The following is a 137,687-nucleotide window of genomic DNA, read 5'->3' on the forward strand; positions in this document are numbered from 1 at the left end:
GACAGATTTCAACCAAATTGAAAACTTATGTTGGTGAAGCTAACCAAGTGAAGTGTATTACCACTGCACCTGTTTATTATAAGCACAACTCCCAGTGATGGTAGTAGAAGACAAAGGATCAAGCCTTCTAGGTCATGACTGGTTGAAAGAAATTAAGCTAAATTGGTCTGAAATTTTCCAACTACAAGTAACTCTTTGGGCTTGGCCTAAATAGCCAAGTGGTTATGGTACTGGGTTTGTAACCCCAAGATCAAGAGTTCAAATCTCACACTGGTAAACTATAAAACAATGTAACTTCATCTGAAACAGATGGAAATGGGTTTGTACTCAAAAGAGTTACTTGTAACTCTTTCAAGTACAAACATGTTTCTATCTGCTTCAGATGAAGTTACACTGTTTCATAGTTTGCCATTGTCAGATTTGAACTCTTGATCTTGGGGTTATAAACCCAATACCATAACCACTTGGCCATTTAGGCCAAGCTTCCAACTACAAGTAGGAGGACTGCCAGAGCTGCTAAAGAAATATGACTAGGATTTTTGAGATGAACTGGGGGAATCAAAGGCCTACAGGCTAAGGTCTACATTGACTCGGAAGCTCCTCATTTCTTTAAAGCAAGACTGGTGCCATGTGCTCTGAGGGAAAAGATTGACACTGAATCGAACCATTTAGAGAGGCTGGGGGTCATACAGCTAGTTCAATTCTCAGAGTGGGTAGCATCTATAGTCCCTGCCTTGAAAGCGGATCAGACCATCCAGATCTGTGATGACTATAAGCTAATGTTAAAGAAAGTTGCCAAGTTGGACAAGTACCCTATCCCCAAGATTGAGGATCACTATGCTAAATTAGCAGGAGGAACAACTTGTACTAAATTAGATATGAGCCACGCGGATCAGCAGCTGGAACAGGATGATACTACCAGAGAGTTTGTGACCGGAAACACCCACAAAGGGTTATACAAGTACACATGTCTGCCCTTCCGTCTTTCTTCAGCCTGCACGATTTTCCAGAGGACAATGGTAAGTTTGCTATAAGGGCTACCTCAAGTTGTGATCTACCTGGAAGACGTCCTAATAACAGAAGCTGAACACTTGGCTAATTTGGAGTAAGTTTTGAAATGATTTTCGGAAGCAGGGGTGCACTTAAAAAAGAAGTGTACCTTTCAAACAAGCAAAGTTGTTTAATTGGGCCACCAGGTGAATGCTCAAGGGTTACACCTGGTAGAAGAAAAAGTTAAAGCTATTAAGGAGGGACCTTCACCTAAAAATGTCTCTGAACTCAAGTTATTCTTAGGTATGGTTAATTATTATGCTCGATTCCTACCAGCTTATCAACAGTTCTAGCCCCTCTACACTCATTATTGAAGAAAAGCTAGTGTTGGGTTTGGAAGTCACCCCACGAAGAAGCCTTCATGAAAGTTAAACAGCTCTTGCACTCTTCAAACTTGTTACTACACCACGACCCCACAAAGGAATTGGTACTAACCTGCGACGCACCCCCTATGACGTGGGAGCGGTACTATCGCACAAGATGGACAATGATTCAGAAAGGCCGATAGGCTATGTGTCCAGGAGCTTTTCCGTGGCTGATAAAGGGTATTCGCAAATCAAGAAAGAAGGATTATTTTCAGAGTTAAAAAATTCCATCAAAACGTACATGACCGACACTTTATGATAGTGTCTAACCACAAACAGCCCTTGGGTCTGTTCAATGAAGTGAAAACTATCCCTCCCATAGCTTCTGCACAAATTCAAAGTTGGGCTCTAATTTTATCCGCATATGAATACACTTTTGTGCACAGACCAGGGATGCATAAAGCCATTGCTGATGGCCTAAATCACCTTCCTTGCAGGAGAGCAATGAACATGCCCCAATTCCCCAAGAGATCGTATTAGCAATGAATTTGCTGGATCCCTCACCAGTCTGCGCAAGGCAGATGAGAAACTGGATGAATCATGATCCAGTCCTGTCTAGAGCGAGGGACCAAATGTTGAAAGGATGGTCCCAGGAACCAGTCCCTGACAAATTGTCGCTATTCTTGATTCAAAGGAATGAATTGAGCAGTCAAATGAGTATCCTGTTATGGGATGCACAAGCAGTTGTTCCTTAACAAGGAAGAGAACCACTCTTAGCAGAGTTCCACAGTGCACATCCAGGAATCTCAGGAATGAAGGTGATCACATGAAGTTACATTTGGTGGCCGGGCATGAACGGTGATATCGAGAAGGTGGTTAAACACTGTATACAATGCCAACGACTACATAAGTTACCTGCTGCGGCCTTAGAGTGTGACTACTTCTTCTGTTTTTGGAGCTTGATGGAAGCATGTAACTGTTGCTGCAGCCTGTAAATAAAGTTCAATGTTTCTAAGGAGAAACATGTATGCAAAATCAAGCCTATAGCAGTTTCTTCTTGAGATTTTCAAACAATCTCTTTCATTTGAACAGGACAGCTCATTTTTATATCCAAATGATAAATTGCTATTCAATTTTGATAAGGAATTGTTATATACAAACTAAACCAATCACATAGCATCGTTTATGTTTGAATTGCTCCTCTCACAAACTTATCACAGACAAAACTTGCAGCACTGTGTTGGGCTGAGTTTGGAACACTGACTAAGTTGGCTATTACATTCCTTTGCCCAGAATCTTCTGTCATAATATCAACAGAAAGTCAGTGACAACTCTGAGAAGTGACACCAGTGGCTATATATCTTGTTTCTCAGGGGTTTCCCATGATCTAGCAACGGGGGGAGGGGGTGCCCCATAAAATTACAATCCAATTTTTCTGCAATGGGGGAGGCATCAGGCAACCCACCTGCCTGTAGGATAATTAAGACTCTTAAATAGCCAATTAATGGTCAAAAACCAGCCTCATCCCACTGCTGCTGGGATTTAACCAGCGGTGAAAGAGGCCCATGCCAAGCTTTCACTATGTGGGCTGATGGTGGGTAAGGGGAGATGTTTCCTTAAAGGAACCTCTGGGCCCATCTGACGGCTTGTTTCCCCACCCTAGCACCCTTAAAGTACTGTAACTGAATCTGAAGTGACAACCAACAAACCAAAGTAGACAGAAATACTTCAGTTTTTGACAGGCTGTGCATAACAACTGAATTTTAACTGGATCATTACTTGAGTATAAATAGAATCATTAGCACAATTCCAAAGGCAACTTTGAGATTTACCTCAGCTGTTCAACATTATATACCATGTATCATGGAGTTCATGGGAATGATATTAATTTATGTTTTGTCAATATTTTTGGATTGAGTAAGTGCAGTATTTTACCACAACAGCAAGTGCACTTAGTGTTGTCAATGTGTGAATATACTCATGTTAAATGATTAATAACAATTTGTGTATTTGGCAAACAGCAGTTGATTAGTAGGAAATAAATTGACCTTTATTAATAATGATCAGCACTTTTAAAGTTTGTTTTTAACCTTTTATCCCTTGTTACAAATCATATTAATATTACATTTTTTTGAACACATTGGACCTGATTTTAGCCAAGTCGGGAAGACTCTACAATGGACTTATAAAAATGGCAGGCTGGAGCTGAATGCAAAAGTCCTGCCCCCATTTCCAACAGACCCATTTTTTGCCAGTAGGGAAAGGAGGGCAAAGCATGACTTACACAGGAGGGAAAGAAAAATTCAGTGTTGCATTTGAATTCAGTGCTGAGTTCCAACAGACCCCTTTTTGACTGTTGCAAGGAACTTAAGCCACAGTATAGGAGTTACAAATTGTTGGAATAGACATAAATGCTCTTGAGGGGCAGATAAGGTTTGTGAAACTGTCATGGTCTGCAGTTTTTTAAATCATCATTTCTTAAAACTTTAAAAAAAATGGGCTGCAGCTCTCATTGAGAATCAAAAATATCTCCTGCTGGACTGCTTTGATTGATCGACAATCTGCTGCAGGATAGAATAAATAGTAGCATCTGTCATGCAGTGTCAATTGATTTCCTAGTTGACATTTCTCCAATAATTATTATGTCATTTTGAGCACTTGACTGAGTTTCAAAAGCTAAAATTATCTCAGCAGACGGTTCTGCGTTCACAGTTTGATTGACAGTTTAAAGAGGCTATTAAAGGCATATCTGTCTCTGATGTGGATCTGATTAGAAATGTGTTGTTTTTATAGCAGATTAGCCACTCAAGAAGAATTAAAAGCATTGAATTAGTTCTTTGAATAGGAGGCTTTATTTCCATCAAGTATCTGTGAGTAAGAGTGAAATTATTAGAAACGTTTTCATCTCCACATGGCTCCTGAGGTCGCCCCCATGGTGGATAGTGGGTGAGTGGCTCTGGAGTTAGCATGGAGGCTATGAAGGGCAACAAGGGACAGTGGGGGCCATGAGTGGCATTGAGTTGGCATGAAAGGTATGAAAGGTGTTGGGGGTTAGTGGGGCATGAGTTGTCATTAAGCTAGCATGGAGGGAATGAGGGGTCATGGGATTTGGTGGGGGAGGTGGGCGGTGGTGTGAGGGATGAGGGCTAGAGGTCCAAATAGCTTCTGAAACATCTGGGACGAAGTCCCTCAGAACTGAGGCAGGCCTTCTAAGTAGCCTGCCATGGCAGGCATCCGCCCCTGTGGCTGTCTACACTCTGCTTCCGTGGTCGGTGGGCCCAGTTCCATCCCACACCTGCTCCACTCCCCCCACCCAGAGTGAAAACCACACAATTCAAGTTACTTTTTACCAAGTTGAGTCTGGCAAGTTGAGAAATTTCCCAACTCGTACTATCCATCTTGGTAGCAAAAATACAGCCCACTAAGATCTCTGTATGGAGAACTGGTACATTGAACCTTGTATTAATGCTACATACATGCCAGCATTTGGCAGTGGTGACATTAACTTTGTGGTGTAAAATAACAAAAAACATTGCGTAATCCCGATAAAGGTAAACTATCTTTCATTGTTCTTCTCAACCTGTGCACAGCATCAGAGGGTGTTGACCAGGCTTGACCAACCATTTTGCATGGGGGGCCACATTTCAAGCTTTTTCTCACTAAGGGGCTGATGAAAATATACGGTTTTGCACAATATTGAACATGAATTTCAATCAAAAAACTGAGGTATGAAAAGAAATAACATGCTGAACAAAAACATAACATCAAAATAAAAAATTGATCATTTTTTAAAAATTAGTAGCAAAGATGATCATTGATAGGATGAGCGTGTGTGTGTCCAGCTTAGGGTGCTCACTCACTCACTCTCACCCGCTGTGAGAGTATGTGTTGGTGTGTTGGGGTGAGGATGAATGAGAACCCAGAGACTGGGAGTGAGCCAGACTTATGCACATCTCTCCTCTCTCACTCTCCCACATCCTCCCCTCTTTTGCTCCTATGCACTCTTCCCTCTCTCATTCACATACTCCCTCTCCTCTCTCACTCTTACACGCCCATCCAATTTAAATAATACTCTGCCATTCTGTTTTTCCTACCGAAATGGACAACTAGACACTTATCCACGTTATGCTGCATCTGCCATGTATTTGCCCACTCACCCAACCTGTCTAAATCGCCTTGAAATCTCTGAACATCCCCCTCATCACTCACATTCCCACCAAGTTTTGTGTCATCAGCAAACTTGGAAATATTACATTTGGTTCCCTCATCCAAATCATATATATATATATGGGACCCAAGCGCTGAGCCCTGCCATACCCCAATAGTCACTGCCTGCCACTCCGAAAATGATCCATTTATTCCTACTCTCTGTTTCCTGCCTAGTAACCAATTCTCAATCCATGACAATATATTATCCCCAATCCCATGTGCTTTAATTTTACACAATAACCTCTTATGTGGGGCCTTATCAAAAGCTTTCTGAAAATCCAAATACACCACATCCACTCATTCTCCCTTATTTATTCTACAAGTCACATCCTCAAAAAACTCCAGTAGATTTGTCAAGCATGATTTCCCTTTCATAAATCCATGGAGACTTTGTCTAATCCTGTTGATATTTTCTAAGTGTCCTGTTATCGCATTCTTTATAACAGACTCTAGCATTTTCCCTACCACTGATGTTAGCCTAACTGGTCTATAATTCCCTGTTTTCTCCCTCCCTCCTTTTTTAATAGTGGGGTTACATTTGCCACCCTCCAATCTGCTGGGACAGTTCAAGAATTGTCAGAATTTTATAAGATGACAACCAACGCATCCACTATTTCCATGGCCACCTCTTTATGTACTCTGGTGATTTATCGGCCTTCAGTGCCACTAATTTCTCCAGCACTTTTTTTTTAGCAATATTAACTTCCTTCAATTCCTTCTTCTCACTAGACCCTTGGTTCCCTAGCATTTCTGGGAACCATGAAGACAGAACTAAAATAATTATTTAATCGCTTTGCCATTTCCTTGTTCTCTATTATAAATTCTCCCGTTTCAGACTCTAAGCGACCTACATTTGTCTTCACTAATCTTTTTCTTTTTACATAATTATAGAAGCTTTTACAGTCCACTTTTGTGTTCCTAGCAAGTTTACTCTTATACTCTATTTTTCCTCTCTTAATCAATCTCTTGGTCCTCCTTTGCTGAATTCTAAACTTACTTGCTTCAGGCTTGCTACTTTTTCTAGCAACTTTATATGACTCCTCTTTGGATCTAATACTATCCTTAATTTATTTTGTTAACCATGGTGTGGCTGTTTTTCCTGTTGTATTGTTGCAATGTATACATTTGTTCCTTAAATATTAGCCATTACCTATCCACTGCCATGCCTTTTAATGAAGTTTCCCAACCTATCTTAGCCAATTCGCACCTCATACCTTTGTAGCTTCCCTTCTTTAGAGTTAGTATCCCAGTTTCAGATTGGACTACTTCACTTTCCACCCTAATGAAGAATTCTATCATTTTATGGTCACTGTTCCCTAAAGGACCCTGCACAACAAGATTATTAATTAACCCCTTCTCATTGCACAATACCAAACCTAGGATAGCCTGTACCCTAGTTGGTTGCTCGACATACTGGTCTAAAAAAACATCTCGTACCCACTGCAGGAATTTATCCCACCACAGTGTTATTGCCAATTTAGTTTGTCAAGTCTATATGTAGCTTAAAGTCACCCAGAATTACTGAAGCACCCTTGTCACAGGCATCTCTAATTTCCTGTTTAATACTGTCCCCTCCCTTACTACTACTGTTTGGGAGCCTATAGACAACTCCCTTGTTGCTTCTTAGCTCCACCCAGACTGATTTTACATCTAGATTTTCTGAGCCAATATCCTCTCTCACTATCACACTGATTCCATCCTTAACTAACCACGCCCTTTTCCTTTTTGCCTGTCCTCCCTAAATATTGAGAACCCTTGGATATTCAGTTCCCAGCCTTGGTCACTCTGTAGTCATTTCTCCATAATCACAATCGTATCATATCCGTTTACATCTATTTGCACTGTTAATTTGTCTACCTTATTGCAAATACTCCATGCATTCAGATACATTGCCTGTAGACTTGTCTTTCTGACATTTTTACGCATCTTTGTTTGTACTATGGCCCTATTTGCTTCTAGCCCTTGTTTCCTCTGCCTTCCACTTTTGCTTTCTACTTTTCTGTCTTTCATTCCCATCTTTGTTTCCCTCTCTTGTGTCTCACCGCTCAGGTTCGCATTCCCCTGCCTCTAGTTTAAACTCTCCCCCATAGTACTAGCAAATACACCTGTGAGGATATTGATCCCAGTCCTGCTGGGGAGCAACCAACCCAGCTGGTACAGGCCTCATCTTCCCCAAAATTAGTCCGAATGCCTCAGGAACCTAAATCCCTCCCTCCTACATCATCTCTCCAGCCATGCATTCATCTAGTCCAAACTCCTATTCCTGATCTCACTAGCACATGGCACTGGGAGTAATCCTAAGATTGCTACCTACCTGCTTTTTAATTTATTTCCTAGCTCCCGATATTCTGCTTTCAGGACCTCATCCCTCTTTTTACCTATGTCGTTGGTACCAATATTGACCACAACCTCTAGCTGTTCACCCTCACCCTTCAGAATGTCCTGCAACCGCTCAGTGACATCCTTGACCCTGTCACCAGGGAGGCAACATACCATCCTGGTGTCACGCTGCAGCTGCAGAAACCTCTATCTGTTCCCCTTATGATAAAATCCCCTAACACTATTGCTCTCCCATTCTTTTTTCTCCCCCTCTGTGCAGCTGAACCACTTGTGGTGCCACAGACTTGTCTCTTGCTGCATTCCCCTGAGAAACCATCTCCCCCAGCAGCATGAAAATGGAAAATCTGCTAGAGAGAGATGGACTCAGGGGATTCTTGCCCTACCTGCCTAGTGCTTTTACTCTGTCTGGTGGTCACCCATTCCTTTTCTGCCGGTGCACTCTTTACCTACGGTGTGACCACCTCACTGTACATGCTATCCATGAAGATCTCATCCTTGCGGATACTGTACAGTGACTCCAGCCACAGCTCCAGCTTCAAAACACAGATTTCGAGTAGCTGCAGCTGGAGACTGTTCCTGCACACATGGTCACCCTGGACACTGGAAGTGTCCCTGAATTCCCACATAGCACTGCTCGTTCAATCACAAGCTGGTTTCTCTCTGCATTTGATGCTGATAGGCTCACTAGTCCACTGGCTGAGTCCAGAGGGCTCAGGGCCACAATCTGGCCCACGGGCCACGAGTTAGACAAGCCTAGTTGTTGACCACACCATCCTCTTCCAATGCTTCTGTACCACCTGGGCGGAACTGCACCTGCCTATTCATTCTTGCCTATTCAGAAATAGGGCGGGGTTTTACGTGACTCCACCAAGCGTGTTTTTGGCAGGGACATGTAAAATAGGGCAGGTACCTATCTCAGCATTGTACTTCTTTCCCCCGAGCTTATCTCATAACACATTATATGGGTGGGCACTGAAATCGACAGCTCGCTTGCCAAATTTAATTAAATAAATATCAATTGAACTTGTTAACAAGCCAATTGACCCAGATAATACGTTGCCCACACCATAATACAGTTGACATGGGCAGTCAGGCAAGAGTGGGCAGGCCGTTTTTTAAATAAAACCTTTTAAAAGGGTCTTTGGGAGGTGCCCTTTGAACATGGGGGAGTGGACCCCAATATAGCTCCCCCCTTTTATTCCTTACCCCACCCCGCTCTTTAAACTCAGCCTCCCACACGCTCCCTGCCCCCCACCCCAAGCTGTCCAAACTCTTCCCACCCAATAATCCAGAGTTACTTTGCTCCGGGATCCATAGGCCTTCTTCTTGGAATTGCTTGCAATCCCGGAGCACTAACGCTCTCTTGGTGCTGCTGGGGCTGCTGAAGCTGCTGGCCAATCTGATTAGGTGGCAGATCTCAAGGGTAGGACTTACTCCAGTGATTGGCAGAATTCTATTGACAGACTATGTAGCCTGCCCATAGCACATTAAGGCAGGCTGGCATGGAGCAGTTCGCCTGCACGCTAATTTTACTTCTGGAGCAGGGGGTTGTAGGTATGCAATCTTTATCCAGATAATTGACTGCAATGGCTCCTCTTCCTGCTCCCACATCGTTTTCTCTGTATGCCTCCCAAGGTTCTATCCTTGGGCGTCTCCTATTTCTCATCTACATATTGCCCCTCTGCAACATCGTTCAAAAGCAGTGTTGGTTTTTACACGTAAATGACACCCAACCCCGCTTCACTGCTTCCCCTCTCAACCCACGCAATGTTAAATTATTAGTCTGCTTATCTGACATCCAGCACTAGATAAGCAAAACTTTCCTCAAACTCAACATTGGGAAGACTGAAGCCATTGTCTTCTGTCTCTACCACAAGCTCCATTCCCTAACCAGCAACTCCATCTCCCTACCCAGTAACTGTTTGAAGCTGAACTAGACTGCTGGTGTCATACTTGAGCCCAAAATAATCTTCCAACCACTTGTCCACACCATCATTAAGACCACCTATTTCCACCTCCACAACATTGCCTGACTCCATCCCTGCCTTAGCTCATCGGCTGCTGAAACCCTAACACATGGGGAGAATCTGCCCCTGCCCCCCGTAGGGAGGGTTGTGCAGGGGCACCAATCGGGTCCACGCTGCCATCTTACGTGGGCAGGCCACTTAAAGCCCATCCAGCATGATGCACACCCGGAAGCACTGTGCGTTTCCTGTGCGGGCAAGATCAGGGGTTCCCTGAGTCAGAAGTGTGCTCTTTCGTGCATACGAGCAAAAGAGCACAGAAATCTCCCTGAAGCACCTCTGTGCCTCAGGGAGATAAGTTTTAAGTTTGAAAAATTTTAATAAAGAAAAAAAAATTGAAGATATGCCCCCTCATGTCACAGTGTCACATGAGGTGGGATATGTCAATGAACTTCAATGAAAAACTTTATTTAATTTATAAACCTTTCATAAAACCTCATCCCGCCCATGGATGAGGTTCCATGAAAAATGCAAAGGCCACCAGGGCTCTTTACCTGCCCGCCAACCTTAAGGTTGGATGGGTAGCTTTCTCAATAGGGTTAATTAGTTGATTAATGGCCTTAACAGGACTTTGCGCAGCCGACTCGACTCCACGCCCGCCGAACTGAAAATCTAAATGACGTGCTGTGACACCCAACGTCACCCTGAGTCATTTTACGCCTCAGCAAGCAGGGTCTGCCCCACTCGCCAAGCCGAAAATTCTCCCCCATGTCTTTGTTGTCTCTAGACTTGATTAGTCCAGCTGCTCCTGGGTGCCCCCCATGTTCTATCCTCAATAAATTAAACCAAAACTCTTGCTGCCCGTTTCCTAACTCATACTAAGTTCCATGCACCCATTACCCCTGTGCTTGCTAATTTATATTGGCTTCTAGTTAAGCAATGCCATGATTTAAAATTTCTCATCCTTGTTTTCAAGCTCCTCCATAGCCTCACTCCTCCATATCCCTCACCTTGTGCGAATACCGCCAACTCCTTGAAGGCAGCCTCCCAGCAGCAGTCCAGAGGTTCAGATGCTCCATGTCTTTTAGACAAAACCATGGGCAGGGAATACAGTGCTTGTGGCCCCAATGAACCACCTTGAGGAGTTTTCTCTCCTATTCTTATTTTTAAATTACTTAACTGGGGGAGCCCTGGGGTCTTGTACCTGACTCTGTAGTGCCCACCTCTCCCAGTAGCATTGCTGAGGCTTCAGAGCTGCCAGCACTCAGATTGGGCTAGGCCAGCTACATCAGGAGCCAGCCTGCCATTCTTAAGTGAATGGTGGGCCGAGAGGCAGCCATCTGGGAGACCACCTCCCGTAAAATTGCCGAGTCTGTCTCACTGCTGGCAAATGCAGGTTCGAGACCCTCATTTTGTCCCAATGCCAAGGTTTCAAATCCCGCGGCTCTCAGACCACAGTGACAGCAGAGTATATTACCCATTAAACGCACCACAATAAGTCATCAAGCTTATTGTATCAGCCCAATGACCTCTACCACCAAGAAGAACCAAAAAAGCAATATCATGGGATCATTATGCATAGATACAAAAAACTGGTCCATTCAACCCAGCCCATCCCACCCAGGCACGACGCAGCCTATGAACGACATAATTCCAACCTTCCCTTCCTTCCTCAGGTCTTCAAATGCAAAATTGTCATCCAACTTTGCAGTTTCCTCATCATTCTGTATTCAAGTTCTTCTCGCTAGCTTTCTGGCCTACCAGGCCACAGTGGTCAATGTCATCAGCATAACCCTATACATATAAATGCAACAGTCTATCTTTCCTGTCCACCACATTTCTCCTCAATTACCTTTTTTCTATGTTCCCTCAGAATTACCTCTCTGCCATTATGCTTGATTCCAGTGCTGTCACCATGCTGTCCAGTCAGTTCCTCTTTCAGCTTTCCCATGTCACATGTTACTACAATGCTGGCTGAAAACCTTCATATTAAACATAATTTTTGGATTTGGGAGATGGTTTTACAAATAGATGCACTTCCTGCTGCTAACTGCCCCATTCAGCCATGCTAGGGACCGACATGGATACACACTGGCTTGCCTTCAACAGTGGCTGTGTTTATTCGTGGCCGACAGATCTTGGAGATCTTGGAACCTGGGCCTTCTAACTCAGAGGCAGGAGAGCTGCTGACTGAGCTATTCCAGCTTCTACTATACTTGTACTGTCCAATTGCTTGTGAGATATCCAATTCTGCAGGAGTGATAACCTGTACCTTGGGGCCTATGGGTCATCCTGACAAGTAAAGACAGGTGGGGGAAAGAAATGGTGTATGGACAGCAATGGCAAGTCTCCACCCTGAGGGGCAGGAATTTGCTCTGGGGATGAATGCCCCTGGAGGTCTGACTTTTGAAAAGGAGGCAGGGCTGGCAGGGTGCCATCATTGACTGGAATTCCCATTGCTCCTACCTCCGCTTCCCCAAACAAAGTAGATACCAGCAGGATACTGGGTACAACACAGTGGAACAGCATGATCAACCGGAATTCTCCAGGCCGAGAGCTCCCTAGAGAAGAAATTGCTGTTCTCGTGAAATCTGCTCTCTTAGGATTGGTGCTGATAATGCAACTAGGCCTCTGAACTTCCTTGAATAATGGATGGTCTGCACCCACTCCCCATGAGAATCCGCTTAACATGCACTGATACATGCACAGGTATCCATTAGGAGTAATTAAATTGTCTGGCCAATAGGATCAGGATTGGAGGGTGCTAGTAAGACTCAATTTCCATAGCTGTGGCAGTGGAGTGAGGTCACTCTATTCAACACCAACATTTCCAAAGAAGTAGGTAACAAATAAAACTTGAGATATACCACACCAGTATTACTAATGATTGAACATTGATGAAACAGTTGAGCTGCAGCAATTGATGGCCAGCAACTTCCTGTTCATAAAGGATAGAAGAGGATTTATTTCCCAAGGACAAACAAAGACTATACTTATTTGAGTGGAAATAAAATTTGAACATGTTATAAAGCTGCTGCTGAATAGAAATAGAAACTAGCACACAATTAAATGAGTATTTTATTTGAGGTATGCAATTTGTACTGCGTTATTTTAGAATGTTTGTTTCAGTGTAATTATAGAAGTTCTCTTGAGATTAAGTGCCTTCTGGCATAAAAGCAAGTTTCTATATTAACAACTACGTGCTTATCTGGGCCAGGTGAATATAATTTCCTAACAAGTGAACTTTGTCCTCCACTTAAAGCAAACTGGCATCTTTCAACATACACCAAGAAAAACCTTCCATGGATTAAAGTATAAAATAACTAAAAATGGATTCTGAATAAATGGCCATGTTTCCCCAATGGACTCTTTCTTCGTCAATGAAGATTATAAATAAAAGCATTACATATTCTCTCACAGATTTTAGCACATGATCAACATTTTCCCATCTTTCGGATAACATTGCAAAACCTTCAGCTATCTGAAACTAATGAGGGTATGAATGATAAAATAAAGTGTCAGTTGTGGTTCAGTTGGTAGCACTCTAGCCTCTGGGTCATAAGGTTCAGGGTTCAAGTGCCCACTCCAGAGCGTGCACACAAAACTCAAGGCTGACACTCTGTAGTACTGAGGGAGTGCTGTGCTGTCTTTCAGATGCAACATCAAACTGAGGCTCCATCTAGCTGTACAAGGTGCCATGGCACTATTTTGAAGAAGAGCAGGGGTGTTATCCCTGGAGTCTTGGCTAATATTTATCACTCAGTCAATATCACAAAAACAGATAATCTGATCATTATCACTTTGCTGTTTGGAAAATCTTTCTGTGCACAAATTGGCTGTTGGTTTTCTTACATTACAACGGTGGCTACGCTTCAAATGTACGTCATTGGCTGTAAACTGCTTTGAGATGTCTGGTTATCATGAAAGGTGCTATATAAATACAAATCTTTATTTTAGTTAACTTTGATGACAAGCACTAAGATGAATAATGTTAGAGTTGGGGATTTCTACTTACAGGTACCAGTACCAGGCATAATTTCACAATGGATACACAGTAATGTTCCCTCAACTCTGCTCCCTTCCCAAGCTCCAAACTTCTCCAATAAAGCCAATGTGACTCTATTTTCCAAAAGTATGTTTCTGTGTAGCATTTTGGAAAGAAATAGCTGTCTATATCCATATAAAACACGTAATATGGTGCCAGTTAATCCTGAATAGTGTGGTCCTATTGGAATTGCACACAAATAGCATTGTGTGAATCAGTTTGCAAATTACGCTGCACTTTCAGTTCTTTCATCAAGTAAAAAAATACTTTTAGACCAACCACTTTCTCTATTGGCAGCATTGTTAGGGAGATTAATATAGAATTCTGAAACAACAAGTACACTGTAATCAAATCTTTGTGTAACTGAAAAGATCATCCACCATCACAACCAGTTTTTGTTTGTCATCTGTTGGTCAGTAAAGGTGGTGCTGAAAAATGTTTTGTTCAGAGGAGCTGCAGAGCTATTGAGTCATTTTGTTCCTTTCTGTGCAGATAAGGATAGACAGTGGTTTTCCATGTTTGTAATGCATGGCTTTGTTGAACATTTGAGCCAATAAACCTCATTAGAAAGATGGGAATAATTTGAAAGAACTAATTATCTACATTTATACATAGTCTAAAATCTCACAATTTAATATTCTAATTATTATCAGTGTGCAGCATGGAAATATAACACTTCCACATTTTGGGCAGTCAATGTCAATCACACACTTACATGCACTTACACTGCATAAAGTGAACTGAGAGCAAATCATTCCTGAGGTCACTTTGAATTTTGAAAATCAGTTAACAACAGCTCCACCAAAACGTACGTTCCTGGCTTTTAAAACTACATTTATGTTCTGAGATCTTGATTCCATCTTACATTTTGTAACTAACTGCTACAATACAAGGTATTATGTAGGACAGATAGAGTAGATTGGGAGAAATTATTTCCACTAGTTTCGTGGTCTAGGATGATGAGCCAGCCCTATCAGGATAAAATTAGGAATCACTTCTCACAAGGAGTGGCCAAGTTTACAACTCTCTTCTGCAACTGACAATTGGTGGATATATAAGTCCTGGTCTCAGTGAATGGCTGGACAGGCTCAAAGGGCTAAATGGTCTACTCCTGATCCTATAAACAACAAAATGCTCTATTATATAAAAATATGGTGCTAATTTGCGATTATTCAAAACTAAGGACTTTAGGGGGCAGGAAGGGTCTTGGTTTAATATCTCATCTGAAAGATTACATTTACCATGGTACGGTACTGAAACTTTAGCCTAGATTACGTGTTAAAGTCTCTAGAGTGTAGCTTGAACCCATACCTTCTGACCCAGAGGTGAACCTTCTCACTTAGCCAAGCTAACAATGTTTTACTTAAACAATTCCACCAATTTTGACTTAGTTATCATTTTGAGGAAATAGTTCAAGGAATAGTTTGGGAAGAGGAAAATCATCAAAATATGTAAAGCTTACTTGTGCTATTAAGTGTATTCTGGGAATTGTGTACATTTTTATCTGTCTAATCGGATCTGAAAATCATCTGCAATTATTTTTCTTCCCCCATTGGCACCATTACCTCTGGTATCCCCCAAGGATCTATCCATAGTCCCCTCCTGTTTCTTATCTATATGGATCCCTTGGCAACAACATCCAAAAATAGAGGCCCAGATTTTCACTCCTAAGGCACATAGTGTGAATCAGGAAATTTGTCGGCTTGCTGCACCTACCTCAGAAGAAACTCTCCCAAATGGAAGAATTGACTTTATTGGGGGAGAGGGTGCAGGATGGAGTCAGCTTGCTGCCCCCAGATGCAGGTTGGAGGCAACCACAGGGTGCCTTGTGTTCCCTGGGTCTTCATCCCAGTTGTTTGCTTATGTTTTAGACCCTTGAGCCCTCACCCCCTCACACCCTCCCATCTCCTCATTCCCCATGCCCCATCCATGCCAACCCATGCATTCCATAAACCCCATGACTGCTCATACCCTTCATGCTGACTTAATGCCAGCTCAATCCAACCCACACACTAGCCTTGGCCCTTGCACACGTCATGCTAACTCACCCAATATTCACCATGGGCAGACCTCAGGAGCCATGTTGAGATGAAATAAGTGTCTAAATATCTATTGCAGCCTTCACTATATAAAAACACTCCCATTCATGAATGCAAATTCAAAACTTTTACATTTTCCCAAGTGGTTAATCACTTGTAAAATCAAATTTCTATTCATAACCCCATGATAATCCTTTAATAACCTCCTTGAGCTGTAAATCGAACTGTAAACTTAGACCCTCTGTTGAAATAACTATAGGCTGTGGGAAACAGCCACACATTTATAAAGAGCTGTTAGGTTAATGTCAACAAACAGCTATTGTAACTGCCAAAACAGGGTATTTTTTTTTACCTCTCATTGAAATAGGCGGTCTGTTTTTTTTAATTTTTAAAGGGCTGGGGATTTAAATAACTTCACAACATGACAGCTCTTCAGACCTAATTTGCAGTTCAAGAGCATTTGTGTCTACTCTCAAAATTCATAACTCCCATACTGTGGATTAAGACCCTTGCTACTGCAAAAATAGGGTCTGTTTGCACTCAGCACTCTGTTCAAATGGCCCAGCTCTGTTAGGGTTTTCCCCATGTGTGAGTCTTGCCCCACCCCACTTCCCTTACCAGCAAAAATGGGATCTATCAGAAATGGGAATGGGACTTCCTCATCTGGGTCCCACATGTTATTCTAGAAGGTCTGTGGAGACTCCACGGCTCCACGAAAATCCAGGCCACAGTGTCAGTTTCCACATGTATGTTGATGAAACACAGCACTGCTTTAGCTCTGGGTTAAGCAAAGCTTTGAATTTAAAATTCTTATCCTTGTTTTCGGATCCCTCAATAACTTCACCCCTCCCTAACTCTGTAATCTCCTCCAGCCCCACAACCCTTCAAGATATCTGCAGTATTCCAATTCTGGCCTCTTTCGCATTCCCGATTTTAATTGCTCCACTATTGGCAGCACATCTTCAGCTCTCCATAAAGGGCAGATAGAGAAAAACTACTTGCACTGGTTGAGGAGTCTAGCACTAAGGATCATTGTCTAAAATTAGAGGTAGACCTTTCAGGAGAAAAAATAGGAAACACTTCTCCCAACAAAGGATAGTGAAAGTTTGGAACTGTCTTCCACAAACAGCAATTAATCCTAAATTTTAAACCTGAGATTGGTGGGTTGTTATTGTCCAAAGGTATAAAGGGATATGGGGCAAGGTTAGGTTATTTTGAGTGAGGCAGCAGGTCAGTCATGATCTCATTGAATGGTGGAACAGAATTGAGGTGTTGAATGACCTATTCCTTTTCCTATGTTCCTAAACTTGTCATCCTCTCTATATCTCTTTCCTCCTTTAAGATGTTCCTTAAAAGCTACCTCTTTGACCATCTACCCTAATATCTCCTCATGTGATTCAGTGTCAAATTTTGTTTAATGTTGTTCCTGTGAAGCACCTTTGGACATTTTATTATGTTAAAGATGCTATATAAATACAAGTTTTGTTGCTACTTTAGGTAATTTGGTGTTATCTTTCAGCTTCAACTTATCTAAGGGGCATTGCAGAGGGACTGTCAGGACTGGGTCATTACCCCATATGAGATTTTGGGGGTTTAGTATCCAATCAAATGGAAAGAAATCCTTGCTAGCTTGTGACTGTGTTCAGTGTTGATTCACTCTTATCTTCCTGGGATCAACTGGGTTGTATAGACAGGTACGTCTAGATTGAGTGCATTTCCAGGCAAGGGTGCTTCAAGAGATCTGGCAGCTTCTGTACATATCCATTCTGACATATATATGTCATATACAAGTGTTTCATCCATTCTTTTGTTTTCAGGAGGGCTGCTTTTCAGCAGTCACTGTTGCATTAGCTTGCATATTTCCAATGACTCATTGCCAGTGATTAGGTCAAACATGTATGTCATTGAGTTCTCTGTACATTCTCAAACAGCTCACAGATTGTCTGAATACAGAGACCCACCCATAGCTTGTGTAGCAATGCACTTTTAAAAAAGTACAGCCCTGCCATCAGCTAGGTGGAGTAGAATTTGTAAAGAAATTGGAGGGCATTGGCTTCATCTGGCCCTCTCACATACTGCTGTATTTGGTAGTTTTGAAGGGTTGCATTGATACCCATATCCATTCTTCTATTGTTATCTAGTGGCTTAACTCTCAATCCTCAGTTCTCTTGTGGTATAACTTGATCTGGTGGCACATGTGGAGCACACATAGACTTGTGTAATCACAGAATTTTACAGCACATCTTTCTCCCACTGGTTCTCTGAATAAGCAATCAATTTGGTTCCATTTCCCTGCCCTTTCCCCACTCTGTGTTCCCCTAATACTCCTTACATTTGAGTACTTTTGAAGCAGTTACTTCCACTCCTTGATGCAGACCTCCTATCAAAACCAATGCTCTTTATCTCTGTTCTGTGGCTTTCCAGGCCACAGTACTAGCCTAGACACCCCAGGGGGTCCCAACTGCATTCACCTTACATGGGCATGGATGCTGGGATCTTACTAGAATTCAAATCGTTGGGCACTCAAGAGGTACTTCAGGACATGAACGAGCTAGCCTGCCAGCCCACCTCCTGAAGACATTGTTTGACATAGCCAACTTTCACCCGTACCACAACCCCTCAGAAATTCCCCATGGTAGCTCTCCTGGACAGTGACTCAGAGTGCCCATGTCCTGCCAGGAATTCGGCCTCTCCACTGCACTCCTGGTCATTTCACATTGGAAGTGAACACCAGAGTCCAAAAAAAAATTGGAGGCAATGAGGGGTTGTGGGCACCTGCTTATTTGGAAAGCTTTAAAGATGAGCTTGGTCCCACCCTCACTCAATACCCCTATACATGCCCTTTTCAGCAAAGGTTACTGGAAATTTATCAATAGAGGGATTAACAAGTGAAAAAAACGCTCACTTGTTTTCAACATCCTGTGTAATGAATTTAATATATTCTATCCATTAGATAACTGAGATCATTTACCTTTATTTGTAAAATCTGTATTTCACATGTGAGCAATTGAAAAGTCGGCAATACAGAGAAAATATAAAAAGATTGCTCAATTCTCGTGGAACCGTGCAGAATTTTATATACATACTGTGTTTAGTTACTAATAAACCGGCTGGAAGAAATACTGTAGTTACTGTTAAAAAAAAAGCCCCTGTCTATCGGGTCAAACCACTCATAGAAATAGAGTGATAGAAACTGAACTCAGAGCCATCTCTCTATCCTTTGATCCCTGGTTAACAGTTGCAGAGACCCAGTGATGTCCGATAAGACAGAAGGTGTTTCATTTTCTATTGGCTTTAAGGATTCACCTAAGAATATAAATTCAAACACTGAAAAAGACTTCCCCGGGCCGCGCGACAGTACACTGGTGGTGGCGGGGTGGGGGTGGCAGGGCTGGGGGAGGGGGTACAAACTGCAACTTCTGCAATTTTAAAGCAGGAGCCCCATCGTTCCGACTTTAGTAAATTGCAGCAAAACCTTTGCTCGTCATTTGAACGATTCTAGTTCAATGCCTGTGCTCCATTCAATCGGGATCCAGTGTTGTATGCGAGGCTCTATAAATAGACATTCGGCGTCCTCCCCCATTCAGTACCACACACTTGGTTCCAGTAGGTCGATAAATTAGAGTACGCCTATAGAGCACTTCCAGCAGTCCTATACTGCTCCCTAATGCACACATGTATGGAGGGCGATGCGGTGAAAATAATACAACTATTACCGCTCAATGGCGAAACGAGGGCTGGCCTTTAACAAGAAAAAAAAAGCCCTGAGTGATCAATAGTTGGCCGTCTGCTGCGAATTGCTGCAGTGTTTCCAGAGTAAAGACCCGAAAGGGATTGGTGTGGAATAACATGTAAAAGGGACAAAGCCAGATGTCAGATGAGCTTTACAGGAAGATCCAGGGCTGGGGGATCTGCAAGAGCTGGAGGAGGATGCTGCGACAAGTCGTGCACTCAGGGCTGAAGGGATGTTTCTACTGGTTGGGATTATTCGTGAGCAGGCATCCCGTCTTTTTCCTGGCAGTCCCTTCCATCCTGTCCATTCTGTTCGGGGCGACCTTCCTTAATAAATTTCAGCGCGAAACTGACCTGGAGTTGCTGGTGGCGCCCAAGCACAGCCTGGCCAAGATCGAGAGGACCCTAGTGAACAGCCTTTTCTCCATCAACCAGTCCAAGAACAACCTGTACTCGGACCTGCATACCCCGGGCAGATACGGCAGGGTGGTACTTACCTCCCTTTCGGGGGCTGATATCCTGGAGAGAGCTGATCAGATTTTGCAGATGCACAAAGCCGTGCTGGAGATGCGAGTCAACGGCTCGGGCTTCAGTTATTCTTTCTCTCATATTTGTATGTTGCGGAACAGCGACAAGAGGTGCGTGCTTGACGATATCATCGAAGTGTTGGAGGATCTTAGTCAAGCCGCACTGTCTAATAATACCGCACCGAGGAAGTCACTGCGCTACCCTAGTACTAAATTAAAGGTGAAACCTAACGTTCATTCTTTTTTTGAGATTGTCGTTCCAAACAGCTATTTATTTCATACATTAATTTTACACATTTCGGTACTGCTGCTTTATGTCGAGCCCAACTGGATTGACGAGCTTGCTCCGAACCCTGCACACAGCGCGGGGCTTTTCCATTGTTTCATTTGTAAACAGGGTTGTGAAAAATCAGGGGGATCTCTTGGCTTACTTTTCAGTCTCTGAATTATTTCCCTCATTAACAAAAGAAAAACTGCCTCTCCATAATCGATTCCAAAACAGTCCTCAAGTAAAATCAGACTAAAATGTGTTAGTTGTAAAGCTGAACAGGAAGTTTGCGATACTTTTAAAAATGTAAGTCTCTCAAGAATCACATTGAGCACTAGGCTAACCTACAGTACTTAAGAAGAAATGAGAGCGCTGAAGGAGCTCATAGTTAGTGGTGCATCTTAGAACGCATCCTTGCAGCTGAATGATGTGTTGCAGAAACTCAGTGGTTTTATCAATCAGAATAAAACAATAGCAATATGGATTTTTATTGACTTCAATTGCATTCCCTTTTTTATACAGTTTCATTCCCAATTTGATGTTCAATAATCTAGGTATTCTTTCCTAAAATTCAGAGGCTAGTGTTTATGGTTTGGAAAACAAGTCAATTATTTTCTTTAATTCACTAGAACTCACATAGCCCCTGAACTTTGTAAGCCAGACTTAAATTCCCCTTCCCTGTTCCTGGTAAACTGTTACAGAGCACAGTACAGTACTAGCATGTTGGAAGATCATCAGTGCAGCTATAAGGTTCTGGTGCAGCTGAAATGCATGAAGTTTGCCTTTTAAACTAAAGTGCTTGTGATAACCCTCTTAATATGTTCATATTTTATTTATCAGAATATGATCAAAAAAGTGCTTTTACAGTGACTTATCTGCACTGTCATGTAAGGATAATGATAAACTGCCAATCAAAATCTATTTACCTACACACTGACAAGTTGGAGGAGTAGAGTTTTAGGATCTAATAGTGGAATGAAATAGGCACCCTTCCAACTGCTGTCATGTACCCATGTAAAATATGAAAGACTGAAAGCTAGTTAGTTAGGAAAAGCACATGAAAAGTTTACTAGCTTAATGACAGGACATTATTTAATGAAATAGGGAAACTTACACTTTGAGAGTTGCATTGTTAACTTGCTATTTGTTATTCAATTATAACTCATATTCAATTATAATTCATATTCAATATTGCCATGCATGTCTTAAATCATTCTCAAATAGAGCACTGTGGTAAATTACAGGTTGTATACTTAATGGAGAAATTTGTTGATAGGATGTTGATTGTTTGTTACATTAAGAAATTATGTTTGGACCTTCTCTTTTTTTGTTTAATTTTATGCCGTACACAACAGTGAAATGGCTTCAGATCAATGATAATAACACTGCTTACATTGAGACAGCACCTCATTAATTCTTGTAAGGGAACTCTTCAGTGTGAGTTTTTCCCTTTAGGATGTTAAAATTGCTCTTATACTATTTAAGAGTCCAGTGAAATTAGCCTGCAATCAATAGAAAGCAAGGAATGTCTGCCATAGTCAATATGAGCAATCTGATACCAGGAGCTAACTCAGTAGAAAGCTTGGTCAGTTATATTACATACATTAGTTCTCACAGTTGTGGTACAAGCAGGAGTTGTGAAAAAAAGAACACATTAAATTAAAGGACTATTAAGTGTCATCCTGCAATGCTTGAAGGGATTATCAAGAGTTTCTTTGTGCTGTGTGCATGGATTTATTATTGCGCATCTTGGTAGTGGGTGAATGTGTCATTGGGTAAATTTTTGTGTTATGTGAAAGTGCTATCAGGAACAATTTTTCAGTGCACGAGTTACCAATAGGCATGCTTGTAAATTCAAATATAAATTTACCTGAAGCATAATAGATTTTTAAAGAAGTGTTATCTTAATTCAGCTTGAAAGACTAATTACTACTGCAAGCGGGGGAGGAGGAATTTACATATCTATGAAAAGATACATGTGTTGGAGTGAAATGAATTAAAGCAATTCAGTAAGGTAAAGGCAACAACAAGTTATATTTATATAGCGTAATTAAACACCCCAAGTGTTTCAGATTGGTCTTATAAAACAGAATTTGACACCAGGCTATGTAGAGAGATATAAGGGTAGTTGGTCAACTGGGTAGGTTTTGAGGAGAACCTTAAAGGAAAAGGGAGGAAGAGAGGCAAAGACATTTGGGGAGGGAATTTCAGACCTTAGGGCCTTAGCAATCGAAGGCACAGCCACCAGTAATGGAACAATTGAAATTGGGATGCTCAAGAGGTTAGAATTGGAAGGAGGATTGTGGGACTGAAGGAGATTACAGAGTTAGAGAAGAACAAGGCCACAGGGGGATTTGAAGACAAGGATGAAAATTTTAAAATTGATTTACTAGAAGCTAAGTGTAGGTCAGCAAGCACAGTGGTGATAAGCAAACAGGACTTGGTACATGTTTGACCAGGGATGACAGTTTTGGATAACTCCATCTTTACTGAGGGTAGACATGGCAGGCCAGGCTAGGGGTGCGCTGGAATGGTCAAGGCCACAGATAACAAAGGCAGTAAAATATCATTTTAAAATATCAGGAAAATAAAGGCATGATAGTGTATAGGAAACATCACCTGAGTTGTCTTAAATATTCTTCCAGAGTGTAGATGAAGAATTACACCAAGTAAAAGAATAGCATAGAGTGTTACCAGAATTTGTGGCCTTATCGAAAAAGCAGCAGATGAGCTGTCCCCAGGATCTTTTTCAATAACAACAGTTTTAAAGAGTGGAAATGCCAAATAAATTTCAGAATTAGCTACATATGACTACAATTAACTTATTACATTTTTCTGTTGAAAAACTGAATTTAAACAGTGATTGTGATGATAGCACTGGTGTACTGACTAATATGGGATACTGAGCACTTTGACATGAGAGACGCAAATTTATTTATATGTATATCAAGACCACTTCAACAACATTATCTTTCAATCTGAGCACTTTTAATCATCTTTTTTCTCAGTGCCTGGTCAATACCTCCTCCAGACCAGCTACTGAAGAAGAGTCATAAGGACTCAAAATGTTAACTCTGTCTTTCTTTCCACAGATGCTGTTAGACCTGCTGAGTTTTTCCAGCAACTTTTGTTTTTTACACATATTAAGCAATGTTCAAGGGGGAATAAAATAGGAATAAACTGAAAAATATTAGGGATTTGACTGTATTGTCCTTAACTACTTTCAGCATGGTCAACCATGCCAGCCTCCTTCAACAACCTTCCTGCGTTTTTCACTGATCGTATGATCTGGTTATACCAAAGCATCTTCTGCCATGGTTTTTCATCCCACCCTTGTGCTGTCAGCCCCAGAAGCTCCCAAGGATCCATTTTTAGCCTCCTCCTCTCCTTTATCTAATTCTGTCCCTTGGCAAAATAGTCTGTAGATATGGGGTCACATTCTACATGCATGCTGATAACATCCATCTTTACCTCTCCACCACCCCTGTCAACTCCTTCACTGCCTTTGTACTCTAAGACTGCTTCTCTGACATTCTGCCGTGGATAAGCTGCAATTTTCTTCAGCTAAACATTAAGAAGACAGAAACAATTGCCTTTAGTCCCTACTATTAAGCTTTGTGTAATCGTAATTCAGTTAGCTGCTTAAATCATATTGATGATAGGTTTGCAACTCAGAACTTACATTCATGAAAATGCACACTAGGTACAGCATTATGATTCTAATACTAGTCAGTCATTCTCACATGACATTGCATCTAGTAAGGCAGAGAATAATTGTCACTTCCTTACCCCATCTCTGAGGTCTTCATGTATCTGAATCTGCCTCTGCTGGTCCTTCTATTCCTTACTACTTTCTTTCCTTTGCTGCTTTTTAACTTTTTTTCCTTCTCGGTCCTCTTCTTATTCTTTAACTTTCCTTTCCTTTCAGATAGGAGGTATGGTTTCAGTCTTCAACTGGTTTCAACTTATTTTTCCTTCTGGGGTCATGGAAGGTCTGGTAGGGAAAGGAGACAGAAAAGGCTAAGATTATAATTGGGGTGGAATGGGGGTGAGTTACAATGACCTTAAATTAAGAGAAATCTTAAAGAATGCTTTAAATGTGTTGTCAACACGTTGTGTATGTCAAACGTTTTCTGCTTTAAATACATTGGACATTACAAGACTAGATATTGCTCTCGATCATCATAGTGAACATTATTGTCTAATTCAAGACACCTGGGTCTGGACCAGATTTGCTTTAGGTTCAGCTACCAGTCCCTCCCCTAAGTGAACCCAATAGCAATAGTTTACCTTTATTGCCATTATCCAGTCATATGTTAGGGTGATCATAACAAGAGTTTTTCATTGTTATGTGAAACAGATACTGTCCTCTCAAAATGTGACTTCACATGCAACAGAGAAATAAATACAGTACATATCAACTTATCCTGTAACAGTCCTCGTAGCATAGAAACTAACAAATCAGATCACATTAACCCTATTCATGTGTTAAATAGACTTGCAGATTAATATTATTCCTGAATCTATTTAGCAGTATGCAAGAAATTTCTTTCTCTAAGTCTGAATTGTTTACCAGCTCTCACAGACTGCTTTTGAAAAGCACATGTTCATTTTTTTCCATACCTGAATAGGAAGACCAGCACTTTGATCTCTTACCTTCCCTGCCTTCCCTCAACCCAATATATAGTAGGATTGGTTAGTTGAACTGCTGGTCAAAGCAGCAGCCACCATACCAGAAGCGGGTTCTGCAGGTCAACACCTACTATGCTCATATGACTGCAATTATTCAAACATACCATGTGTGAATTATTATTGTAATGATTGGAAAGTGTTAATGGCATAACCATCATCTTAAAGTAATGACCGTAACAATTTTGGTGGCAGACTCATTGCGATTTGGAAGATATTATGACAGCTGGCCCCCTTTTGTTCCAGCAGGTCCAGCATTTGAGTAAGCTGCTAAAATCCGGTTTTATGAAGCTTTTAATTTTCCTCAGTGGATTTTCCTCAGACATGCCCAGTTGTTGTCTAATAAAGGAATTGCATTGATATAGCATTTTCACGACTTCAGAATATTCCAAAGTATGTCAAAACTACTTTTGAAGTGTGCAATGCGGAAATACACAGCCAATTTGCAGACAGCAAGGTCCATAAACAGCATGAGATAAATAGCCACATTTAGGGAAAGAAATTGAGGTTTGTTGCATCTGTTTTACGGGTATAAAACAAGTGCAATGTTCTACTCCCACACAGATGCCTGACAAACATCAAACTAGAAATTGGGTGAGGTGAGATAAATTGTCAGGCATCTGGATCAACTGTTTAAAACAGGCGTTAGGCTCCTTTCGTGTATAATGAGGGGCTGAATGCCTGTTGAAGAACTTGTACCAGAAATTGGGCTGACACAAGGCCTGATTCATTCAGGTTCATAGGACATGGAAATGGACATGGACATGGCCTAACCAGCAGCTGCCACTGAAAAGTATGTAAATTATGTTTTTTTTATTACTGTGGCTCCAGGAGAAGCAAGAATGTTTCCTCTGGTTCCAGAGTATTTCCAACAGCTGCTATTATCCTCTCTCCCTCTGGGTTTTACTCTAGAAACATCGGCTGCAAACCCTGAGTTGCATGCTTCAGTTGGACCAACTGCCTGAAGAAGTAACAGACACCAGCAGCTCACCTGGATTATTTAGATAAAGCCTGAACAAAAAATTAAGTTATCCTTGGGCTTTCGTCATTCGGCTGTCCTGTTTTTAGTAATTTTAGTGAAGTGACAGAGAAGTTTGATGGAAGTAGTATGGTTAATGTTATATATATGGACTTTCAAAAGGCATTTGACAAACTACTATGAAATAGTCTTAGCAAAAATAAAGTCCATGTTATTAATGGGACAAAAAAGTAGTAGTGAATGGTTGTTTGTTATATTGGAGGGAAGCATATGTCTGGAATTCCCAGATGTTGATATTAGGACCACTGTTCTTTGTGACACTTATTTACGACTTGGATTTCATTAAAGGGCATAATTCCAAGCTTTGCAGAGGATATGAAACTCAGAAATGTAGTAAACAATGACCATTAACAGACTTCAAGGAGGACATCGATTGGTAATATGGGCAGACACATGGCAGATGCAATTTAATACAGAGAAGTGACATATTTGGTAGGAAGAATGAGAAGAAATGATATGAATGAAATGATACAATTTGAAAAGAGGATGCAGGAACAGAGAGATCTGGAGGTGTAAGCACACAAATCTTTGAAGATGACAGAACTATTTGAGAAGTTTGCTAAAAATGCATATGAGATCTTTGGTTTTAGCAAAAGATGAACATGGTAGAAGAGCAAAGAGGTTGTGTTGAAATTTTATAAAACATTGGTTAGGACACAGCTGGAGTATTGTGTTCAGTTATGGGTACCACACTTCAGGAAGGGTGTCAAGGCTTCGAAGAGGGTACAGGGGAGATTTACTGATATGGTACTAGGGATGAGAGTCTTCTGTTATTTGGAGAGTCTGGAGGAACTTGAGTTTTTCTCCTTAGAGCAGAGAAGGTTAGGAGGAGATTTGACAGTGTGATCAAAATCATGAATGGTTTTGGTAGAATAAATGAAGGTTTTCAAGTGTCTGTAGGTTTGACAAACAGAGGAAATAGATTTAAAGTGATTGGCAGAAAAACAAAGGAACCAAAGCCGACATGATGAAACATCTCTTGTGCAGCAAGTTGTTATGATGTGGAATGCATTTCCCGAAAGAATAGTGGAAACAGATTCAATAGTAACATTCAATAGGGAATTGGACAAATAGCCACAGGGAAACATATTACAAGGCTATGGGGGAAAAAGCAGCGAAGTGGTATAGCTCTACCAAAGAACTAGCATAGCCATGATGAGCCAAATGGCCATTTCTATGCTGTATCATTCTATGATTCAATGATGCTATGGATAGATATTGTCCAGGACACTGTGAGAACTCTCTCCCTCTTTAAATAGTGCCATAGGATCTTTTACATCCATGCAGAGGGATATCTGAAAATGGCACCTCCAACAATGCAGCACTCACTCTGTATAACATACAATCATTAGCCTCAATTGTGTGCTTAAGTCCCTGAAATGAGGCTTAAACCTTCTGACTGAGAGGAAAGAGTGCTGCACTGAGCAAGGCTGACAGATATGACATCTTTGGCAGAATGTTCTGTGTCTGCTTGCATTGGGCGTGCTCGGCGGCATGAGCGGACAATGTGCCAAGAAGACCAGAAATCGCTTTCACGACATTGTGAAACCAATTTGCGATCGTCCACTCAGCCCGTTGACGGCGGGCCATATTTCCCTCATCGGACGTCAGGAACTTCATTGCAATACATCTGCATATCATTATAAAACCAGCTCGCCAGAATCATCCTGTCTTCCCCCCTCACTGGATCGTTCGTCCACATGTTTCACAAAAGCATATATAAGACGTGTACATGGCGGGCTGCACTTTGAGGAGAACTCAGAGGTGAGTGCTCAGTAACGTTGCACAGTGTTTCAAGATTGAAGCGACTTGGGCAGAGGGGCGGTGGGCAATGGCTGCCCTGTGGTTGAGGTGATGGGGGGGTGGGGGCGGGATACGTTGCAAGGGTTGCACTGTGGTTGAAGGTAGTGCACAAGCACATGTCGGGTATCGGGGAAGGGAAGCGGCCACGCATTAGGGAAACCTTGAGTAAAATGACCATTCCTCTACAGCTGAGACATTCAGGTCCACGCATATAAACATGCGTGGAGTCGGGCCTCTAGCTTATCTGCCCACTCAAGCAACGCAGGGGCATCAAAGTGCCAAGTGCTCCAGAGATTTTCACCCCTCGAGCACAGACTGCAAACTAATGAGCATTTTAGTGGACTGCAGAACAGCTGGAAGACTGGGCACGCTGTACAATCTCCTTGCTAAAGCTGGCCATGGAGCAGTCACTACTGGAGGCACTCATAGGCCCTTGTAATGTCAGCATCCTGGTTTGGACCAGTCTCCCCTGTGGATCAAGCTAACTGTGCAGTCTTGCAGTGTGGGTTAGGAGAGTGCCTGCGCCTGAGCTGAGAGCACAACATGCAGTCCTGTGGGGAAAGCTGCCGCCAATCGGTCACGTGCAGTGGGGGGTGGTGGGTGGGGTTTCGGACAGCCATGCAGCACACTAATCTCTGGCCATCCAAATAGCGGCCGGCGCCCTCCGGATTCATTAAGGGGCCTTCAGACATAACCAGGAGAGAACCTGAGGAGCACCCAAGCTAACCCATGCATCTTTCTCTTTCATCCTGCAGGAGGAGCACATTAGAATCATAGAGCCTGCTGAACTAGCTGTATGCCTCGTGCCTTACAGAGAGCAAAGACGCTGGAGAAGAGAGTGACTGAGGCTCCTGGCTGCACAGAGGGAGGAGCAGCACTCTCAACAAGAACGGGTGGCTGGGGCTCCTGCACATGCCGTTGAAAAGCCACAGCAAGCCATCACTGGTCGATGTCTAGTGACACTCAGGGTCTATAGCCACCTTTCATTCCGAGAACCAGTGTCGTCAAAGACTGCGTATGTCTAGGGAACCGGGCAGTCACAACTGCCAGCTCCTGTACAATTTGGTGCCAAAAATACATGGAGGACACCCACTGCCAGTGGCCGTGAAAGTGACCAAGGCACTCAAGTTTTACGTCAGTGGCTCCTTTCAGGGCTCCAGATGTGACCTCTGTGGGATATCACAAGTCTCCACCCACAAATGCATCCATGAAGTCACAGATGTCATCTTCGGGAGGGCACACAACTTTGTGCATTTCACCTGGAACCAGGAAAGCAAGGTTGCAAGGGCAATTAAATTTGCTCAGATCTCAGGTTTCCCCTAGGTGCAGGATGCCATCAACTGCACTCACATGGCGCTCAGATCTCTGGTGCAACACTTGACAACTATGCCAACAGCAAGGGTTTCCATTTGCTGAATGTGCAGCTGGTGAGCGGCCACCACAAACACATCCTGCAGGTCTGCACATGGTTTCCAGGGAGTGTGCATGACTCCTATATTCTCAGTCAGTCAGAGATCCCTGATGTCTTCCAGAGTCCACAGAGGCTGCAGGGTTGGCTCCTCGGGGTCAAGCAGAGGCCGTGGCTGATGACACCCATGCGGTGGCCTCAGACTGCAGCAGAGCAAAGTTATAATGAGGCTCATGCAGCAGCTCAAAACTTGGTGGAGCAAACCATCAGGATGCTGAAAATGAGGTTTCAGTGCCTGGACCGGTCTGGTGGACCCCTGCAATATAGTCCACAGAGGGTGTCACGCATCATTGTTTCATTGTTGTGCCCTTTACAACCTGGCGCTGCAACGGGGAGAGGAGCTGGCTGAGGAGGAGCCGGAAGTCTCCTTCAATGAGGAGGACGTCGATGGGGATGAGGGTGAGGAGTCCTCGAAGGCGACGATGATGGCAATGAGGCCCTCGCACTGGCCAAATGAGTCAGGCATGCTCCGAATGCCCTCAGAATTGCTAGATCTGTGGAGGATGCTGACGACATGCAGTGAGGAGGCACCATGGATTCTCACATTGCATCTGTGAATGTTTGACTCCAATTTGGCTTATGGCAGTGCACATAACCTCTGTGATAAAGCTACTGTCGTGGAGACGAGGTGCAGGCCTTAATGGTCCTCGACTGCAGGAGGATGATGACTACCTGCAGTGAGGGGACTCCATAGATCCTCACATAGTCTTCAAGAATGTCTGACTCCTGCATGGCAGACCGCAGCTCGCTTGAGGTCTGTAATCAGGGTCATATCATGCAGGCACAGCCATGAAACTTTAAATGCACCTGATCCTTTGTCAGCCTTGAGCACCTGACCCCCCTCAGGAGCACAGCGTCACTGGTCACAGGTGCTGGTGTGATGGGGGCCAGCCCCACCTTAAATGTGCTGAGAGCACACAGAGAGAGTGATGAAACCCTGTGGCAGGGGAAGCCTGCCCACTACATTCTGGCAACAATGACCAGCACCATCAAGGTGCAGGTATCAGTAATGTGTCCAGGGGGTGTGAAGCCAGGCCATCACTTTGGTCTGAAGGCTGCACAAAGCACAGGGAAGAGGCCCTGGACTGAGACACCTGCCTTTATCTTGTGCAGAAAGGATTCACTCTGAATGACACGAACACTGCTCATCAGGACAAGGAGCCATAGGCAGGGAGAAATTCTTGGGAGTTTATTTATAATAGTGAACATGATGTACAAGTGATTAAAACCCATGCCAAGGCTGCACAACTACATCTCCTTAACTCTGCCGTTAGTTCTTGGTTCTTCTCGGACATCCACAGTGGAGATGGAAGCAGCCTGCTGACTGCTACACCCTGTCTGTGATGGGCATCTTCTGGAAGGCCAAGACCTGGAGGGGACCTGCAGTATGGCAATTGCACCCTCCTCAGCCTGTGGAGCTGGAGCTACTGGGGTCACAGGAAGAGGGGATTCGGATAGGCTGGACACTCCTGGAGTCACCTGGGTGGATGATCCTGGGATATACACCTGCTGATCCTCCTCCCTATGGGTGCCCGAGGGCTCCTGGCTGACTCCCCGAGGAGAAGGGGAAGCTGGAGCAGGATCGAGCTGCCCCGCAGCCCTCTCATGTTTACACTGTTGGAGGCCAATATGGCATCAGTGATGGAGTTCAGCCTGAGCAGCAATGCAGGACCAATGTCCTGGACCAAGGTCTCCATGGTAGCTGCCATCCTACCAATGTTGATCTCGGGGCATTGGCATGCCGGCGCTATCACCTCAGCCTGAAGGTGGATGTACTCCCCCATTGTTCCTTGCAATCTGAGGAGCACAGTGGACATCCCGTCCTGATGTTCCCGAGCTTGCCTTTGCAGCTGCAGCAACTGAGACATGACTGAGTCCAGAGGCTCGTCACCTGACTTGGACTCAGCTGATGTTTGGCCTCCAGCAGACCTGTGAGTGCCGGGGACCCAGGAGATCCCTACCGCAGCCTGTTGCGGATCAGAAATTGCAATGTGCTCATCAGATTGTGATCCCGAGGCTACTCTAAAGCTAGGTTCCACCGGGATATGTCTCTGCGCTGGTGGAGGGTGTGGGTGAGCGCTGTGACAGGTCTTCAAGGAGGCATGCCTTTAGATCCCTCTTCAGAGATTTCTTCGGGGCTTGGATTTATGAAAAGATAATCATGTTGACAGACCCACTGGAAGCCTTTGAGGATGTGACTAGCAGAATAGATAAGGGAGAACCAGAGGATGTGGTGTATTTGGATTTGCAGAAAACTTTTGATAAAGCCTCACATAAGAGGTTAGTGTATAAAATTAAAGCACATGGGATTGGGAGTAATATATTGGCATGAATTGAGAATTGGTTAACAAACAGGAAACAGAGAGACGAATAAATGGGTCTTTTCGGAGTGGCAGGCAGTGACTAGAGGGGTACTGCAGGGATCAGTGCTTGCACCCCAGCTATTCACAATATATACCAATAATTTGGAAGAAGGAACCAAATATAATATTTCCAAATTTGCTGATGACATGAAACTTGGTGGGAATGTGAGTGGTGAGGAGGCTTCAAAGCGATTTAAACAGGTTGTGTGAGTGGGCAAACACATGGCAGATGCAGTATAATGTGGATAACTGTATTATCCACTTCAGTAGGAAAAACAGAATGGCACAGTATTATTTAAATGGTGATAGGTTGGGAAATGTTGATGTATAAAGGGACCCTGGTGTCCTTGTACACCAGTCACTGAAAGCAAGCATGCAGGTGCAGCAAGCAGCTAAGAAGTCAAATGGTATCTTGGCCTTCATTGCGAGAGGAGCAAGGATGTCTTACTGCAGCTGTACAGGGCCTTGGTGAGACCACACCTGGGGCAGAGTTTTCTGCCTGTCAGGCAGGCGGTGCGGGAGCAAGTGTGGGCAGACATGAACCCAATCAGCCCCCCTCCTCCCCCCCCCGCCATCGCTGCCATTTTACATGGGCAGGTCAATTAAGGCCTGCCCAGCATGACACGCACCTAGAAGCGCTGAGCGCTCCCTGTGCGGGTGGCGGGGTTGGAGGGTGTGTTGCCTGAGTCGGGGCTGCGTTCTTTCACATGCATGCGCGCAAAAGAGCACAGGAATCTCCCTGAGGCACAGGGCTGCCTCAGGGAGATTAATTTGAGTGTGAAAAACTGAAAAAAATGATTTAAAAAAAAACATTCGGACATGTTCCCTCATGTGAAGCTGTCACCTGAGCTGGGACATGTGCATTAATTTCAATTAAAAAAAAATTCAAAATTTAAAATCATTCATGAAACCTCATCCTGCCCATGGATGAGGTTCCATGAAAAACGCAAAAGCCGCCTGGGCTCTTCACGTGCCCGCCAACCTTAAGGTTGGATGGGCAGCTCCATTAATTATTTTAATTGACAGTTAAGTGGCCTTAATAGGCCTTTGACAGTTAACTGGGCGCACAGCCAACTTGGGTGCGTGCCCGCCGAACTGAGAGTCTGAATGATGTGTCGTGACGTCGGGACGCACGCCCGACGCCATCACGTGTCATTTTAGGCCTTGCCGTGCGGGCCCAGCCCCCATGTGCCGAGCCGAAGATTCAGCCCCTGGACTATTATGTGCAGTTTTGGTCTCCCTAGCTAAGAAAAAATATAGTTTCCATAGAGGGAATGCAGCGAAAATTTACCAGACTGATCCCTGGGATGGCAGGATTGTCGTTTGAGGAGAGATTGGGCCGACTAGGCCTGTATTCACTGGAGTTTAGAAGGATGAGAGGAGATCTTATTGAAACATATAAAATTCTGACAGGGATGGACAGACTGGATGCAGGGATGATACTTTCTCTAGCTGGGGGAGTCTAGAAAAAGAGGTCACAGTCTCAGGATACAGGGTAGGTCATTTAGGACTGAGATGAGGAGAGAAGTCTCTACCACAGAAGGCTGTGGAGGCCAAGTAACTGAATATATTTAAGTAGGAAATAGATAGATTTCTGGACTCTAAAGGCATCAAAGGGTATGCAGAGAGTGCGAGAGTATGGTGTTGAGGTAGAGGATCAGCCGTGATCATATTGAATGGCGGAGCAGGCTTGAAGGGCCGAATGACCTGCGCCTCCTCATATTTTCTATGTTTGTATGTTTATATGATTGGCCCTGGGTTGTGGACTCTGTCAGCTGTTTGGCAGATGTGCCTGCAAAAGCAAGGAGAGATCATTAGTGCATGGCAGTTTCCTGTGAAACAGGGCACATCACTCACAGCTTGGTTGTTCGATGGATGTTAACCTACCGGATCCTCGCTTGGCAGAGCAGCACCGACCTCACGTCAGCACAGGAATGGTCCAGATCCTCGCCAGCCAGCTGGATGACTCTGTTTTAAAGTCCTTGAGGACCTTGATTTCAGGCATTCCTCCACGGGTCTGCGACCTCTCCTTCTTGTTGTGTGCCAGTTTATACTGCATGAATAGAGATGAAGAGAGTGTAAACAGGATGTCTGCCAGGCCAGATGATAAGTATGCCTGGCACGTCTAAGTGATGGTGGTCCTATTGATGGGATGAGGACAATGAAAATGTGTAGGAGAGAGTGAATGGTGATGTCCCTTGAACTGGCAGTGAGTGAGGGCCCTGTGGATGTGTGATGGGTTTGTGAGTGTGTGAGTTGGGAGTGATGAGAAGAGTAACTTACCCTGGCACAACGGATGAGACCATTCATTCTCTTGCGGCACTAGGTGGCTGTCCTCTTTTGCAGGGCATTGGTGCTGACCGCCGCTGCCATCACCTTCCAAGCTGGATTGGTGATGTTGTGCCCATCCTGCTTCCAGAGCGGGGGTAGAGGACATCACCACCGGCTTCCGCTACATCCAAAAGGCACTTGAGGGATGCGCCATTAAAACTGGGGGCTGCAATCCTTTTGCCTTTCGGGGCCATGTCTTCAGTGCAGCAGTCCTGGGCTGGAAGCACTGAATCCCCCACTATCAACATTCTGGGGGTTACCATTGACCAGAAACTGAACTGGACTAGCCATATAAATACAGTGGCTACAAGAGCAGGTCAGAGGCTGGGAATAGTGCGACAAGTAACTCACCTCCTGACCCCCCCACCCCCCGCAAAGCCTGTCTACCATCTATAAGGCACAGGTCAGGATTGTGATGGAATACGCCCCACTCACCTGGATGAGTGCAGCTCCCACAACATTCAAGAAGCTTGACACCATCCAGGACAAAGCAGTCCGCTTGATTGGCACCACATCCACAAACATTCACTCCCTCCACCACAAACGCACAGTAGCAGCAGTGTGTACCATTTAGATAATGCCCTGCAGGAATTCACCAAGGCTCTTTAGGCAGCAACTTCCAAAGCCATGACCGTTACCGTCTAGAAGGACAAGGGCAGCAGATAGATGGGAACACCACCACCTGGAAATTCCCCTCCAAGTGATTCACCATCCTGACTTGGAAATATATCGCCGTTCCTTCACTGTCACTGGGTCAAAACCCTGGAACGCCCTCCCTAACAACTCTGTGGATGTACCTATACCACATGGATTACAGCGGCTCAAGAAGGAAGCTCACCAGCCCCTTCTCAAGGGCAACTAGGGATGGGCAATAAATGCTGGGCCAGCCAGCAAAGCCCACATCCAGTGAATGAATGAAAAAAAAAGTCCTTTTGCCTTTCGGGGCCATGTCTTCAGTGCAGCAGTCCTGGGCTGGAAGCACTGAGAGGTGTGCGAGTGGCTGGCGCATGGCGTCATGATGTGGCAAGGTGATGGCATGGTGGGAAAATGAGAGCAAGCCCGCCATCAAAGCGGCGTGTTTCCTGGGAATGCATAATTAATGAGACGGGAAAGGGGCGAAACGCTGTGAGAAGCTGCCACTGTGGCCTGTGAGTAAAACATTTTTCCCGCCTGCTGCTGCACTTAGTGCAAATCTGGGATGATTCCACCTCTTTTTTTGAGATGGAAAAGTGTTTCCTGATGTTGGGCATTTTGGAATGAATCCTTGGACTATTAAATTTAACTTAATAGCAGAAAAATACTGTATTTTAAACTAAAAATCTCTTCTAGCCACATAGTTAAAAGTCCTGAAACACAAAAATGCCTCTATTAAAATAATGGGCACAGAAACACCATATCATGTTTAAAAAGTTTGACCACTAACCACTATGTTGTATTTTAAGTTCGCAAATTTGTTGTTAATGTAAGCACAATTCATTCTCGTTATCAATCAATCAGGATCGATTGCAACCAATACGCTGTATATGCTGACTGTAATCAGGCAGAATAAAACACTAGTTATACAGCAAAAAGGTACGACCATGACAAGTAGCAAGTACCAGTCCAAATTGGACAGGTCAGCTGGCATGTGTCTCTTTGTTTCTTTTCTCTCTTTTCTTCTTAATGCCATACTTCTTCTTGAAGTCTTCCAATCTACCCAAAGGTTTTAGACTGAAGTTGGAATGGTTCCAGGAGTGGCAGCCCTCCTTTTCATAGCCTATGCAATGGCTTGCATCAAAAACTTATGCTTGATAGCCTTTTTCAGGGGTAGGCCTTGATGTTATCTTGACAGGACTTAATTGTCCTATGAAAGTGCCCCTTTTATTCAGTGTAGTACAGAGTGAGTGCTGCACTGTTGGAGGTGCCATCTTCCAGATAAAATGCTAATGCTCTGTCTTCCCTCTGCATGAATGAAAAAGAGCATGTGGCACTATTTAAAGAGAATGAGAGTCCTCCCAGTGTCCTGGACAATATTTATCCATTGCATCATTAAGTCATATAATGATACAGCACTGAAATTAGTCATTTGGTTCATCATGGCTGTGCTAGTTCTTTGGTAGAGCTGTCCACTTCGCTGTTTTTTTTTCCCCCCGAAGCCCTGTAATTTGTTTCCCTATAACTCTTTGTCCAATTTCCTTTTGAACATTACTGTTCAATCAGTTTTCACTATTCTTTCAGGAAGTGCATTCTAGGTCATGACAAGTTGCTGCACAAAAATATACAAGGTGCACAATCGTATGTTGTGTTCTTTGTCTAAACCATGAAATACGAGCTTATGTTATCTGCCACCCTTGATGGGTCTCTATAGCCATGTCCTTACATCATCTTCAAAACTGCTTTCCTTATCCCTTCCAGTGCTGTTTTCCATGATCAATTTCATAACTCCCTCGACCTGCAAGCTTACCTTCAGTGGCCTCATTGTTCATATTTGCCTGTTATCAGTTAGTTATGCTCAGAGCTGTTCATTGGAGCTGTTAATTTTGTGTATTACCAGTCTAACCATTCTAATTTCTTAACTGACTATTGAACTATAGGGTGATTCATTAAAGTAACTTCTATTCTACCTCCACACACTAATTAACATTTGCATTTTAGCCACATCTTAATTAAGCAGGGGAAATGAAAAATGTAACACACCTTTGAAAAATAGTCATGAGTTTAAGTAGCTATCCAGATGCCCTCCCCCTATTGCAGAGACCTCACCTGACTATGGCCCCTTTTCAGGGCTAGCTGCAGCTATCATCGCCTAAGGATAATCATTCCATTAGCTTATTTCTAGAGAAACGAAACTTACAGCACTAACTAATTCCTCCGTACCTATTCGAAGCTGATATACAGATATATTGTAGGCAGATTGCTAATTTCTAACAATTATAATTATTAACAATAAATTCTAATCCATAATGCTTTCACAATTCTGTCAAAATGGTTACATTTTTGTACTGCAAGTAAATATGCTGTAATCATTAAAAACAAACTAAAGTTGACAAGTGCATGATTGCATGAACTTGTGCAGGGAGCTGAATTCAATTTGCTCAGGTGCATCTGAATGGCAGTCTCCAGCCTGAGGTTTGCAAGTTGCCGTGTTGTTATTGAACATTAAATACATTTCCCAATGGATGTTGACCACTGTAACATGGGCTTTCCAGTATAACCCTGTAACAAATTAAGCTCCACCATAAGCATGTAAACAAAGTGAGAACAATTTTTAAAGTTAGTGATTATAACCAGATGCCAAAATCGGTCAAGGGTCTAAATTACATATCATGCCAATAGGTTGTAGCGCAATCTAAAATATTGGTGTAGTTTTAAAAATTGCATTAAGTTTATTACCCCAAAACCTACACCCTACTGTATTTCCAACCTTGGCAATTCCAGGGTTGCAGTGACAGGAAGGTTCAAATAAACCCAGCTAATGCATTCACAGCAGGGAGCACCCTCCTTATCTCTAAAATAAATTGCAATTCCACCTTAGACAAGTAGCAGACCAAGGAAATGAAAAGTATTTCTTTTTAAATATGATTTTTGTAGTTTATTTATTGTAAGTTTACTTTGTTCAACCTTAATCTTCAGTTTGTACACAGCCAAATGGGTGAAAATAATTGTTCCCTTTTTTTGGTTTCTTTATTCCTTATTGTGGAGTTTATTTGTTTTTAGCTTCTGTATCTCAGGTTACTTGTGCAGGTGACTGTCACCTCTCTCTGTTTCAGGGAGTGCATTCACTTGTCCAAATATTATGTGACAACTTCATGGCATGCCTAGAGATCAAATGGAGAACCTGCACCCATTTGTTTCAGCCTATGATTTTATCATGTGATGATTCTTGACTTTGGAAAGCAGCAGAATGTTCTATATTGGATAGACTTCTTCTTAGATGTTAATTGCCAAGAAATGTACTGAACTATAAAAGAATGAATTAATAGTAGCAGTAGTACAACAAATATTTTTTACAACAGTAAGGGCTGCATTTTACATGCATTGTGCAGAGCTTGTAGGTGGATGTGGAAGTGGGAATAACATGCACAGTGATTTAACGTGCATTGGAGCATTAATTACCTTGAGACGAGACATATGTGAATGCACCAAATGTGGTAAATAAGATTGTTAAGTTACAGGTGTAGATTGTCATGGGGAAATATGATGTTATGACTGTAACAGAGACCTGACCCAAATAAGGGCAGGACTGGGTATGAAATATTCCTGGATGTAAGGTGCTCAGGAAAGATAGAAAAGAGGGAGGGTGGCAATATCGATTAAGGGGAGCATTGCAGTCCTGGAGAAAGAGGATGTCCCAGAGGGGTCAAGGACAGAATTTATTTGGCTGGAGCTAAGGAACAAAAAAGGGTACAGTTACATTTCTCAGTGTAGTCTATAGCCCACCAATTAGTGGGAAAGGTGTAGAGGAACAAATTTGCAAGAAAGAGAGTTGCAAGAATGACAGAGTAGTTATAATGGGGGCTTTAATTATCTGAATACAAACTGGGATATTAGTATTGTAAGGGTGGAGATGAGTAAGAATTCCTGGAGTGTGTTCAGGAAATTTTTCTACTGCAGTATCTATCCAGTCCTACAAGAAAGGAGGCACTGCTTGACTTGATTCTTGGGAATGAGGTGGATTGAGTGGATCAAGTGTAAATAGGAGAACATTAGGGGACGGTGATCGTTGTGTAATAAAGTTTAGGTTGGCTATGGTAAAGGACAAGGAATGATCCACAGTACGAATAGTTAACTGGGGAAAAACCAACTTCAATGGGGTAAGAATGGATCTGGGTCAGATAAATTGGAATCAAAGGCTGGTAGGGAAAACAGTAATTGAATAATGGGCTGCCTTTAAAGAAGAGATAGTTCAGGCATGATCAAGGTATATTCCCATGAAAGGGAAAGGTAGGACAACTAAATCCAGAGTTCCCTGGATGACAAAAGAGATAAAGATTAAGATGAAGAAGAAAAAGTGTGCCTATGATAGATGTCAGATGGATAATACAACCAAGATCAAGGCTGAATATAGGAAGTTTCAGTGGGAAAGCGAAAAAGCAAATAAAAGAAGCAAAAAGAGAGGATGGAAAGAGATTGCATCTAACATAAAAGGGAATTCCAAAGTCTTCTGTAGGCATATAATTAGTAAAAGGTTGGTAAAAGGAGGAGTGGGGGAGATTAGGGGCCAGAAAGGGGAATCATGCATGGAGGCAGTGGTATTAAATGAATACTTTGCATCTGTTTTTACAAAGGAAGAAATGCTACCCAGTTCATGGAGAAGGAGGGGGTAATTTTTACACTTTAAGGATTTAAAATTGATTAGGAGGAAGCATTAGGTAAGCTGTCTGTACTTAGAGTTGATAAGGCACCAGGAACCTATGGGATGCATCCAAGGATACTGAGCGAAGTAAGAGTGGAAATTGCAAAGGCACTGGCCATAATTTTCCAATCTTCCTTAGACTTGGGGGGTGATGGCAGAGGACTGGAGAATTGCAAATGTTACACCTTTCTTCAAAAAAAGTTGTCAAGATAAGCCCAACAACTATAACTGGAACAAGCTTCCAAAAGAAATAGTCACAGCCTCATCACTTGAAAGTTTCAGGACCCATCTTTTGACTATTACCATTTATAAGCTTTTCATTATCAGGACTACCATAACAGCAGGTCATGTTTGGTTTAGCTAGTGCTAGCCAAGTAAATATTGGTGAAATACGAATGTTAGTCTGTGATGAAGAAACAACCAAAGCAGAAGCAGGCCAGTCAGTTTAACTTCGGTGGTGGGGCAGTTTCTAGAAACAATAATCCAGGGCAAAATTAATAGTTACTTGGGCAAGTGCAGGAAGGAAAGCCTGTATGGATTTGCTAAGGGTAAATCATGCTTAAGTAACTTGCTGGAGTTTTTTGAAGAGGTAACAGAGAGAGCTGATGAGGGCAATGTTGTTGATGTGGTATACATGGACTTCTGAAACAGCATTTGATAAAGTGCCGCACAGCAGACTTGTAAGCAAAGTGTCATGCCCAGTAAATGTGTGTCATGTTTATAACTTTACACATGGACTGAACTTGTATGGAAGCTTCTGGAACTGTCATTTATTTATTTAAAATGGACACTGATGAACTATTAAGATGGCTGCCAAGGGGTCAGGTGACCTTTGCTTATTCAACACAGGCGACTGAGCTTCTGGAAAATTATGAATTGAATAGCCAAGGGTGGGGGCCTAACTCTGGACTGGACATACCAAGATAAATGTTATCTATGAAATTCATATCTACTATTGCTTGAAGCTTACTCATATTACAGAGTCAATGGGCTCCTAGACTCCTTTTATCCAGGTTTGTAATTCATTAAAGGAAAACTGACGAGACCAATTATCCACAGGTTTAAGTATGAAATATCATCAACTATTTCTTATTATATATCTGTGGCCTTTGAGCTGTCAGCCATTCTGGGTGGATAATGGCTATTGACCATATGACTGAAATGGGCTTCTGGATACTGAGATCCCCTATTATCTCAAGACCCAGAAGAGACCTGGGTAGAGTGCACAAGAACACTAACAAGACAACTGCTGCAGATAAAGTGCCATCTTTGTCTTTTAAGAACTATCAGTTGTCAGCCAGTCTGAGAACTAGACACTGAAACTAGCTACAAGTCACCAAGCATCCAAAGTACTTAAGCTGTTCCAGTTTCAAAGTTCACCTGAACACCAACCTCCTAAATATTCGACTACAAGAAACCTCACAATCCGCTGTGAACCCCGTACAAAATCTTCACTTCAACTTTTAATCATCAAATCCATTCAAGACACCACAGGCTTGCCATGTGGGAGACTGGAAATCGTAAATCAGAAACTGAGTTAACAGTATTCTCTATAAGTGCACCATCTTTATCTGTATTCAATCTATGTGTGTGCAAGAGAGAGACTGAGTGTGTGACATTGTGTTAATTCGGGTAAGTGTGTGAGAATAAATATCCTGCGTTATTTTAAACTCATGAAAGCTTTGCTGCTGAATTATTTAATTGGAATACACACTCCAAGGGTAAGAAAGGACATATCTCTTTCCATACAAAACATACTGGTTACAGGCAGTAAGAGAGCAAATTCACTCTGTGCATGACAGATTTGGGGGCTGCATTCGGGATTTAAATCCACTGGAGCAAACAAGCCAAATCTGACTTTAAAGGAAAATTAGAAGTAGAAAGGAAAAGTTACATAATCAAAATTGTTTAAACAAAAACAAAAATGTTTACATTAGTAAGCTTTGTGAATACTAACAATAGGAAGAAAGATGGCTGACTTCCATGTAAAAGAATTCATGCAACAGCAGGACTCAACTTGGACAAAATTAGCATCCCTAACCAAAGAACAGTTAAAAATGATAAAGATCGGAAGCCCAAGGTATTAAAGATTAGAACAAGCAGAAGATATAGAACATAAAACAGACCAGGTTACCTTAGCCAAAATTTGCCTAGGAGAGCAGGGGCTACACTTAGAGTTTAAGAAGGAAAGGGAAGACAGAGAATTCCAGGAACAAGAGCAGGAGGAATCTTTCCAGCTGAAGAAAGAATTACAAGCACAAAATGATAGGGAACTAAGTGAGATTGAAACAGCTAGTGAGAATTTGTCTTTATCTATTGGGGACACTGCTGGTAATTCAACTACCCCTAGCTCAGAAACAAGCCTTGATTTCTTAAAGCATTCCCAAGTAGCGCCCCAATTTGAAAAAGAGGATGTGGAGATCAGTTAAAGCAGCCGGCAGAGTCTTGGACTTTCCGAATGCAAGATCAGCTGATAGGGAAAGCCTGCAAGGTTTATTCCATGCTGCCTGCAGGCATCTCTGCAAATTAAGAACAAAGACCAAGGTTGCCATCCTAAATGCCTATGAACTCGTACTGGGAGCATACCACCAGCAATTCCGGAATTCTTGAAAAAGTCCCCTCAAACCTTCCTTGGATTCAAAAGTTTTAAACAGCTTGATCGGTGGGTGTGAGTGCTCAAAATTGACCGTACATAAGAGAAATGAAGGGAAATAATCCTGCTAGAGGAGTTCAAAAACTGCCTGTCCTACAACCTCAAAACCCACCTGGAGGAACAAAGAATTTCAAAAGTCAAAGAAACAGCTATCATAGGAGATGTTTATGAGTTGACCCACAAACCTAACTCAGGATAAATCTGGGTTTAGTAATTCCTACAAGCAAGGGAGAGATAGAGAGGAGATGGATGAAACAGAAACAGGCTCCAGAGAAAAGGATAGTGGGATAGAAAAACAGAGCAGTCTTCCAATTTTAAAAGAAAGAACCTCGATGGTAAACTGGTAGGAGCCCATGCTGTGTGTTTTCATTGTGGAAAACCTGAGCATAATAAAGAAAATTGTTGAGATGCCAATAAACCAACAATAGACACTGAAGTCAGACAATATCTCTAGCTTTGAGAGTATTGAAATTGAGCTCAACTGTAAGCAGAGAGGACCAGGATACATACCAGACTTTTTTGCACAAAGGGAAAATGATCCCTTTTCTACCCCAGGCCCCGAGAAACAAGCTAACTATCCCCAGGAACACTGGCTGCCTTGAAACCCTACTTGTAGAAAAGGTTTCAGAGAACTGCCACCTGAAAGCAAAACAAATACCAGTGTTGGAAACAGGGCTTACTGGCAAATGCTTGAAAATTCCCTTAGTTAAAGTCTACCTGCAGAGGAAGTTGGTCACCTGAGAACTTGGAACATAGGAAATAGAAGCAGGAGTAGACCATTCTGCCCCTCTAGCCTGCTCCACCATTCACTAGATCATGGCTGGTCTTCTACCTCAATGCCATTTTCCTGCACTATCTCCATATCCCTTGATATCTCTAATATATAGAAATCTATCAATCTCTGTCTTGGAATACACTCAATGACTGAGCTTCCACAGTCCTCTGGGGTAGAGAATTCCAAAGATTCACCACCCTCTGAGTGAAGAAATTCCTCTATATTTCAGTTCTAAATGGCCTACCTCTTATTCTGAGGTTGTGTCCCCTAGTTCTAGAGCCCCCAGCCAGGAGTAACATCCTCCCTGCATCTACCCTGTCAAGTCCTGCAAGAATTTTATATGCTTCAATGAGATCACTCCTCATTCTTCTAAACTCTAGAGAATATCAGCCCGGTATCTTCAATCTCTCTTTATCAGACAATCCCACCATTGTAGGAATCAGTCTGGTGAAGCTTTGTTGCACTCCCTCCATGGCAAGTGCATTCTTCCTTAGGTAAAGAGACCAAAACTGTACACAATACTCCAGGTACAATTTCACCAAGGCTCTATAAAATTGTAGCAAGGCTTCTTTACTCCTGTATTCAAAGCTTCTTGCAATAAATGCCAAACAGGTCAGAGGCTAGGAATCCTGCGACGAGTAACTCACCTCCTGACTCCCCAAAGACTGTCCACCATCTACAAGGCACAAGTCAGGGGTGTGATGGAATACTCCCCACTTGCCTGAATGAATGCAACTTATACAACATTCAAAAAGCTTGATACCGTCCAGGACAAAGAAGCCTGTTTGATTGGCACCACATCCACAAACATTCACTCCCTCCACCACAAACGCATAGTGTGTACCATCTATACGATGCACTGCAGGAATTCACCAAGGCTCTTTAGGCAGCACCTTCCAAACCCATGACCGTTACAATCTAGAAGGACAAGGGCAGCAGATAGATGGGAACACCACCACCTGGAAGTTGCCCCTCCAAGTAACTCACCATCCTGACTTGGAAATATATCACTGTTCCTTATAGTATGTCACCCCCTACTCCTCAACCCCCTCCTATGGCACCACCCCATGCCCACGCAAAAGATGCAACACCTGCCCCTTCACTTCCTCTCTCCTCACCGTCCAAGGACCCAAACACTCCTTTCAAGTGAAGCAGCATTTCACTTGCATTTCCCCCAACTTAGTCTACTGCATTTGTTGCTCCCAATGTGGTCTCCTCTACATTGGAGAGACCAAACGTAAACTGGGCGACCGCTTTGCAGAACACCTGCGGTCTGTCCGCAAGAATGACCCAAATCTCCCTGTCGCTTGCCATTTTAACACTCCACCCTGCTCTCTTGCCCACATGTCTGTCCTTGGCTTGCTGCATTGTTCCAGTGAAGCCCAACGCAAACTGGAGGAACAGCACCTCATCTTCCGACTAGGGACTTTACAGCCTTCCGGACTGAATATTGAATTCAACAACTTTAGGTCGTGAGCTCCCTCCCCCATCCCCACCCCCTTTCTGTTTCCCCCTTCCTTTTTTTTTCCAATAACTTATAAAGATTTTCCTTTTCCCACCTATTTCCATTATTTAAAAAAAAAACCCCACTAGAGCTATACCTTGAGTGCCCTACCATCCATTCTTAATTAGCACATTCGTTTAGATAATATCACCAACTTTAACTTTAACACCTATGTGTTCTATTGTACTATTGTCGTTGACATCTTTTGATGATCTGCTTCTATCACTGCTTGTTTGTCCCTACAACCACAGCACCCCCCCCACCTCTCTCTCTCTCTCTATCTCTCCGCCCCCCACACACACACCTTAAACCAGTTTATATTTCAACTCTTTCTTGGACTCGAACTCAAGTTCTGTCAAAGGGTCATGAGGACTCGAAACGTCAACTCTTTTCTTCTCCGCCGATGCTGCCAGACCTGCTGAGTTTTTCCAGGTAATTCTGTTTTTGTTTTGGATTTCCAGCATCCGCAGTTTTTTTGTTTTTATCACTGTTCCTTCATTGTTGCTGGGTCAAAACCCTGGAACTCCCTTCCTAACAACTCTGTGGGTGTACCTACACCACATGGACTGCAGCGGTTCAAATAGGCAGCTCACCACCACCTTCTCAAGGGCAACTAGGGATGGGCAATAAATGCTGGCCAAGCCCACAAGCGAAGCCCACATCCTGTGAATGAATTAAAAAAATACTATTTGCCTTCCTAATTGCTCGCTGCATCTATACATTAGCTTTCAGTGACTTATGAACAAGGACACTCAGGTCCTTTTGGACATCAACACTTCCCAATCACTCACCATTACAGAAATACTCAGCATTTCTGTATTTCATAACAAAGTGGATAACTTCATATTTTTCCACTTTATATTCCATCTGCCATGTTCTTACCCACTCAGCTAGTCCAAATTCCCTTGAAGTCTGTTTGCATCCTCCGAACAATTCACATTCCCAACTAGTTTTTTGTCATCTTTAAACTTAGAACTATTAAATTTAGAGCGGAATCTTCCGGGCCTGCTGGCGGTGGGTGTGATAGGTGGCATGCGCAAAAATATGGCACGACCTGCTTCACGATGGCATGAGGGCAGGTCGTGGTTGTCTGCTCACCCCATCTATGGCATGCCGCGTTTCCCACCATCGGTTGGCAGGGAGCATATAATTAAAAGGCCATCCTGCCTGGCTCTTGGAACCCATTGTATCGTCTGCCCACATTGGCGGGAAAACACGCTGACATGTTTTACAACAGCACGCAGACGACGTGTACTTGGCGGCCTTTACTTCGGGGAAACTGAGGTGAGTGAACAGCAGCGTTCTATACAGCTCACCTGTTGCTAAAAGGCCTCAGGGGCACCAGGCCATTCGGGGGGGGGGGAGGCGGGGGGGTGCATGGGGGCAACTGATGCCTGGCCCCAGAGGAGACTACTGTTGGGGGGAGGGAGGGGTTTCAGGGCAAGTGCTGGCCAGCCTCGGAGGCGACCGTAGTCGGTGTTGGGGGGCAGGGTTCAAGTCCTGTCCTGGCACTGCATCCCGCACACAGGAAATTTAGGTCGGGGGCAGGGTAGGCGAGGGAAGTGGCCATGCATTAGGGACACCTGTATAACCTGACCATGCCTCTGCAACTGAGACAGATCAGGCACAGCCACAATGATATGATTGGGGTCGGGCTCCTAGCCAGCCCGCCCATGCAAGTACCACGGAGGTACCAAAGGGCCACCGAGCGCTCCATACCTTACCCCCTCTGCCCCCACATCCCTGGCACAGACTTCAAGTCCGTCACTACTTTATTGGACCATGGAGCAGTTGGGTTGCAAACATTGTACAATCTCCTCACCAACTCTGACCACGTAGCAGTCACTGCTGTAGGCGCATACAGCCCCTTGAAATCTCAGCATCCTGGTTTGGACCAGTGTCCCCATGTAGCAGATTGACAGGGCAGCCATGCAGCGCACTCATCTCTGGCCATCCGCAAGGTGACTGGCACTCTCCAGGAAGCATTAAGGGGTGGTCACACAGGGCCAGGAAAAATGCTAAATACAGTCACGATAACCACGTCTCTCTCTCTCTTCCATGCTACAAGGGGACCACGTCAGGATCATGGATCCTGGTGACCTAGCTGTATGCCTGATGGCCTACAGAGACCGTAGAAGACAAAGGAGAGAGCGACTGAGGCTCCTGGCTGCACAAAGACAGGAGCAGCAACCTCATGAAGAAGGGGCAGCAGGGGCTCCCGCACACAATGCCCTTCCCAGGAGCGACAGCGAGCCGTGGCTGGTCGGCACCTAGCGACACCCAGGGTCTATAGACACCGCCTGCCATTTCTGAAGATGACTGAGAACCAGTGTCGCCGACGACTGCGCATGTCTAGGGACCTCATGGCTCACATCTGCCAATTACTGCAGGACTTGGTGCCAAGGGGACATGGAGGGCATCCACTGCTAGTGACTGTGAAAGTGACCACAGTGCTCAATTTCTATTCCAGTGGCTCCTTTCAGGACTCCACAGGTGACCCCTGTGGGATTTCACAATCCGCCACCCATAAATATAGCCATGAGGTCACGGATGCCATCTTCTCCATGACACACAACTTTGTGCATTTCACCTGGGACCGGGACAGCCAGGATGCAAGAGCCAATGGATTCACCCTGATCTCAGGATTCCCACAAGCGCAGGGTGCGATTGGCTGCACTCATGTGGCACTCAGGTTTCCGTCGCAACACTCAGGGGACTTCATCAACCACAAGAACGTGCTGCTGGTATGCAACCACCAGAAACACATCCTGCAGGCATGTGCATAGTTTTAAGGGAGTGTGCACGATGCCTACATCCTGAGTCGCTCGCAGATCCCTGCAGTCTTCCAGGGTCCACAGAGGCTGCAGGATTGGATCCTTGGGGACAAGGACTACCCGCAGAGGCCATGGCTGTTGACACCCGTGCGGTGGCCTCAGACTGCAGCAGAGTGATGCAATAATGAGGCTCATGCTGCAACTCGCAACTTGGTGGAGCAGACCATCGGGATGCTGAAGATGAGGTTCCGGTGCCTGGACCGGCCTGGTGGAGCCCTGCAATACAGTCCGCAGAGGGTGTCACGCATCATCGCCGTCGTCTGCTGTGCCTTTACAACCTGGCGCTGCAACGGAGAGAGGAACTGGCTGAGGAGGAGATGGAGGAGCTACATGTCTCCTCCGATGAGGAGGACTTCGACGGGGATGAGGGTGAGGGGTTCCGTGGTGGTGACGATGACGGGGATGAGGCTCTCACGTTGACTAGATGAGGCAAGCGCACTCAGGAGGCCCTCATAGCTGCTAGATTTGTGGAGGATGATGACGACATGCAGTGAGGTGTCCCCATAGATCCTCACATCACAGTTGCCTGGAGCTTGACTCCAGTCTGGCTTATTGCAGCGCCAATATCCTCTGATGCTCCTGTCATGGTGATGCAGTGGAGGCCCTAATAGTCGCTCGATCACAGGAGGATGATGACAACATGCAGTGAGGACACTCCATAGATCTTCACATAGCCTCTGAGAATGACTGACTCCTGTCTGGGCGAGGGTAGCTCGCTTGCGCTCCGTGATCAGGGCCATCTCAGAGAAGCAGCCATGAAACTTTAGACACATCTGATGCTGTGTCTGCCTTCAGCATCTCAGTCCTTCAGGAGCTGGTGCACAGCATCGCTGGTCGAAGATGCTGGTGTGATGGGGGCCAGACCCACCTTGAAGGTGCTGAGAGCACACAGAGAGCATGAGAGAACTCTGTGACTCCTGCCCACTACATTCTGGCAGCAATGACCAGCACTTCTGAGGTGCAGGCATCTGTAATGTCTCCAGCAAGTGTCAGGCTGGACTATCACTGTGGTCTGAAGGCCGCACAGAGCACAGAGAAGAGGCCCTGGACTGAGGCACCTGCCTTTTATCCTGTGCAGAAAGGTTTCACATCTAAGTGACAAGAGCACTGCTCATCATAACAAGGAGTCACAGGCAGGGAGACAATCTTAAGAGTTTATTGACAATAATAAACAGGATGTACGAGTGATCAACACCTGTGCCCAGGCTATGCAACTACTTTCACCTAACTTTCTAACCCTACCACTGCGTCTTGGTGCTCCTCGGACATCCACAGCAGAGATGGAGGCAGCCTGCTGACTGCGACGCCCTGACTTTGGCGGGCGTTCTCTGAAGTGCCGAGACTTGGAGGGCCCCAGCCTGCTTTCAGGGTCCTGCTGTGTGGCGGTGGCACCCTCCTCAGCCTGTGAAGCTGGAGCTGCTGAGGTCACAGGAAGATGGGAGTCAGATGGGCCAGTCACCCCCAGAGTCACCTGGGTGGATGGCCCCAGAGTGTACACCTGCTGATCCTCCTCCTTATGGGTGCCCGAGGGCCCCTGGCTGACTCGGTGAGCAGAAGAGATAGTTGGAATGAGATCGAGCTGCCCGGCACCCCTCTTGCATATACACTGTGGAGACCAACTATGGCATCAGCAATGGAGTTAAGCCCGCACAGCAGTGCAGGAATGACATCCTGGACCAACGTCTTCATGGCAGCCGCCATCCTACCAGTGTTGACCTCGGTGCATTGCAATGCCGGTGCTATTACCTCAGTCTGAAGATGGACGGACTTCTCAATCGCACCTTGTAATCTGAGGAGTGCAGCGGACATCCCTTCCTGATGTTTCCGAGCTTGTCTTTGCAGCTCTAGAAACTGTGACATGACCAAGTCCAGAGGCTCGTCATCTGACTCGGACTCAGCAACATTTTGGCCTCTAACAGTCCTCCAAGTGCCGGGGATCTGGGAAGTCCCTGCCTCCGCCTGATGTGAATCAGCAAGTGCGATGTGCTCACTAGATTGTGATTCCGAGGCTACTCTAAAGCTAGGTCCCACCGAGGTGTGTGTCTCTGCGCTGGTGGAGGGTATAGTTGAGCGCTGTGATGGGACTTCAGAGAGGGTGCCTTCAGATTCCTCTTCAGAAGTTTCTTCGGAGCTTGATTTAAGGCCCTGGGTCATGGACTCTGTTGGCTGTTTGGCAGATGTGCCTGCGAACGTAAGGGGAGATAATTAGTGCATGGCAGTGGCCTGTGAAAGAGGACACATCACTCACAGCATGGCTGCCTGTTGGATGTTGCACTGCTAGGTCCTCACTTGGTAGAGCAGTGCCGACCTCACGGTCAGCACAGGACCGGTCCAGATCATCACCGGCCAGTTGGATGGCTCTGTTTTTGAATTCTGTCAGAACTTTGATCTCCAGCATCCCTCCACCTGTCTGCGACCTTTCCCTCCTGTTGTGAGCCAGTTTGTCCTGCATGGATAGAGATGGGGAGAGTATATCAGGAAGCCTGCCGGGTTAGACGATAAGTGTGCCTGGCCTTTATGGGTGGTGAGTGGTCCCACAGACGGGTTGAGGACAATGATGGTGTGTCTGAGAAAGTGAATGGTGATGTCCCTTTCACTGGCAGTGAGTGAGGGCCCTGTGGGTGTGTGATGGGTTTGCGAGTGTGTGAGTTGAGTGTAATGAAAAGAGCGACTTATCCTGGTGGAATGGAGATCGTTCATCCTTTTGTGGCACTGGGTGGCTGTCCTCTTCTGCAGGGCTTTTGTGCTGACCACTGCAGCCACCGACTCCCAAACTGGGTTGGTGACATTGCTACCCATCCTGCGGCCAGAGCAGGGATAGAGCACATCCCATTGGGCCTCCACAGCATTCAGCAGTTGCTGCACGGACCCATCATTGAAGCGGGAGGGCTGCAGTCTTTTTGCCTTGGCTGACCATGTCTCCCAGGCAGTGGTGACGAGCTGGTGGCAATGAGCGCTTTGCTGGCAGCTGACTTTTCAAGATGGCGGCCGGCGTGATGCCACAGCTGGGTGATGGCGGGAGAGTGAATGAGAGCCCTCTTTCCATCAAAATGGCATCTTTCACGGGAATGAATAAATAATGACGTGGGCTCGGGACAAAATGGCATGAAAACCGCCATTTTCGTCGGCGGGTAGGACTCCATTTTACCCACCTGCTACTGCACTTAGTGCAATTCTGGGAAAATTCCACCCTTAGTCTCCACATCCAGATCATTGATATACATTGTGAATAGTTGGGGCTCAAACACTGATCCTTGCTGTACCCCACTAGCCACAGCCTGACAACCTAGGAATGACTCATTTATTCCTACTCCCTGTTTTCTGAACATTAGCCAATTCTCAATCCATGTCAGTATATTACTCCCAATCCATGTGCTTTAATTTTGCTAACTAACCTCCTGTGTGGGACCTTGTCAAAAACCTTCTGAATATCCAAATACACCACATCCGCTGGTTCTCCCATTTCTATTCTGCTAGTTATATCCTCAGCAAACTTTAACATGTTTATCAAACATGATTTGCCTTGCATAAATCCTTGTTGCCTCTGCCCAATCCTACTACTAATTTTAAATGTCCAGGTTTCACATCCTTTAGAATTGCTCCTAGCATTTTCCTGCTACTGATGGCAGGCTAACAGGCCTGCAGTTTCCCTTTGTCTCTCTCCCTCCTTTCTTAAAAAGTGGGATTGCTTTTGCTACCTTCCCACCTGCAGGAATTATTCCAGGGTCTATAGCATTTCTACAGCCACCTTTCAACATTCTGGGATGTGGATCATCAGGTCCAGGTGATTTATTAACTTGCAGTGCCATTAATTTCTCCAGTACTGCTTTTTACTAATACAAATTTCTTTCAGCTCTTCAGTAGTGATGGTCAGGGTCATTCTGAGCTTGCCAATGTTGGGGGTAACCTATTGTTGGGCAATTACTTAGCTTGAAGTGCAGTCTTATGGCCAGAGGGTCCAAGAAGACTGGGAAGGATGATGAGAACAAGCAAAATGCTCCTCAGCTGCAAAGGGTTGAGGAAGTCCCTAAAATCTTATTGTGAGGGAGAGTGGGTGGGTGGTAGTTGGCACAGAACCAGTAAGGGCTAAAGAGGCGAAAGAAAAAACAATATAATTTACAGGGGCTAGGTTAGGGCCCATAGAATTAAAGGCAGCTAGATTTACAGAGGCCAGAGTAGGGCCAATAGAATTTAAAAGGGCCAACATAGAGTCAGAGGAAAGCAGAAGTGCAAGAACAGGAGCAGCAAGGGTTGAAGGAAATGCACCCAATGTGTGGTTAGCAGAAACTTTCTTCTAGGATTTAAATAGGGACTAAGAGAGTTCCCAAGCAGACAGATAGAATGTGAGGGAGATGACTCACCTAGTTGAAGTGCCACAGGGGAGTGCAGCAGAAACTGAACAGTAGTGTCCCAGAGGACATGGGATAGATTGGGGAAAAATCCATCCCCAAGGTAAATGGCAAAGGGAAGACAATACACCTGAAGACAAGCAGCACTTGTGAAGCCCACAAGGAAATACAAGTGCAGTGTGTGCAGACTTACGCACTAAAAGACCAGGTGGATAAGTTCAAAATTCAAATATCACCCAGCCCAACAATTCAACATTAGATATCACTGAAGACAAGGTGCAGGAGGTAGGGATCTAAAACCAGTTCACTACCCACAATCACCTTAGAAATAATATTTATCAACATACAGGAGACAGAATTATCTAACCCATGAGTTGTTGAAGCAACCATTGAAGAGATAAGGCATGGTACAGTAAGGACAGCTATGCAGCAACAGATATTTGCATAAACATGCATTGCCCTTCAACACCCTATGAAATCTGATTCTTTCCAACACTGCAGAATTAAACTGGACACTCCATTTATTTCACAGCTCACCAAAAGCCACATGCCTGTTGGCGGTAAAGTTTCCTAAGCGCTACAACCAAATGTTAATATAAGTCTTAGCCCACTAGACAAAACATAACTAGAAATTTTAAAAGGAAAAGGGGATTGAAGTCACCGGAACCCTGAATACAAGCCTTCTTCAAACCAGACCCTAACACCCAATGAAAATTCACTTGCATTTGAGGCTCATCCCTAGGAAGATGATGAGGAACCCAAGCTTGAAAAGAAAACTGTTACAAACAATTGCAGTATAAGATTAATATGTGGATGGTAAAATGAGTGCAGAATATGTGATCCTATTTTTCTTGCTTTACCAGGAAAGCAATGTAACAAAATGTAATCAAGATTTCATTTTTTTTCCCACACAGCAGAGTGTATCCTGCCCATTAAAAGCATGTCATATTCATAACTTTACACATGGACTGAGCTCATGTGGAAGCTTTTGGAACTGCCTGCTATTTATTTAAAATTGACACTGTTGAGCTATTAAGATGGGTGCCAAGAGATCAAGTGGTCTTTTCTTATCCAAGCTCCCAGAGAGTTGCAAATTGAATAACCATGGGTAGGGACCTCCCCCTGGAATGGACATACCAAGATGGAAGCAAAAAGCAAAAAACTGCGGATGCTGGAAATCCAAAACAAAAACAAAAATACCTGGAAAAACTCAGCAGGTCTGGCAGCATCTACGGAGAGGAACACAGTTAACATTTCAAGTCCGAATGACCCTTCAACAGAACTAAGTAAAAATAGAAGAGAGATGAAATATAAGCTGGTTTAAGAGGGGTGGGACAAGAAGAGCTGGATAGAGGGCCAGTGATAGGTGGAGATAACCAAAAGACATCACAGACAAAAGGACAAAGAGGTGTTGAAGGTGGTTATATTATCTAAAGGAATGTGCTAATTAAGGGTAGAAAGCAGGACGAGCAAGGTACAGATAGCCCTAGTTGGGGTGGGGGGAAGGGATCGAAATACCAAGATGAATGTTATCTGTGGAATTCACACCTGCCATTGTTCAAACCTTAATCAAAACATAGGACTCCTAGACTCTACGCCTCCAGGTTTGCGGTTCAACGAAAAAAAGCTGAAGAGTTCTCCACAAGTGTGAAAGACCTCCATCTATCTCCTGTTGCATATCAATAACCTTTTGGCTTTAAGCCATTATAGGTGGACTATGGCTGTTGACCATGTGACCAAACCTGGCTTATGATACTGAAATCCTTTATTGCCCCAAGACCCAGAAGAGACCTGGGCAGACTACATAAAAACACCAACAAGACAATAGCTTCAGAGAAGGGCTGTCCCATATTTGCCTTTTAAGAGCCACCAGTCATCAGGCAGTCTGACAATCAGACACTGAAACCAGTTGCAATTCATCAAGCAGCCAAAGTCCTTTACCTGTTTTAAAGTTCACCCAAGCACCAATCTCCTAAATATTTGACTACATGAAAACTCGCACTCTGCTGTGAGCCCTTTGCTTTACAAGACCCTAGGTTCAACTTTAATCATCCAGTTGATTCAAGAAGCCAGAGGCCTGCCACATGGGAGACCGGAGATCATAAATCGGAGACTGAGTTAACTGTAATCTGTAAAAATGCACTATTTCTATTTGTATCTAATATTTGTGAGTTTGTGTGCATGAGACTGGGTGTGTGATTTTGCATTAATTCTGAGTAAGTATGTGAGAATAAATAACCAGTTTTATTTTAAGCTCACAAAATCTTGCTGTTGAATTATTTATTTGGAATACACACTCCACGGGTAAGAAGAGGCATACCTCTTTCCATATAAAACATACTAATTACAGGCAGTAGGAGAGCAAATACATCCTCTCCATGATATAAGTTATAGCTCATGGAATAAAAGGGACAGTAGCAATTTAGTTATGAAATTGGCTGAGTGACAGGATACAGAGAGTAGTGGTTAATGGATGTTTTTCAGACTGGAGAAAGGTGTTTAGTGGAATTCCCCAGGAGTCAGTGTTGGTACGCTTGCTCTTCCTGATATATACTAATGACCTAGACCTTGGTGCACAGGGCACATTTTCAAAATTTATGGATGAAACGAAACTTGGAAGCATAGTGAACTGTGGGGAGGTTAGCATAGACCTTCAAAAAGACACAGGCAGATTTTTGGAATGGGTGAATAAGTGGCAGATTAAATTCAATGCAAAGAAATGTGAAATTAATAATTTTAGTAGGAAGAACATGGAGAGACAATATAAAATAAAGGGAGCAATTCTGAAGTGGGTGAAAGAGGAGAGAGACCTTGCTGTATTTGTGCATAAGTCATTGAAGGTGGCAGGACAGTTTGAGAAAGTGATTAATAAAGCATGCAGTATCCTAGACCTTATTAATAGGGGCATAGAGTACAAAAGCAAGAAGGATATGTTAAACTTACATGAAACATTGGTTTGGACTCAACTGGACTATTCTGTCCAATTCTGGGTGCCACACTTTAGGTAAGATGTGAAGGCAACTGAGAGTGCAGGAAATATTCATGAGAATAGTTCCAAGCCTGAGGAACTTCAGTTACATAGATAGATTGAGGAAGTTGATACCGTTTTCCTTGGAGAAGAGGAGAAGTTGAGAACAGATTTGATAGGGTATTTAAAATCATGAGGAGCCTGGGCAGTGTAGATAGGGAAAGCCTTTCCCATTGGTGGACAGATTGAGAACTAGAGAGCACAGATTCAAGCAGCAAATGGTTACGATCTGGAATGCACTGCCTGAGAGTGTGGTGGATGCAGGTGCAATCGAGGCATATAAAAAGGAATGGAATTATTATCAGAAAAGGAAGATTGTACATTTGTTGTATGGAGAAGGTAGGGGAGTGGCACTAGGTGAATTGTTCATTCAGGGAGCCTGAATCAATGTGGAATATGGTCTGTTTCTGTATTGTAACAGTTCTGTGAAGTCCCACTTCCAAGAGCTGCCAGCCAATTGGATGACTGGCAGGTCTTTGGTCACAGCAGTGCCACCAGGAGCAATGGTCAATGTTGGGACTACATCTAGCCCTCAGCAATATTCGTCACTGGAGTTGGATGCAAGGTTAGTGTTGGGGGGGCAATATTGCGATCAGCCTCTGATAGGGTATGGGGGATCGGGGGTGGGCTAGAGAAAGTAGGGGGAGGGAAAAAATGGCATTTGCAGCTTGCGGGTAGTCCTCCTATCAAAACGGGGCCTGTAAAGGAGGCACCCCAGTTCTGCCACCACCCCCCCACCATGCCTGAAGTCTGAACTATGTTAACTGCTGGGTTTCTGATCTGACTCCTGGCTCAGCCCACTGCCCATGAAATAGTGGCAGAAGCAGCAAGTGGCCCTTAAGCAGCCATTAATTGGCACATGGTTGAATTGGCCATCCAACATTTCTCCCACCACTTGTAAGATTGCAGCGGGGCCCTAGCAGGCAGGTAAATGCCTGAAAAGGCGTCCTTGGCATTTTGTGAGCCCCACCCCACTGCCCGAAAACCTGCCTGCAGGGGAGCGTAAAATTCTGCCCTAAGTTTCTTCCATAACAGAAAATAATAAATAGTTGAAAACTGCTATGCTAAACCATGATATAAGTAGTGTCCTTACTTAACAGTATTTTTCTCACGATCTAGCTTTATTGAGTCTCTTCGAAGGTTTTTGACAACCTATTTAATTTATATGCACTGCCAATGAAACAGATATCAGACACATGTTTGAACAACCCTTCAATAAATTTGTATTTGAATTGAATGGCTTGAGCCCTCCCACAGACTTTAATCACAATCATATTGACTAAAGTCTATAATAATTGCATCAGTATAAACTGGGATGTTACTTCTTTGAGTAAAACTGCTTCTTAGCCCCTTACATACCATGACAAAAACACCACGTGCTAACTTAGATAAAAATATTTTGTCAATACAACATCTGCTTGATTGGGTTCTAATACCTTCCACGCATATTTTCAACCATTCTGATCCATTGATAATAACAACTAATTCTATTGAGAAAGTTGCATTTTCTTCTATAGCACAAACAAACTGATATAGGACTTGAAACATTGACTGTCAAAATGCTGTTTGTTGTCATAAATAGTTGTGTCTCAACTCCATCCTTAGAAAAACATCCCCTTATTCACCAAGGTTTCATTTCTCACAATAGCAACTTTGTGCTGTTTTTGAGTGAGATTGCTAATTTAGTGCTGTTTAGTGTCAGAGTTAAGCTCTGAGCCCATGCCCCTTAGAAATCAACAGACAGCAAAGAAAACACTTGTGTCTCTGGAAATGTTCATTTTTCTGAGTGATATAATAAATGGCTGACAATTTTGAGCTTGTCAATTGGTAAATCTGGCATCACCATCAATAAAACAGTTTGAGCAAGATTGTGAAAATGCTTCATCAAGAAGGTCACTACAATATTTAAAGTTAATTTTGTGCTTGTATGCCGCAGCACTTTTGTTAAACCAATTATAAAAAATCTATAACTGAGGACACGCTTGTTAACCTTCAAAATGTGCTGTGTCAACACAACTGCATATTAACTGCAATTCCATGGCATCTACAATTTTATTAGTAATATTTGTTACATTAATGGTTTATATTTATGACATTCAAAATGATGGTACTGTATTTCAGGTCATATTATATATATTTCTAACATAACCACCTATTGCTTTTACTAAAACACTACAAGAATTACAGACAATGAAACATACAGAAAAATGATTAATTTCTTTTGTATGCTATTTATTTACTTGTTATTTTAATGATGGCATTACCACACCTAAACTGAATTGTTCAAGACCTACATTAAAATATTAGAGAGAGGAATGTCCACTAATAGCAACACTACTTTCTGTGCTTGCAAGAAGGGATTCAGAAAACAACTATGCGTTAGTATATATATTATATAATGTAGAACAACAACAAATTTTATTTTTATGGTGCCTTTAATGTAATAATGTGTCCCAAGACACTGCACAGAAGAATTATCAAACAAAATATGACACCAAGCCACATAAGGTGACATTAGGTCAGATGACCGAAAGCTTGGTCAAAGGGATTGGTTTTGAGGAGCATCTTACAGGAAGCAAGACAAGTAAAGAGGCGTAGGGAGGGGATCCCAGAGCTTAGGACCCAGGCAACTGAAGGCACGGCTGCCAATGGTAGGGTGATTAAAAACAAGGATGTTCAAGAGGCCAGAATTAAAGGGTGCAGCTTTCACAAAGGGTTGTGAGGCTGGAGGAGATTATAGAGATAAGAAAAAGTGAGACTCTAGAGGGAGTTGAAAACAAGGATGAGAATTTTAAAATCAACGGGTTGCTAATGGGAGCCAATCGTGGTCAGCAAGCTCAGAGGTGATAGGTGAATGCAACTTGGTGTGTGTAAGGACATGGACAGAAAAAGTTTGGATGTTCTCAAGTCCACAGAGGGTGGAACATAGGATGCCATCCAGGAGTGCATTGGAATAGTCAAGTCTGGGGGGAACAAAGGCATGGATAAAGGTTTCAATAGTAGATAGGCAAAGGCAAGACAGAGTCAAGTGGCATTGTTGAGGCCATAGGCAGCTGGAAGATTATCTTGAGGTCAAGTAAGACACCATGTATAAATGTAGAATGATTACAACACAGAAGAAGGCCATTCAGCCTGTCATGTCCATGCCAACTCTCAGCAAGAACAACTCAGCTAACCCATCCATTCTCATGGCCTTGCATTTTTTTTCCTCTTCAGGTCCATGTCCAATTGCCTTTTGAAATTGATTGAATCTACCTCCACCACACTCCCAGGAAAGACATTCCAGATCCTAACCTCTTGCTGCAAACAAAGTTTTTTCTCTGAACATAAAGTGGAGGTCCAGCTCAGACACCACAAGTGTGGTAGGATAGGAATTCTATATGCCCATTTGCTTTTCTCTTGAATCAAATTCCAAGGACAAAACTATTATACATAATGGAAACAGGTACCCATGCCATTCACATACTACCAGTGAGTCTACCCAATGAATCATATGAAACTTTGTCACTCAATGGTGGGATGGTGGGTGTAGGAGCAGTCTGAGTTCGACAGTCTGACTTACATTGCCAAGTGCCCCTTTAGCCGTTTATCAATTCCCTAATGGCATTTAATCTGCCTAAAATGTCTTCCAATTAGGATGTGCATCTACAGAGCTCACTGACAGTCCTGATATGCCTACCTGATGCCAGCACACTTACTGTTGACCATACAGTGGGCAGAACTGGCGAGATTGATGGGGCAGCTTGGATTATGATGGCGGTTGGGAGGAAGATATCTTCCATCCTTGTCTCATCAAAATTTATCAACGAGACCTGAAAGGGGAAGAATACCACAGGAAGTGGATTCCTCCCTAAATTCCTCACTCGCCCAGATTATACTAATTCTTACTAAAAACAGTGCATAAATTCTAGGTTCACTGATCTGCTATTATACCCTGTAGTCAGAACTGATCATCATTCTAAGCAACTGGAATTGTTGCTCTGTAACTCTGATTATTTTTATTTTCAGCATGACATTAAATGCTTATCAGGTTTTATTAGTGATATAATACTGCATGGTTTAGCTCTAATATATTTAATGAAAAATTGTACAAACTTTTTTGTGAACTGCAAGTTAATATGAACATAATCATTTTATCATTAAAGGACGGTAGGGTGACTTTTATCGGCCATCAGCTTGGAGGAGTGATCTTCATCCCCAACAGTAGAGAACACCAGGTTAAATCAGCCAGTGCAGTACAGATCACCTACTACCTGCAAAGCTACGGGTCTGCCTTACAAGATGTTGCAGAGAAATGGGAAGCTGAATTCTGCCAGCTCATGCTTAAATTTCAACAGGAGCACAGTGATCTGCAGCTATACCCCTTGACATCTTCTGGTCTGTGGAAGGACTTCTATAAGACCAATACTGTGGCCAGGACTGAGGTGGTGGTGAGCTTAGTGTTGGTTCTGATTGCTGCCACTCTCACCAGCGCAATGAGGGACTGCCTCCGCAGCAAACCCTTCCTAGGACTGCTAGGAGTTATCACAATCTGCCTTTCCACTGTCACTGCAGCAGGGATATTCATCAGCACTGATGGCAAATACAACTCCACTCTACTGGGAATCCCTTTCTTTGCCATGGGTAATTATTGCTCCAAAACCTATCTCTTTAATAAACCATAGTTTTAGTGTGTGCATTTTCAAAGGTACATTTGTGAAGCATATATCTCCTTTATAATTGATACGATGCAAACTTAACAAAGCTGCATTAAATGTACTGCAACTTTTTTGGCTATTTCTACGAATGTTTGAGCATGTGTATATTACAGAAAAATGTAACTTTTCTGTTACTAGAATAGATTCAGTCTGATATTTAGATAGATGATACACTGACAAAGAAAGCTTAGATAATGCAAAAGTTTTATAACTTCTTTACAGATCATAACTGAACTTTTTCCTATGCATTATTAATTCTAAAATGGATGATGATGTAAAACCAACTCAATTAAAAATCTTATCTGAAAGGTTGACCACATAATAGTCAAAGTAATTGTTTATCAAACCAGTTAAACTAATGAGACTAATTGTCTCACTGCTGCGTTTTAATTTTTTTCTTCCTGATAGAGAAGTAATAGGATGTTGGAAAAATATGTAAAGTTTGGAGAAAAATTTACAACTGTTTCTGATTATGTAGACTTTTGCATTCAGAAAAGTTAGGTTAAGGAGACAACGCACAAGATATTCAGATACTAATTTAAAAGGATCCCATTTTAAGGATCACAGGGAACCTGGGGTGGAATTTGTCTTGGGCAATAGCTAATCAACAATATGTGGTACCCACGTATGGTTTCTCATGAGCCGCTGATTTACTATCGGCTGTTATGTACTACCATCCAGGACACACTTCACCCTTCCCATCTGCAGGAAGAGTGCAATAAAATTAAGCATGAAGGAAGATCCCACTTCCATTATAATATCTTCACAGGTAATCCATAACTGGATTCCATAGAGACCTAAAATTCATGGAACGGATTTTCTCCCTTGTGACAACAAGGAGTTCTGCTCTTAAACTATTTCAACCATCACTGGACAAAAAACATTCAGCACATTTTGCTGTCAGTGGTAATTTGATTTCCTGTCTTATCAACAGCAGCAAGACATTTACCAAAGTCATAACCATTTGCCAAGATTTTTCTTAATTCATTCATGGGCATTGCTGACTCAGCCAGCATTTATTGCCCATCTCTAATAGCCCTTGTTCAGGGGGTAGTTAAGAGTCAACTACAATTCTGTGGGTCTGGAGTCACACGTAGGCCAGACCAGGTAAGGACTGCAGATTTCCTTCCCGAAAGGACATTAGGTTTTTATTGACAATGGTTTCATCATCATCATCAGACTTTTAGGGCAGAATTTTTCTGTCGGCGAGCTGGGGGCGGGGCCCGCTCGCCAACGCGAAAATGACGCGGGATGATGTTGGGGGGCGGGGGGGGAACCCCCACCCCATTTAAATATTCAGGAAGGCGTGGGCACAGCGAAATCAGCTGTCTGCCCACCGACCTGTCAATGGCTTATTGACAGGATAATTAAGCCAATTAAAGGCCCTGCCCGTCCAACTTTAAGGTTGGCGGGCAGGCCAGGAGCCCCAGTGGGCTTCTGAATAAACATGAAACCTCATCCACTGGCAGGATGAGGTTTCATGTCTGTTTTAAAAAACTTTAATAAAGTTTATGTGATATTTATGAACATGTCCCATCTCATGTGACATTGTCACATGAGGGGGACATGTTAATAATTTTTTTATTTTTCTATTTTTGAAGTTTGTAAAACTTTCAGCGCTCTCCCAGAGACAGCACTTAGTCTCAGGGAGATGTGTGCTCTTCCGTGCGCATGCGCGAAAGAGTGCACTCTGACAGTTGGGGAATCCCTCCCCCACCCCCTGCACAGGAAACACAAAGCCCATCAAGGGCAAAATTCTGCCCTTAATTCCAGATTTTTATTTAATGCAAATTTCACCATCTGCCGTGGTGGGATTCAAACCCGGGTCCCTAGAGCATTACCCTGAGTCTCTGGATTACCAGTCTAGTGACAATACCACTATCCTACACCTCCTCTTGTGATAGTATATTTTTAGGACCAGTTGAGGTGGGTTTTACCAGACCTTTGAAGGCAGACTGGGAGGTGGGAGGCCTTGTATAATGGTGGCAGAAAGCATCGGGAGGGATGCTGTCATCTTCTCGTTGCCACAGAATGATCTGAGCGGTGGTAAGGGAAGAGGCACAGCCTCCCACTGACTGGAGGAGGGTGGCCAATTAAAACAATTGTTTGGATAATTAAGGGACACTTTCCACCTCCTCTGGCATTTTACCAGTGTCAGGATGGAACAACGGTACATGGGAATACGCCACGTTAAATCTGGCTTCCTCCCTGTGAATTTCTTGAGGTGGTCTTCCTTCATGTCTGCTCCTTGGCCCAAGGAGGGGCTTCCCCCTGCGGCTCCCCTCTGATGATGCACTGAATCATCTGCAGTGTTTTGTCTGCTGATCACTGAGGCCTGTGTTCCCAGGCCCAGCACAATCAACAAAAAGACTTACCTGGCCTTCGAGGGTGCTTCAACATGGATGTGCCCTTTCCTTCTCACTGCAGTCTCTGCAGCAACCACTTCTATCAGTGGCACTGTGTAGCTGCCAACCTGCCAGCCCTCTGATTGTGCCATCAGCTGTGAGAGGCAGGTTGCCATCCTCAATTGGATAGTAATCCGGCGGCACCTTCTTAGCTGGTGCCACCTGTAAAATGCCATCCAGGGTCCTGCGGTGCATCCGCACAAGCATGTGGCCCACTTTCAGTGCCAGCCATGGGTCAACCTAGGAATTGAGAAAATTCTGGCGGTTATCACTAAATCACTCTCACTTGTCGGGCCTCTGCAGTAGGGAACACCCTGTTGTGTGGTGTGTTTCACAGAGATTTAGGCAAGAGGTTATCATTCAGCCTCAAGGGTTTTTGCATCAGTGAAACAACTGCACACATTAGAGAATCAATTTATTTCAGGTATTGTCTGCCCTTACCTTGTAACTTTACAAATTCCCCATGGGTACTCATAAAGCAATGCATACAAAATCAGGTTTAGCATGTTTTATTGCCGAGCATTTTATTCTATAGGATTCATTACAGTCTTGCTAGCTCAGCTGAGCTATTTAATTGAGTAAATAAAAACAAAAATCACCAATAATCTATGAAAAGTTGGAAGATTACCCTTACAGTTTCACTCAATTTATTGAATTCTACCTCACACATGGTCCATTGTCTCAGCCAGTGCCTTGGAACAAAGAATAGTACACAGAATTTGCTTGGCCTAGTATTGTTTCCCAGATCACAAAGTCCTGATGGATCATGACATCTCACTCTTGATCTCCTTGGCAGAGTGCACATTTTTTCAAATCAATTTAGAGCACATGGAAATTATTAATTTAGAATTATTCATGCCAGCTATCAATAATGATCCCTCAACATGTGAGATTATTCTGAGAAGCGTTTGTAATGTTGAGCTGGAATCATCCAAGAGTTTCGAGTGCCTTCTTGCCTCACGCATCCTAGAACCTTTATCCATCAGCAGTTGTCATAATTTACTAACTTTGTGGCTTTATACTATGCTTCCAGCAATTATAGTATTTTTCCTCTTGTAGTGAAATGGTTCTATTATTAATATTGAAATGTGTGGAAAAATTCCCTGAATTACTTTTATTTACAAAAAAAGCATCCAAAGGTTTACTAGTTGGATTTGAGTTTTTTAAAAAATCATGACATGATTACATGATAATTAGAAAAAATGCAACAGTAATTTCTAGAAAGCTATTGTAGAGTCTTACATGGATTGTATTCAATCTGTAGCAATTTGTTACTCATACTATCAGCCTTTTGGCACCATGGTAAAGGTTTATTATAGGATTGGGAATTAAATTATAATTGGGATTATAGGGGTTAGGAATTGTGTATTTTATGGTTTTTCATTGCAATGCACCTAAATTATGGTAAGTACTTTTTTAATAAATTTAGGCCATAGCTGTAGTTCATGGGACAACATTCATGCTGACAATTCTGTACAACAATTGTAGAAATTGAAATGCACAATTGATCCTATGGGTGCGTTATCAAATCGTGATAATTCACTAATCTTTGAAAGTCAGTGCTATGTTAATAACTGCACTGTAACAAGATTAGTCTTTTTGAGAGTGTATTTCAAGAATACTGGGCCGGATTTTGACATGCCAGCAACAGTGACACAATCAGCATTCAGTACCATTGGATGTTAGAGAGGCCTCACAGCGTCTGGATGCACACACCTGTAGCGTGCAAATCTGAAAGTTAGAGTGGGCCAAATAATACATTTTCCTGAACATTTGTTCCTTTAAACAGTACGTATGGGACCTGCATGAATTTGTGCTAATTTCCACTAATTATAAATTAATTACAATTCAAATTGTTACAGCTGTGTAAAGGTGTAAGGAGCCTCCTCACAGTTAACAAATACTTAAAGCAGAAGACCACAACATTTTAGGAATTAAAATGGATCGAATTTTTTCACATTTTAAAAGTCTGATGAATCTTGCTGAAAAGCAAAACCTTAAACACTTTAGCATGGTTTATCAGACTTTCTAAATATCACTTTTTAAAATGATTTATCTGATCAAAATTATTGCACTTTTTATAAATGTTTACATTTTTAATTTTGAAAAAATGTTTATATTTTTAATTTTTAAAAATTGTTCACATTTTTAATATTGTAAACTGAAATCATGTCTTCTACACCAGTTTTTTCGATGCGTTTTACTGCAGCAGTCTGCTTTGTACAGTTTTTATAGTGCAGTGAATGTAGACCATGTCCAAAAAAACTGTCTGCCTTTTGCACCCATGCTACACAGTAATGCCTTGCTGCAGCCCACACCAGGTGGAATTCTCCCTCACGGAAATCAAAATTCTTGCCATGGTGTTCGTGGTAGGTTCACGTGTGGATTTATTCGCTGTCAGCAACAAGTGATGTCGCTGCACCGCTAACCGCAAAATTCGAGCCGTTAACTCTTGTCACCTGTACTAATCCTCCCATCAGTCTGAATAGGGCACTCCAGATATTATGGACATACCCATTGCACTGCTGATAGGATGAACATTGACATTTTACTTAGCAGGACTGGCTTCAAACCCTGCTAAATTTATGTACCCTCAAAACTGAAAGTTCAGTCACTTAGACAGAGTAGGTGAGTTTCAAAAGCTATCCTCCTGCAGCAAACTTTATGGCTTGCAATGTCTTTACTGTCATAATCTGGATCTGTAAAAAGATGGCACTCCTGCTTCAAGTTGATCTGAATTGACCCATTTAATGCAGTGATCACCATGATCTGCGAGTTTATTTTTTGATTTAACAAGTAACATTTTATAGTGGCACAGTTTAATCCAAGTGTTGCAATTCAAGTTATTTATTAAACTTCTAGAGCAATTGTTAGTTTTTAAAGAAACAATTCTCAGGGATAATTGGATCGCTACTCAAACTCAGAATTTGCTTGTGCATAGTGCTGGGTATTTTCTTGGGGCTTTTCCTGCTCAGCCGCAATAACTTTAATAGAATCACAGCAGCTAATTTGCAGAGAGCAAAGCTCCACAAGCAGTGATGTGATAAATGACCAGGCACAGTGTATTTTTTTTTAAGTGGTGCTGGTGGATTTTGCAGCTTCTTCCAGCAATTCTGGGTGACAGGATAATTATGTTGGATCCTCCCTGACACCATCCAGTGGTTGAGACATGATCCACCTGACAGTTAATGTTCTGCCTAAGAGCAGGGTGAGTGCGAGCCAAACTGAGTTCTGTCTGAGAACAATTCAGATAAGGTTATTACAGGCCTGGCAGAACGGTCAGGGTTTGCAATGTATTTTTGAACTACTGCTGGGTAAGATGTGAGACTTGACTCTGTTTGTTCTTCCAGCAAATAGCACCCACCGTAATGATTCATGTTCAACTTTCATCACCCAAAAGCAACATAACTTTTTCATTTAAATGCAGGTGTAAAAAGCCACTGTACTTAGACATTGGTCATTTTTAAGCCAACTAAGCATTACTCAATGAGAATTTGCAGCAGTTTCGAGAACTGTGCTTCTTGCTGTAAGTGCAAAATTAGTGCAATAGGTTTAATCCATCACCATCCCATTTCCTTGCATATAAGTGGAAATACGTAATTTTGATAAATATTTGCTGCAGAAAATTGGCTTTTTTAATATCTGTTTTAGTACCCACATTGAATTATTAAACCAGATCATTGCGTTCACTTGATGTTAGTATTTTGGCAATTCTACACAGTCATCTACACTTCATGTTGGATCCTCATAGCCATTTTATTGGATCCTGTTCGCATGCTTGTTGTAAGAGGTGTCCGATTTGGTACTAAAGATAGAGTTGAGTAGCAGACACTTCATAGGCGAAAACTGTTTATTTACAAAGGTACTCAGCAACAACGAAACATGTGCTTATACTTCAAACTCTATCTCTACATTCTGCTTAACCACTAACTACTGACTACTAACTACAGAGGTAGCCCTCGCTACTCTGCTTTTGTAGACTAAGATCATGTGATCTAATATTATAACATTCTTCTTAAGGTTATATTACACCTCAGATTACCACACTTCTCAGACAACATTCCAAACATGGTAGTAGAAACATTTAATTGGTATATTGCGCGTAATCCAAAATCATTTAGAGCAGTTAAAATTTTATGATGGCTTCAGAAAGTTAAAAAATAAATCCCTTTGCATTTTCAGCAATCTCTTCTTTTAAGTTTTATCAGCACCTGTATTTGTTACCAGTTGGTTTTCATAAAAGGCAATATTAATCCATGTAGGATACATAGTAAGGAATGAAGCACTAAATATTATTAGGGTTTTACTGTCGGTTGGGCTAAAGTAAATGTGCCACTTTCCTGCTTGTCAATTGTTCATGCAACATCACACATTTCATTGTGGGTGTTATGATGGCATTTCTTCTTGGAATTTATCGCATCATCAGAACTTGCAAAGATGATTATTTTGATTTTGGTCCTATGCATCTCAGACTTAGGCTTATTCATTTTTTTTTGATTTCCTGATGCTCCAAAGAACTGATGCATGATAAAATTTGCACTGAAGGATTTATACCTTATGTGTACAAATAGTTGTTTGGTAGTACAGAACTTAATTATTGCTGAAAAAAAGCATTTTGTTGAAGATTTTTGTCTTGCACTCATCAGGACAATCATAAGAATACCAATGTCAGGGGAAGCAACAACTTTATACTGCATAAGAAATAGGAACAGGAGTAGACCATCTTAAATTGGTTGTCAGCATAATTAGTAGCACACTGAGGATTATTTAGCAAATGTTGTCCATTCATGGAATCACATCTAATGTTGGACACAGTGTTTTGAGTTTTGCAAGCACAGGCTGGTTGGGTGCCTTCTGCACCCTGCCCTTTGCGAACAGCAGCTGGAACATGGTGGTTGATATAATCTGCCAGTCTTTGGGATGTACAGCCTAGCATCACACTGGCAGTGAAATTCATACACCACATTGCTCACTTGTGGGTAGGCAGAACATCATTTTGGCTTGACAGCAGCACCCAGTTAGTGGCAAATACCACTTGTGTTGCTGCTGCATAGTAACAGCATGAAACAGCTTCACCAGTTGTTCAAATGTTTGAGTTACCTTGTCCTTCCAGGGTGATCTGTGGTAGAATGGATACTTTTCAGTGCCGAAAATGACACCCTTAGGCCCATTCATGAGTTTACACAATATACAGCATGAAGTGATCTGATCAGTGTAGCCATTATCCCACATGATGTCTTTGATGTCTATTTCTATTTGATGTCTATTTGATGTCTATTTCAGCATCAAGCTTGCATGGTGAAATGGCTTGGGCCCTATTTACGAGGTTGCAGATAAGGCCAATCTCATAGCATGTGGATCTGTAAGAATCCCAACATGTGTATTGACTAGTGAAGGTAGACTTGCAATAGGCTGTGTTAAGAACCCCCTGGCAGATTGCTCAACTAGTACATCAAGGAAAGAGAGTACATTTGACTGCTCCATTTCAAAGGTGAATTTGAACACAGGACATGCAAGGAAATTATTGCATGCTGCTACGGATTTAAATCTAGCTAATGTTTCATCCACATATCGGGAACATGCTAGGGGTAGGAGGTTAGGTGTCATTCCATCGAAGACATGTTTTGCATTACCCAGCAAAGATGTTTGTGAGAGCTGGCCAGTGTCAGTATAATGCTAGATATGTAGGCCGTATGTCACAGACACTGACAGATCATATCAAACAGCATGTCCCAGTCACTATTCGCAACAGGCATTGTACAGACTGTAACCAACCAGGCCACACTTGCAAAACTCAAAGCACAGTGTCCAACATTAGGGATGTGATTCTACGATTAGGCAACATTTACTAAATTACATTGACAACCAATTAGTTTTGTCAGTCGGGCTTGCAATGTGGTGCATCTGCCTGTACTGGAAGCTACATATTTTAATACACAGGGCCCTGTTCTTTGCAGACAGAGAGGACATGTACACACATTGTGCCTGTTTCAGCTAAACAAAATAAGTGACAGCCATTTGCTGGTTCATTTCTCAGGGCTATGCCTTGACCAATCAGAGTCAAGCTGTCTGGTTTAAATTTAAACAATGCTTGACAGTTAACTGTCAGTCACCTGCCCCATTAGGGGAGGTGGTGGTGTAGAGGTATTGTCACTGGACTGGTAACCCAGAGACCCAGGGTAATGCACTGGGGACCTGGGTTTGAATCCCACCATGCAGATGGTGGAAGTTGAATTCAATAAATATCTGGAATTAAAAAATGATGACCATGAAACCATTGTCAATTGTTGTAAAAACCCAACTGGTTCACTAATGTCCTTTAGGGAAGGAATTCTGCTGTCTTCCCTGGGCCTGGCCTACACGTGACTCCAGACCCACAGTAATGCGGTTGACTCTTAAAAATACCCTCCGAACAAGGGCAATTAGGGAAGGTGACAGCGTAGTGGTATTGTCACTGGACTAGTAATTCAGCGACCCAGGGTAATGCTTTGGGAACCTGGGTTCAAATCCCACCAAGCAGATGGTGGAATTTGAATTCGATAAAAATCTGGAATTAAAAGTCGAATGATGACCATGAAAAACCCATCTGGTTCACTAATGTCCTTTAGGGAAGGAAATTTGCCAGCCTACATGTGACTCCAGACGCAAAGCAATGTGGCTTGCTCTTAAATGCCCTCTGAACAAGAATGGGCAATATATGTTGGCCTAACCAGTGATGCCCACATTCCACGAGTAAATTAAAAAAACTGGTGCATTCTCCATAGCAACACCTCTACCAATCAGAGTCCACTTGCCAACTAATCAACACTCTCTTCTCATACAGTATAAAGTTGTTGCTTCCTCTGACATTGGTATTTTTGTGATTGTCCTGATGAGTGCGAGACGAAAGGCTTTGACAAATGTCTTTTTTCAACAACACTCAACTTCAGTGTAATTAATGTGCATTCTCTAAATAAAACTATTGGCATCTCGGGCCAGGGCAAGAGATTCCTTACATTAAGGTTTACCTTATTCCCAGCTCAGCATTCAATCAACACATCTACAATACCAACCAACAGCATAAGTGGAGACCACCTGGGGTTCCACAGTGGTACAATGGGCCCAAACCCCAAACCAAAGGACTACCATGTGGGGAATTTGAACTTGTAAAATTACTCCTATATGGCTGAATCTTCCCCAGGGTGGTTTCATCACTGGAAGAGTAAAGGCCAGGCTGATTGGGACAAGACTTTCACCCATTTCCCTGAACCCACCGTGTTTTTGACCCATGAGAACACCCACTCCAAGACTGGCAAATGTGAGGAGAAGTAAGAGGATACAGCAGTATTAGCAGTAGTTCTGTAGCTTTCCATAGTCCCACACAAGTGATTGTGGATGCTGTCCCTGAAAAGTTGTCTCCATGCATTCAAACTAAGGAGACTCCCTTCACTGAGGAAGGTATCTCAGAATTTGTCATGGGTCCAGGTGCTGGGCATAGTTTCAACATTGTTCCATATGGTTTATGGGCATAAAACAGGTACAACATTAACCAACTTAGAGGCCAGGGAGCTTCATTTCAAATTCTGATCCTCTATCTGGTTAGACTAGTTGAAGCTTTGGCTGCATAAACTACAAATACTATTTTGGGGTCTTGGTGGTTGGGCCAGCAGTCCTGGAGAAGCTGCTCACAAAAAAGGCTGTAAAACCTTAAGGTATTTTGTGTATTTGGAGGGAACATTTGGAGTTTTCTGCCTGGCACCATGATAAAGCTGAGAGCTACTGCCAAACCACGCTCATCTCATTTTCTTCACCAGCACCTCATTACCTCACTAAATTTACCTGTGGGCCTTAATATCAACAAAAATCATTTAGTCCCTGCTTGACAAATTATGTCAGAATACTCGATGGCCAGGATTTTATGGCCCCGCCAAAGCACATCACCCGCCCCGGTTGCAGCAAGCCATTTAAACCTCCATTCAGTTCGGCAGGATCGTAATATCATGCCGTGCAGGAGGGGCCATAAAATCCTAGCCAATTGCTTGCTGGAATTACAATGATGAGGCCTGAATTCCAATTCCTAGGGTCTCATTTTCAGAATCCAACTTACCAGCTTGGTTTTTAAGCCTTTCCTTTCCAATGCACAGAATTGTGCCCAATTTCAGGTGTTGCCCAACTTCTACCTCTAGCTGTTCTGTAACCCAAGCACTTTACAAGGTATTTGAGGGATACAGGGATTAATGCCCTCATGGTCATGCAGTCCCTTGTTACAATACAGTGGCCAATTTAACCAGAGAGGTTCTGTGCCATGAACGTGTAGCTGGTCAGTGACCACCAGCACCATATCATGCAGATTAGTGCTCACTTCCCATAGCAGCTAAGCTTTTTTTTGCCTTTCTCATCTGTATGAAAACTGTTGCTGCTATTTCCTTCTTCCTTTTCCTTTTACACAAAGTGGTCTACACATAGAAGAGGAGAGCAATCCAGAATCAAGACCCAGAACAGGAGAGAAGCACTGACCATGAGGTTATAGGTTCTGAAACCTCAGTGCAGCCAGGAAGACTGGTGTGATAGCTGCCCCTTTAATAAACCCTTCTGTCCATATGTAACTAAACACCTTCTGCTGCAAAGTCTTCTGCATTCCCTGAACAAACTCACCTTGGTTGTGGAGCTATGTTTTTCCACACTATCTGAAATGATATTCCTGAACAAAATTTAAATAGAGTGCAACCAATTTATTATTGTACTTTGAGTCAGGAGTCATTAATGTTAGTATTCCTTTTCAGAGCATGCTTTCTCTTAATATTGGTGACTTGTGTGCACCACCTAACGCCAAGCCATGACTTTTCCCTTACCTCTCCCAATTATTTCCCTTTCGTTAGGTCTCTCCATAATGTCCACTTGCTCATGAAGAAGGCACATGATCTCATTGTGGATAACTGAATCAGCATTGACAGAAACATGTCTCATGGATGGCAACCACTTCCTACTTAGAGACATTTCCTTGTACTTTTCACCACTGATTATGCCCAAACTGTCAAGGTGTTGAAGTAGCTCTTATCTCTAAGTGACAATTTGGCTGCATTCTGTACTCCTCTGGCACCTTCTTCACCTTTGAGCACCTCACCCTGATCCATCTCCCGTACCTTTTATTTAAAATTATCATCATGTAATGCACATAAGTTAGATTTAGAATACTGAGCCAATATTTAAATCTGATTGTCTTCTGAATGTGACATTGTTGATTCATCTATATTGCTAAATATCAAAGTTTATTTGTCTTTTGTGCCTTATTTTTTGTGTATTCATGTTTCAGAGACTGGAAGCCCTGAGGGATTCACATAATTTGTGAATCTGAAAGCAGTAATATAACATGAGAAGGATAATTTTTTTCTAATGACAAAGTTATATTATTCATTAATATTACACAGATCCGATGTGGGGAAAATTAGTTTAATATATCCAGACAGCAGAAGAATGATGTATTGTTTTAAAAGTGCAAGTTCAATATGCATTTGCGAGGATGGAGCTAGGACTAATGTGTATTTGTGCTTTGATGTCACTCTAATAGCTGTAGTCCTATGTAATGATAAAGTAGTAATTATCTGGTGAGTTTGACTGAGGGGACCGGTTTAGTAGACTATATGTCACCCGGGATCAGAAGGCAAATCTCATCTCTAAGTAATCCAATTACTACTGTTCTCATTGTCTAGAATTACCCTAAAAGGGTCCTTATAGTGATGTTCAAGCACATTCAATAAGCTATAATTCACTGGTCTCTGGTTTCCATTTATTTAATTAATAGGAAGCAAAGCTTTATTATTTTTTAAGTAACTGTTTCAGGTCATCAATAATTTGGGTTTTTCTATATATTACTGTCAGCGCTATTTCGGGTCAAATGTTTAATGTATTTGCATGGCATTCTTCTGATAGAATTATTTGAATCAAAACAATAACTTGGTTATTTTGAATAAGCTTCCACTGAAATAGCAGGCAGAGGAAAGTAATCGGAAATTACAGAGCAAATGCTTGCTAATGTTACCAGCAACAACTTCTAAACTGTAAGCCTTGAACTTCCTTGCAGCCACTCTTGTTCATCCACCATAACTTTCCTGGAAGTGTGTGGAAACCCTGTTTGTGTGTGGCAACTCATTAGCATTACCTTTATCTTTAACATTACCAATACCATTAACATTACCATCACCATTCTTCTACCATCACAGCATTGCCATTGACTCTGTCCCCATTCCTCAGAGCACAGTGTTGAATTTTTATGCTATTAGCTCATTTCAAGTTATTACTGATGAAATTTGCTAGATTATAAAGCTGAATATATTTTGTGTATTGGACAGATCACTGCAGCTTTCTTTGCCAAACAAAGCACTTTTGTCACTTGCCATTAGAAAACAACAATAACATAAATTACATCTTTAACATAACAAAATATCCCAAGACGTTTAGCAGGAGTATTATAAAGCAAAGTATGACACCGAGCTTTATGAGGAGATATTAAGTCAGATGACCAAAAGTTTGATCAAAGAAGTAGGTTTCAAGGAATTCCTTAAAGGAGGAGAGCAAGTTAGAGAAGCAGAAGTGTGTTGAGAGGGTACTCCAGAGCTTGGGGGTCTAGGCAACTGAAGGTACGGCCACCAATGGTGGAGTGATTCAAATCGGGGATGCTCAAGAAGTCAGAATTAGAGAAGCACAGATATCTCAGAAGATTATGGGGTTGGAGGAGGTTACAGAGATAAGGAGTGGTGAGGCCATGGAGGAATTTGAAAACAAGGATGAGAATTTTAAAATTAAAGCACTGCTTAGCTGAGAGCTATGGGAGTGATGGGGGAATGGGAATGAGACACAGGCAGCAGAGCTTTGGATGGCCTCGGTTTATGGTAGCAGAAAATGGGAGAGGAACCAGGAGTGCGTTGGAATAGTCAAGTCTAGAGAAGCAAAGGATAGAGGAGCTGAGACAGGTGCAAAGCTGGGCAGTCTTGAAGAGGTGGGAATTGAAAATCTTAGTGAATTCATGAATATGAGGTTGGACGCTCATCTTGAGGTCTGGTTCAGCCTCAGGCTGTTGCCAGGGAGATGGATGCAGTCAGTAGCTATGGAATGGAGTTTGAAGGGAGATTCTAAACAAAGACTTAACTCGTCCCAATATTTAATTGGAGGAAATTTCTGCTCACCCAGTGCTGACGTTGGATAAGGAGTCTGATAATTCAGCAATAGTGGCAGAGTCAAGAGAGCTTCTGGTGAGGTTGAACTGAGTGATATCATCATGCATGTGAAAACTATTACTGTGCCTTCTGATGATGTCACCATTTGGCAACATGTAGATGAGAAATAGGAGATAGCCAAGGATAGATCCTTGGTTGATACCAGAGAGGCAGGAGCAGGAAGAGAAGCCATTGCAAGTGGTTCTCTGCCTACGATTAGATAGATAGGAATGGAACCAGGTGAGATTAGTCCCACCTGGGCTGGATGCCAGTGGAGAGATGTTGGAGGAGGATGGTGTGATCAACATGTCAAATGCTGTAGACAGATCGAGAAGGACAAGGAAACGGCTTTTATCTTCGTCGCAGTCACTTTGATATGTGACTTTGATAAGAGCTATTTCGGCTCCTTTTTATTCATGCACGGGATGTGGGCTTCGCTGGCTGGGCCAGCATTTATTGCCTTTCCCTAGTTGCCCTTGAGAAGGGGGTGGCGAGCTGCCTTCTTGAACGCTGCAGTCCATGTGGTGTAGCTAAACACACAATGCTGTTAGGGAGGGAATTCCAGGATTTTGGCCCAGCAACAGTGAAGGAACGGTGATATAAGTCAGGATGGTGAGAGGCTTGGTGGGGAACTTACAGGTGGTGTTTCCATCTATCTGCTGTCCTTGATCTTCTAGATGGTAGTGGTTGTGGGTTTGGAAGGTGCTGTCTAAGGAGCTTTGGTGAGTTCCTGCAGTGCATCTTGTAAATGGTACACATTGCTATTATTGTGCATCAGTGGTGGAGGGAGTGAATGTTTGTGGATGTGGTGCCAATCAAGCGGGCTACTTTGTCCTGGATGGTGTCATGCTTGAGTGTTGTTGGAGCTGCACCCATCCAGGCAAGTGGGGAATGTTCCCTTACACTCCTGACTTGTGCCTTGTAGATGGTGCACAGGCTTTGGAGAGTCAGGAGGTGAGTTTCTCATCACAGGATTCCTAGCCTCTGACATGTTCTTGTAACCACAGTATTCCCCACTTCTGACCTTATGATGGAAGGAAGATCATGGATGAAGCAGCTGAAGATAGTTGGCCCAAGACACTACTCTGAGGAACTCCTGCAGTGATGGCCTGGAGCTGAGAAGACTGACCCTCAACAACCACAACCATCTTCCTTTGTGCTAGGTATGACTCCAACCAGTGGAGAGTTTCCCTCCTGATTCCCATTGACTCCAATTTTGCTAGGGTTCCTTGATGCCACATTCAATCAAATGTGACTTTGATGTCAAGGGCAGTCACTCTCACCTCACCTCAGCAGGTCAGCTCATTCGTCCATATTTGAACCAAGGTTGTAATGAGGTCAGGAGAAGAGTGGCCCTGGCGGAAGCCAAACTACGTGTCAGTGAGCAGGTTATTGCTAAGCAAGAGCAGCTTGCTAGCATTGTTGATGATCCTTTCCATTATTTTACTGATGATCGAGGTAGACTGATGGGTTGCTAATTGTTCGGGCTGGATTTGTCCTGTTTTTTGTGTACAGGTATGGGCAAACTTCCACATTGCCGGGTAGATGCCAGTGTTGTAGCTGTACTGGAACAGCTTGGTTAAGTGTGCGGCAAGTTCTGGAGCAAAGTCTTCAGTACTATTCTGGAGTATTGTCAGGGCCCATAACCTTTGCACTATCCAGTGCCTTCAGCCATTTCTTGATATCACGTGGAGAGAATCAAATTAGCTGACGACTGGCATCTGTGATGCTGGGGACCTCCAGAACAGGCAGAGATGGATCGTCCACTCGGCACTTCTGGCTGAAGAATGTTGCGAATGCTTCAAACTTATCCTTTGCACTGATGTGCTTAGCTCCCACATCATGGAGGATGGGGATATTTGTGGAGCCTCCTCCTCCAGTGAGTTGTTTAATTGTCCACCACCATTCACAACTGGGTGTGGCAGGGACTGCACAACTTAAATCTGATCTGTTGATGTGTGATCGCTTAGCTCTGTCTATCGCTTGCTGTTTATGCTGTTTGGCAAGCTTTAACAGGTTGATACGTCATTTTCAGTATGCCTGGTGCTGCTCTTGGCATGCCCTCCTGCACTTTTCATTGAACCAGGGTTGATCCCCTGGTTTGCTGTTAATGGTAGGGTGGGGGATATGCTGGGCTATGAGGTTACAGATTGCGGTTGAGTACAATTCTGCTGCAGCTGATGACCCACAGCGCCTCATGGATGCCCAGTCTTGAGTTGCTAGATCTGTTCGAAATCTATCCCATTTAACATGGTGGTAGTGCCACACAACACAATGGAGGGTATCCTCAATGTGACTGTGCAGTGGTCACTCCTACTGATATTGTTCTGGACAGATGCATCAGAGGTAGGTGAGGATGAGGTCAAGTATGTTTTTCCCCCTTGTTGGTTCCCTCACCATCTGCCACAGGCACAGTCTAGCAGCTATGTCCTTTAAGACTTGGCCAGTAGTGGTGCTACCGAGCCCCTCTTGGTGATGGATATTGAAGTCCCCCACCTAGATTACATTCTGTGCCCTTGCCACCCTCAGTGCTTCCTCCAAGTGGTGTTCAACATGGAGGAGCAATGATTCATCAGTTGAGAGAGGGCAGTATGTGGTAATCAGAGGAGGTTTCCTTACGCATGTTTGACCTGATGCCATGAGACTTCATGGGGTCTGGAGTCAACATTGAGGACTCCAAGGGAAACTCCTTCCTGACTGTATGCCACTGTGCCGCCACCTAAGCTGCCAGTGGTACAAGGCAGACACAGGGATAGTGGTGGTGGTTTCTGGGACATTATCTGTAAGATATGATTCAGTGAAGATGACTGTGTCAGGCTGTTGCTTGACCAGTCTGTGAGACAGCTCTCCCTATCACTAGCCCCCAGATATTAGTAAGGAGGACTTTGCAGCATCGACAGGGCTGAGTTTGTTGCTTCAAGTGCCTCATCGATGCGGTTGGGGGGGGGGGGTCCATCCGGTTTAATTCCTTTTTTGAGGCTTTGTCACGGTTTGATACAACTGAGTAGGCCATTTGAGTGTCATGGAGGCCAGATAGCAGATTTCCTTTCTTAAATCAGCATATTTCCTTTCTTAAAGGGCAATAATGAACCAAATTGTCTTTTTCACAACAATCGACAATGATTTCATCATCATTAGACTTTTAATTCCAGATATTTTTAAATTCAAATTCCACCATCTGCCATTTGGGATTTGAACCTGCGTCCCCAGAGCATTACCCTGGGTCTCTAGATTACTGGTCTAGTAACAATACCACTATACCATCGCATACCCTGTGGCAGGGTAGAATCCTGGTTGGAAGTATTCAAACATGGAGTACAGTGAAAGATGGAAATAGATTTAAAAGCACAAGAACAGAAGAAAGAGAAGTAGTAGTAGGCTATTTGGCCACTCCAGCCTGTTCCACCAGTCAATAGCAACAAGGCTGATCTAAAAAAAAATTTATTATTTCATAGGATGTGGACATTGCTATGCTAGGCTGGCTTTTATTGCCCATCCCTAATTGCCCTTGAGAAGGCGATGGTTAGCTGCCTTCTTGAACCGCTGCAGCTCCTATGGTGTAGATGCACCCACAGTGCTATTAGGGAGGGAGTTCCAGTGACAGTGAAAGAACAATGATATATTTCCAAGTCAGAATGGTGAGAGGCTTGGAGGGGAACTTCCAGGTGGTGGTGTTTCCATCTGTCTGCTGTCCTTGTCCTTCTGGATGGTAGTGGTCTTGTATTTGGAAGGTGCTGTCCAAGGAGCCTTGGTGTGTCCCTGCAGTGCATCTTGTAGATGATGTGATCTGAAGTGACCTTAACTTCACTTTCCTGCCTGTCCCTTATCGCTCTTGACTCCCTGGTCAATCAAAAATCTGTCTAACTCAACCTTGGATATATTCAATGACGTAGCCTTCACTGCTCACTAGGGAAGAGAATTCTAAACTCTAACGACTCTCCGAGGGAAGAAATTCAATTTTATCTCCATTTTAAATGAGACAGCATAGAAACATAGAAACAGAGCAAATAGGAGTAGGCCATTCGGCCCTTTGAGCGTGCTCTAACATTCATCATGATCATGACTGATCATCCAACTCAATAGCCTGCTCCCGTTTTCTCCCCATACCCTTTGATCCCTTTCACCCCAAGAATGATATCTAACCCCTTCTTGAAAAAACATACTATGTTTCTGTGGTAGCAAATTCCACATGCTCACCACTCTCTGGGTGAAGAAATTTCTCCTCATCTCAGTCCTAAATGGTTTACCCGGTATCCTCAGACTGTGACCCTTGGTTCTGGACTCCCCCACCATCGGGAACAGCCTTTCTGTATCTATCCTGTCTAGTCCTGTTAGCATTTTATAGGTTTCTATGAGATCCCCCCTCATTCTTCAGAACTCCAGCGAATATAATCCTAATCGACTCAATCTCTCCTCATATGTCAGTCCCGCCATTCCAGGAATCAGTCGGGTAATCCTTTGCTGCACCCCCTCTATAGCAAGAACATCCTTCCTCAGATAAGGAGACCAAAACTGCACACAATATTCCAGGTGTGGTCTCATCAAGGCCCTGTATAATTGCAGCAAGACATCCCTGCTCCTGTACTCGAATCTGGCTATGAAGGCCAACATACCATTTGCCTTCTTTACCGCCTGCTGCACCTGCATGCTTACCTTCAGCGACTGGTGTACGAGGACACTCATTTCTCATTGCACACTCCCCTCTCTCAGTTTATAGCCATTCAAATAATAATCTGCCTCCCTGTTTTTGCTACCAAACTGGATAACTTCACATTTATCCACATTATACTGTATTTGCTATGCATTTGCCCACTCAGCTTGTCCAAATCACACTGAAGCATCTCTGCATCCGCCTCACAGCTCACCCTCCCACCCAGCTTTGTGTCATCTGCAAATGTGGAGATATTACATTTAGTTCTCTCATCTAAATCATTAATATATATTGTGAATAGCTGAGGTCCCAGCACTGATCCCTGCAGTACCCCACTAGTCAATGCCTGCCATTTGGAAAAAGACCCGTTTATTCCTATTCTTTGTTTCCAGTTTGCCAACCAGTTTTCTATCCATCTCAATACACTACCCCCAATCCCAAGTGCTTTAATTTTATACGCCAACCTCTTATGTGGGACTTTGTCGAAAGCCTTCTGAAAGTCCTCATAAACCACATCCACCGGCTTCCCCTCATCAACTCTATTAGTTACATTCTCGAAAAATTCTAGTAGATTTGTCAAGCTTGATTTTCCTTTCGTAAATCCATGCTGACTCTGTCTGATTCTGCCACTGTTTTCCAAGCGCTCAGCTATTAAATCTTTTATAGTGGACTCTAGAATTTCCCCCACTACCGACGTCAGGTTGTCTGGTCTATAATTCTTTGTTTTCTCTCTGCCTCCCTTTTTAAATCATGGGGTTACATTAGTTACCCTCCAATCTGTAGGAACGGTTCCAGAGTCTATAGAATCTCAAAAGATGACCACCAATGCATCCACTATTTCTAGGGCCATTTCCTTATGTATTCTGTGATGTAGATTGTCAGGCCCTGGGGATTTATCAGCCTTCAATCCCATCAATTTCCCCTACTAACACTGATTTCTTTCAGTTCCTCCCTTTCACTAAACCCTGTGTTCCCCAACATTTCTGGTATGTTATTAGTGTCCTCCTTTGTGAAGACAGAACCAAAGTACATACTTAGTTGGTCAGACATTTCTTTCTTCCCCATTATAAATTACCCTGTTTCTGACTGTAAGGGATCTACATTTGTCTTCACCAATCTTCTTCTCTTCAAATACCTATAGGAACTTCTACAGTCAGTTGTTATGTTCCCCGCAAGCTTACTCTCATACACTATTTTCCTCTTCTTAATCTCTTGGTCCTCCTTTGCTGAATTGTAAACGGCTCCCAATCCTTATGTCTGTTGTTTTTCTTAGTCAATTTGTATGCCTCTTCCTTGGATCTAATACTATCGCTAATTTCTCTTGTAAGCCATGGTTTGGCCATCTTTCCTGTTTTACTTTTGCTCCAGACAGGAATAATCAATCGCTGCAGTTCACCCATGCGCTCTTTGAACGTTTGCCATTGCCTATCCACAGTCATCCCTTTAATTAACGTTTCCCAGTCCATCATAGCCAACTCGCGCCTCAAACCATCGTAGTTTCCTTTTTTAAGATTCAGGACCCTAGTCTCAGAATCAATTACGTCACTCACGATCTTGATGAAGAATTCTATCATATTATGGTCGCTCAACCCCAAGGGGCCTCACACAACTATATTGCCAATTATTCTTTACTCATTACACAATATCCAGTCGAGGATGGCCTGTTCTCTCGTTGGTTTCTCAAAGTATTGGTCCAGAAAACCATCCTGTATACACTCCAGGAATTCCTCCTCTATGATATTGTTACTAATTTGATTTGCCCAATCTATACGCAGATTGAACAGCTGCACACAAATAATGAGGTTATCTGCAAGATACCCTGGCAACAGCCATAATGTTTTCATGTTACACTTTTCAAATATTTGAGGGAGTGGGCCAGGTGAACTGCTAGAGGACCAAAGATATTTTAATGAAAACACATTGTAGAAACTGGAAATGTGGGGCCTCCACTCACCCTGTATGCCTGGGAGTTGGTGCCTCTAGAGAATTGAAAATATGTTCACCCATCACCTTCTGCTCACTGACCCACATTGCTTCCTGGTACAGCAACAGCTTAATTTAACAATTCTAACCCTTGTGTTCAAATCCCATTCCATTCCTCATCTCTATAAATTCCTCTAATCCTATACTCCTCTGATATCTCTCTGCCCCTCCACTTCTGGTCTCTTTTGCACCTCAATTCCTTTACTCCTTTATTAGCAGCCTTTGCTTCAACTGCCTGAGCCCTAATTCCTGCACATCCCTCCCTAATGTTTTCTACCTCTTCATCTTTCTCTCCTCCTTCAAATTGCTCATTAAGACCAACCACTTTGGCCAAGCTTTTCATCAGCCATCCTAATATGCCTTGTAGCTTGGTGCCAAATTTTGTTTGGTAATCATTCCTAAAAAAGGCCTTGGGACATTTTACTATTTGCAAAGACACTATATCATTGCAAATTGTTGTTGTTACTTATGTTTCAATACTATGCTCCATCATTATGCATTGTTGGTTTTATATATGGGAGGCAGCAGAGTCATTAAGTCAACTCTTATCAGTTTATTTCACTAACAGACCTAGTGCTCAATTAACATTTAGAATTAAGGAAAACCTATACAACCCATCAAGCTCATCTTCCTACTGCAAAATTCTTCCATTGTAGCATCTAATCATATTTTGCATATCCCAATGTTTTGTCTCTGTTCCCTTTCTTGGTGGACTATTCCCAGCATTTATCAGTCTTTGAAAATTCAGTAACCTTGGGGTGTGGATTTGATTGATCGAATGATCTCTTCTTGTTGCTGAAAATTCTTGAGGTTGATTTCTTTTCTCCATTGTATCCCATGATTTCTTGTTCCTCAATACAACAGGAAGGAAAAAGGGCAAGAGACCAGACATGACAGGCTTTCACCTCTTTGTATTGCATGTGCGTTTCCAGTTTCTTTTTCTTATTTGTTCATGGAATGTGGATATGGCTGACAAGACCAGCATTTAGTGCCCAAACCTATTTGTCCTTGAAAAGGTGGGGATGAGCCATCTTTTTGAACTGCTGCAGACCATGTAACGTAGAAACACCCACAATGCTATGAGCAAGCCTTAGGATTTTGACCCAGTGATGATGAAAAATCGATAATATATTTCCAAATCAAAATGATTTGTTACTTGGGGTCGGGGGGTGGGGGTACTTGCATGTGATCAGATTCCCATGTGCATGTGTGGTCTGAATGTCTCTTTTATTCATTCATGGGAATGAGCGTTGTTAGCAAGGCTAGCCTTGCCCATTCCTAATTGCCCATGAAAAGATGGTGGTGAGCCACCCGCTTGAACCACTCGGTTCATGTGGTGCGGGTACACCCACAATGCTGTTAAGAAGGAGTTCCAGGATTTTGACCCCAGCAGCAGTGAAGAGTGGCAATCTAGATCCAAGTCAGGATAGTGTGTACCTTGGAGGGGGACTTGCAAATGGTGCTGTTGTCCTTCTCGGTGGCAGAGGTCACAGGTTTAGAAGATGCTGTTGAAGGAGGCTTGACAAGTTGCTGCAGTGCATCTTGCATATGGTACACACTGCTGCCACTAAGCACCAATGGTGGAGGGAGTGAATGCTTAATATGTTGGATGGGTTGCCAATCAATCAGGGTGCTTTGTCCAGGGTGATGTTAAGCTTCTTGAGTGTTGCTGGAGCTGCACTCATCCAGGAAAGTGGAGACTATTCCATGACACTCCAAACTTGTGTCTTGTAGATGGTGGACAGACTTTGAGGAGTTAGAAAGTGACTAGTTGCCACTTGTCAGTCTGAGCTTCAATGTCTTGCTGCATGTGAGTATGGGCTAATTCAATATCTGCAGTTACAAATGGAACTGAGCACTGTGTAATCATCAGTGAACATCCCTACTTCTGATCTTATGATGAAGGTAAAGTCATTAATAAAGCAGCTGAAGGTGCTTGCTCTGAGGATATTACCCTGCAGAACTCTTGTAATGATTTCCTGAGCTGAGGTAATTGGCCTCCAACAACTACAGCCATAATCTTTTGTGCTAGGTATGACTCCATCCCTTTGACGTTGGTTTTGTGAAGGCACCTTGATACCAGATTCCTTCAAATGCTGCTTCGGTCAAAGGGCAATTGCTCTCACCTCACCTCTGGAATTCAACTGTCTAATCTATGTTTGGACCGAGGCTCTAATGAGGTTAGGAATTGAGTGGTCCTGACAGAACCCAAACTGTGCTTGGGTGAACAGGTTATTGGTGAGTAAGTGCTGCTTGATAGCACTGTCGACAACACTTTCCCTCACTTTGCTGATGATTGAGAATAGATTTTTAGGGCAGTAATTGTCATGATTGGATTTGTCCTGCTTTTTCGTGGACAGGACATACCTGGGCAATTTTCCACTTTGTCAAGCGGATTTCAGTTTTGTAGCTGTGCTAAAAAAGATTGACTTGAAGCAAAACTAGTTCTAGAGCACAGGTTTACAGTACTATAGCCCAGATGTTGTTAGTGACCATAGCCTTTGCTGTAGGTGCCTTCAGCCATTTCTTGCTTTCACTTTAAATGAATTGAGTTGTCTGAAGACTTGCATCTATGACAGTGAGAACCTCAGGAGGAGGTTGAGATGGACTATCCACATGGCAATTCTAGCTGAATTTGGTTGCAAATGCTTCAGCCTTGTTTTTTTCACTCACATGCTGGGTTCCATCATCATTTTGGATTAGTAGTCTGTTGGTTGTAGAATCACTTAGAACTGCCTATGCTGCTTCTGCTGCTTAGCATATATATGACCCTGTGTTGCAGCTTCAACAGTTTGGCACCTTATTTTTAGGTAGGCATAATTCTGCTCGTGGCTTGTTCTTCTACACCCCTCATTGAATCAGGGTTGATCCCGACTTGTTGCCATGGTAGAGTGAGGGATATGCTGGCTGTTTAAGTTACAGACTGTGGGATCTAGGATCACAGTGCCTCATGAATACCCAGTTTTGAGTTGCTAGGTTTGTTTTGGGCAGAATTTTGCCCTCGGGTGGCGTGCGGGCCCCACCGGCTCGGCGGCAGGTGGACAGCCGACCCCCGCCACCAAAACGGGGCACGCCACCATTTTGAGTGGGGAGGCCAATTAAGGCCTGCCTAGCGGCCTGCCCATCTGTCAAAGTGCGCTCTTCTGCACATGCACAAAGTCCTGTCTCAGGGAGATTCGTGACAGGTAAGTAAAGTCTAAAAATAGAAAAATATTAAAATTATTAACATGTCCCCCTCATGTGACAATGACACACGAGATGGGTCATTTTAATAATAAACACTTAATATTTATTACATTTTTTAAAAATGGACTTCATCCCACCTGGGGCTCCTGGCCTGCCCACCAGCCTTAAGCTTGGATGGGCAGGTGTTTGATTATCTTAACTAGCCTGTCAATGGTCTCAATTGGCCATTGACAGGTTGGCGGGCGGACAGCTGATTTCGCTGTCCACCCACCTTCCTAAAAATTTAAAGGGACCGGGATGACGTCGGGGATTCCTCCCGATATCATCCCACGTCATTTTCCCCTTGGCAAGCTGGCCCCGCCCCCAAATCGCTGAGGGGGAAAGCCTGGCCTTTGAATCTAACCCATTTAGCACAGTGACAGTCCCTCAGAATACAATAAAGAATGCTGTTGTGAGATGTTGGGCATAATTCAGCAGGGTTTATTAAGGTATTCGTAGTCTTAGCTAGTTCAACAGTAAATATTTATTAACTACAAGAAACTAAACATAAATTCAGGAAAGGTCCAAGATAGGAGCTGTTTCCATGCTTGCTTCTACATATGGCTCTGCCCAGCACTATACTGATGCCAAAGTGCAGATCATGTAGTTTTTTGCATCACTGTGGGGGTTGTATTGTGCTCAGTTCCACATTAACCCTTTATGTGCCAGACCCTTATATACACTTCCCTCAAGCCTTTATCCAACGTAGTTACAAGTTATCCCAGTTTATCTCATGTATTTACATAATTAATATAACCCCATTTCCGCCCCCCCCCCCTCAAGTCTCTGAGTTCATAGATTAAGATGGGTCTGGACCATCCTTTCATATCTTGTTCTCACTGCTGTCGGAGGGGTGGCGGGCTTTGTTCCTGCAGGAAAACTTTGTTGAATTAGAGGTTTTCTAGCCTCTGGGTGTCTTTTCATCTTCTTTTTCTGTTCTTTGGCATTGAATCACACTTTGTCGATTCCCCAATTGTAGTGATAGATGGCAGTTGGTTTACCCCACTCTTCACAGGGCGGATGAACTCTGGGCTCATCTCTGTAGTGTTTCTTTTTCCTTTTTACATCTCACCATGATGCACACTCGGTTATGACATAAGGGAATGTCACGCCGTTGACATAATCCTGGCCCTAGAATCTAATCAGTGTGACTCGATTCTGTTGTATAAGGCACATTCAACCATCAAAAGAAATTCACTCGGTTTCTGTTTTCAAACAAAGATGAATTGTACTGGGAGTTGTCAATATTTAATGGTTTTTTTGAATTATAAGTTTGACTAACTGTACCCTTAATTCAAAAGCCATTGGTGATTGCAGGAGTAGCTGTAAGTACAGATTGCATGTGAAGCCCAAAACTGTTAGTGAGAAATAGTTGCATGTGTATGGGATAATATTTATAAGCTATAAGGAATAGAAAGTCATTGGCTTGGCACAAAATAACCTTCTAATAGCAAGGAATGCAGTTGGATGACTAGGGAGAGAGTTTTTCTTTGCAATCTAGGGAACTGTGAGTACACTACATGAGCAGTGACTTAATTAATCATCTTGTACTATACCTAAAGGGATCTGGCACCACAGCTATTGAGAAGTAGTTCCATCTGACAGATTATTCCACCAAACTGTGTCTCACAGAAAAGATGCATGATTGAAGTGATTGCTTCTTCAGTCTTTAATCATGAACAATAAAATCATGAACAACATACAGCTCTTAGAATATAAAATTACACTGTGAATGATTCCCCTGTAAGAAATTCTATAACTAAGGTTGGCTATGATCTGATCAAAGTGAAAATAAATCTTGGTACAATTGAATCAAATCCCTTAACATTTCTTTAACATCCATCCTCAACACTATCCCCCACCCCCCACCTCTCCTCACCAGCACAACATGTCTTTCTAATCTTTAATTCTCCAAGAGCAATAAAAAGTCAGCAATACTGAAGCAAAAAGAACATTGGCTTTAGCTCAGGTTAGCTTACTGTGTTACAAAGAATCGGTCCCAATGCCTTAGTAATCTAAATCCCTCCATCTAATACCATCTCTCCAGCCACGTATTCATCTGGTCTATTCTCCTATTCCTGATCCCGCTAGCACATGGCACTGAGGGTAATCCTTAGCTTGTTACCTTCGAGGTCCTGCTTTTTAATTTATTTCCAATCTCTCTATATTCTGCTTTTAGAACCTCATCCCTCTTTTTACTTATGTCATTGGACCATGGACCATGACCTTTGGCTGTTCACTCTCCCCTTCCGAATGTCCTGCAGCCGCTCAGTGACATCCTTGACCCTGGCACCAGGGAGGCAACATACCATCCTGGTGTCACGCGGCAGCCGCAGAAACCTCTATCTGTTCCGCTTATGATAGAATCCCCTAACACTATTCCTCTCCCACTCTTTTTTCTCCCCCTCTGTGCAGCTGAACCACTCGCGGTGCCATGGACTTGTCTCTTGTTGCATTCTCCTGAGAAACCATCTCCCCCAGCAGTATCCAAAACAGAAAGTCTGTTAGAGAGGGAGCTGTACCCAGGGTCTCCTGCACTACCTGCCTAGTGCTTTTTCTCTGTCTGGGGGTCATCCATTCCCTTTCTGCCTGCACACTATTGTCGCTGAATTAGTAATCCAGAGACCCAGGGTAATGCTCTGGGGATCCAGGTTTGAATCCTGCCACGGCAGATGGTGGAATTTGAATTCAATAAAAATCTGGAATTAAAAGTCTAATGATGGCCATGAAACCATTGCTGATTGTTGTAAAAACCCAGCTGGTTCACTAATGTCCTTTAGGAAAGGAAATCTGTCGTCCTTACCTGGTCTGACCTACATGTGATACCAGACCCACAGCAATGTGGTTGACTCTTAAATGGCCTCTGAACAAGGGAAATTAGGGATGGGAAATAAATGCTGGCCTAGCCATCAATGCCCACATCCCATGAATGAATAAAAAAATCTCTTTACCTATGGTGTGACCACCTCACTCTAAGTGCTATCCATGAAGATATCATCCTTGCGGATACTCCACTGTGACTCCAGCCACAGGTCCAGCTCCGAAACATGGATTTTGGGTAGGTACAGCTGGAGACCGTTTCTGCATAAGTGGTCACCCCGGACACTGGAAGTATCCCTGACTTCCCACATCACACAGGAGGAACATTCCACTTGGCCGAGCTACCCTGCCATGATTTACCCTTAAATTACTCTCTTTGCTTTTACTTTCTCTAGTTTAGAGAATATTATGGACAGAAGAAATACTCACCATGTCTTATTCACCAAGACTGCCACTCTTCTTTCTGAGGAAAAGCAGAAAATGAAAGAAATCCTACCTTCCCTCTTCACTGAACTCCCTCTCTCACCAAACTCCAACTTGAGCACTCTAATGCAGCCCAAAGCAGCACTCTGGTGAAGTAGTTACAGAGTAACATCAGTAGAAAATGAAAAACCAATCATCTACCCTCCTTCTCAGGATATAGCGCCTGATGAAGAGATGGCTAAGGTGGAGAGAAAACCATCCTGGATTAATTTGAAAAAATATAAACAATAATTGATCTCCTATTGCATTGCTAATGGTGAACCAGAGATTACATTGTTACAAGGAATTGCTTGGTTGTAGAATAGGAACAGGGCCTAAACTTTGATTTCCAGTGAGAACATTTGAAAAGAACTGTGTTTGAGATGAATCACTGAAGCATGTGTGATTTAGGTTGATTCCTAAAAAATAAAGGAACAGTATCTTCCTTACTTACTTACTGTAGGTAGAAACTCAGCACCACAGATATTTAAATAAAACCCTGACCCTTCGTAAACTTGAGGTCATCCAAAACTCTGCTGTCAGTATTTTAGCTTGCACTAAGCCCTTTTCCCCTATCATCCCTGTGCTCATTGAACTACAGTGACTCCCAATCAAGCAACATCTTGATTTTAAAATTCTCATGCATGTTTTCAAATCCCTCCATGGCTTTACCGCTTCCTATCTTTGTAATCTCCTCGAGCACCACAACCCTCCAAGCATCTGTGCACCTCTAATTCTGGCCTCTTAAGCATTCTCAATTTTAATGATTCCACCTTTGGTGGCTACATCATCAGTTGCCTAGTCTCTAAGCTCTGGAATGTCCTCCCTAGGGAAAGCTAAGGAATACACAAAGTTTTAATGTATCCTTATGTATATCATTCATTATTTACCAAAGGATGAATTTTCATAGAATTGGGATGACTCAGGAGCTTTTTAAAAATGGCAGACGCATCCGGATTCTGGGATTCCTAGACCAATTCCCAGGCTCTCTGATTTTTGGCAAAGTTTCATGGCTACATCTCTATGATATGACCCTGATCACAGAGCGCAAGCGAGCTGCCCTCAGCCAGCCAGGAATCAGACATTCTCAGAGGCTATGTGAAGATCAATGGAGTGTCCTCATTGCATGTTGTCATCATCCTCCTGGAATCGAGTGACTATTAGAGTTTCCACTGTGTCTCCACAATAGGAGCATTGTCACAAAGGGTATATGCGCTGCCATAAGCCAGGCTCGAGTCAAACGTTCATAGATGTAATGTGAGAATCTATGGGGTCTCCTCATTGTATGTCATCACCATCCCCCACAAATCTAGCAGCTATGAGGTCCTCACAATGCCTGCCTCATCTGGCCAGTGTGAGGGCCTCAACCCAGTCATCACCGCCTTCAAGGACCTCCTCACCCTCATCCCCGTTGGTGTACACCTCATTAGCGGAGACCTCCAGCTCCTCCTCAGCTATTTCCTCTCCCTGTTGCAGTACCAGGTTGTAAAGTGCACAGCAGAAGACAAGAATGCATGGCAGCCCCTGTGGATTATATTGCTAGGCATCGACTAGCGACAGCTCAATGTGGCTCTACGGCAGCTTGTGCAGGAGCCCCAGCCGCCCCTTCTTTCAGAGAGTGTTGCTCCTCCCTCTGTGCAGCCAGGAGCCTTTGTTGCACTCTCCTCCATCATCTTCACTCTCTGTAGGCCATCAGGCATACAGCTAATTCACCAGGCTCCATACTCCTGATGTACTCTTCCTGCAGGATGAAAGAGACATGTGGGTTAGCATGGGTTTACTAAGAACCTGTCCTGGTTAAGTGTGAAGGCCCCTTAATGCTTTCTGGAGAGTGCTGGCCACCACTTGAATGGTCAGAGATTAGTGTGCTGCATGCCTGCCCAAGATCCCATCCACCTCTGCCCCACTCCACCCGACCGATTGGCGGCAGCTTTCCCCACTGGACTGCATGCTGTGCTCTCAGCTCAGGTGCAGGCATTCTCTTAACCCATGCTGCAAGGCTGCACTGTTAGCCTCAACCATGGAGGAGACTGGTCCAAACCGGGATGCTGACATTGCAAGGGGCTGTGACCACCTCCACCAGTGACTGCTCCATGGCCAGTTTAACAAGGAGATTGTACAACATGTGCAGTCGTACAACTGTTCTGCTGTCTACTAAAATGATCATGATTTTGCACTCTATGCCGGGGGTGGTGGGGGGGGGTGAAAAGCTCTGGAATACTTGGTAGCACTTTGGTGCCTCTGCGTTGCTTGAGTGGGCAGATAAGCTTGAAGCCCAGCTCTAATCATATCAATGGCTGCACTTGAATTTTCTGAGTTGTAGAGGAATGGTCATTTTATATAAGGTGTCCCTAATGTATGGCTGCTTCCCTTGCCCACCCTACCCGCCACTCTGAATGCTTGGGCTACCGGAAGATATAGACGGGATGGTCAAATGAGCAGATAAGTGGCAGATGGAATTTAACCCCGAGAAGTGTGAGGTGATATAGTTTTGAAGGAGTAATTTGACAAGGAAGTATTCAATGAACAGCATGACACTAGGAAGTTCTGAGAAACAAAGGGACCTTGGCGTGTGTGTCCATAGATCTCTGAAGGCAGAGGGGCATGTTAGTGAGGTGGTGAAAAAGGCATATGGGACACTTGCCTTTATCAATCGAGGCATAGATTACTAAAGTAGGGAGGTTATGTTGGAGTTGTATAGAACCTTGGTGAGGCCACGGCTAGAATACTGTGTGCAGTTCTGGTCACCACATTATAGGAAGGATGTGATTGCACTGGAGGGGGTGCAGAGGAGATTCACCAGGATGTTGCCTGGGATGAAACATTTAAATTATGAAGAGAGGTTGGATAGATTTGGATTGTTTTCGTTGGAGCAGAGAAGACTGAGGGGCAACCTGATCGAGGTGTACAAGATTATGAGGGGCATGGACAGGGTGGATAGGGAGCAGCTGTTCCCCTTAATTGAAGGGTCAGTCACAAGGGGACATAAGTTCAAGGTGAGGAGCAGGAGGTTTAGGGGGGATGTGAGGAAAAGCCTTTTAACCCAGAGGGTGGTGACAGTCTGGGATACACTGCCTGGGAGGGTGGTGGAGGTGGGTTGCCTCACATCCTTTAAAAAGTACCTGGATGAGCACTTAGCACGTCATAACATTCAAGGCTTTGGGCCAAGTGCTGGTAAATGGGATTAAGTAGGTAGGTCAGGTTTTTCTCATGTGTCGGTGCAGGCTCGATGGGCTGAAGGGCCTCTTCTGCACTCTGTGATTCTGTGATTTTGTGATATTCAACTGCAAAGCAGCCCTTGCCCCTCCCCCACCACAAGTCGCCTCAAAGGCAGTGCTGCCCTGCCTCCCGCACCTCACAAATTGCCTCAACCACAAGGCAGCCCTTGACACTTCCCTCCCCGCAACATGCCTCAAGCTTGAAGTCCAATTGGTGACAATGCGAGGACTGCACATCGTTACTGTGTACTCACCTCTGAGTTCCCCTTATAATGCAGCCCACCAAGTGCACGCCTTTTATATGCTGTTGTGAAACATGTTGGTGTGCTTTCCAGCTGATGGGGCCAGATGATCCAGTGGGGGTTTGGGGGTTGGGAGTGGGGTGAGGTGGGGGGGGGACCAATTCCGGCCGACTGGCTGAATAATGATATGCAGATGTACTACAAAGTGGTTCCCACCGTCTGATGGCAGGAATCGTGGCCCACCATTGGTGGACTGAGCGGACGATCACAAACTGGTTTCACACCATCGTGAAACCAATCACGCCACCAAACATGCCTGACGCCGGCAGCACGGAAAATCCTGGCCCTATTGCAGAAATAGGCATATCCTACTCTTTCTTGGGATTTGGGCATTAATGGTAAGGCCAGCCTTTGTTGCCCATCCCTAACTGCTCTTGTACTAAGTGGCTTGCTCAGCCATTCCAGAAGGCAGTTAAGAGTCAGCCACATTGTTGTTGGTCTGGAGTCACATGAAGGCCAGATTGGGTAAGGGTGGCAGATTTCCCCCCCTAAAAGACTTTAGTGAACCAGGTAGGTTTTCACAACAATTGATGATAGCTTCATGGTCACAATTATTGAGACTAGCTTTCAATTCCTGATTTTATTAATTGAATTTAAGCCAGCTGTCAGGGTGGGATTTAAGCCCATGTTCTCAGAGTAGCAATCTGGGCTTCGGGATACGAGTCCAGTGACATTACCACTATACCACCATCTCCCCATGATTCTCTTCTATATTTTCATGAAGCTGGGCCAGGCTTTTAAAGAGATGTGGTTAACGACCCCTCAGAGGAATCGTTCACCCTAGTCTGCACAAGGGGACCTTTAAAAAGGTGAGTTGCAAAGGCCCTCCTCATGGCCCCTATGACAAGCTATGGCATTTCACTTACCACCTCTGGCCCCTCATGCCAAGCTATGGAACTCCTGCCACTGCCCACCCCCCTCCCCCATGGTGCCTCATATCCCTAATGCCAAGCTATGGCACTTACATGCCCATTGATCCACTATACACTGTATAGATCCAATGAACCCTATAGTGATAATAGAATGTGTAAACAAAAAGGTTTTTCAAAAGTCATTTGTTCATTTCTATGATGTTAAAAAGTCATTTTGCTGCAAGACAATAAAAGTGTCAATCATCCAAACACTTAAATTATCAATAACAGAAACAATAAACACTTGAAACCACTTAACCTTGTGTAAATAAACAGTGAAATTGTTATTGCAGAGATCAGCGAGCCACAGCTGTCAATTAAGCAATGTATTCACTGGCGTGCAGCTGTTTCAACAAGAGTAGTGGATTTATGGGTTCTCAGCCAAGCCTCATTATGTATGAATCAGTAACCTGTTAGCTTATGGCTCCCATCTAAAGGTGTTTACCTAGGGACCTACCTGAACTCAAGACATGTAGGCACAGATTTCTGATTGAGAACATTGTTACAAGCATTTCAAATATAGACAATTGCAAAATATATTAATTTTTGTATAAATTTTATGAACATTTTATATACCAAAGCTCCACGGGATGACCAAGACAAAAATGTGCCTATACCCTCAACTTGGAGTAGAAACTGGATATGCTGGACTAAAAATTAGTTTGCCCAATTCTCTTGTGCAAAGTCACAGTTTACAACCTGTCCACACCAATCCCATTGAAAAAGGAATGAAACCAGATGGACCACCCAGCATCGACCTGGGAACCGGAAACGACAACGGCAATCTCAGTCCTGTCAAACCCGCAAAGTCCTCCTTACTAACATATGGGGGCTAGTGCCGAAATTGGGAGAGCTGTCTCACAGACTAGTCAAGCAACAACCTGATGTAGTCATCCTCATGGAATCATACCTTACAGACCATGTTCCAGACACCACCATCACCATCCCTGAGTATGTCCTGTCCCACCGGCAGGACAAGCCGAGGAGAGGTGGCGGCACAGTGGTATACAGTCAGGACAGAGTTTCCCTGGGAGTCCTCAACATTGACTCCGGACCTCATGAAGTCTCATGGCATCAAGTCAAACATCGGGCAAGGAAACCTCCTGTGATTACAACATACCATCCTCGCTCAGCTGTTGAATCAGTGCTCCTCCATGTTGAACACCACTTGGAGGAAGCACTGAGGGTGGCAATGGTGCAGAATGTACTCTGGGTGGGGGACTTCAATGTCAAAGAGTGGCTCAATAGCGCCACTACTGACCGAGCTGGCCAAGTCCTAAAGGACTGAGGAAGGAGTCATCAACAATGCTATCAAGTGACACTTGCTTAGCAATAACCTGCCCACTGACGCCCAATTTGGGTTCCACCACAGCCACTCAGCCCATGATCTTATTACAGCCTTGGTTCAAATATGGAAAAAAAGAGCTGAACTCCGGAGATGAGATGAGAGTCACTGCTCTTGACATCAAGGCAGCATTTGACCGTGTGGAGTCAAGGATCCCTAGCAAAACTAGAGTCAATGGGAATCAGGGGGAAAACTCTCTGCTGGTTAGAATCATTCCTAGCACAAAGGAAGATAGTTGTGGTTGTTGAAGGTCAGTCATCTCAGCTCCAGGACATCACTGCAGGAGTTCCTCAGGGTAGTGTCCTCAGCTCAATCATCTTCAGCTGCTTCATCGATGACCTTTCTTCCATTATAAGGTCAGAAGTGGGGATGTTCGCTGATGATTGCACAATGTTCAGCACTATTCACAACTCCTCAGTCACTGGAGCGGTCCATGTCCAAATGCAGCAAGACCTGGACAATATCCAGGCTTGGACTGACAAGTGGCAAGCAACATTCGCACGACACAAGTGCCAGGCAATGGCCATCTCCAATAAGAGAGAATCCAACCATTGACCCTTGATGTTCAATGGCATTACCGTCACTGAACCCCCCGCCATCAACATCCATCCTGGGGGTTACCATTGATCAGAAACTGAACTGGACTAGCCATATTAATACTGTGGTTACAGGAGCAGGGCAAAGGCTAGGAATCGTGCGATGACCCAAAGCCTGTTCACCATCTACAAGTCACAAGTCAGGAGTGTGATGGAATACTCTCCACTTTCTTGGATAAGTGTAGCTCCCACAACACTCAAGGAGCTTGACACTGTCCAAGACAAAGCAACCCGTTTGATTGGTACCACATCCACTAACATTCATTCCGTCCACCACTGACGCACAGAAGCAACAGTGTGTACCATCTACAAGATGTACTCAGGAACTCACCAAGGTTCCTTAGACAGCATCTCCCAAACCCACGACCACTACCATCTAGAAGGATAAGGGCAGCAGATAGATGGGAACACCACCAACTGGAAGTTCCCCTCCAAGTCATTCACCATCCTGACTTGGAAATATATCGCCATTCCTTAGCTGTCGCTGGGTCAAAATCCTGGAACTCCCTTCCTAACAGTGCTGTGGGTGTACCTACACCAGTTGGACTGCAGTGGTTCAAGAAGGTAGCTCACCACCACCTTCTCAAGGGCAACTAGGGATGGGCAATAAATGCTGGCCACATTCCGTGAATGAATAAAAAAAACAATCAGACAAGAGGACCTGGAAACAGATGAGTTCTACTACTGAGGACACATTCATGCACAGCATACAGGAAAACACTGATGCAAATACCAAACTGTTGGTTCATTGGCTGGTCTGCCTGACAGCCTCCTGTTTCTGTCAAGGAGTATGAAGCAGTTTGGCTCCAAGTTGGCAGAGGGCATCATGCAGAGTTGCCTCTGTCCACAGACACAGATCTTTCTCCCTTTCCTGCTGCAGACACAGAGGCACTGCAGCTCCCATACTTATTATAGCATTTGTGTGGACAGGTCACTGGTGTCCTTCTTGAAGCCAGCTTCACAGCATTCAGGCAAATCTTCAAAATTAACCGCGATGGACTGGACTGGGTCTGCATGGGCAAAAAACATGTCCCCAAACAGGTCCTGTTTTCTCAACTCCCAAATGGCCAGCGTTACAGGGAGGACAAAGAAAATGCTTCAAAGACACTCTGACGCTCTCCTGGAAGAGCAGCAGCATTGACATTAATGCCTAGGAGGAGCTTGCTACCAATCGTTCAATATGGTGACAACTTGTCTATCAGACTGCATTATACTTTGAGTCCCAATGCCTTATTGGTGAAGCCGAACGGCAGCAGAGAAGGAAAGAAAAAGAAGCGAATCTCGCACTCCAGACCCCACTACTTCATGGTACATCCTGCCCGATACCCCCAAAGTTCTGAGGGTCGAGAATCAGCCTATTCAGTCACATGAAGGCCTATGGCAGAAACTTGCAACCCTGAGTGGACATCCTCGAATCGAGGGACGGCCGATGATGATGACAGGCAGGTTATCCTCTGCTGTCCCTGTGAGGTTGTAGTAATACTATCTGTCAAATCCAAGATCTCATCACAACACCTCCAGGAACACTCCACAGTACTTCCAGAAACATTGCCATAGCAGGAGTTCTGCAAAATCACTCCATCTGCAAGTTGGGCACGTGTCCCTCAAACTAGCCCTGGTGCTGAGCCCATCTTGTAGTTTAATGCTTGAACTTTGTAGAGAGATATGCAAACGCAAAGGAAGATGGTTGTGGTTGTTGGAGGTCAATCATCTCAGTTCCAGGGCAGCATTGCAGGAGTTCCTCAGGGTAGTGTCATGGGCTCAACCATCCAGCTGCTTCATCAATGATCTTCCTTCCATCATAAGGTCAGAAGTGGGGATGTTCCCTGATGATTCCATAATGTTCAGCACCATTCATGACTCCTCAGATACTGAAGCAATCCATGTCCAATCACAGCAAGACCTGGACAATATCCAGGCTTGGACTGACAAGTGGCAAGTAATGCTCATGCCATACAAGTGCCACTCAATGACCATCTCCAACATAGAAACTAACCATCACCCCTTGAAATTCAATGGCATTATCATCATTGAATCCCCCACTATCAACAACATGGGAGTTACTATTGACCAGAAACTGAACTGGGCCAGCCATATAAATACTATGGCTACAAGAGCAGGGCAGAGGCTAGGAATCGTGCGGTGAGTAACTCACCTCCTGACTGCCCAAAGCTTGTCCACCATCTACAAGGCACAAGTCAGGAGTGTGAGGAATACACCCACTTGCCTGGATGAGTGAAGCTCCCACAACACTGTAGAAGCTTGACACTATCCAGGGCAAAGCAGCCCACTTGATTGGCACCACATCCATAAACATTCACTCCCTCCACCACCAACACAGTATGTACCATCTACAAGATGAACTGAAGTAACTCACCAAGGCTCCTTTGACAGCACCTTACAAACCCATGACCACTATCACCTAGAAGGACAAGGGCAGCAGATAGATGGGAACACCGCCACCTGGAAATCCCCTCCAAACCACTCACCATCCTGACTTGGGAATATATTGATATACCTTCACTCTCACCGAGTCAAAATCCTGGAACACACTTCCTAACAGCACCGAGCTTGCACCTATAACATAGGGACTGCAGCGGATCAAGAAGGCAGCTCACCATTGCCTTCTCAAGGACAGTTAGAGATGGACAGTAGCTGCTGGCCTAGCCAGTGATGCCCACATCCCAATATGATTAAAAAAACAACTTCAATTTGTGTAGTCCAAATTCAGACATCAGGTGCCTCATCAGCCAGGAGGGTTGTGTGATGTCAGGATAGCACACAATCAGTTACTTCCAGTGTATGCAGTGGTGTCGATGTGGACATCATTCTCAAGAAGCCAAACCAGAAGCATCTGGCAGCTCAAAACGTGCCACCAGGAGGGAGCAAGGTTTATGAAGCACTAGCTGTAGTGAGACTACACTTATGAATATTATGCCCATTGTCTTTTCACGCCACATAACTTGTGCAACAAACTGTCCCTCCAGGAGCAGGCAGGGATTGATATTGCAGTTTGGCCTAATTAAACCTAAATTAAACCTAATTGACTGTCACCTAAATTGAACTTCTCAGTAGGAATTTGCGGACAGCAGGCATTTTGAAATTGTGAGCTTTTAAAGAGCTGTAACCATTGGTTAGAAACATAGAAACATAGAAAATAGGAGCAGGAGTAGGCCGTTTGGCCCTTCAAGCCTGCTCCGACATTCATTATGATCATGGATCATCATCCAACTCAATAGCCTGCTCCCGCTTTCTCCCCATACCCTTTGATCCCTTTCACCCCAAGAGCTATATCTAACTCCTTCTTGAAAGCATACAATGTTTTGGTCTCATTTACTTTCTTTGGTAACAAATTGCACAGGCTCACCACTCTCTGGGTGAAGAAATTTCTCCTCATCTCAGTCCTAAATGGTCTACCCCATATCCTCAGACAGTGACCCCTGGTTCTGGACTCCCCCACCATCGGGAACATCCTTCCTGCATTTACCCTGCCTAGTCCTGTTAGAATTTTATAGGTTTCTTTGAGATCCCCCCTCATTCTTCTGAACTCCAGCGAATATAATCCTATTCGACTCAATCTCTCCTCATGTGTCAGTCCTGCCATCCCAGGAATCAGTTGGGTAAACCTTCGCTGCACTCCCTCTATAGCAAGTACATCCTCCTCAGATAAGGAGACCAAAACTGCACACAATATTCCTGGTGTGGTCTCACCAAGGCCCTGTACAATTGCAGCAAGACATCCCTGCTCCTGTACTCGAATCCTCTGGCAATGAAGGCCAACAAAACAATTACCTTCTTTACCGCCTGCTGCACCTGCATGCTTACATTCAGCGACTGGTGTACGAGCACACCCAGGTCTCGTTGCACATTCCCCTCTCTCAATTTATAGCCATTCAGATAATAATCTGCCTCCCTGTTTTTCCTACCAAAATGGATAACCTCACATTTATCCACATTATACTGCATCTGTCATGCTTTTGCCCACTCACTCAGCTTGTCCAAATCACACTGAAGCATCTCTGCATCCTCCTTACAGCTCACCCTCCCACCCAGCTTTGTGTCATCTGCAAATTTGGAGATATTACATTTAATTCCCTCATCTAAATCATTAATATATCTTGTGAATAACTGGGGTCCCAGCACCGATCCCTGCAGTACCCCACTAGTCAATGCCTGCCATTTGGAAAAAGACCCATTTATTCCTACTCTTTGTTTCCTGTTTGCCAACCAGTTTTCTATCCATCTCAATACACTACCCCCAATCCCATGCACTTTAATTTTACACGCCAATCTCTTATGTGGGACTTTGTCGAAAGCCTTTGAAAGTCCAAATAAACCACATCCGCTGGCTCCCCCTCATCAACTCTACTAGTTACATCCTCGAAAAATTCCAGTCGATTTGTCAAGCATAATTTCCCTTTCATAAATCCATGCTGACTCTGTCTGATTCTACCACCGTTTTCCAAGTGCTCAGCTATTAAATCTTGTACAGTGGACTCTAGAATTTCCCCCACTACCAATGTCAGGCTGACTGATCTATAATTCCTTATTTTCTCCCTACGGTTACATTAGCTACCCTCCAATCTGTAGGAACTGTTCCAGCGTCTATAGAATCTTAGAAGATGACCACCAATGCCTCGACTATATCTAGGGCCACTTCGTCATGTACACTGGGATGTAGATTGTCAGGCCCCGGGGATTTATCAGCCTTCAATTCCATCAATTTCCCCAACATCATTTCCCTACTAACACTGATTTCTTTCAGCTCCTCCCTCTCACTAAACCCTGTGCTCCCTAACATTTTTGACATGTTATTTGTGTCCTCCTTTGTGAAGACAGAACCAATGTATGTATTTAGTTGGTCAGCCATTTCTTTGTTCCCCATTATAAATTCCCCTGTTTCTGACTGTAAGGGACTTACATTTGTCTTCACCAATCTTTTTCCCTTCACATGCCTATAGAAACTTTTACAGTCAGTTTTTATGTTCCCTGCAAGTTTACTCTTGTACACTATTTTCCACTTCTTAATCAATATCTTGGTCCTCCTTTGCTGAATTCTATACTGCTCCCAATCCTGAGGTCTGTTGTTTTTTCTGGCCAATTAGTATGCCTCTTCCTTGCATCTAATACTATCGCTAATTTCCCTTGTAAGCCATGGTTTGGCCATCTTTCTTGTTTTACTTTTGCGCCAGACAGGAATAAACAATTGTTGCAGTTCATCCATGCGCTCTTTGAATGTTTGCCATTGCCTATCCACCGTCATCGCTTTAAGTGACGTTTCCCAATCCATCATAGCCAACTCGCGCCTCATACCATCATAGTTTCCTTTATTAAGATTCAGGACTCAAGTCTCAGAATCAACTACATCACTCTCCATCTTGATGTAGAATTCTATCATATTATGGTCGCGTATCCCCAAGGGGCCTCGCACAACTATATTGCCAATTATTCCTTTCTCATTACACAATACCCAGTCTAAGATGGCCTGTTCTCTTGTTGGTTCCTCAATGTATTGGCCCAGAAAAACATCCCATATACACTCCAGGAATTCCTCCTCTATGGTATTGTTTCTAATTTGATTTGCCCAATCTATGCGCATATTAAAGTCACCCATAATTACAGATTTCCTTTATTACATGCGTCTCTAATTTCCTGTTTAATGCCATTCCCAACATCACCACTACCGTTTGGGGGTCTATATACAACCCCCACTAATATTTTTTAACGTTTAGTGTTTCTCAGTTCTACCCATACAGATTCCACATCGTCGGGGCTAATAACTTTCTTCACTATTGCGTTAATTTCCTCTTTAACCAGCAATGTAACTCCACCACCTTTTCCTTTTTGTCTGTCCTTCATAAATACTGAATACCCCTGGATATTCAGTTCCCATCTCTGGTCACCCTGCAGCCATGTCTCCGTAATGCCCACTATATCATACCTGTTTACGTCTATTTGCGCGGTTAATTCATCCACTTTATTGCAAATGCTCCTTGCGTTAAGGCACAAACCCTTAAGGCATGACTTTTTAACATTACTTGTCCCGTTCCTACTATTTTTCACTGAGGCCCTGAGGTTAAAGGGGTTGTACTTCTTTATGGGCAATGAGCGGATAACTACCCAGAATATTTTGGTAAGCAGATAGCTGAAGAACATCCCAGAACACTTCCCTTTTGATGTGCTGCTTTGCAGGTGCTTTTACAGGTAATGCAGCTCTGCCTTAGATATTTCCTTAGGTACAGTAGGGTTAATCAGCTCATTATAAGCAGTCAAGAATATTGCATTCAGGAATGTTCACAGGGACTGCAATGGTTTAAGAAGGTGGCTCACCATCACCTTCTTAAGGACAATTAGGAATGGGCAACAAATGCTGGCCTTGCCAGCAACACCCACATCCCACGAAAGATAAAAAACAACTTCCTAGAATGCCCTGCTTTCCCTTGTATTGTTTGTACTGAACAAGTGAATTTACAGTTGAGGAGGTTAATACTGTGACCAAAATCTAATTATCTGCACCTTGATGAATTAGAGCTACTTGTGGTTCATGAAGGGCCAAGCGACTGACTGAATAGCAGATATAACCACATGGTTTTTATTAATAACACTCTGTGCGTTATGGAATGCTGTGATGCAGAAAAAATGCTAGTCCCTCTTATTCTGTTGCTAGCTTTCTGGGTCAAAAGTGATGATGCTCTTTGTCCTGAAGGACCATGGATCAGTAATCTGGAATATGGCACTGAGGAAAATCTTTAAGATATGCTGTGAGATCCCAAATGATCTGTCTAGATCTCAAAGGAATTGGATGCCACAGATGTGTGCCCTCTCTTTAATCTTACTGGATAGATGAACCATAAAGATTAATACTCCCGGGGATAGGCAATAAATGCTGCCTAGCCGGCGATATCCACATCCTGAGAGAATAAAGACGTGACTACCGTGAAAGAGATGATGTGAAGTAAAGAGATGTTTATAGTGAATTTCCCACCCAATAGAAATGGTTCCACCAGCAAAGTTCAAGCCTACAGCAACCAGAAAGTTAGGTGCCAATCACTGCCAATTCCCCAACTGAAACTCTCCAATTTATCTTTTCCATTTAGTGCTAGCTGTATGTACTCATTGTTTCCTCACACTGAACATTCAGATGTTGGGAGCAAATTCTAAATAATGTTAGTTCCACAAAAACATTTTTAGGTCAATTATTTTGGATGGATTTATCCTGCAGAATTTTTATGATTGTTTGGGATGAATTTTTCCCAAATATTCTTGACATTACTTTCGATATATTTTTCTAGTCATTCCATTCAGACAATGAAGGAGATTTTTCTGTGTATAGGCCAGCACCTTAAACATTGGCATAAATTTTTGATTTCAGCCCCTGGGCAGTAATCTAGTGTAAGAGATTACCAGAGCCTTGTAAAACCTGCTCCATTAATATTCCACTTCATTCTGTTTTGTGAAGAACTGGGCCGAAATCCTGGAAGATGAGGGACTTCAGCTCCAGTATGTTTTGGGGTGGAATTTCTATGTTCAGGGAGGAGGTCTGGGCACACCGAAGACCAGGTTTTGATTCCACAACCTGGATGTTTTTATGAAGCAGAATCCCCATCCACGGGCCAGCCTGATTAATAGGTTTGGCTCCTTTTTGGGCAGGGATTTCTGCAGCAGAGGGCATAGTTCAGGAGCAGTCAAGGTTTTGCTGCTGGAGCAGAGACCACAAATGGCAGGGGGGGGGGCGCAAGTGGGTTGGATACAGCGTGGCCTGTAGTGCCGGGAGTTGATTGTCGGAGGTTAGAAACAGACTGAGGGCAAAGATTGGGTACCAGCCGGGGTAGGGAGTGGGTTGGTGGTGGTGGGGAATCGGTGATGATGATAGAAGTGGTTTGCAGAGTTTGAGCAAATTTTATGAAATAAAATATGGGATGCTTCGAGTGTGGGACAAGCAGCGGGGTGGGGGTGGGTTTGCTGGTGACCATAAGAGTGGGTGGGGTGTTGCTGGTGAGCATGAGATCTTGGTGTGGTGTAGGGTGGGGTGGGGGGGCAGGGGAGACGATGTGGGGTTTTAGCAGCCATAGGAACGGGGTGGTGGTTTAAAGCAACCAAAACTTACAATTTATCTTGTGAATTCACAACATTATCATCTCTTGACTGATTGGCTCACAGGCCTGCAATCCTGCTCAAATCACTCAACTGATACCCCCAGGCTCAGTCTCCCACAAGCTGTCCTAGAAATATGGGACAAAAGGTGCCGCTTAAGGAATGCAGGACAAACAATCAAAATAAGGGACAATCCCTTAAAATATGAGGCAGTAGACCACTCTGGGGGTCCGTCCAGTGGAGGCGTATTTGGTGACCTTGATGGGGGAAGTGGCATGAGTTGGTGATTTCGAGGGGGGTGGTGTGGTGGATTCTGATCACAGGGAGAGAAGCAGGTTTGTTTGGGTGCTGGGTCCCAAGCCCTTTGGCCCACAAATAGCAATGGGAAAGGCAATTACCTCTGCCATACAGAGGTCCTCATCTCCCTTTAGTGCTGAGTTTCCTGAGACCTAGGATATTCAGACAGCCAGGGTGAAATTTAAAATGAAGTCAAAATCCAAGGCTTGCAACCTCATTAACATATTGGTTGCCCACCCCACGTTCCATCGTCATTTAAGTGGGAAATGGACTGGTTTGAGTCCGGATTTGAAATTTAAAATATTTTTATATTCCATCTGACCCAAGCCCATCCATTTTGGGGGGTCCAGAATTCTACCCTTTGTTAAACACTGTAGAGGAAGAGCATAAAATTGGGAAGTGGCTTGATTTGATAAATCAATCCTTATTTATTGAAAGTTCATTTGAGTTCTTCTTGTTCTGACAGCTGACTGCAGGCTCTCTGACTCCACTTCCTGTGCACCTTCCTCATGCTGCCTCCCTTGGTCTGCAAACCCTGAATGAGGTGTTTACATGTAGGAAACAGTTCCACACGTGAAGCCCATTTTTAAGATCCTCTAACCTAGCCTCTGCCATGTGTTCACTCACCTCCTTTTCATGACACCAAATGTAGAGCAATTGAGAGAGCTATTAGCAGAGTCCTGACTCAATCCCAAAAATACTGAAAAGATCATTATGAAGACCAAAGAAACACCTTCAGTAACAGCAAATAAAATTGGCTTATCATTTCAGCATTCACCTGGAAGCTATTACCACCACCAATAATTATTTGGGGTTAATTTCAAATGGAAATAGAGGCCCACTTCACCCTACTTAAAAGTGACAAGGCTTAAAGGAAACGAGTGTTCCTTTGGGAGAGGAACTCAGGTGCTGCACTTTTGTGGCAGTTTTAGGGCTGTAATCTTTAAGAACACATTCTCCCTTGTTTACTGTCATAAATTGACCCTAAAACAGCCAGTATCTCAGGGAGGAATCCAGCCCAGGATATGTGAATTGGTTCAGCATGTAACACCAACATTCAGTTCACTTGAAGTGTGTCAATGAAGGCACTTAACTGTAGATTGCAGAATCCTGCATCAGAGGGAGACACCGGAACCATATTGCTGCATGCAGGTCTAGATTTTCCTCCAAAGTATCATCCTTCTGAGGATGTTTTTGAGGTTGTAAATGAAGTAACATTTGTTAACATAGAGGCTTTTGTCTCAAATCCATTGCCAACAAAAAACTGTACCTGAATTATTCTCCTGAAAATAAGATCCAGTACCCTTTCAGAAAAAAAGAAAATAAAGGCTTGCATTTCAGATGATTATCTGAATGGCTATAAACTGAGAGAGGGGAATGTGCAACGAGACCTGGGTGTCCTCATAAACCAGTCGCTGAAGGTAAGCATGCAGGTGCAGCAGGCGGTAAAGAAGGCAAATGGTATGTTGGCCTTCATAGCCAGAGGATTCGAGTACAGGAGCAGGGATGTCTTGCTGCAATTGTACAGGGCCTTGGTGAGACCACACCTGGAATATTATACGCAGTTTTGGTCTCCTTATAGCGGGAGTCAGTGAAGGTTTACCCAATTGATTCCTGGAATGGCAGGACTGACATATGAGAAGAAATTGAGTCGGCTAGGATTATATTTGCTGGAGTTCAGAAGAATGAGGGGATCTCATAGAAACCTATAAAATTCTAACAGGACTAGACAGGGTAGATGCAGGAAGGATGTTCCCGATGGTGGGAGAGTCCAGAACCAGGGGTCACAGTCTGAGGATATGGGGTAGATCATTTAGGACTGAGATGAGGAGAAGTTTCTTCACCCAGAGAGTGGTGAACCCATGCAATTCATTACCACAGAAAGTAGTTGAGGCCAAAACATTGTATGTTTTCAAGAAGGAGTTGGATATAGCTCTTGGGGTGAAAGGGATCAAAGGATATGGGGAGAAATCGGGAGCAGGCTATTGAGTTGGATGATCAGGCATGATCATAGTGAATGGCAGAGCAGGCTTGAAGGGCCAAATGCCCTACTCCTGCTCCTAGCTACTATGTTTCTATTTATATAGTGCCGTTCAGAATTTCAAGATCTTCCCAAAGTGCTTTACAGCCAGTGAAGTATTTTTTGAAGTGTAGTCAACGTTGTTATGTAGGAAATGCCAATTTGTGTGCAACAAACTCCCATATCAGCAACGTGATGATGACCAGATGATCTGTTTTTGTGATGCTTTTGACTGAGGGCTACATACTGGTCAGGACATCAAGGATAACTTCCCTGCACTTTTTCAAAACAGTGTCATGGGATCTTATATGAGAGGGAAGACAGGGCTTCACTTTAACATCTCATGCAAAAATTGGCACTCTTAGTACTGAACCAGAGTATCTACCTAGATCTTTTGCACAGTTCCTGGAATGGGCCACTTGAAGCCTAATCCACTTCATACAAATGAGGCCAAGGAGTATGACTAACTCCACTAACCTATTTCCCTAAATCTCTGCCCAAACTTATCTTCATTCCAGGACCCCTTCTATTGTTGCAAGCCCTAGGCAACTGCAGTTCCAGCAGCGGCTACCATTCTGGTGGCACTGCTGGCACTCAAAAGCTGCTGGCCACCCAGTTGGCTGGCAGCTCTTGGAGGAAGGGTCTCTGCTTGTTAATATAAGGATAACATGAGGATGACCATTGTAGAATTAATGCTGTTTGATTGCTTCCACAACATATCATTATTACATGAGAGTCCTGTAAATTCACAGTTTGAATGATAGCTCACGGTGGTTATAAAGAGATTAGCAGTCTTTGATGTGAGGCTATGAATACAAATGTTTGTTTTTATAAGGGATTAAGAACTTGAAGGGGTTTAAATGTATCGAACAGGCTTTTATCAATGAGAGCTTTTTAATATTTAAGACTGTAATAGATAATTAAATTTTGTTTTATTTCATTTCAGCATGGGTCCTGCGGTCTGCCCATGTGGACACTGTATGGATTGGCATGTATGGTGTAAGGGAAAATGGTGGTGGGTATGAGGCCATGGGTTGCCAGAATGGTGGCCACTGCTGGAACTGCAGTTGCCTAGGGCTTGCAACAATAGAAGGGATCCTGGAATGAAGATATGTTTGGGCAGACCCCAGAGTGGCAGTAAGGTGGCCATTTGTTGAAGGAAGAGAGAGATTTTCAAGGCGGGGGTGGCCTTCCATGTGTCACAGCATGCCCAATCAGGAGGGTCCTTCTGAAACCACAGGAGGCCATCGTCTTTTACTGGGTGGCCATCCCACATGGCATTAAGGCCCCCCTGCTGCTGATAGAATACCAAAGGCAGCAGAGTGAGGCCCTTGGTGGCTATTAATTGGCTACATAAGGGCATCAATTGGTCTCTGGGTGGTGAGGCCATCCTCGAACTTTCCCACCCCTGACTGAATCAGTGGGAGTTAGAAAGTTGACAGGCACTCCATCTCATGGCTTCCCTCCCGACTCTAGACATGACCCCACCCCCACACCTCCCAAATCACTTCTGGGGGTAGAATTAAACTCTGCCCATTTTGTCAGCAAAGTCTGTGTTGGGTAGATCATATAGGAGAAAGCCTCTTTAACATGGAAACGAGTATGTGCAGTCAAACACAAAATTGCTTACTTGACACAGCTTTGATCTTGATATTGCAATTATTTTGCATTATCAAGATCAGGGTTGTGACAATTAAGGGAAAATTCGGGACCCATCTGTCATCTAATCTTGGCACAAGGGATTCATTTAAATGAAATACAAGCACATAGCCACAAATGTGAAAGCTCTTGTGTGAGAGCTGATAGGGTTAAAACATTCTAGCTCCAAATGCTGGTAATCTATAGGCAGCTATTTTAAAATATTTGAGACCATCGGCACTGAACCTCATTTGTTGATCAACAAAATCTTGATAAGAAAATAGTGGCAGTGGAGACTCAGGGCTGAATTATCCCCCCTCTGTGCCTCAGGGAGACTTGTTTAAGTTTTAAACATCTAAATAAAGTAATTAAAAACTTTTAAAACATGTCCCCTCATGTGATAGTGTCACGTGAGCTGAGACATGTCATTGAATTTTTAAAAAATTTTTATTGAATTTTTAAACACTCCCGCCAGTGGATGAGATTCTATGATAAATGCAAAGGCTGCCTGGGCTCTTCACCTGCCCGCCAACCTTAAGGTTGGATGGACAGCTCATTTAATTATATCAATTAGTTTTTAACAGGCCTTTGACAGGCCTTAATAGGCCTTTGACAGTTCAGCAGTTGCGCAGCCAAGCCAGCTGTGTGCCCACCGAACTGAAAATCTAAATGACGCGCGGTGAGGTCGGGATGCCCGCCCAACATCAAGTGTCATTTTATGAGTCGGCGAGCGGGCCCTACCCCCTCTCGCCGACCAGGAAATTCTCCCCATAGTATTCTCTTTTATGAGCCAACCTTAATTGGGAATTTACCTAGTATTTGACATAATGAACAGCCACACAAGGAATGTTCAGGTATCTTCCTGCAGTGCAGTACTTGAGTTGGTGCCAAAACTAAGTGTGACTAAAATGCTGATGTAGTTCACATTTTTCAGTAGATTCATAAACATGGTTAATATATGGGATACTTTGTCATGTAAAAATCATTAATTTCATGACAGCTAGTGTATGACAATAAAAAGATTCACCATTCAGTTATTAGCATTTATCTAAATTTTAAAAAAGCCTGGTTAAAATATGGCAGTAATTTTGTACAGGCAAAACATTTAACTTTTATTGCAATTTATTGATCAAGCCTCATATTGAATGAGTTATACCAGGCAATTGTGGTATTTGTAACCTATCAAACTAATGTACCAAGTGGCAGATCTGGTGCAGAATTAATCCGCAGGTATTTCCATTATTTTCTTTTGCTAACTACCATGGGCTGGAAGTTCCCCTCCAAGTCATTCACCATCCTGACTTGGAAATATATTGCCGTTCTATTACTGACACTGGATCAAAATCCTGGAATTGCATTCCTAATAGCACTATGGGGGTACCTACATCACGTGGACAGCAGCAATTGGAGGAGGCAGCTCACCACCACATTCTCATGAGCAATTAGGGATGGGCATTAAATGTTGGCCCAGCCAGTGAAGCTCACATCCCGTGAATGAATAATTTTTTTAAATGACATTTGTTCTTCAGTGATTGAATGACCCATCTGCTGCTACTATGGTCAATAATTCTGGGTTATAATCTGCCAACATTTCAGAGGGGATTAAAAGTTGTTTAATCTTTTCAAAAGCATTTTTCTGGTCCAGATTCCAGCACCGCTGTTGACCCTGTCTCAACAGCTGTCTCAAAGGCTCATTGACCTCTGCCAAATTTTGTAGGAAATTGCCCACTTGGTTGACCATCCCAAAGGCAAGGTTACAGTGATCGTAGGGGATTTCAATATGCAGGTAGACTGGGAAAATCAGGTTGATAGTGGATCCCAAGAAAAGGAATTTGTGGAATGTCTACGAGATGGATTTTTGGAGCAGCTTGTGTTGGAACCCACTAGGGAGCAGGCAATTCTAGATTTGGTGATGTGTAATGAGGCAGATTTGATAAGGGAGCTTAAGGTGAAGGAACGCTTAGGAGGAAGTGACCACAATATGACAGAATTTACCCTGCAATTTGAGAGGAAAAAGCTGGAATCAGATGTAACGGTATTACAGTTGAATAAAGGCAACTACAGAGGCATGAGGAAGGAGCTGGCCAGAATTGACTGGGAGATGAACCTAGAAGGAAAGACAGTCGAACAGCAATGGCAGGAGTTTCTGAGAGTAATTTGGAGACACAGCAAAAATTCATCCTTAGGAAGAAGAAGCATACTAAAGGGAGGACGAGGCAACCATGGCTGACAATGGAAGTCAGGGACAGCATAAAAGCTAAAGAGAAAGCATACAATGAGGTGAAGAGCAGTGGGAAACCAGGGGATTGGGAAGCTTACAAAGATCAACAGAGGACAACTAAAAAAGAAATAAGGAGGGAGAAGATTAAATATGAGGGTAAACTAGCCAGTAATATAAAAGAAGATTGCAAGAGTTTTTTTAGATATATAAAGGGTAAGAGAGAGGCAAAAGTGGACATTGGGCCGCTGGAAAATGATGCTGGAGAAGTAGTAGTGGGGAACAAAGAAATGGCGAAGGAGCTGAATAGGTACTTTGTGTCAGTCTTCACAGTGGAAGACACGAGTGACATCCTCAAAGTTCAAGAGAGTCGGGGGGCAGAGGTGAGTATGGTGGCCATTACCAAGGAGAAGGTGCTAGGAAAACTAGAAGGTCTGAAGGTGGATAAATCACCTGGATCAGATGGATTACACCCCAGACTTCTGAAGGACATAGCTGAAGAGATAGTGGAGGCGTTAGCGGTGATCTTTCAGGAATCACTGGAGTCAGGGAGGGTCCCAGAGGACTGGAAAATCGCAGATGTAACCCCCCTGTTTAAGAAGGGAGTGAGGCAAAAGATGGGAAATTACAAGCCGATTAGCCTGACCTCGGTCGTTGGTAAGATTTTAGAGTCCATTATTAAGGATGAGATTTCAGAATACTTGGAAGTGCATGGTAAAATCGGGAAAAGTCAGCATGGTTTCATCAAGGGGAGGTCATGCCTGACAAATCTGTTGGAATTCTTTGAGTAGGTTAGACAAAGGAGAGCCAATGGATGTTATCTACTTGGACTTCCAGAAGGCCTTTGACAAGGTGCCACACAGGAGACTGCTCAGTAAGATAAACGCCCATGGTGTTAGAGGCAAGGTACTAGCATGGTTATAAGATTGGCTGTCTGGTAGGAGGCAGAGAGTGGGTATAAGGGTGTCCTTCTCAAGATGGCGGTCGGTGACTAGTGGAGTTCCGCAGGGGTCAGTGTTAGGACCACAACTTTTCACTTTATACATTAATGATCTAGATGAAGGAACTGAGGGCATCCTGGCTAAGTTTGCAGATGATAAAAAGATAGGTGTAGAGACAGGTAGTATTGAGGAGGCAGGGAGGCTGCAGAACGATTTGGACAAAGAAGTGGCAGATGGAATACAACGTGGGGAAGTGTGAGGTCATGCACTTTGGTAGGAAGAATAGAGGCATAGACTATTTTCTAAATGGAGAGAGAATTCAGAATCTGGAATGCAAAGGGACTTGGGAGTCCTAGTCCAGGATTCTCTTAAGGTTAACTTGAAGGTTGAGTCGGTATTTAGGAAGGGAAATGCAATGTTGGTATTTATTTCAAGAGGACTAGAATATAAAAACAGAGGATGTGCTGCTGAGGCTTTATAAGGCTCTGGTCAGACCACATTTAGAATATTGTGAGCAATTTTGGGCCCCATATCTCAGGAAGGATGTGCTGGCCCTGGAGAGGGTCCAGAGGAGGTTCATGAGAATGATCCCAGGAATGAAAGGCTTAACATATGAGGAACGTTTGAGGACTCTGGTTCTGTACACGATGGAGTTTAGAAGGATGAGGGGGGATCTGATTGAAACTTACAGAATACTGAAAGGCCTGGATAGAGTGGACGTGGGCAAGATGTTTCCATTAGTAGGAGAGACTAGGACCCAAGGGCACAGCCTCAGAGTAAAGGGAAAACCTTTTAGAACAAAGATGAGGAGAAACTTCTTTAGCCAGAGAGTGGTGAATCTATGGAATTCATTGCCACAGAAGGCTGTGGAGGCCAGGTCATTGAGTGTATTTAAGACCGAGATAGATAGGTTCTTGATTGGTAAGGGGATCAAAGGTTACGGGGAGAAGGTGGGAGAATGGGCTTGAGAAACTTATCAGCCATGATTGAATGGGAGAGCAGACTCGATGGGCTGAATGGCCTAATTTCTGCTCCTATGTCTTATGGTCTTATCAGTAATGTTCCTGGGTTGTGGGAATTCTTTGATCACTTTTGTTTTTTTGTTGATCAACTGTGCTTCCATTGGCTTGTACTATGTGACCTGGAAATTTGATCATAGGTTTGGCAAACTAACATTTTTCATTCAATGTTAAACCTGCATCCTGTAAGACTCTCAGGACTGTTTAGTCTCTGCAATCATCCTCTTCTGTCATGGAGCCATTTACAAGTCTGTAGAGCATATTACTCCTTCCATTCCTTACAGGATTTGAGACATTGCTCTTTGGAACATTTCTGGAATGGACACAATTCAAAATTGTAATCTATTGCAACAAAAATGACCAAATGGCATTATAAATGTGGTCAGCAATCTGGATCTTTTTTGCCTGGAGACAACTGCCAATATCCACTGTTGGCATCTAATTTGGTGAATAAAGTGCTCTTGGCTAGTTTGACAAGACTTTCATCCACTGAGGCCATCAACTGGATTTCATGTTCCACTGATTTGGTTAGTTGAGTTAAAACCACACAGATTCTTATAGACCCTTTGGCTTTGGAACCTTGACAATTCCTGCACACAATTTTGTGGCATGGCACCCAATGAATTAACATCTTGCTGTAGCATCTTCTCAATTTCACCCTTGATTTTTTCCAAGATTAGAGATGAGGGACCTTCCTCGGTGTAAAAAGGCAGATTGGTTTAGCATCAGCTCACAGGGCGATATGGTACTTGGTCTTCAGTGTCCCTAAGCCTGTAAATAATTTTAGAAATTCATTTGTGAATGTCCTGCTGCAATGCTCATCAGCAGCTTCATCCACTTTATAAATTAGCAAGCATGGCTTACTGCTTAATCGAGGACATTCTTGATTTTGTATGACATTGAGTAGTTCGACGATTTCTCTATCTTTGTATTTTAATTTTGCCATGAATTAGCCTTTAACTTTCAATGTAGCCCCAAAAGGGAACCCTGTAATTTGATAGATGAAGTTGCAATGTATCTGCTTGAGCCATTTTACTTTGATAAAATTGAAACACCTGGTCCTGTGCCTAGTTTAAAATATGTGAGATGCCCATCCACTTCGAGTTTAAAACTCCAGTATTTATTTGCAGCATCATTAACTTCTCCTTGGAAGGTTACTTCCTTTGTTTGTATTTCTTCTACTTCTCATCTGTGGCTTTGGTTTAAACATTTCTCCCTCTTCTAGCAGGTTTTCAGCAGTTTTGAATGAAAAACAGTTTTGAAGTGGCCTATTTTTGCACAGTTAGGGCACTCTCCTCCCCCTGCTGGACATCCTTCTCATTGTTATAAAAACAAAAAACTGCGGATGCTGGAAATCCAAAACAAAAACAGAATTACCTGGAAAAACTCAGCAGGTCTGGCAGCATCGGCGGAGAAGAAAAGAGTTGACGTTTCGAGTCCTCATGACCCTTCAACAGAACTAGGTGAATCCAAGGAAGGGGTGAAATATAAGCTGCTTTAAGGTGTGTGGGGGGTGGGGAGGTGTTGGGTGTGGTTGTAGGGACAAGCAAGCAGTGATAGAAAGCTATCACTGCTTGCTTGTCCCTACAACCACACCCAACAACCCCACCACCCACCCCCAACTTAAACCAGCTTATATTTCACCCCTTCCTTGGATTCACCTAGCTCTGACTCCATGCTTCCACTGAGCCCTGGAATTGTTGCAGCTTCACTGGTACTGCTGGTTGCTTCAGTTCTGTGCTCACTGCTCTCTGGACTCCAGGGGGAGAATTTTCCCCCCATTGGGGGGGTTGTACGGGGGCAGGTGGGGGCGGGCGCAGACCTGATCGGCGTCCCCAATCAGGTCCGCACTACCATTTCACGTGGGTGGGCCAATTAAGGTCCGCTCAGGGTGATGCGCACCTGGAAGCATGATGTGTTCCCTGTGCAGCCGGGATGGGGGTTGAGGGGGTGGAGAGGATGGGGCGGGTGGTTGGGGTCCCTGAGTCAGGGCTTGCACTCTTTCGCACGTGTGCGTGAGTGCGTGAAAGTGCAGAAATCTCCCTGAGGCACAGAGCCACCTCAGAGAGATTAGTTTAAGTCCCCAAAATTTTAATGAGAAAGGAAAAAAATTTAAGACATCCTCTCATGTGACAGTGTCATATGAGCTGGGACTTGTCAATGAATACGAATGAAAAAATTTATTGAATTAATAAACCTTTCATAAAACCTCATCCCGCCTGTGGATGAGGTTCCATGAAAAACACGAAGTCCACCTGGGCTCTTTACCTGCCCGCTAACCTTAAGGTTGGATGGGCAGCTCAGTTTATTAGTTTAATTGATATTTAAATTGACTTAATAGGCCTTTGACAGTTCAGCAGGCGCGCAGCCAACTCAGCTTCATGCCCGCCAAACTGAAAATCTAAATGAGGTGCAGTGACATTGGGACACCCGCCCTACATCACTGCATGTCATTTTAAGCACCCGCTCGCCGAGCCGAAGATTCAGGCCGAGGTCTGTGCCTTAGCTTGTACTGGCTGAACCCATGATGCTCCAACTTTTTGGGGGAAATTTGAATCTGTTCCTTTCCTCTTTCTTTCAAGGGTCTCTTGACTTGCCAGGTCTGTGGCATTTTAAAGTTTTTCTGGGACTTTTACCCACTGTCCATTGCCACCATGTTTCTTCATGCATTCAGGCTCTGGATGAGGTTCCTTGGGGCTTGTCTGTTCTTCCAATATAAATCTAGCCTCAGTAATGAAACCACTGATTGTCATAAAAACCCATCTGGTTCACTAATACCCTTTAGGGAAGGAAATCTGCCATCATTAAGTGGTCCGGTCTACATGTGGCTCCAAACCTACTGCGATGTGGTTGACTCCTAACTGCCCTCTGCAATGTCGTAGCAAGCCATCAGCTCAAGGGCAGTTAGGAATGGGCAACAAATGCTGGCCTTGCTAGAGACGTACAGATCCCATGAAAAAATAAAGGGAAAAAAAAATTCTTACTCAATCATGTGGTGCTACACCATTATTACATCAGTATCATGTGCTTCTGATGTTAACCCTTTACTCTACACTAAGCACACCACTTGCTCCTGGAAATGGGTGGCATTTCCCCTTGGCTGCAGCATGAGAGGTATGGTGCAGAGGCAGCAAATAAATGGACAAACTCCTCATGGAGGGAGGACAAGGAGAGGGAGAAGGGCTCTCAGCCAGAGGCCTTATCACCCAAGGGTCTTCCAGAAGCACTTCTCTTACATATATCTAAACCAGGAGCACCGTGTTCCATGTTTGCACTTTACAAAGGGAGTGCTCACAGCACTCTAATGCCTCTTGGAATCAGATCTGCAGGCTCAGGATGGGCAAGGATGACACTGCCAGTGGCTGTGAAGGTGACCATTGCCCTGAATTTCTTCATGTTGTGGTCCTTCCAGGCTAGAATAGGCAAAATACCTGACAATGTCTGACAAATATTTGTCCTCAGCCCAACCATCTTCAGCCAGTTCATCAATGACCTTCCTTTCATCATAAACTCAGTAGTCGGGATGTTCGCTAATGATTTCACAATCCTCAGCACCATTCGTGACTCCTCAGATACTGAAGCAGTCCATCTCCAAATGCAGCAAGATCTGGACAACATCCAGGCTTGGGCTGACAAGTGAACAGTAACATTGGCACCACAAAAGCACTAGTCAATGACCATCTCCAGCAAGAGAGAACCTACCCATCGCCCCTTAACATTTAATGGCATTACCATCGCTAAAACTCCCACTATCAAGATCCTGGGGGTTACCATTGACCAAACACTGAACTGGACATGCCATATAAATACTATGGCTACAAGAACGTATTAGAGGGTAGGAATCCTGTGGTGAGTAACTCACCTCCTGACTCCTCAAAGCCTGTCCACCATCTACAAGGCACAAGTCAGGAGTGTGATGGAATACTCCCCACTTGCCTGGATGAGTGCAGCTCCAACAACACTCAGGAAGCTTGACACGGTCCAGGACAAAGCAGCCCGCTTGATTGGCACCACATCCACAAATATTCACTCCCTCCACCACAGACACAGTGGCAGTACTGTGTACCATCAAAACGATGTACTGCAGGAATTCACCAATCCTTCTTAGACAGCATCTTCCAAACCCACAACCACTACCATCTAGATGGACAAGGGCAGCAGACACATGGGACACCACCACCTGCAAGTTCTCCTCCAAGTCACTCACCATCCTGACTTGGAAATATATCACTGTTCCTTCATTGTCGCTGGGTCAAGGTCCTGGAACTCCCTCCCTAACAGCACGATAGGTATGCCTATGCTACATGGACTGCAGTGATTTAAGAAGGCAGCTCACCACCACCTTCTCAAGGGCAATTAGGGATGGACAATAAATGCTGACCTAACCAGTGACACCACATCCCATGAATGAATAAAAAAAACTTCCTAGTTAATTTCTACTACATCAGAGAGGTGACAGAGACTCTTTATACCAAGAAAGAGAACTTCATTGCATTCTCTCCAAACAGAGAGAAGTAGTCAAGATAGCAAACTTCTCCAAAGTGCAGGGTGCTAATGATTGAACATGTGGCTTTGTAAGTGCTGCGTATTAATGTTATGGTGTACTGCAAAGACAATGGCTACTTCTCATTGAAGGTGCCGTTGGTGGGTGATCATGCTTGGCAAATAATGCTAGAGAATGCCCACAATCTTGGCAACAATAATGATGTATTTACAGTATGCCAGTCAGCTACTCCAACGATCTTTCAGCCAACAAGTCAAAGCAGAGAATGACTGCTGGGTGACCAGGGTTATCCACTCTAGACCAGGCGTAAGATTCCCCACTGCAGCCTAACTAATGCATGGCCTGCATTCTTATAATTGGAACTCGGGGCTCCATGTCCCAATGCCAGGGCTAAGTGGATAAAAAACTGCAATTGTAGCTAGGTCTGATCCTGCGACGAGGTTTTGCCTCCATCCCAATGACCCTACTGGCTTTGGGAATCTTCAATGCAGCTTTTCTATGTTCCCGACCTCTCCCAGTGGGGCTGCTGAGGCTCCAGAGGTTCCTGCCCTTTAATTGAGCCCCCCCAGGCTCAGGGACCACCCACCGTCCTTAGTAGTGTGAAGGTGGCCAATTAAGAGGCCGCCTGCGGAAAATAGTGCCAGCAGTCTCGCTACTGGCAAGGGCAGGCTTGGAACCCCTATTTAGTCCTGACATCGGCATCCCAAAGCCCATAGGAAAATCCAACCTATTGTGTGCAGATTCCACTTCTAAACTCCCCTGTAAGGTTTGCGCAGTACCAGTATCTTAGCTGATGGCTGAGTGTGAGATTGAGTGATGCTGTTCCTTCATCATTAGTCTTCAGTTCATCAAGGACTTCATCCTTCTGCACCACTGTCTGATCAGGTGGCAGTTCTTGAGAATTTGAAAGCATAAAGAGACCAGGGTACGTTTGAGAGGAGGGAAGATGGAGGCAAAGCAAGAGATGCATGCTTAGAAAATCTGCAATTTATAAATCAATGGAGGAGGAGGGTGTGAGAAGGTGAATCAGGTAGAAACATACCATCATCCTCAATAGTTTTAGCCCCACTGCTGGACAAAGCCTCAGTCATAACTGGACCAATGATTTCCGACATCATCTCCATCATCATGATAAGGATATGAAGCCATGCCTGTCCCTTCTGGTTAGCTCCTGCTGTTTCTGTTGTCCTCCAAGGGTGAGGGAAGTGTAACAATGAATGTGGGTCAAGTGTCTGCTGCAATTGAATAGCTGGCAGTGTGTGAAAATTGCAAGATGATAGAGTATGAAGATGAGATGAAGCTATGAATATGATGTAAAAGTCATGGTTGATAGAGATCGTTGGTAGATGAGTGATGCTAGCATGGTGAATTAAGCAGTGTGTGAGGCCAGTGGAGAATTTAGTAGGGTATGATGACTCGTAAGGTCATTAAATTTCTTCCTGCTCTGCGTCCATGTCCTCGGTGCTTCACTGTTGGCATTGACTACAACAGCTACCTGCTCCCACACATTCTTAGCCTGGAGGATCTCCTGGCCTCTGAGGAAACAGAACTTCTCTCCTCTTGCCCCAAGCTCCAGAACTGCATTGGAGAACTTAGGAATGCTCTGGTCTGTTGCACCATTTTTCAAGGTTTTTCCTGGTCTTTAACTCCTCAGTCACCACTTCCAGCCTTTGCATCACCTCTTCTTTAAGAGGTGCAAGTCGAATTTAAGCAGAGCAGGCTAACCATGAAGTGGTGCTAGCCTTGTACAAACTGGAGCCCCTGTTCAGTCATGCAATTGTCATGTTGTTATACTGATATAAATACCAATCGCTCATAAGGGATTGTGTAAACACGTTGTGGGCTCATTTATTTAGAATAGGCATATGAAAACATTTATACGTAGGTAGAAAGCTTGAAAACATCAGCAACAGAACTCTGCATGTATGCTCTGCTCAAAGGCAAAAGTGAAACTAAGACTGGATATCATGATACACTTCCCTTCTAGTGATATCATGGTGCTATCTTTAAAGGCATATTACAACAGCAATGATTCAACAGTGCATTCAGCACTGAACTGCTTGTGACAATCAGTACAATGTTTACAAGCTGCCTGCATTACCTTGAACATGCTGCCGGATTTTGAAGACTATCTAATTTTGCCACCACAAAGTCCCATTCTGCCAGACAGCACTGGGTTTCAGAATGACATAAAACTTTGCTGCAAAGTCATATAGCCTCTAAATTCTGCATGCTGATTTGCAGCATTTTTAGACCAATGAAAAATGAATTGCAATTACTAATGGTCTGGAGAGGAATTGCATGAAAATCTCCTGGGCCCACTCATTTGCATATCTGTTTGAATAGCGATTCATAAAATACTCATCAAACATAAGTACTGTACTATCATGCACAGAAAAAATTAGTTTTGACTGAAGATTGCAGCAGCAGGCTGGCAAGCAGCAGGTAAGTAAGGAATTGTGAAATAAAAGCAGAAAATGCTATAAATGCTCAGCTGGCTTTACAACATCTGTGGAGAGAAAAATAGAGTTAGGTCAGTGCTACACCATTGGCATTGACTGCAACAGCTACCTGCTCCCACAACATTCTCAGTTTGAAGGGCCTCCTGGCCTCTGAGGGAAGAGAACTCCTCTCCTCTTGCACCAAAGTTCCAGTACTGCATTAGAGAACTTAAGAATGCTCTGGTCTGCTGCACCATTTTTCAATGTTTTAAAGGATCGGTGACCCTTTGTCAGAATCCGTCACTGCAACGTCACCCACTAGCCATCCACTGACATAATTTTCTTCTCTGAAGAAATCGATGAATACATTATGACAACTTGCAGTACATCTTTCACTGATGTGAGATCCTCCGCACATTGTCACACATAACCTGTGCATTCATGGGAGTGGAAGCTTTATCTGTTAAGGAAGTTGAGGGGAATTCTCACAAAACAATGTAGGCACCATCAGTTGCACCCTGGCCCTCAGGAAAACCAGCAACCATGTTAAACTCTATGGTCCTATCTTGATGCTGTATTACTATGATACTATTATGATGAATTTCTCAACTCTCAACTTCATAAAGTGTGTTAATTAATAGTCAAAAGCATTCCTGTACTTCGGATATTATAGACCTTCCAAAAGCTTCCTGAATAGGTGTTTGCCATAAAGGTTGATTACAGTGGTCACCTTTCTTGCCACAGGGAGAGCAGTACATTGCTGCAGATTCTCATGCAGCAGGAGGCAGATAGGGGTCCAATTTCTCCCCCACAAACTCATGACTTATCTGATCCAGGAAGCTACTACACCTTAGAATTCTAGGTCTAATTTACCTGGAATATTTTGTGAGTGTATAATTATAAATCTTGGAGCTGCAGCACCACTGGCTTCATTCCAAAATAATTAAATGACATCAGTGTGCACCTTCCAGGTACATGCTGGAAGGACAGTGCCAGCGAATCGATTTTGAAACAGGAAACCAGTCTAAACTGTCTTCTGACCCATTCTACGGCCACTAAAATGATGAAATTTCACCAAAAACTGTGTTGAACTTTTAGGCCCAGCACCAGATTTGTAGCTCTTGACATGTATAATTTGTAGTTTATGAGATGCACCAATTGTCATTGTTTTAGTAAGGGCTGTACAGGAAGAGTAATTTGTCATGTCATACAAATTTTGTCTATTGCTGTACAGATAGTTTATTAAACACTTGACTAAGCACTTATTATCATTATGTCATGTGACAAGCTTTGGGATTTTCATTAGGGAAAGATTCACGAGCAATATTTCTAGAAGTTCATTAATTCAATGCTTATATCTGTAATAGTTTGAAATTTTTTCTAATAAGAGTTGCACACTCTTGAAAAGTGCCATGTAAACATTTCTAATGGGAATTCCCATTTGTCCACATTAGCTGCTATAGAGTCACTGTCATTCCAATAAGGCATATTTAATAGAAATACGTAAGTTACTCTTAAGATTGCTTGATTAATATATGGGTGATACTTAGCATAACATCAATGAAGTTTGGTATGGTTGGATTAATGACACTATGGTAAGTAGATATGGACAGCATTTCAATCTTCTGTAACACATTTCTGTAATTACATTACGGAGCCTTTTGATCCCAGATATTATGTACAGCTGATGCGAGTGAGCACCTTTTCCTTTGAATTTTATGTTTTAAAGAATCCTTTTCTGCATTTCCCAACCAAACCTTTCCCATTGATATTCAACGCTTTGCTCCTTTCCCTTCCACCAGTCCCCATTTCCCACCATACCGTGAGCCAATTCTATGGCCAGAATCTTCGGCTTGGCGAGCGGGGGCAGGGCCCTCTCACCGACACGTAAAGTGACACGCGGTGATGTCAGGCATGCGTCCCAACGTCACCGCGCATCATTCCGATTTTCAGTTCAGCAGGCATGCACTGGAGTCGGCTGCGTGCCCGCCTAACTGGCAAAGGCCTATTAAGACCATTTAAAAACTAATTAAACCACTTAACATTGGCGCCCGTGCAACCTTAAGGTTGGTGGGCTGGCGAAGAGCCTAGGCGGCCTTTGCATTTTTCATGAAACCTCATCTGCGGGCGGGGTGAGGTTTCATGAATGATTTATAAATGAAATAAAGATTTTCATTAAAATTCATAGACATGTCCCAGCTCATGTGACACTTTCACATGAAGGGACATGTCTTAATTTTTTTTTTCTTTATTAAAATTTTTGAAACTCAAACTAATCTCCCTGAGGCAGCTGTTTACCTCAGGGAGATTTCTGTGCTTTTTCATGCGGGCCCTGACCAGCCTACACCTCCCACCCGTACAGGGAGCGCTCAGTGCTTCCGGATGTGCATCACACTGGGGGCCTTAATTGGCCCACCCACGCAGAATGGCGGTGCACAGCCGAGCGCAGGTGGTAATCAGCTGCATGCCCGCTCCAGCCCAACCCCTGCCGATGGGGAGAAAATTCTCCCATACATTTTAAGGTAAAATTGCTCTTGGTGTTAATGCCTCTTCTATCTTATCCACTTCTTTCTTAAATCATTTTGGGCCTACTCTCAATGCAAATTATCTGGGGAAGGGGAACCAATGAGAGGGGAGAGGTGGATGAGAAGGAGAAGAAGGAAGGAGGGAGGAAATGGAAAAGGAAAACATAGGAGGAGGGACACGGGAGGCGACAGATGGGAAAAGGAAGAGGTGACTAAAGAAGCAGGAATACATCTTTTTAAATGTCTTTTGACTATTTCTTCAGTGGCCTTTAACTTGCTCAACAGGGGGCAGAAAGTTACTCAATGGGGTGAGTTGGTGGTCAGACATTTGCTTAGCAGAGAACAAATTTTCTGTGGAGGGAGGAAGCAGAGGCCTAAAACATGTTCAGTGGCAGGGAAAGGAAACAAAAAGTTTGCTTAGTGGGGGATTTAGGAAATTTTTATTTGCTCAGCAGAGGGGCAGCAGATCATGTTTCTTCTATAATTTCAAAGAATGGATTCTGTTGCTTTCTTTTCCAATAAAAACAAGCCTACTGACATTTCCTGTCTGCAAGTCCTTCTACTTCCTCTGCTGAGATTGAAGCTTCATTCGAGATCCCATTTGACTGTCATGTATAATTAGTGCCCCATCGTATCATAACATTACATTGACAGCATTATCAACATTATCAGCACATAGCCGCAGTGCGTTGGGGATTCTCTCAACACTCACCATTCTTAATTTATTAGAGATAGTTTGTAACATAAACATATGAACCTGCATCCCCACATACTGGGATTACAAATCAGGAACTTTGGTGGGGACATCAACAGTCTTCACAGGATACTCAGCCAGCAGAATGATTGAGCCTTCCCTCTCTTTAAATCCACACAGAGCATTTTAGATATGTGTAGTCTGTATTGGAAGCTCAAGTTCATAAAATCTTCCCTATAGTATTGTAGATGTAAAGATGTGTTAACTATTATGTATTGCCCATGGATATAAGCAGTTTTCCTTCACAAAATCCTGGGGCAAGACAGTTATATTTAAGCATTGTCCCTGTTTTGCTGAACATTACCATATTTTTCTATATGAAACCATAAAATGAACAATTTATTTTTGTACATATATTATCTTAAAATGATATGGAACAATGAGATTTATTGGTTTGTGTTGTTTAACTATTACTGGCCCAGTCTTGATAAGGCACATACTGGCATGAAACATTAAGTTAAACACATGACACTAATGTTTATGACATCAGTGGAAATGTTTGTACATGCTGAATTGTCATATGCTAATAGTTTACTTATTCTACTCTCTGTAAGGTCATGGAACTAAAGGAGTATTTGAGCTACTAGCTGGATGGCGGAGAACAAAAGAAGATCAGCCATTTAAGGAAAGAATAGCAGCTGCATATTCTGATGCAATGGTGTCCTACACAATGACGAGCTCTCTCTATATCATTACCTTCGGAATGGGTGCAAGCCCATTCACAAATGTTGAATCTGTTAAAATATTCTGTCAGAACATGTGTGTCACTGTTCTAGTAAACTATTTCTATGTTGTTTCCTTTTATGGCTCATGCTTGGTCTTTGCTGGGCAATTGGAACAAAATCGCTACCACAGTATTTTTTGCTGTCGAATTCCTTCACCTGAATACCTAGCTTCCAGACCTGTCTGGTTTAAAACTATGATGAATGATGGATTTCAGCAGTCTGGTTCTCATGAATGTGATCCATATCAAAAACATTTCCTTCAGCGTTTTTTGAGGGAGCACTACACTGAATGGATCATTAATACATATGTCAAGCCTTTTGTTGTGCTACTATACCTGATTTATGTGTCATTTTCCTTTATGGGATGTTTACAAATCAGTAATGGATCAAATCTCATTAATTTGCTTGCAAGCAACTCACAAAGTGTTTCCTTTACAATAACCCAGCAAAAATACTTCAGCAACTACAGCCCAGTCATAGGTTTTTATATTTACGAGCCAATAGAATACTGGAATCTAACAATACAGGAAGACTTGCGAGTAATCAGCAGGGGGTTCATCAGAATATCATGGATTGAGCACTATTTAGAGTATTTGAAAAAACTGAATGTTACAGTACTAACCAAAAGTGATTTTATCAACATTCTAGCTAATTCGTTTTTAAAGCGACCAGAATTTCAAAACTACATGGATGATATCATTTTTTCAAAGACATCAGAGGAAGTAGACATTATAGCCTCCCGAGTGTACATGGTGGCTAGAACTGCAGAGAATATACATGAAGAAATGATTGATTTACTGGAAACATTACGTAAACACTCCCTCATTTCTAGGATAAAATATATAGTGTTCAATCCAACCTTTGTTTTCATGGATCGATATATCTCTTCCATCACCTCACCAATCCTGAACTCCAGTGTTAGCGTCTTGATCATTCTACTGTTGACTGTTTTTTTGGTTATCAATGCATTGGGTAATGTTTGGGTGATACTTAGCGTAACATCAATGGAGTTTGGTGTGGTTGGATTGATGACACTATGGAAAGTAGATATGGACAGCATCTCAATCTTGTGCCTTATCTACTCTTTGAACTATGCCATAGACCACTGTGCACCTCTGCTTTTTACATTTGTATTAGAAAAAGAGCGCACCAGGACTGAATGTATCAAAAACTCTTTAGAATGGAATGGAGCAGCCATCTTGCAGAGTAATATTTGTTTTCTTTTAGGGTTGATGCCCCTGGTTTTTGTGCCTTCAAATTTGACCTTCACACTGTTTAAGTGCTTACTTCTCACAGCCACCTGTACACTACTGCATTGTTTTGTTATATTACCTGTCTTTCTAACATTTTTTCCTCCATCCAAGAAAAGACACAAGAAAAAGAAGCGTGCGGAAAGGAAAGAGGAAATTGAATGTGTGGAGATACGAGATAATTCAGGAATGGTTGATCACGTCACCACAGTTTGAACACCTCAACAAGACATCACTGGAAAAATCTGCATCAGAACAGACCCACAAAACAGGTGGTTTGGCTCCCTGGTAAGGTCTGAGCTTATTCAATCCTGTCAGCTTGTGCTGGCCAGTAGGACAGAACTAAGGAAGCATGGGTGATTTGAAATGTTCTGTCATTAAACAGGCAATCAAGATAAGATTTCAAAAGAATAAACCTGTTCCACCTGACACTAAGGGTGTAATGAAAGTGAAATACTGAAATTAATTAGTAAATTGTCAATCATGACTTGAAGGTTTAAGAAAAAAATACCATGTACTATTTCTTACCACTTTCTTTCTTTAGTAGTTTCCCTTTTTGATCCGGAAAGCAGAAATAATGGACAAATTGGGAAGAGTTGAATATGAAAGGGTATATTTTGCATGAACAAATGAACCATCACAAAGAATTGCTAATGGCAAAAAGCTAGTTATCAGAAATCATTCACAATACAAAGCCTTATGCACACATTTTTCTCCATAAAAGTTGTCAAGAGGGTTTACTATGTCTTCAGCAGAATTAAATAGTAATCTTGGAGGATTACAGTTGACAATGGTGAGCAACTAAAAAACACTCTCTTTCCTCTCTTCCCATGCCAAAGGGCAGTTAAGAATTATAAGTGTACTTGATACACGAGGTCTGTATGAGAGGAAATCAGCCATTATTTTAGTACAAATTTTTAAAAACTGAAGCCATAGGTTTCTAATTATGTACTCATTATTTTGCAGAAATGGCATTATAAATCTTATCAAATGCATACATCTTGTTGCATAAGTGATCTCCATGCACATTTTTTTACAGTATGGTTTGCTTATTATTTAACGAGTCTTGAAAAATAAGATTAAAATTTTATTTTCCTATTGAAATCCTATTGAAAATAATAATTTAAAAAACTATGCAGGTATATTCCAAATATTGAAGAAACATAAACAAACAGTAACAAATGCTAAAAGCAAAAAAACTGCAGAAGTTGGAAATTTGAAATAAAAGCAAAAAAGTGCTGATAATATTCATCAGGTCATACAGCATATGCTGAGGAAATATAACTTTTTAAAATTTATTGATAGAATGTGGGTGTCGCTGTTATTTATTCCCCATCCCTATGCAACTGAGCAGTTGCCAAGTCATTTCAGAGGACAGTTAAGAACCAATCACATTGCTTTATGTGAAGGATAGCAGATTCCTTTCCTGAAAGGCATTAATGAACCAAATGGGTTTCCATGACTACCTAATGATTTCAGGGTCACCTAGCTTTTTAAAATAATTATCCCAGATTTATTTAATTAACTGACTTTAAATTCCCCAGTTGTTACCATGGCGTTTGACCTTACATGTGTGGATTATTAGGTCAGCATTCTGGACTACTAAGCCAGTAACATAAACACTGTGCTACAGTATTCTTAGTGCATGAGGTAATGTTCCAGGAACCATCATCAAAGAGTCCATTCATTGTCTTTGTTTTTAGCAAAAGATCCACACCAGAAATGTTAACTCATGGGTTCTCTCTTTGTTTTGGATAAAGGATCCACACCATGGAGTTGCTACATTTCTACATCTGTTCCCTCATGCTGAGTACTTCTATAATTTCTGCTTTATTTGCAACAACTGCTTTAAGAAATGCAAACAAATGACTAAGAGTAATCTTGCCTTAGATAATATTATTACGGTAGTGGATAAGACAATGATAATCTTCTTGTAGAGATGTACTACCAAGAGGCTTCTTTAGTTGAACATTGAACTTTATTTACAGAGCTGCTGGATTAGCTGCACATCTCTAGCAAGACTACAATACACACTCTAGACTAGGAAAACTCTGCCCCTTATAAATTTCCCCATGCTTGGTGCTGATTGGCTGTATGTGACCACATGACCCTATTCAGTAAGGCTGACCTTAAAGTAACAATCACCACATCCCTCCCCCTTTAATTCCTTGTTTTATATTCCTTATTTACACAAATTACTTTATACAAGTGAATAGAAAACAATATTGAAAATCTTGGAAATAATCACACCTAGTCATGAATTCAGATTATACACTTATATACATAGGTCCAGTTATTACAAATCAAGTCATTGAGGGGGTTTTCTGTTCCGGGTAGAGTGGTGTAATTCTATAGCCTGAGGGTCTCCTACAGGATCAACACTAACAAGACCTGTGATAACTGTACCTCTTTTGGCACAGGCGATTCATCACTATTTGGTTCAATGGAGACATCAGTTATGCCCATAACAGGTTGATCAGGTACTTCAGCGCTTACAGGTTTGATAACATTCCTTGGTGATAACACTGACTGTGGAAGTGTCTCCCTGCTCCTCAGGTGATCCACGTGTTTATGAACAATCCAACCTTCCACTTCTACTTGGTATGAAAGGGGTCCAATCTCACAGGCAATAATTCCTGGGATCCAACTTGGACCACTACAGAAGTTTCTTAAATATACGGCTTCATAAATTTCCTGGCTCTACTATGCAAGTCATGGCTTGTTTTCTGATTACTTTGGTTCTTCTCTACCCTCCCTGGCAAATTTGGAAATACGGGGCTCAGTCTCATTCTGAGACAACACTTGACAAGCAGTTCTGTTGGTCGAACTCCCGTCGTTGCATGGGGAGTCATGCGGTAGCTAAGGAGGAAGCTTAGATTTTAGTTTCCAAGGTTCCTCCCAACAATTTTTTTAGTCCTGACTTGAAAGTCTGGACCGCCCTCTCAGCTAGTCCGTTTGATGCTGGGTCGTAAGGGCGGCTTGGATAATTTGTTTAGACTGGTGAAGTTCTGAAATTCAGCACTTGTAAATACAGCTCCATTGTCTGGTACAATGACTTTGGGCAATCGGTGAGTCGAAAAGCATAGGGGTAACCTTTTGATGGTAGAATGCGACGTAGGTGATTTCACCTCAAAAATCTCCCCATTTTGAGTGTGTGTCAATTATGAGCAAAAACACTGTGCCCAGGAATGACCCAGGTAGTCTATATGGATCCACACCCATGGTGGGCCAGGCTGTTCCCAAGAGTGTAGTGGGGCTGCGGTTGGCAACATTTACTGCATTTGGCAGTGTTGACAGTGCTTGACTAACTTCTCGATATCGGTACCTATACCAGGCCGCCACACATAACTCCAGGCGAGCATTTTCATTTTAGAAATGCCAGGATGAGCGCTGTGTAATTCGGTTAGAAACAGTTCCCTGCCTGGTACAGGAATGACTACTCTTGCTCCCCAGAGTGTGATGCCATCCTGACAACTCAATTTATATTTGTGGGTAAATAAAATGGTTTCATTTCCTCGGAGACTGGCTCATTTAACCATCCTGTAAGTGTCTGGTCTCTCACTCTGGACAGAAATGGATCTCAATTTGTCCAGTTCCTGATCTGCTTCACACAAGTGGGTGATGTGTCTAAAAAATTCAATGCAAGGACAATTTCTTGGGATACAGGAATATGAGATGCTTTCATGTGGATAGGCGGCTTAGACCATCTACGTTTACTATGAGTATCCTAGGTCAGTGCTTGAAAGTGTAGTCGTAAGCGGCCAGAATTAATGCCCATCGCTGAATTCTTGCTGGAGGCTATCGGTGGGATAGCCTTGTCTTCTTTGAAAAGGCCCAAAAGCGGTTTATGATCGGAGACGACAGTGAAGTGCCTGTCATGTGAGTACTGGTGGAATATTTTAACTCCAAAGACGATTGATAGTCCTTCCTTCTCAATCTGTGAATAACTTTTTCTGGCCACTTTAAGGGTTCTTGATACATAACCTATTAGCCTCTTAGAGCCGTTGTCCACTTCATGGGACAACACTGCACCAACGCCATACGGAGAGGCATCACAGGTCAATATCAATTCTTTAGATAGGTCGAAGTGCACTAACAAGGTTGAGGAGTGAAGCAGTTGTTTAATTTTGTTGAAGGCTGCCTCCTGTGGAGCCTTCCAGGACCAACGATGGTGTTTGTTCAGCAGTATGTGCAAGGGAGACCGTACAGTCGATAAGTTGGGTAAAAATGGCCCGTAGTAGTTTACCATCCCTAAAAATTATTTGAGTTTGGTGATATTTGTGGGGGAAGGCGCTTCCTTTATTGCCGTAGCCTTTTCTTCCACGGGGTGTAATCCTTGTGCGTCTACACGGTGCCTCAGATAGGTAACCTCGATGGCTTGGAAAGTGCATTTCTCCTTTTTTTAGGCAGGCTCCAGCTTCCAGAAATCTTTTTAATACCTCCTCTAAATTTACTAAATGTTCAGCCTCTGTCGATCCAGTTATGAGGACATCATCAAGGTAACACAACCCATGGTACTCCCTGTAGCAGACTCTCCATTGTCCTTTGAAATAGAGCACATGCCAAGGACACGCCAAAAGGTAGGCATGTATACTGGAATAGGCCTTCGAGTGTATTTATTGTGACATACCTCTGGGATATGTTATCTAACTCAAGTTGCTGGTGTTCATGGCTGATATCCCAACTTAGTGTAGGATTAACTCCTGACAGCTTTTTGTACAAGTCTTCTCAATTCTTGGAATTGGATATTTATCCAACTTGGCAGCCGATTAACTGTTGGCTTATAATCACTGCAAATGCAAACAGTCTTATCCGGTTTCAGTACGGAGACGATAGGTGCTGCCCATTCCGAAAATTGAACCGGCTGTAGTTCCTCCAACCTGTTTAACTCAGCATCCATTTTTTCCCTTCAGGCATATGGTACTGGTCTTGCCTTAAAAAATCAGAGAGCTGCCTCCTGATCAACATAAATCTTGACTTGCAAGCCTTTGAATTTTCCTAATTAGTTGCGAAAGACGCTGTATTTTTTTAAAACATTCTAGCAGTACTTCTGCCCACACTTCAAAAATTGCAGACTAATTTAACTTGATTTCTTTAAGCCAATCAACGCCCAGAAGGCTTGGTCCTTCCCCAGTCACTCTCATTACTGGGAGCTGGGCTGACTGCTGCCCATAGCTCATAGGTACCATGACAATGCCTTTTACTTTCATGGTTTCTCCCGTGTAACTCTTCAACTGAGCACAAGTTCTCTCCAGGCTTAAGGGTTGGGTACCTTCTCCCAGTTACTGAAATGTGCGCTCACCCATCGCTGTCGTTGATGCCCCTGTGTCCACCTCCATAACTAGAGGCTTCCAAGTCACATGGAGCGTGACAGTTATAGGGTTTGCCTTGACTGCTTTAAGATTAAAAAGAAAGTGAATGTCAGAATCAGTTATTCCAGGCTCTTTCACATTATGTACTTCTAACATCTTTGCTGGTTGGTTACTTGGCAGTCTGGACTTAGCTCTGCACTGCTTTATCAAATCTCTTCTTTTACGACAGTAATAGCACTCAGCATCCTTAAATCGACATGTTTCAGGAGTATGGTTACCCCCACATCGGGAACGTTTCAACTTCAGGATCGCTGTCTGATTGCCTCCGGTATATTTTTTTGATTTCTGAGTGATTGGGATGATTCCCATTTTGTGGCTGCTTCTAAGGTTTTGGCACCACACCTAGCTGCAGATAGCTGCCCTAACTGGTAAACGGTACCATTTTGCAAGCTCTGTAGCTGCTGCGAATCTTTCTCAGCACTATCTCCACTGCTCATTTAAAACTCATATCGACTCTGCCAGCAATCGACACTGAATGGCATTGTTGCGCATGCCACAAACTAACCGATCACGTAGCATGTCATTCAAGGTCGCTCGGAAATCACAATGCTCTGGCAATTGCTTCAACTTAGCAATATAAGTCGCAATTGATTTGCCTGGGGCCCTCACGCTCGAATTACATTTGAATCTTTGCAGAATGACTGATGTTTTGAGCTGAAAATGCCCCTTCACTAAATCCACGACCTCACTAAACAATTTGGAGTCGGGCGCCCTTGGGGCTGTGAGACTGCGAATAAGGTTGTAGGTTTGACTTCCACAAACACTCAAGAGAATTGCTTTGCACTTTGCCTCCTCCCCTATTTCGTTGCCTGGAAATAAAGGCTGAGGCACTCGATGTATTGACTCCAGTCCTCCATGGAGAAGTCACATGGGTCGATCCTCCCAAAGACAGTCATCGTGGTGAGTATATATTTTTTCCTTCTTTAAAATGAGGTACTCACAATTGTAGGGTGAAAGGCAGCACCCGGATTATTTACCCTTGTTGCCAGATGTAGAGATGCAATACCGAGAGGCTTCTTTAGTTGAAAACGAACTTTATTTACAGAGCTGTTGGATTAGCTACAGGCTTCTAGCAAGGCTACAATACACACTATAAACTAGGAAAACTCCACTCCTCCCCATGCTCGGTGCTGATTGGCTGTTCTGACCACGTGACCCTTACTCAGTAAGGCTGACCTTAAAACAACAATCACCACACTTCTTGTACTCCTCTTGGATATAATTAAGCTTCTCTTAAACAGCATCACAAGCAGCTTATCTTGAAATTTACCAAAATATAATTAAATTGTTATATATAATGAAAATTGGACTTCTTATCTTTCATTATTTAATCCATGTGAAGCAGGGTTATGTGCTTCACTGGAAATCAATGCCTCTGGTCACAATGTGCTTGACTGTTGCCCATGTTTCAGTTGAATCTTTCGATCCTTTTAAAAAGTGTCTATTTCAGTTCCATCATAGAACATTGTCTCAACCCTGCAAGATTTTTTCCAGGTTCACAACAGTGGATTGATTTTCACTCCGGGGTTGGGAATCCAATGCCTAGATAATTTCCGAGTGCTAGCACTGCTGCATCTGTATCGCACACGCAATGCAATCTTTAAATATAGATGCCCTAATTGGGCTGGTAGCAAGATTAGGTCCTGATTCCTGGTGCCAAGTGTTACCTGGAGGCAAGAGCTGCCTGCTGAGCATGATCACCAAAGGCAGACAGCAGCCATGACAGGTCCTTCCATTGTCTTGCAGAAGAGAGAAGGCCGGACATTAGAGGGCCAAGTGCCTCGCTGCACTTGATTTCACACAAAAAGTCATAGCAGGAAAAATTTGTCCTCATTAAAAAAATGATTTAATTATTCCCCACATTGAACCTGATAACTGTGCACTAACATGTATCAGTCTGTTCGAATTAGGTGATTTACAAATTGGAGTGTGTCTTGCCAACAGAGCCAAGTAGGTACATTGTGCACATATGCAAACCCCATGCAATGACCTGTATTTGCACATGTGTGAGTGGTACGCCATCTAGTGATTACATGGTCAAGAAATTATGTCTTTACAAATTAAAAATCACCTTCTGCCCCTCCCCTGCCCATTAACAAGATCCTCAAGGATCTTAATGGGCCATTTATTAGAGGCAAGTGGGTTCTCATCTTCCCCTACCCCCTCTTCTGCACACTGTCATTTTGAAAGTACCAGTGTTTCCTGGAGGCTTCAGGCATTGACACAACATCCAAGGGTGCAATTTTCAAAGTGTGCCCACAACGAACCTCATTTCTATGAGTGATTGAAAATCCCAGCCCAAATTATTTCAAGACACATATTTCCTTTCCTTTTTGGTCATAAACTATACATTTTCTATGCTAAATCAGCCAGTCCCTTAAAAAGTGAAGCCTGATAGTGAAATTTTGCTCTCCAATATTTTTGAACAAATTGTTGCCTCCCAGATCCATGCCCATCTTTCCTAAAATTTCCTGCTTTATTACCTGCAATCAAATTTTCACCCATCCCATAACATCAAAAGAGCTCTAATCAAAGGTGCAGATTACATTCTCCATGACTGTGACCATAGTTCATTATTCCTCATCATTTTTTTTTTACCTCCCTGCAGCCTTTGATACAGTCAGCCAAACTGTTCTTCTCCATACCTCGCCTCCATTTTCAAACTTGGTAGGACTGCAGTCATTTGGTTTCACTCCTACCTAATCAGCCATAGCAATGGCATCACTTCAAACCCTTGCACCATCACCTTGGGAGACTCCCAAGGATTGATCTTTGGCACCATCCTCTTCAGCATATATTTGCTGCCCAAGGCAGTAGCTTCCACTGACATAAAATCAGGTTTCACCTGACACCCAGTTCTACTTCTCCATCAGCTTTCTCAACTTTTCCACAGCCATTGTGGTGGCGGACTGCTTGGCTGACAGCCATTGCTGTATGAGCTGCAATTTCCACGAGCTAAACTCTGGGAAACCAAAGCTATCATTTTAGATTTCATCATAATTTCCATAGCCCTGCCATTGACTTTGTACCATTCCCCAGTCATTGGCTTAGGCTGAACTAGGCTGCTAACCCCCTCAACACCCTATTCAATCATGAGGGAGCTTCTGACTTCATATCCTCTCAATACATAAATACCTCATATCCTCATTTGTGTAACATACATATTTTATAGACTTACAGAAGTTTATAGGCCATTGGGCCCATTACATCTGTACCGACTGTTTGCTGAGGCAAACCCTAATGTTAGAATAATATATTATCCCTTTATATAGGAACATCAGAATATTTACCACTGTATCTTTCTCTACTTTAAATGTCAATTTACTTTTCCTTTAAATAGTGTTAATGTTCATTCCCTCAACTATATTCCATGCACTAATAGCTCTCTGTGTAAAGACCTCTCTTTACTCTCTTGGTGACAAACTTAAATTGATGAGTAGTAAAGCACATGTGCAACAAGGATAGAGTTGGTTACAATGCAAAAGAGACAAACATACAGAAAGACACATTAAGCATATAGGGGAGGGAGGCTAGCCTTGATCATTCAGCATGGGAGAATGACAGAAGAGAGAAAGGATCTTCCTTGGAAAATCAAGATGTAGAGTCAGTTTGGATGGAGCTAAGAAATAAAGTACAAAAAACATTGGTGGGTGTACTAATTAGGTTCCCTAACTGAAGTAGAAGTATCGGGTAGAGTATAAATCAGAACGTTAGTGGTGCATGAAGCAAAGGTAATACAGTAATGATGGAGAACTCTAATCTTCATATAGACTGTGCAAATCAAATTTACAGTTATATTGTGGAGAATGAGTTCATGGAAAGCATTGAAGATAGTGTTCTTGATCTGTATGTCGAGGAACCATAAGTGAAACAGATTATTTTAAATCTAATATTGTGCAATGAGATATGTTAATTAATAACATCCTAATTAAAGAAACTCTGGGGAAGAGTGATCATAATATTCTAGAATTTCACATTGAGTTTGAGAATGATTTAATTAAGAATGAAATGGGAGTCTGAAATCTGAACAAAGCAAATGACATAGGTTATGAGGGATGAGCTGGCTAAGCTATGTTGGGAAACTAGATTGAAAGATATGATGATGGATAAGCAATAGCAAAAAATTACAGAAATATTTCATAATTTACATTTCCTTAAGGAATAAAACCCAATGGGAAAAGTGGTCCAATTATGGATAACACAACACAAAAGAAGTTCATGCTTTATTTAAAGAAGGGCCTTATTATGTTGCTAAAAAAGAATGGTAAGCCTGAAGATTGGGTGGCTTTTAGAATTTAGCAAAAAAAACCATGAAATTGATAAAGAGAGAGAAAATACAATGAGTATAAACTACCAAGAGACATAAGACAGATCGTAAAAGCTTCTATTGGTATGTAAAAAAGCATAAGTAAATGAGGCAGAGACTGGAAAAATTATGATTGGGAACAAGAGAATGGCAGAGACATTAAATAACTACTTTGTATTTGTTTTCATTGTAGAACACATTTCAGGAATAGCTGAGTCCAAGGGTCTAGTAAGAATGAAGAACTTAAAGAAATTAGTATCACTGAAGAAATAATCCTGGAGAGTTTAATTAATACTCATCAAATCCCTGGACCCGATGACCTGTACCTTAGAGTTTAAAATGAAGTGGCTACAGAGGTAGTGGATGCATTGGTTTTGATCTTGCAGACTTTCCTAGATTTTAGAATGGACTCCATGAATTGAAAGGTAGCAAATGCAACCACACTATTCAAGAAAAAGGGACAAATAAAATGGGAAAATACAGGCCAATTGGCTTGACAAATTCATTGAGTTATTTGATAGTATAACAAGCAGGGTTGATAGGCTAGACATCTTTTCTCTAGAGTTTAGGGGAATGAGAGGTCATCTCATTGAAACACTAAATTGTTAAGGGGCTTGGTGGGTTAGATGCCGGGGCAATGTTTACCTGGCTGGGGAAATCTGGATCCAGGAGTCATAGTCTCAGAATAAAAGACTTTTAGGACTGAAATGAGGAGAAATTTCTTCACTGAAAGGGTTTTGAATCTTCAGAATTTTCTACCCCAGAGAACTGTGGATGCTCAATCATTGAATATTTTCAAGACAGAAATCAATAGAATTCTTGATGCTGAGAATCAAAGGATATGGGTGGAAAACTGGAGTTGAGAAAGAAGATCAACCATGATCTGCTTGATAGGTGCAACAGGCTTGAAGGGTTGAATAACCTACTTCTGCTCCTACATATTATGATCTTATGTTCTTAACGTGCACAGTACCATTGCACAATTTAAAAAATTCATTCATCTGCGATATTTTGAAATTGTATGAGAGAAAGCATCCATTGTCTAAAGTGAAAACAAGTGACTTATCCTTAAGATTGCCATTGCAGGTGACAAGACCCTGTCCCAAGTTTGCTTATTGCCTAGTATTATCAAGTTATATTCACCCTTTCTAAGCTTATCTAGTGCTGAAACCCTCCCCCATGCCTTCTTCACCTCCAGACTTGATTATTCTAACATTCTCTTGGAAAGCCTCCCATCCTTCCTTTGTTAACATCAATGTTGCTCATATCCTCTTCCTTATTAGTTTCCACTCACCTATTACTTATGTCCTTACTGGCCTATTTTACCTAGTGCAACATCCTTTCAAATTTAAAATTGACATCCCTAATTTAAATCCTTTCCTGATTTACCCTGCTTTGTCTCTTTCCTCGAACACTGCAACTCCCTCCCACAAACTCTTTGTTTCTCCAACTTCAACTCTTGTGCATTCTCTCCTCCCATTCTTCCATTGTTGGCAATAGCCTAGATCCCACATCCAGGAGCTCCCTCCCTAAGCAGATTCGAGTCTCCATCTCTCTATTACCTTTTATAAAAAGCCATTTTTGTGACACCTCCTATTATCTCCTGATTTGACTGTATCCATTTGCTCCCTTTTTCTTGTGAATAGTGTTTGATATTTTAAGTTAAAGGCTTGAGGTATATATTAATTGTTACTCGTGTTGATTTGTTTAAAATTACTTTAATCTAAGCAGATTGTCCTACCTGTTTTCAAAATTTCTCACAAATGATTCAGTTCAAACCAGCTTGCAATAAGGTCAATCGTCTTGCTCTCATTTGGATATATCAGTTTTAAATGTTTATCTTTCTCCAGATATATGTATCTTGTGTGCTAATTCTAGAAAGTCTCCTCTCTGCCAGAATTCTATTCCAGTATCATTTGTTGAATTATCTTGATCATGTGTTTTATCTGAATGTTCTCCTTTTAATATGAGCTTTCAGAAACCATTAACTTAAACCTTAAATGTTAGTTTATCTTCATTGATAGCATTTACACCACTGAGTTTAGAAGTTTATAGTTTCTGCAGTGTAGCTCTTGAACACTTAATCAAGGCTGATGGTGTACTGCATTGTTGTAGCTGCAGACTGCAAAATTTGATTTCTTTCTGTCATATTATTATAATAATATAATCGCTCATAAGGGATTGGGTAAACATGTTGTGGGTTAATTTATTAAGACTTGGCACATGAGAACAGTTATACAAAAATATAAAGCTTGAAGACATCAGAGCTGTGTGTGTGCTCTGCTCAGCGCAAAAGTGAAACTAAGACTAGATCATATGACACACTTCCCTTCTAGTGCTGTCATGCTGATATCCCTTAAAGGCATATTGCAACACTTTGCATCCTGTTATGTTGGCACAGTGAGTTCCATTTTGGCTACAGAATGAGCCTACGATACACATGTACGTCTCTGGTGCAAGCTAAGGCAAATGCCAATTTAGCGAGGGCATTAGCAAGTGTGCAGGAAGTGTTCACTAGTTGTATGCAAAGTAGGCAGACAATGACATTAATCAGCATGTAATGTTGATTTCCCATTTGTAGTTTAACACTCCAGCTAATGTTGTCTCTAAAGTACGTACGCAGCAGTACAAGGTCTCCTCACCAGCACTATTAAATATTATCTTCAACCACTTACAGATTAGTTGCTGATTGATTCCTACTGGCTCTTGCTTGCAATTGTAAAATTGTTTGGTTGATTCTAGAGTTATTTTTTTAAAAGCTGAAGTCTACAGGGAGGGGTGTGGCATGCTAAATGATTTTGTCCCGACTTTAAGGTTTCTGCACAAAGCAATTTCTCCGAAACAGGGGCTGAAATTTTTTTGCTGGGGCAGTGATCCTGCCTCTCCCCCAACATCCCCAACACCCCCCCGCCTCTCCCCCAACCCCATCACCAACTGAAAAGACCTTCCCAGGACCGGGATGTCACAACCTGATTTAATGGCCGTCTGACTGTTAGGTGGGTCCAGTCATGGCTTCTGCCCCCACCTAGGAGGATATCCAGCCACAGGAAGCTGCCAGCCAGTCATTTGGCTGCAGTTTTCCAGTTCTACCAGCGCCACTTGGAACTATGGCCACTGTTGCGAGTGCAGCCTTCTGACCTTCCTTCCATCATAAGGTCAGAAGTGGGGATGTTCGCTGATGATTGCACAATGTTCAGCACCATTTGCAATTCTTCAGAAACTGAAGCAGTCCATGTCCAAGTGCAGCAAGACCTGAACAATACCCAGGCTTGGGCTGTCAAGTGGCAATTAACATTCACGCCACACAAGCGCCAAGCAATGACCATCTCCAACAGAGAATCCAATCATCACGCCTTGATGTTCAATGGCATTACCATCACTGAATCCCCCACTATCAACATCCTGGAGGTTATCATTGACCAGAAACTGAACTAGATTAGCCATATAAATACTGTGGCAGCAAAAGCAGGTCAGAGGCTAGGAATCCTGTGACGGGTAACTCACCTCCTGACTCCCCAAAGCCTGTTCACCATCTACTAGGCACAAGTCAGGAGTGTGATGGAATACTCTCCACTTGCCTCGTTGAGTGCAGCTTCCACAACACTCAAGAAGCTGGACACCGTCCAGGACAAAGCTTGGTTGGCACCACATCCACAAACATTCACTCCCTCCACCACCGACGCACATGAGCAGCAGTGGGTACCATCTACAAGATACATGGTGGGGAATTCACCAATTCACGAAGGCTCCTTGGACATCTCCTTCCAAGCCCACAAGCACTATCATCTAGAAGGACAAGGGTAGCAAATAGATGGGAACACCACCACCTGGAAGTTCCTCTCCAAGTCACTCACCATCCTCACTTGGAAATATATCCATCCCTTCACTGTCGCTGGGTCAAAATCCTGGAACTCCCTTCCTAACAGCACCATGGGTGTACCTACACCACATGGACTGCAGCGGTTCAAGAAAGCAACTCACCACCACCTTCTCAAGTGAAACTAGGGATGGGAAAAAATGCTGGCCCAGCCAGCGAAGCCCACATCCTATGAATGAGTTAAAAAAAAAAGCCTGTATCCTACGAGAAGCAGCAATGGAGGCCGGTCTTCAAGGAAAATGCACAGTTTCAGTGGGGCCTGTCTGACTGGCCCCAGTGAGGCAGGTGGGGGGGTGATGACTGGGAGGCTGGTGGGAAGGGAAACAAGCAAGGACAGTGATCTTCCATTTGGCATGGGGTGCTCGAGCAGGAGGGAACAACACCCCCCTCAAGCCTGCAGTCAGGCTGTCAGGGTTTAGCTGGTGGCTTCTTCAAGTAGCGTGAGCACAGCTCACCACTGGTGAAATTCCAGCAGAGGCAGGTAGGCAACAGGCATGATGTTGCCATGATACAACCTAATTTTACATCCCCTTCGCCTGCCAGTCCACTCCCAGGGCAGGGGGATATAAGATTCCAGCCATGGTTGCAGTAGTATACAGCCCTTTGAACTACAGCCTGACGGGAAGAATATGCAAAGGTGATACAGATCAGAATAAGCTGTTAGAAGAAGGAGGAGGAGTTGGAGAAGACCTCTCGGCACGAGGCTATTTCTTCCTAGGATTTTCAGGGATCAATTCTCTTACCTGAATCTCAATGAGGAACTGTAGGTCAGGCATCCTCACTTCACTAAAGATGTTCTCACTTAAAGCTGCCACCTGCTGCAGCCACAACTGCACCCTCAGAACATTGTTGATGGTAGTGAAGGTGACCATAGACATGAACTTTTATGCTTCAGGCTCCTTCCAAGCTAGAGTAAGCAATGTTTGCAAAGTATCCCAGTTTGCCATCCACTGTGTTTCTTGTGTGTGCCTTTGACTGTCCTAATGCTCCTGTCCCAGGGAGCCAATTAGCTGAGTTGGCTGAATGACTAGCATCTCGTACAGATACAACATGTATCTGTATGTTCAACAACATGGGTTCAATTCTTCTTCAGGCTGAGGAAGACTTAGTACCTGCCTCCTCTCCCTGTGCCTGAGAGTGAAAGGCAATGACTTATCACCACTGACAAAAACTGCCAAGAGAAAGGCTCATGATGAAGCATCAGCAGACAATGAGCTAAGGACATGCCTTCAAACAGAGCAAGTGTGAATTAATGAGTGCTGCTATGCATTGCTACCCCAGTTGCTGCAGCATGGCCGGTGGAAGCCTGCTGATTTTCATTGGGGGAGACTGCAGGCAGCCTTGCAGGATGACCTTGAACAATTTGGCCCCACATGCCCTGGCTTCAGACTGCTGCTGGGTGACAGGCAACAGCAGGGGAACTGGCAGAGTGGCAGCATTCAGGGGATGAAGCAGTCATCCTGAGAGAGGACAGCAGATTTGTGCTCCACAGAGCCACTGCCTCTTCCCCAAAATTGCACTTCAGCGATTCTCATAATCTGTTGGAAACAGAGATTTATGGACTGTTGTGACACCCTGCAAGCCTCTTTGAACACTGATATCCAAAGTGTTATGACAGAAAAGGGAGGAGTGCACTGTCTGTCCACTACACCACAGGTCACAACATATATTTAAATGATTTTTCCAGCTAGCTATCTGACCAAATATGTGTTTTACCGATTAATCTCAGAATGACCACTCAATGCCCAGGTTTCTTCAATAAACAACAAGGTTATTAGTTTATTATGAAACCAGACTAGTCAAGTAGAAAGACAAAGCTTATTAACATATACTATAAAATATGAAAGTATAATAATTATTCTTTCCAAATACCCTAACTCACTCAAAAAAAAAGTTCTGTCAAAAGATTAAAAGTCAATGGTTCAAGGAAAAAGGATAGATCATGGAATGCTTGAAATGACGTCCAGGTTATACACTTGGTTCCTTAGCAGTGGTCTGGGAAACAATCAATAACTCTTGCACTACTTTTCAGGAGACTTCAAGGAAAACTTGATGTCAGTCGATTTCAGAATGTAGAGTGACTTTGGAACAACTTCCACTCATTGTTTGTGCTGGACTGGGTCAGGAGCTTCAGGAGTGTTGTCTTGCTTACCCAAGCAATTGATCTCTCTTGTTTCCCCCAAAGCAAAAAACACTACCAGCTTTTAAACACGGTTTACAAAGTGTGTTTTTTTTCAAAGCCATAAACCACCATGTGACCTCTTGTAAACAGTCCACTGGGAATCAAGAGGTTTCTAACTTCTTTAAAACTACTTGATTACCTTTCCTTGTAAAATGCTGTCTTTTCCAGGAACAGCAGCAACCAGAGCCCTTGTATAAACCCCTTAAGGGACAGTGTATTTTTAAAAAACACAAATTCTTCCAGAATGTTCTTAGTCCTTGAAGATGAACCATTTTCCATGATTAAATCATTTATGACAAAAGCACTAATGTCAGTAGTGTGAGCTTGCATGGCAGCAAACCAAGTCGAATGTCCTTTGGTAGGCTCACCAATATTCCTCTCTCAACCATCAAAATGGATTAACTGATTATTTATTTAATTTGATATTTATTTGACCTTGCTGTGCTTAAATTGGTTGTTACATTTGAGTCAAAAGCAACAGTGACTCCATCCTTCCTTCTTTCCTTCCTTCCTATCTTCTTCCCTCTCTACCCTCCTTCTTTCCTATCTATTTTGGTTGAGAGGCACAGAATTTTGTTTGTGTCTTTGCTTCCAATGTCTTTTCCTGCTTAGGCAGTCCCTTGGGGTTGAGGATAGCTTGCTTTCACTCTGATTTGATACGTTCTGAAATGGCTGATAAATCCAATGCATAATCTGCAGATTCTGCCACAAATGGGGCAAGTGGTGCTTGATGGGTTGTTTTGAGGTTTTTGTGTTCCTCCGAAGCCTCGGCTTCATGTATGCATGCTCCAGACAAAGTCCCTTGATGTGCTCGGTACCTTCCTGTAAAAGCCTTCTCCATTTTGGCCGGTCACAAGCCAGAGTGTCCCATGAGTTGGTGGGGGTGTTTGACCTCTTCAGGGATGCTTTGAAGGCTGTCTAATATGGACCAGGAATCCTTTCTTTCTGGCAATGGATGGATAAAATGTTAAACTGTCCATAATTCAACTCTGATTTACAGCACAGTCAGAAATACAAATATAATTGTTCACTGATGTATCTACCACTCTACCTGGTTTTGAATGGCA

General features: G+C 43.2%; 1 protein-coding gene across 1 annotated transcript; it reads left to right on the forward strand.

Moving 5' to 3' along the window:
* Positions 1–19,879: 19,879 nt before the first annotated feature.
* On the forward strand, positions 19,880–121,099 carry ptchd4 (patched domain containing 4). Its single transcript, XM_041188772.1, has 3 exons — positions 19,880–20,431; positions 58,796–59,273; positions 119,463–121,099. Exons 1-3 carry the CDS (start codon positions 19,883–19,885, stop codon positions 121,097–121,099), a joined length of 2,664 nt encoding a protein of 887 aa, XP_041044706.1. The 5' UTR covers positions 19,880–19,882.
* The last annotated feature ends 16,588 nt before the right edge of the window (positions 121,100–137,687 follow it).

The sequence above is a fragment of the Carcharodon carcharias genome, chromosome 5, assembly GCF_017639515.1.
Source record: "Carcharodon carcharias isolate sCarCar2 chromosome 5, sCarCar2.pri, whole genome shotgun sequence".
Taxonomy (NCBI): Eukaryota; Metazoa; Chordata; class Chondrichthyes; order Lamniformes; family Lamnidae; genus Carcharodon; species Carcharodon carcharias.

Excerpts from the sequence above, each read along its gene's own strand:
- ptchd4 (XM_041188772.1), top strand. The coding sequence starts at position 19,883 with ATGCTGCGACAAGTCGTGCACTCAGGGCTGAAGGGATGTTTCTACTGG. Across the intron at positions 20,432-58,795 it reads ACCCTAGTACTAAATTAAAG|GACGGTAGGGTGACTTTTAT; the intron begins GTGAAACCTAAC and ends TTATCATTAAAG. Across the intron at positions 59,274-119,462 it reads AATCCCTTTCTTTGCCATGG|GTCATGGAACTAAAGGAGTA; the intron begins GTAATTATTGCT and ends ACTCTCTGTAAG.